Genomic DNA, 121896 nt, shown 5'->3' on the forward strand with positions numbered 1-121896 from the left:
CAGCTTCTTAATCACTGCATGAGCACAGTAGCCTGCAATGAAAGTTAAAGACGTTGCAATATCTTTCACTGAAAGAACATCGTCTTGAGTTACACTGACTTCTATATCTAATGTGTGTGTTTCTTCAACTTCAGAAAACATAAAATTTTTTATGGCCCCTACTGTGATATTGCCATAGGAAGGAGAACATAAAACTAAAGGCATTACACTTTGAATTCGAAGCTTCTTTTCTGCTTCATAGACTTGTGTCACTGAAACATTGTATTGGGAACCTGCAAGCTGTCTATACTTTCCAAAACGCCGCTCAAGCACATCTGTTTGTAGCTTGGCTGTCAGTAAATAGCTCATACCTAGCTCTTCAGTACAGTATCGAGCAATCTCTACAACGGCATATGTTGTATGCTGAATAGCAAAAAATGTTTCTTTTGTGAGAAACCCACTTGACAAACCTTTTGCTTTCCACACATCAAGCCAGTCTAGAAAATCTAGCAAAAATTGCATAGAAACGCTATCAGTTGTCAACGGATCCATATAAGGATTCTGTTTGTGTTTCCCTTTAAACACTGATTTCACATTCATGACATCAAACCATTTTGTTATTATTCGAATGTATTCTGCTGTTGATGGTGCATGTCTGAAATCAAATTTATCACTAGCTACCTCAAGGCCCTCTGACACATGTCGATTGAATATCTGCAGCACTAATTTCATGCTCTGTTTTTCTAATGATGTAGGGCAAAGTGATTTGAGAGACAATGTGTGACAATATTTTACTAAAGAACTGGAATCTATGTCATAAATCTGTTTCAGTGTTTTAAAAGAAGCTACAGAAAACTTATTTTCTTCCACTTCTTTTCTAACTGGAAACTGAGGATAAAACATATCTTTACCATCATTTTTTTGGTTCAGCCACACATTTCTTATGCATTTAACAATGTGTATGGCATCAATTAAAAAGAAAAGTGGGCGATTAGGATCAGATGGATGTTTAAAAACTATATTAACAGCTTTATCCAGAGAAAACATTGACATGGTTTTGCTATTGATTTTGTTGTTATCAGTTACCACACAAAAAACCCTATAGCCTATTAGTTCAAGGCCATTTATTATGGCCAGTAGCACATCGTATAATGCATTAGATGAAATGGTTTTCACCGGTAAAATGTGAACAACATCCCTGTACAAAGACTTGACACTCTGCAACATAAATACAAATGCTGAATTTGCAGCACATTCAGAGTTATATGACATGCCCAAAACACTACCTCCTTTATATTCCAAATAAGAATTTAGATGAATTTCATCTACACTCAAAACAACATTGACATCATCGCTGTTGAAGTATTGAAATTTCTGTTTTGCATAGGACAGGAAATTACTTCCCCCAAGCCTTTCGTGAGATGGATTCACATTAAATTTGCTGCAGATCCTACGCAGAGTGCTTGGATGTGGCATTTTCATTAATGAGCTGCTACGTAAAAAATTGTAAGCATGAGATGACATTGAAAATAGCAAACAACACAGTATCATAAATGTAGAACTAAACCTATGATTAAATTTCTTTACATTTATGAGACTAACTTGTTCATATATAAAGTCTACCATCTCCTTTTCACTCTCCTGAAAACTGTCTTTCAGCTCTCCTAGACTGTCTTTCACTATCTCTACAATACTATCTATAGAAGTTTCTGAGTGCCCACAATCTGTGTCTGAAAACTCCTGCAGTACACTGACAATTTCATGGATATTGGTTACAATTACAGGAAAAGATCTTTTTCCTAATGTCTTAATTTGTACATCTTTCTTAAACAATGAAACATTTAAATTACTATCTGTAACGACAGAATGTGTGATTAATGGGGCTGGATTTCTTATTATCTTTAAAAAACAAACAAAATCACTGTGTTTTTCGATCACACTCCACTCGTTGGGCAAATCCACTTCCTTCGTACGCAACATCAACTCTTCTAAAGAACTGAAGCTGAAAGTGTTTTCATAGTCCTTCTGTGATGCTAAACTATATTGTAACGCTGCAGCTAACTGCTCATTTTCAAGCCTTTGCTTTTTCTCCTCTGGCCCTTCACGTCTACTTTCTTCCTTTGAAAGGTAGGAAGGACAGTTTGGGAGTAGTGATGGAACTGCATCTGGTCTCAAACGTGGTTTGAGAAGGGGGGCTCTTAATAACTGACCAGTCCTTTCATCCACAATTTGTGTTTCCCAAATAACATCATCCTTGTGGAAGTGAACATGACATACCTGTAATTAAAAATGAATAAAAAATGAAAAAGGTGCTTACAACTGAATGTGATGACAATATTAATAGTGTGAAAACAATTTATGAATATAAAGTTAGTTTCTAGTTCTAAAATACAAATAGACTCCCAACTAAAATGCAGAAGAATACTCAAGTGATAAATGTGGCCATGGCATAGTAACTCTATAAAACAATAACACTACAATATCAAAACACATGCAGTTACATGTCATGGCGACAAGCTCTTAAAGAGATGGTGAAATGAAGAAAGTACTTTCCCCATCAAAAATTACAAACATTGACTAATGTTTGTAGCATAATTCAATAACAGTGACAATTTTTTTTATAAGTTAGCCTTGAAGCTCATATTTACAAGAGGGGTGGGATTTTTGCTTAATGTCTTGCTCTATTCCCCCCCATCCCCCACCCCCACCCCACACACACACCTCGGACACAAGAAAGCATGATGACACCAAACTCACACAGGTGTAATCCAAGAAGCAACTGTGACACAGTAACAGAATAATACAAAGTAATTGTCAACACTGTGTAACCTTTAGAACTATGAAATACTTAAAGGTAGTGCTTTTTATCAGATAGACACTGTTTTGCTTTTGATATCAGTTCATAACTTACATAAAAACTGACAGTATGATGAACTAATACATTGCCACTTATGTGCTACCTATTAGGCTAAACATGAGCACACAATTGCTTTCAAGTACTTTAGCTGTGTATCTATAAGACAGCTGTGTAGGCCACTGGCATGTATCTGAAATTCCAGACCCAGAAAGTAAGAATTTGTAAAATCCACAAGTATTTTTATATGTTTTCACAGTTTCTCCCTTTGCATTTTGTGATGGCCTGTTAATCCATTCATGTACTCATTCATTTTTCCTGTCTATGGTTCACTGTTAAGTCTAAAGCCTACTATATTCCCTAATAGTAACATTCCTTGCAATGACTTCAAATTCCCACCAATAATTTATTAAAAACAAGCGACTGAGACACTGTTTTTACTTCATTTTCAATTTCTGGGTACACCACATTACTTGTTTTTGAACAGGCAACTTCCTGAAGACTTTTACAGCAAAAAGAAACACTAAATACAGAAGCAGAATACATCGAAAATCGTCTGTATCTTAAGTGCACGTACTTAATTATAAACCGACTTTTATTCCTAACAACAGGCAGCATAAACAGTAAGTATAAAGATATACTGAGATATTTAACTACGTAAGTATGACTGTGCTTAGGCTATACTGGTTGAACTTTCAGAATACAGAATTCATATAACCTATACCAGCTAAACTGTAGAATTGCCAGGGCAAGAAAACGAAACGCTATTTTCTTCGGCACTTATTCAGTTAAGATCTGATATATTAGTCAAAATGTCGCTGACCTTCCTTACTGCATAAGTGCCTATTCTTTGTTAGCACACTTAACCTCTTTTAAGAAATAAACAAAACAAATACTTACTCTTGAACTTGAAGAAGGAGTGAAGTTATCTCTGCGAATACTTGACAACCATTTCTTTCTCATTGCTTCATCCTCCGGAAATTTAAACACGGTTACTTTTGGTCCACCGTCGTAATTTCCTCTACAATTCGGCACACAACAACGATACGGCATTTTGCAGGCAACGAAATTTTCACAGGCAAGAAAAACAGATCACCAGTTTAGTGCACAGAAACTAAACAACCAAATCACGTACACTAACGCAGGAACACCATTCACTATAATAGTAAACTGACGCGAAACTCGCCGAACGACTATTCACAAGCACTGTTCCGTGAAACTGTTGAAGAAAGGACTATGTGTGTAGCCATCTTGTGACATCACGCACTACGTTGACAGGCTTTCTTTTACAGGGGGTGCTGCTTGAACCATTTTGCAGCACTGCCCGTGACACTATAGAATGCTAATTTATTTAAAAGGATGTTCTGGTTTACACAATCGAATGCCTTTGACAAATCACAGAAAATACCTGCTGCTTGAAACTTGCTATTTAATGAATTAAATACATTTTCACTGTAGGTGTAAATAGCCTTTTCGATATCAGAACCCTTGAGAAATCCGAACTGTGTTCTTGATAATATGTTATTTGTGGTCAGATGGTTGAGAAGCTGCCTGTGCATTACTTTTTCTAAAATTTTTGAGAATGCTGGCAAAAGTGAAATCGGTCTGTAGTTTGATGGCATCTCTTTATCCCCTTTCTTGAATAGAGGCTTAACATCTGCATATTCAGCCAGTCAGGAAATGTCCCACTTATATTTGACTGGTTACACAAGTAACTTAGAATTGTACTAAACTCACAAGAACATGCCTTAATTAACTTTGTTGATATTTCATCGTAACCACTAGAATGCTTTGTTTTTAAAGATTTTATTATGGAAGTTATTTCTTTTGGTGACGTGAGTGATATATTCATGTACCTGAAGCTATTTGTAAAGGCTAGTTTCAGATATTCAAGGGCATTATTTACTGATCCTGACAATCCCATTCTATTAGTAACGGATATAAAGTACTTGTTAAATAGATTTACCACACTATGCCCATCGGTTACTAATGTGTCATCTACCCTTAGTGCTATTTGCTCCTGTTCCTTTCTGGTTCTACCAGTCTCCTCTTTCACTATATCCCATATTGTTTTTATTTTGTTCCCTGACATTGCTATCTTCTTCTCCTAGTGCATTTGTTTAGATGTCTGAATTACTTTTTTTAATATTTTACAGTATTCCTTGTATTTAGCTAAATCATCAGCATTGGAGCTATTCTTGGTCGACAGATACATTTTCCTTTTTGTCTCACAGGAAATCTTTATTCCTTGTGTGATCCATGGCTTTATTATAGACTTCTGTTTAATTTGAGTAACTTTTAGAGGAAAACAGTTTTCAAACATGGTACTGACATTGTTCATGAATGTGTTATATTTTTCATTCATGTCATGAGCACAATAAACATCTTTCCAGTTCATATCTTTGAGCAGTTTTCTAAAACACTCAATTTTTGGTTGATTGAATACTCTCCTGTATTCAGATTTAGCAGTCTTGATAATCTGCTTAGAATTTACATCTAAAACAAGGAGCTGCATGTCATGATCTGATAGTCCATTTATTACAGGTTTTATGATATGATTTTGTTCATTTGATTTGCCTATAAAAATGTTATCAATGGCTGTCCTTGAGGATTTAGTGATCCTAGTTGGAAACTTTACAGTGTGAGTTGGATTGAAAGACAACATTACTAACTGCAGTAAATGTTTGCTGGAAGATTGCATTAGAAAATCGGTATTAAAGTCACCAGCAATCAAAATTTCTTTGTTTCTTCCTGTTAAATAACCCAAAAGGGCTTCTAGATGATTTATGAACAGATTATAATTTCCTGCAGGTGCTCGGTAAGTAGTTAGTATTATATAGGATCTATTATGGAACTCTACTTCTGTTGCACATGCTTCTAGATGCTGCTCTAAACAGATTTTATTAATGTCAATGTTCTTGAATTTATGGCAGTTTTTAATAAATGTGGCAACTCCTCCTCCATCCATATGTACTCTGCAGAAGTGGGAAGCTAACTTAAGTACTGAAATGTCTAACATATTTATACCAGCGGTCACTTGATGTTCAGAGAGGCAGATTATGTCAATTTGGTTAGATGAATTCATTTCATCGATACAAATGAGTAGTTCATCAACTTTACTTCTGAGTCCCGGAATGTCCTGGTGTAACTTTACTTCTGAGTCCCGGAATGTTCTGGTGTAATAAGGATAACTGATACTGCATACTAATGGGATTATAACTGCTTTGGTGAAGATGAACTGGCAGTTTCTGATTACTTTCTGTTAAACATTGTTTAAATGGAGGCTGTATGCTAAAATCTGACACCTGTTCATCTGTTTTCTCAAACTGAGCGTGTCTGCCCATCTCTCTTAAAACTCGTTTTCTATCCCCCTTCCCTATCCTAAAAAAGGCATCCCTCTGACACCTGTGACCACTGGTATTTTACCACTTGTGACAGTTTCCCCCCTTAAGTTTTCTGCAATCAACCCAGACAGTTTTCCCTTCCCTTTCCTATTGAGGTGAAGGCCATGCCTAGTGTAGTCCCACCTATCGATAGCATCCGCAGGAATCAAACCAATATGGGACCCTACATCCGTCCTAAGCAGCCACCCTTCCTACAGAAGAGTTCAAAAGAGGTCGATCATGGCATCTCAACACAGACACAAATCCCACACTCGTATGCTTCGTTGCTGATGCTATCGTCACCAGGTCACTCTCTATGGAATATTCAGATTCTCTGTCAATGCTATTTCCTGGACCACCCACTATAACCACGGCATCCTCCTTCGTGAAATCCTTGCATAAAGAACCTATATCCTCTTTTACCTGACCCAGATCTGCACTAGGCTTGAGAAAGTTTGTGACCTGGTACTCTGGACCTAGATTTTCCTGCAGTAGTTGGCCAACACCTCTACCATGGGAAGTACCTAACAACAGAACTTTCTTTCTCTTTACAAATTTCCCTACCTTTTTCAAGTCCTTGAAAGCTTGTTGTGCCATTTCTACAGCTTCAGCTACATGAGGCTCATCCGATTCTGACTGAGGCAACAGGTCAAATCTATTTTCAAGATTTATCACAAAGCTGTCTGATGCTCTCCTTTACCTGTTCCCCCTATTGCCTGTTGCCACTTCCCACCTCTGTTCACCCTTCTCCCTCTTTAACCTGTCCAGATCCTCCCTTGCCTTGTCTAGGTCAGCTTGAAGAGCTGTCATTTTCCCTTCCTGTTCCAGTACTTTCCTATCTCTACAGCAGATCCCACAATACCACTGGTGAGCCTCATTTATGTCCCCATTTCCCACGCCACTACATTCGCCCCAATGAAAGAAACTACAACACCCATCACACCATACCCCGGAACTAACGATCCTGCGGCATGTCACACACTTCTCACTCATGGCAAAAACAGAAATCGTATAAACTGATTTAAGTACTGACTAATACGTAAACAAAGGACCCTAGAAACTATTCAGGCAGATATAAATAAATTGAAAGAGTAATGAATAAAAAAACTGGTGATTACATTTAAGTTTAATTCACTGCTTACTTACGAATCGCGCGCGTGAAATTAGGCCTAGGATTCGTGCTACAGGCACGAGAAGAAAAATACGCTTCTTACACCGTTTAATCTTGTTTTATACTTCACTAACACTTCCACTAATTTAACAACATATTTATAACACTTGTAGACGTTTAAAAATAGCTTAATAACAACGCTTTTTATAATTATTTAGTGCAGCAAATACTCGAAGAGTCCGCGTCGGCGCAGTGTTGCCAACCAGGAACGATAGAGGGCCTATAACACTTCCTTAGGGAACGCCAGATATTACTTCTGTTTTACTCGATGACTTTCCGTCTATTATTACGAACTGTGACCTTTCTGACAGGAAATCACGAATCCAGTCGCACAACTGAGGCGATACTCCGTAGGCACGCTGTTTGATTGGAAGACGCTTGTGAGGAACGGTGTCGAAAGCCTTCTGGAAATCGAAAAGTATGGAATCAATTTGACATCCCCTGTCGATAGCACTTATTACTTCATTAGTATAAAGAGCTAGTTGTGTTTCACAAGAACGATATTTTCTGAATCCGTGTTGACCATATGTCAATAAATCGTTTTCTTCGAGGTACTTCATAATGTTCGAATACAGTATATGTTCTAAAACCCTACTGCAAATCGACGTTAATGATATAGGCCTATAATTCAGCGAATTACTCCTACTTCCGTTTTTGGGTATTGGTGTGTCTTGAGCAATTTTCCAGTCTTTAGGTAGTTATCCTTCTGTGAGCGAGTAGTTGTATATAATTGCTAAATATGGAGCTATTTTATCAGCAAACTCTGAGAGGAACCTGACTGTTATACAATCTGGACCGCAGGGCCTTTCCTTTATTAAGTGATTTAAGCTGCTTCTATGTTTCTCATCTTGGCAGTTGTTCTTCATTGGAATTCAGGAATATTTACTTTGGGAGCTCCAATGTTTGGCGCGTAATGGGGCCCCTTAGGGATATGGCGGCTAAGGAGGGGAAGAAATCCAGTGTGCACTCCTTGTGCATTCCGGGTGGAGTCATTCCTGATGTGGAAAGGGTCCTTCCGGATGCCATGAAGAGCACAGGGTGCAGCCAGCTGCAGGTGGTGGCACATGTCGGCACTAATGACGTGTGTCGCTTTGGATCTGAGGAAATTCTCTCTGGATTCCAGCGGCTATCTGATTTGGTGAAGGCTGCCGGTCTTGCTTACGAGATGAAGGCAGAGCTCACCATCTGCAGCATCGTTGACAGAACCGACTGCGGACCTTTGGTGCAGAGCCGGGTGGAGGGTCTGAATCAGAGGCTCAGACGGTTTTGCGACCGTGTTGGCTGCAGATTCCTTGACTTGCGCCATAGGGTGGTGGGGTTTCGGGTTCCGCTGAATAGATCAGGAATTCACTACACTCAGCTGGCAGCTACACGGGTAGCGGAGGCTGTGTGGCGTGGACTGGGCGGTTTTTTAGGTTAGAAGGCCTCGGGAAAGTACGGGGTGGGCTGCAATCTCAAAGGGTGCATGGCAAATACAGGACGTGCTTGGATCAACGAACATTCGGCATTGTAGTTGTAAATTGTTGTAGTTGTGCTGGGTAAGTCCCTGAGCTACAAGCGCTAATAGAAAGCACAGAAGCTGAAATCGTTATAGGTACAGAAAGCTGGCTAAAGCCTGAAATAAGTTCTGCAGAAATTTTTACGAAGTCTCAGACGGTGTTCAGGAAAGATAGATTAGGCAGAATTGGTGGTGGAGTGTTTGTGTCTGTCAGTTGTGGTTTATCATGTAGTGAAGTCAAAGTAGATACTCCGTGCGAATTGGTATGGGTGGAGGTTATACTTAACAGCCGAACTAAGTTAATAATTGGCTCCTTCTACCGACCCCCAGACTCTGATGATATAGTTGCTGAACAGTTCAGAGAAAATTTGAGTCTCGTAACAAATAAATACCCCACTCATACGGCTATAATTGGTGGGGACTTCAACCTTCCCTCGATATGTTGTCAAAAATACTTGTTCAAAACCAGTGGTAGGCAGAAAACGTCTTCAGAGATTGTCCTAAATGCTTTCTCCGAAAATTATTTCGAGCAATTAGTCCACGAACCCACGCGAATTGTAAATGGTTGCGAAAACACACTTGACCTCTTAGCCACAAACAATCCAGAGCTAATAGAGAGCATCATGACTGATACAGGGATTAGTGATCACAAGGTCGTTGTAGCTAGGCTCAATACCGTTTCGGAAATGCGGAAGCGTCCGATCCCACCCGTCAGCTTTGACCCATGACGTCACAAATATGGCGGAAACAAAAACACACACACACACTTTCCACAAGAAGCCTAATGACACTAACGGGACAAGCGCGGGAAATGGGGTGTTTTGGGTGGGGGGGCAAACTAAATATAAACAAATTTAGACGCCTTGCGTAGCTACAACGTGTAAGGGAAGACAGCCATGCATGAATACCCACCCACCTCCCCTGGGGTCGTAACCCCTGCAACCCATAGAAGATAAAGATGCCTCAGTAGCTGATTAGTGTTTTTTGTCTTTTTAAAAAAAAATCTCACGGGATAGAACGAACAGATCAGAAAGATAAATATAATAAACTAAAACAGAAATTCGAGGAAACAGATAATTAAAATAAGTAATAAGTGTTTTTAAATTTTAAAAAATCTCGCGAGATAGAACGAACAGATCAGAAAAGTAAATAAAATAAGATAAAACAGAACTGGAGACAGCCACACTCAAACCAAACTCCGCGCCGTCATGACGTCACACACGACAACACCCTTACGTCACGGGTCAAAGACGACGCATTGGATCGGACGCTTCTGTCGACCCACCGTTTCTTCCAAATCCACCAGAATCAGACACAAAACAATTTTATTTAAAAAAGCGGATAAAGTGTCACTAGAAGCCTTCCTAAGAGACAATCTCCATTCCTTCCGAACTGACTATGCAAATGTAGAGGAGATGTGGCTCAAATTCAAAGATATAGTAGCAACAGCAATTGAGAGATCCATACCTCATAAATTGGTAAGAGATGGAACTGATCCCCCATGGTACACAAAACAGGTCCGAACGCTGTTGCAGAGGCAACGGAAAAAGCATATGAAGTTCAGAAGAACGCGAAATCCCGAAGATTGGCTAAAATTTACAGACGCGAGAAATTTGGCGCGGACTTCAATGCGAGATGTCTTTAATAGGTTCCACAACGAAACATTGTCTCGAAATTTGGTAGAAAATCTGAAGAAATTCTGGTCGTATGTAAAGTACACAAGCGGCAAGACGCAGTAAATACCTTCGCTGCGCAGTGCCGATGGTACTGTTACCGACGACTGTGCCGCTAAAGCGGAGATATTGAACGCTGTTTTCCGAAATTCCTTCACCAGGGAAGACGAGTGGAATATTCCAGAATTTGAAACACGAACAGCTGCTATCATGAGTTTCTTAGAAGTAGATACCTTAGGGGTTGCGAAGCAACTCAAATCGCTTGATACGGGCAAGTCTTCAGGTCCAGACTGTATACCGATCAGGTTCGTTTCATATTACGCTGATACAATAGCTCCCTACTTAGCAATCATATACAACCGCTCGCTCACCGATAGATCTGTACCTACAGATTGGAAAATTGCACAGGTCGCACCAGTGTTTAAGAAGGGTAGTAGGAGTAATCCATCGAACTACAGACCTATATCATTGACGTCGGTTTGCAGTAGGGTTTTGGAGCATATACTGTATTCAAACATTATGAATCACCTCGAAGGGAACGATCTATTGGTACGTAATCAGTATGGTTTCAGAAAACATCGTTCTTGTGCAACGCAGCTAGCTCTTAATTCGCACGAATTAATGGCCGCTATCGACAAGGGATCTAAGGTTGATCCCGTATTTCTGGATTTCCGGAAAGCTTTTGACGCCGTTCCTCACAAGCGACTTCTAATCAAGCTGCGGGCCTATGGGGTATGGTCTCAGTTGTGCGACTGGATTCGTGATTTCCTGTCAGGAAGGTCGCAGTACGCAGTAATAGAAGGCAAATCATCGTGTAAAACTGAAGTGATATCAGGTGTTCCCCAGGGAAGCGTCCTGGGACCTCTGCTGTTCGTGATCTATATAAATGACCTGGGTGACAATCTGAGCAGTTCTCTTAGGTTGTTCGCAGATGATGCTGTAATTTACCGTCTAGTAAGATCATCTGAAGACCAGTATCAGCTGCAACGCGATTTAGAAAAGATTGCTGTATGGTGTGGCAGGTGGCAGTTGACGCTAAATAACGAAAAGTGTGAGGTGATCCACATGAGTTCCAAAAGAAATCCGTTGGAATTTGATTACTCGATAAATAGTACAATTCTCAAGGCTGTCAATTCAACTAAGTACCTGGGTGTTAAAATCACGAACAACTTCAGTTGGAAAGACCACACAGATAATATTGTGGGGAAGGCGAGCCAAAGGTTGCGTTTCATTGGCAGGACACTTAGAAGATGCAACAAGTCCACTAAAGAGACAGCTTACACTACACTCGTTCGTCCCCTGTTAGAATATTGCTGCACGCTGTGGGATCCTTACCAGGTGGGATTGACGGTGGACATCGAAAGGGTGCGAAACAGGGCAGCTCGTTTTGTATTATCACGTAATAGGGGAGAGAGTGTGGCAGAAATGATACGCGAGTTGGGATGGAAGTCATTAAAGCAAAGAAATTTTTCGTCGCGGCGAGATATATTTACGAAATTTCAGTCAACAACTTTCTCTTCCGAATACGAAAATATTTTGTTGAGCCCAACCTACATAGGTAGGAATGATTATCAAAATAAAATAAGAGAAATCAGTGCTCGAACAGAAAGGTTTAGGTGTTCGTTTTTCCCGCGCGCTGTTCGGGAGTGGAATGGTAGAGAGATAGTTTGATTGTGGTTCGATGAATCCTCTGCCAAGCACTTAAATGTGAATTGCAGAGTAGTCATGTAGATGTAAATGTCTTCTTTGGTGAAAGAGTTTCGGAAAACCGTGTTTAATAACTCTGCTTTAGTGGCACTGTCATCAGTGACTTCGCCGTTGTTATCGCGCAGTGAAGGTATTGATTGTGTCTTGCCACTGGTGTGCTTTATGTATGACCAGAATCTCTTGTGTCTGATATGGACACATTACGGACAAAGAAGATACAGAATGGATACCCGCTTGCCAGTGTAGGCAAGCGTGCGTTCGTTCTGTGTGTTCATTCTCTTTTGGAATTGTCTACAACACAACATTACTGGATCCCAGAAATAAAAATTACTTTCTAATACAAAATTAAACATTGCACTGTGGAGTCTGAGAAGTCACTGGTTGATGTGTAACATTTTTCTATGATTTGTTGATCACTTCTGCGCTCTTAGGTCCATATCATTCAAGTCTGGAGAAATTTCAGCGTACGTGACAAACCGATGATGTACGAGGGGGGAGTTGGAAAATAAGTTCCCCCTGTGGACTGTCGGCAGAGTTGTGTGATATGGGCGAAAGACGACACGGCAGGTGAACGCGCACGTGCAGGACACCGATACCGATAATACCGCCATCAAGCAGATGGTGCTGTCGCGGTGCCTGCGCAAAGCGGAGACCAGCCGCTCAGTCTTTTCCCTGAGCTATGGAGAGAAGTTGCGTTTTGGTGTCGTGGTCAAAGGCGGAAGTAAGAGCTGTTATCCGCTATGAATGGGCACGTGGAGTATCAGGCACAGAACATCATAACCGCCTTGTTGAGGTGTATGGGTCAGGAGTGATGTCGAGGCAAATGGCGCGGAGATGGTGCCAGCAATTCAGTGATGGAGGTCAGCAGGTGCAGGACATACCGAGACCTGGACAGACGCGCACGACCGCTACAGATACAAATGTCAGGAAGGTGGATGACATGATTAAAGCGAACCGGCGTATCACCATCGATGGGGTAGCGGCAGAACTTGGAATCGGACATGAGCGAGCTCACAAGATCATCCACGACATTCTTCGATACAGGAAGGTGTCAGCACGATTGGTACCCCGCCAATTGACCCCGACACACATGGAACAACGCATGGTGTTCAGCCTGGAACAGCTCGTGCATTACCATGAATCTGGCAATGACCTTCTGTTTCGGATTGTGACGGGGGATGAAACGTGGGTTCATCATTACATACCCGAATCGAAGGCCGCATCCATGGAGTGGAAACATCCGTCATCACCTGTCCGAAAGAAGTTCAAAAGCACTCCGTCTGTAGATAAAGTGCTACTCACCGTTTTCTGCGATGCCTAAGGAGTTTTGCTGCTGGACTTTCTGGAGGATGCAACCATCAGTGCTGCGTGGTGCTGTGCCACTCTGTCGAAATTGAAAGAGGCGATTCGGAATATGCAACTCTTGGCTGGGAGCGCCTACACCATCCGCCTTACAGTCCGGATCTCACATCAAGTGATTTCCATCTGTTTCCAGCTTTGAAGACGACTCTTGGCGGAAGGCACTTAGGCACCAATGCTGATGCCAAGCAAGCCGTTCAACGCTTCTTCCGTACGCAACGCCCTGATTTTTTCCTGCAAGGCTTATAAAGCGGTATGACAAATGTCTCAACGTACTTGAAAATTATGTATAAAAATAAAGATATGTCTTATCTTTAATGTCTCATTCTCTTTTTTTTCCTTTCACACACAACTCTGACCACTGTCGACAGGGGAAACTTATTTTCCAACTCCCCCACGTAGTAAGTACGTGGCAATAGATGTACTGGTGCTTGGCTATGATGAGCAGGACGTAACAATGAGTCTGTTGATCATCGCTATAACGTCCTTCGGATCTTCGGTCTTGGCTAACACTCAGCCGTAGAGCAATGAGATTGTTATTTCTTATGTATTGGTATCGACGTTACAAAAAGAACATTGATGAACTGAACTCGCGACTTGTGCGAGTTATTTACTTCACCAAATTCGTAATTAAATCGTTTATAATCGATGGTTTATCAGTTGCTATTTAAATATTAATGATAAGTTCAAATTAGTTCCAGCGACACCAAATTCCCTATAGACTGGTTGTAATCTCAAATCTATAATCAGCCGTAATAGTGTTATTAATGCCTAACGTCAAGGAGTTTCTATATAAGCGCCGAGCGCTTCAGTAAAATAATATCGCAGTACGTTATCTCTATAAATAACATTGTAAAACTTGAATGATAATTGAGTGAATTGACACGATATGCTGGTTTATTACACAATATTAGCCACTTCCTAACAGAGCCGTGAGGAAGATGATTTCCCAGGTGTTGAGGGGAATTATAAATTATATGCTTCGTAACTACCGCCAAGTTCCATAGTCCATTAGTTATTACGAATGAAATTATCTATCTGTGTTCATTTCCTAAATAGTGTTAACTTCAGGTTATCTAATTAAAAGTCACTTCTGTCTAATATATGCAAGTCCTCTATCTGAATTCTAAATAACGTAATATTTGAAGTCGAAGTATCGTTTCACTGCGTCATAGTAGATCGCAATGATCAATTCTGAAGAAACAATCTAATTGCGCCTACATATACGAGCATTCAAAAGTATGACCGGCTTCGGCTAACTCTCGTAACGTAGTGACAATGGATTGAATTATCCTTAGCCATTACTCACGAATCTCAAAGGGTACTCACACGGAGTGTTATTTGGGAACGTTGGTTCTACTTAGCGAATTTTAATTATAATGATTTTGGGATTTACTATGATTTTGAATTTTGAGTTTGATTTTACTGCAATCCTATCTTTCTTTCGTATGTTAATAAGTTATTAAGTATTAGATTCCTAATTTAATTACTGGTTAATATCCAAATAATAGTGTTAACTAGAAATTTGTTTGCTTGTTCATTTTTCATGGAATTTGGAACTTGTTTTTGGGAAATATTTGGGAATTTCGGAGCTAATTTTTTGATTTTCATTTCGTTCCGAGGAAGTGGCATTACAACGCTCATCGGTGTGCTCTTTTCAAAACAGCCAATGATAACCCCTACGGTCTTAGGATTTTTTCAAGTGTTTCAAGTGGATCCAGTGCACCGCTATAGAAATCGCTATGATCGCTGTTCCAGGAGATAATTGCTGGATGGCCTCAATTTCTTCTGAAATGAGTAGTTTTTATGAAAAGATTTCAAAAAATAGGTTGCATGTTATTTACGACAGGCCATGTAACTTTTTGTTGAATGCTGCACTACACTTCAAAGTCACACTGATATTTTTCAGCATACTCACCAAGTCACTGTGGAAAGCGGCAGCTCAGTTCCTCGACGTTAGAAATCCACTTCTCGGTCACGGAATCATTCGAGAACCGCTGTTTGTGAACGTCCTCGTCGTCGGGAAAGCTCTTTCCCTCCAGATATTCTTCAGCTTGCCGACAAGATGGAAATTGTATGTTGCAAGATCTGGACATCCCGGTCAGCATAACCCACTCCCTGCGCGACCTTGGTCAAATTGCTGCTGACGTCAGTTCATTACGGCTGGACGCGACACTGAATTTGATTAATGTGCTGCCAGAATTTCACGGTATCTGTATGCAATTTGGACGTTTTGCCCCCAAGAATCGTACTGCCCCTCGCACTTCAGCTGCGGAATACGTTTCAGTAGCCGCACCATTTCAATCGTCCAATTGCGATGCACCCTCTTCCGACACTCCACCATTCTCGTTGCGCAATGATCTTAACGTGGGCCTACATGTGTAACTTCTTTTCTGAACTTTTTTTGTTTTTTTTTGTTTTGGTCATCAGTCTACTGACTGGTTTGATGCAGCCCGCCACGAATTCCTTTCCTGTGCTAACCTCTTCATCTCAGAGTAGCACTTGCAACCTACGTCCTCAATTATTTGCTTGACGTATTCCAATCTCTGTCTTCCTCTACAGTTTTTTCCCTCTACAGCTCCCTCTAGTACCATGGAAGTCATTCCCTCATGTCTTAGCAGATGTCCTATCATCCTGTCCCTTCTCCTTATCAGTGTTTTCCACATATTCCTGTCCTCTCCGATTCTGCACAGAACCTCCTCATTCCTTATCTTATCAGTCCACCTAATTTTCAACATTCGTCTATGACACCACATCTCAAATGTTTCGATTCTCTTTTGTTCCAGTTTTCCCACAGTCCATGTTTCATTACCATACAATGCTGTACTCCAGACGTACATTCTCAGAAATTTCTTCCTCAAATTAAGGCCGGTATTTGATATTAGAAGACTTCTCTTGGCCAGAAATGCCTTTTTTGCCATAGCGAGTCTGCTTTTGATGTCCTCCTTGCTCCGTCCGTCATTGTTTATTTTACTGCCTAGGTAGCAGAATTCCTTAACTTCATTGATTTCGTGACCATCAACCCTGATGTTAATTTTCTCGCTGTTCTCATTTCTACTACTTCTCATTACCTTCGTCTTTCTCCGATTTACTCTCAAACCATACTGTGTACTCATTAGACTGTTCATTCCGTTCAGCAGATCATTTAATTCTTCTTCACTTTCACTCAGGATAGCAATGTCATCAGCGAATCGTATCATTGATATCCTTTCACCTTGTATTTTAATTCCACTCCTGAACCTTTCTTTTATTTCCATCATTGTCCTCGATGTACAGATTGAAGAGTAGGGGCGAAAGGCTACAGCCTTGTCTTACACCCTTCTTAATACGAGCACTTCGTTCTTGATCGTCCACTCTTATTATTCCCTCTTGGTTGTTGTACATATTGTATATGACCCGTCTCTCCCTATAGCTTACCCCTATTTTTCTCAGAATCTCGAACAGCTTGCACCATTTTATATTGTCGAACGCTTTTTCCAGGTCGACAAATCCTATGAAAGTGTCTTGATTTTTCTTTAGCCTTGCTTCCATTATTAGCCGTAACGTCTGAATTGCCTCTCTCGTCCCTTTACTTTTCCTACAGCCAAACTGATCGTCACCTAGCGTATTCTCAATTTTCTTTTCCATTCTTCTGTATACTACTCTTGTAAGCAGCTTCGATGCATGAGCTGTTAAGCTGATTGTGCGATAATTCTCGCACTTGTCAGATCTTGCCGTCTTCGGAATTGTGTGGATGATGCTTTTCCGAAAGTCAGATGGTATGTCGCCAGACTCGTATATTCTACACACCAACGTCAATAGTCGTTTTGTTGCCACTTCCCCCAATGATTTTAGAAATTCTGATGGAATGTTATCTATCCCTTCTGCCTTATTTGACCGTAAGTCCTCCAAAGCTCTTTTAAATTCCGATTCTAATACTGGATCCCCTATCTCTTCTAAATAGACTCCTGTTTCTTCTTCTATCACATCAGACAAATCTTCACCCTCATAGAGGCTTTCAATGTATTCTTTCCACCTATCTGCTCTCTCCTCTGCATTTAACAGTAGAATTCCCGTTGCACTCTTAATGTTACCACCGTTGCTTTTAATGTCACCAAAGGTTGTTTTGACTTTCCTGTACGCTGAGTCTGTCCTTCCGACAACCATATCTTTTTCGATGTCTTCACATTTTTCCTGCAGCTATTTCGTCTTAGCTTCCCCGCACTTCCTATTTATTTCATTCCTCAACGACTTGTATTTCTGTATTCCTGATTTTCCCGGAACATGTTTGAACTTCCTCCTTTCATCAGTCAACTGAAGTATTTCTTCTGTTACCCATGGTTTCTTCGCAGCTACCTTCTTTGTACCTATGTTTTCCTTCCCAACTTCTGTGATGGCCCTTTTTAGAGATGTCCATTCCTCTTCAACTGTGCTGCCTGCTGCGCTATTCCTTATTGCTGTATCTATAGCGTTAGAGAACTTCAAACGTATCTCGTCATTCCTTAGTACTTCCGTATCCCACTTCTTTGCGTATTGATTCTTCCTGACTAATGTCTTGAACTTCAGCCTACTCTTCATCACTACTATATTGTGATATGAGTCTATATCTGCTCCTGGGTACGCCTTACAATCCAGTATCTGATTTCGGAATCTCTGTCTGACCATGATGTAATCTACACTCCTGGAAATTGAAATAAGAACACCGTGAATTCATTGTCCCAGGAAGGGGAAACTTTATTGACACATTCCTGGGGTCAGATACATCACATGATCACACTGACAGAACCACAGGCACATAGACACAGGCAACAGAGCATGCACAATGTCGGCACTAGTACAGTGTATATCCACCTTTCGCAGCAATGCAGGCTGCTATTCTCCCATGGAGACGATCGTAGAGATGCTGGATGTAGTCCTGTGGAACGGGTTGCCATGCCATTTCCACCTGGCGCCTCAGTTGGACCAGCGTTCGTGCTGGACGTGCAGACCGCGTGAGACGACGCTTCATCCAGTCCCAAACATGCTCAATGGGTGACAGATCCGGAGATCTTGCTGGCCAGGGTAGTTGACTTACACCTTCTAGAGCACGTTGGGTGGCACGGGATACATGCGGACGTGCATTGTCCTGTTGGAACAGCAAGTTCCCTTGCCGGTCTAGGAATGGTAGAACGATGGATTCGATGACGGTTTGGATGTACCGTGCGCTATTCAGTGTCCCCTCGACGATCACCAGTGGTGTACGGCCAGTGTAGGAGATCGCTCCCCACACCATGATGCCGGGTGTTGGCCCTGTGTGCCTCGGTCGTATGCAGTCCTGATTGTGGCGCTCACCTGCACGGCGCCAAACACGCATACGACCATCATTGGCACCAAGGCAGAAGCGACTCTCATCGCTGAAGACGACACGTCTCCATTCGTCCCTCCATTCACGCCTGTCGTGACACCACTGGAGGCGGGCTGCACGATGTTGGGGCGTGAGCGGAAGACGGCCTAACGGTGTGCGGGACCGTAGCCCAGCTTCATGGAGACGGTTGCGAATGGTCCTCGCCGATACCCCAGGAGCAACAGTGTCCCTAATTTGCTGGGAAGTGGCGGTGCGGTCCCCTACGGCACTGCGTAGGATCCTACGGTCTTGGCGTGCATCCGTGCGTCGCTGCGGTCCGGTCCCAGGTCGACGGGCACGTGCACCTTCCGCCGACCACTGGCGACAACATCGATGTACTGTGGAGACCTCACGCCCCACGTGTTGAGCAATTCGGCGGTACGTCCACCCGGCCTCCCGCATGTCCACTATACGCCCTCGCTCAAAGTCCGTCAACTGCACATACGGTTCACGTCCACGCTGTCGCGGCATGCTACCAGTGTTAAAGACTGCGATGGAGCTCCGTATGCCACGGCAAACTGGCTGACACTGACGGCGGCGGTGCACAAATGCTGCGCAGCTAGCGCCATTCGACGGCCAACACCGCGGTTCCTGGTGTGTCCGCTGTGCCGTGCGTGTGATCATTGCTTGTACAGCCCTCTCGCAGTGTCCGGAGCAAGTATGGTGGGTCTGACACACCGGTGTCAATGTGTTCTTTTTTCCATTTCCAGGAGTGTAATTGAAATCTTCCCGTATCTCCCGGCCTTTTCCAAGTATACCTCCTCCTCTTGTGATTCTTGAACAGGGTATTCGCTATTACTAGCTGAAACTTGTTACAGAACTCAATTAGTCTTTCTCCTCTTTCATTCCTCGTCCCAGGCCCATATTCTCCTGTAACCTTTTCTTCTACTCCTTCCCCTACAACTGCATTCCAGTCGCCCATGACTATTAGATTTTCGTCCCCCTTTACATATTGCATTACCCTTTCAATATCCTCATACACTTTCTCTATCTGTTCATCTTCAGCTTGTGACGTCGGCATGTATACCTGAACTATCGTTGTCGGTGTTGGTACGCTGAACTGTTCACAGTAACACACCCTCTGCCCTACCTTCCTATTCATAACGAATCCTACACCTGTTATGCCATTTTCTGCTGCTGTTGATATTACCCGATACTCATCTGACCAGAAATCCTTGTCTTCCTTCCACTTCACTTCACTGACCCCTACTATATCTAGATTGAGCCTTTGCACTTCCCTTTTCAGATTTTCTAGTTTCCCTACCACGTCAAGCTTCCGACATTCCACGCCCCGACTCGTAGAACGTTATCCTTTCGTTGATTACTCAATCTTTTTCTCATGGTAACCTCCCCCTTGGCAGTCCCCTCCCGGAGATCCGAATGGGGGACTATTCCGGAATCTTTTGCCAATGGACAGATCATCATGACACTTCTTCAATTACAGACCACATGTCCTGTGGATACACGTTACGTGTTTTTAATGCAGTGGTTTCCATTGCCTTCTGCATCCTCATGTCGTTGATCATTGGTGATTCTTCCGCCTTTAGGGGCAATTTCCCACCCCTAGGACAAGAGAGTGCCCTGAACCTATATCCGCTCCTCCGCCCTCTTTGACAGGGCCGTTGGCAGAATGAGGCTGACTTCTTATGCCGGAAGTCTTCGGCCGCCAATGCTGATTATTTATCAAAATTTAGGCAGTGGCGGGGATCGAACCCGGGACCGAAGACGTATTGATTATGAATCAAAGACGCTACCCCTAGACCACGGGCCCCTCCTTACTGACATGCAAAGCATGTTATATAGGGTGTTGAATGTGGATAGATAAAGAGAGACAACATAAAAGCTGTGGAAAGATTGGTGACCTCAAAACAATTAACTTCGTGTGAACACAATAACAATCCTTTTAACAGCCAGGCAAGACTTACGAGACCTGCTCTTTTCTTTCGCTGAAAGACTTCGACGAAATGTCATTGATTCTAGTTAATAACATATCATTGTGTTCAATGCGTGTGTTGTGGGAAGGCCTGCAACAAATTTTCACACCGCTATCAGGGAACTCGTAACTTTGTGCCCCCGCGACAATTAGCTCAGCGTGAGGCGCCGCGAACAACATGCTGCAGTTTACCGCTGACGCGGAGCGAGCTTGCCTAGCAACGCGAAAGTTGGCAACGATCCAGATTGTTAATATGTTTCTGATGTTGACCCATTATCATAAAATTAACACTTTATCAACGAAACTTACGTTAACTCACAAGTAAGTGGCAATGAGATTAACACTGCAGTTCAAATTGTGAATGGTATGTAACCCACGTGACGTAAGAGGTTTCAGTTTATTGTACAACATTGTGCAACAGATAAAATAACCATCTTATAATGACACAGCGTACCAATCATGACGATTGTTAAGTGTTTAAAGAAAAAATATCCGGTAAGTCTAAGAAACTGTGCTTAAAGATTTGTTTATTTACAAATTATAAGCTGTCAACTAGATTTCTTCAATAGGCTGTATTTTCCGTCTACAATTATATTTCTAACTGTACTTCACGTTATATGTATAATAAAGACTCCACGGTTAAAAACTCAGCGAAGTATTACAGTTACTACTGCTACCAGTATTGCTGGGTTCAAAAAAATCCCGTTTACTTATCATTCTTGCAAAAATTAGGTCTCTAGCTGGAGAATATTGTTGTTTTTTCTGTCTTGTAATTTCATTGCCTGGGCGCCCACTGAAGGCGGGACCTGCTGTGCCGTTTAACGCGCAGCTCGCTGTGGTTCGAGACAGGGAGATGGGCTAGGCGTTTATTTTATTTTTTACAAAAATATTTAGGGTGTGAATAAATGATTGATACATGCCACCACTATAAACTACTCATAATGTGATTATGCCACAATAGTAAAAAAAACGAAATATAGCATACAAAAATCCACACATGATGTACACGCTGTGTCTAGCTCTATACTGTACAGGGCGATTCACGAAGCTATGCAAATATTTTAATATGTTATTCTACAAATAAAACTAAAGAAAAAAAGCTCAAGTAAACATAGGACTGCAAATGCTTAGTTACGGAATTACGGCTAATAAAAGATATTGCCTGAAATTTAGCAACTTCGCTAATATGAAGATATCGCAAAACTGTACGTGTTCAAAGTAAAGCACGATTTCCATTTTTTTTTTTTTTGTTATTGAACTGGTGAATCTAGTAAAACATGTCCCGGACGTGTATCTGCAGTAGTTTTTCCAGAACATCCAGAGAAGCAAAGACGTAATTTCGTAAAATTTTTAATTTATTAACTACTTGGCCCAATTTGTTTTTTAAATTCCAGATAATTGCACAAAGTTTTCAACAGAAGTTGTAGAGAATTGAATTTTGGAAAAATGATAATATTAACGTTTAATGAAACTGTACGAGTGTGTCAGATAATCTGCTGTTATTAATACCATAGCACACGTGAATTCATGTTTAACCGAAAAAAACAAAGCTCATTGTTAAGGAAGTTGTATAGTGTACACAATAATTGTCCAAAAATGTCTCCACCGAGTTCAATGCATTTAGCTGCACGTGTATGAATATATTTTGTTGCTCGTTTCAGTTTCACAGGATTGTTCTTAATTTCGTCTATTGCAGTCATAATGCGAGCAAGTAATGCCTCGCGTGTATTGACTTTGTCCTCATAAAATATACACTATATCGGCGTATTCCTCTTTCGTAAATTTGAAAGGCATCCCTATTTCATAAATAATCTACAAACTACAACAGTTACTATGTGGTTTCACTTAAATACACTGTAGTTATTATGTTCTTTCACTGAACAATACAGAAAACTAACTCAATTCAAGGTTAGGAAACGACTGAAACAATTCACTAACGGTTGCCAACAATGACATAAACGTTTCTACATTCTTAATGGAAAGTAAACAAATTTACTTGTATAATAATCTTTGCTCCTTTAAAATATTTGCATATCTTCGAGAACAACCTCTGTAGTCACGTCACATATATTTACGAGGTTGACATCACATTTAAAAACAGTGCCCTCTTTTGGGTCGATAGCAACGCAGCAGCCTACGTTGGAAGAGGAACCTTTGCACCAACCGACACTCTGATAAAGGGTTTTTGTTGTCTCCTGTATCTGGTACACGAGAACAGTAGATGATTCACATCTCCTTCATCACTGCATAAATCACATAATGGAGATTCCTTCAATCCTATTCGGAACAAGTGGTTTGGGAATTTGCCATTATTTAAGCGCGTGCGCGTCATCGTTATTATGAATCGTCTGCTCCTATTTCAATCAGTAAACCAAGGGGGGCTAACACCATTTTAGGGTACAGCTAGCCGTATTTACTCCTTTTGACATCAGGAACGAATCCCATTTCGTCTGCCAGTCGTTCCTCGCTTTTTCATTAATTAATCTCAGCATTTCTTGATAAGGAAATGTGTTATTTAGCATGCTCGCTTCGCTAAGCTGTCTGCTATTTCATTATGAAAGGTAGCACTGTGCCCTGGAATCCACAAGAAATTGTTACTGTTCCTCTCGCTCATTTGTAACGACTTCTTTCATAATAATTATAATTTTAGACGACATACTTTTGATCCATTTTAGTTTTTTAAGGCTGTTTAGTACACTTAGGGAATCTGTTAACATCACAGCACTGCCTCGTCTGCAAGATCTACTGTGTTTTACTGTTTCTCAACTGCAATGGCTCCCACGTAATATATTGTTGTCTCCTTAGGTAGAGAAATAGGAAATGATAATTTTCTGCAGGGTTGTATATTGCACATCCCACTTAATCGCTGTCGATGGTCTTGGAGCCATCCGCACAAATCTTCGTCGGATTCAGGAAGATAATACTGAGCGAAACGTTTGTTTCAGTCTTCAGATCTGGAGAATCTGGGCTAGGCGTTTGTCGACGCCCCCTGTCGGATTAACGACCTTCGTTGTGGTAGACTGACGAACCAGAATGTGCTTCTTAGGCTCTTTCACACTCTCGTTTACACTAATGCCGCGCGGGGCCGGCCGGAGTGGCCGTGCGGTTCTAGGCGCTACAGTCTGGAAACGAGAGACGGCTACGGTAGCAGGTTCGAATCCTGCCTCGGGCATGGATGTGTGTGATGTCCTTAGGTTAGTTAGGTTTAATTAGTTCTAAGTTCTAGGCGACTGATGACATCAGAGGTTAAGTCGCATAGTGCTCAGAGCCAATGCCGCGCGGGTCTGTGACATACGGCTCAGAAAACATGATAGAAAAACAGTTAAAATATGATAACAAGCAGATCGAAGTTCTTCGATTCACAGACTCATGACGCATAAGACTTTCGTCTTCTATGTCAGCTGTCTATAGTTTTAAAAATCAATAAATAAATGCTGCCCAATAATGAAACAGAGAGGCGAATCCCATAACTACAGGAGAGAAGAAATACAAAAATAAATTTGAAATATTTCGCAAAATTTATTATGTGTTTACATGTTTAAAACCAGTAACCTAGAAATGTCAATGTGGCGTGAAGGACGTAAGAGATGATCGGCTGGAGAAGGATGATACAGCAAATCGGAAATCGGTCGTAGTACACCCCCCCCCCCCCTTTACTCAAGCGTCTTCCCGCCATTTGCCTAATCTGCAAGAAACCACATAAAGTAGCTGTATGTATATGGATGGCTGGATGAGGATTTGAACTTTGTTTCTCCACCGCATAGTTGCCTTCAAGACTGCGCGGCTTAGCTTGATTTTGAACGTGCTGGAAAGATGGTAATCTTAAACGCCACTAAAAACTGCTTTGAACCGCTGGTATTTTATAAGAAAACCGGAATTCAATAAATGAGGAACATGAATATGACGACTGCAGCACTGAAGGATGATTTGATAGAGAAGAGGTTGATTGCTTGTATGGAGCTGTAGAATGTGAGACAGGAATGGACCAAGCAGGTTAGGTTATGAAGTTGGCTTTAATGCGAACAGTTGATGGTCAGGGAAAGATGGGTTCCGCAGCAGGCAAATGCCTAATGCTCGAAGTGCAGACGAAATAATACTCTCAGATGGGTCGTTGCCTAGTTCGGTCTTTAGTGTTGTCGTTGAGTGTGTTGACTGCTTGTGGAGTGCAGTCTCGTATGTGTGCTGTTAATGATGAAGATGAGAGGGAGCGGAGGGTGTGTACCAGCACTCTTCTGAAGCAGCACCGTCAGGCCTAAAGATCTCATTCGACATTCGTCTTATCATCATCTTTCTCACATGCTTTCACTCCCTGAGACACTACAGAGAGATCTGGAAGGTAGTTCAGCACATATACATAGTATGAAAAATTTTTCTACCAGTGGGATTCGAACTATCTGCTACCGAGTGTATCATCACCGCGTACTTTGTCAACGTAACATAGTTACCCTCTTATGAGAAATGGTGGTAATTACATCTTTAACGGGCATGTGGAGAAAATATTTGATCACCGCTTTAAGACAACACGAAGAGGAATGGGGGAAGTGCAAATGATTTAAAATTGCGTGCGTGATGATTTGCAAGATGTTTTCGGGCAAGGTAGAGGGAATGTATTGATGCTGGCTCGGCATCGTACAAATGTTTGAAATTTCGAGGGTAATAACGTCTTGCTACATCTGCATCTGTACTCGTCAAGCCAATTTGTGTTGTGTGGTGGTGGGTATTTCTGATACTAATATCATTTCGCCCTTTCCTGGGACTGTGCGGCTGGTCCCGGTGGAGGTTCGAGTCCTCCCTCGGGCATGGGTGTGTGTGTTTGTCCGTAGGATAATTTAGGTTAAGTAGTGTGTAAGCGTAGGGACTGATGACATTAGCAGTTAAGTCCCATAAGATTTCACACACATTTGAACATTTTTTTCTTCCTTTCCTGTCCGTTTCAAGATAGCACACGGAAAGAAGGACTGTCCTTCAGCATCAGTAATAATTGCTCCTATTTCCCAGTCATGATCATTTAGCGACATATAGGTGGGAGGAGCCCTGCTTCAGTCGCCAAAACACGCCTGTGTGGAGGAAACGTGGTGGAGCAAAGTTCCTGACCAACAGTTCGAGAAAAGAAGGCCATGTACTGACACCAGATTCCCCTATCCCTCCCCTTTATCCACAGAAATACGAACACTACAGTGTACAACCACTCACCATTGTCATCCACACGACACAGACACACACTTGAAACTGCAACAACACAACAGAGGAAGGCAATGGCAAACCACATCCACAAGGACCTTGCCTAGTACGCGATACAGATCCCTGGATCTGCTCCCCTACGCTCATTCCCCGACTGCTTTGACTTTTTTGAGATAGAAAAAGGAAAACATTAAAAATGCAAATTGGTCACAATGTCATATTCATAAAGGTATCGTCGGAAAATACGAAACTGTAAACTTTGGCGGCCGTTGGATGAATTTGTGGCAGTGCAGTGCAGTTTCACCGCGTAGCTGGGAAGCGCATGGCGTCTTCGCGAATTACTTACTTACTTACTTACTCGTTCGGCATCACAGAGGCATAATTTACAATATTCTTATCACTATATACTAAAAAAGAAAACAATATAATTCTACACTATATTAGATATGTTTTTGAGCCACTCTATGGCTGAGTCTATGTATGTCCATGAGTTCACCACCATAGCCATACACTTTGCACACCAGTAGATGGTCCATTGTCTGTATTTCACTGCACTCACATACAGCGCTGTCTGCCAGGCCCCACTTGTTCATCAGGTGTTTACATCTCCCAACACTCGTTCTGACCCGGTTTGGAGCTGTCCACACTCTTCTTGGTAGGTTGAAGCCATCAATCTTCTTTTTCGGATCGTGTACTAAATTTTTGTTCTTAAATTCACTTGCCGACCACACTTCGTTCCAGGCCGTTCTCGGCTCAAAGGCTTGTAGTTCTTCTGGATTTAAGCCTGTTTGTCGGTGTCAGATCTTGGTGGATAGGGAGGTCCGGGTTGTCTATAATTTTCCTGTAGGTTTTTAGGGCTAGCTGTGATCGCCTGATTTCTGGAGGCTCTATGTTCGCTAGTACAGGAAGCCATGCACAGGGGGTGGCCCTGAGTGTTACCGAGATTATTCACATTGTCTTCCTCAGCTGGACATCCACTTTAGATACGTGTGCACTTCTCCTCCAGACTGGTGAACAGTATTCAGCTACACTGTAGACAAGGGCTAGTGCTGAAGTTCTCAAAGTGCTCGCTCCACATCCCCATGTTGTTCCAGCCAGTTTCGAAAGGATAGCATTGCGGGATTTTAGTTTTTGCTTTGTGTCTTCGAGTCGTGAGCTGTACGTTAGGGTCCGGTCTAGTTTCACTCCCAAATATTTAGGCTTATCCTCATGTCTTATGCTTTGGCCATTCGAAGAGATCTGTAATTTTCTGTGTGTCTCTCTGTTGTTGAGGTGCATTATGGTGCTGGTTGTTTTGGTGGGGTTGGGAAGTAGGTGCCACTTGGAGTAATAGGTGTTCAAGACTTCAAGATCTGCATTCAGTGTTTCGTCGAGATCGTTGTAGTTTTTACTCTGATATGCGATGGCCAGGTCATCTGCATATGCAAATTTGCGTGATTTAGTTTCTGGCAAGTGCCGAATTGCATTCCATGAACTCAATTATGCAATAACAATGCCTCGCAGACAGGCGCATGAACAATGCACACAGATGTCATCATTTCAGAGACGATGTGTAGCTGGGCCCAAAGAAGCCGGTTGGAGTAATCGGTGAATAGCTCGACATTTGAATAGGAGCAATGCCATTATTCGACGATGTTGACCGGAATGGGCGAACCATGGCAAACACAGCGTCAAGAAGGAAGCAGTCGACCTAGAAAGACGACAGAAGTCCGGATTCTGCATTATCACCGATACGAAATGCAACGGGAGCTTCAGTGACCACAAGTCATAGGCGGTGCACAGAGAGGGAGCTGAGCTGACCCCGTACACCAATGAGCCGGTTTAAATTGGTGTCGGGCACATTCGGCCTGGAATCCCTTTGACTGAAATAGAAGTGTCTTCAGTGCCTTTGAACAGATATTCGATTATCAGCGAAGACGCGCCTGGAGACGCCCTGGGCAGTGGTGGGATACCAACCTGACACTCATCCACCACCCGGCCCAACAACAAGGTGAGATGACCTGGAGTTCCTTTTTTAAATTTTTTTTTAATAGCAGGATCCCTTTGGTTGTCATCCGTTTCACCCTTACAGCACAGCGGTACGGAGATGATATTCTACGCTCAGTTTTGTGGCCCTTCATGGCAATCCATCCTGGGCTTAAACTTCAGCAAAATAACGCCCGTTCGAACACGGCGAGAGTGTCTACTTCATGTCTTCGTGCTTGCCCAACCCTACATTGGCCCTCAGGGTCACCGGATCTCTCACCAATTGGGAACGTTTGAGCATTATGGGCAGGTCTGTCCAACCGGCTCGGGATTTTGTCGACCTATCGCGCCAATTGGACAGAATTTGGTACTATATCCTTCGGTAGCAAATGCAACAACTATCAATCAGTGCCAAACCGAATAACTGCTTATATAAGGGCCAGAAGTGGACGAACGCGTCATTGCCTTCCTCATCTTGTGAAGTTCTTTCTCTTGAATAAATCATCCAGTTTCTTTCTGAAATTGCAATCATTTGTTTGTTTGTACATGTAGATCACATCTACCGATTTACAACACATTCGGATAATTCCTTCGTGATGTGTCTTTTTTCCCTCTCTCTTAGAAAAGCCGACTCTTGATTGAAAATTAACTCTCGGAATTTCAACAGCAAATCTCTCCGTTATGCCAACTCTTCTGTTGAGCGTTTCTGTATCGCTATCGTGCTTACTAAAGAAACGTGTGATAACCTCGTCGCTCCTCTTTGGATCTAATCTATTAACCCTGCGAGATAAGCTTCCAAAATTGACGAATAGTACTCAAGAATAGGTCGAAAGAGTGTTTCATAAGCCACCGCATTCTTGCACGAGTTTCTTCAGGACTCTTCCAATCAATCTGCCATTTGCTTTTCCTACGACTAAATCTGAGTGGGCTTTCCATTTTTGGTCGCTCTGGACGGTTGCTCCCTGTTATTTTACATTTAGGACTCTTTTTCATGATTTACTGTCAATAGTGTATTTGCACACTATTGGGGCTTTCCTCGTGTTTCTACTCAGTACGTTACTTTCATTTACTCCAAGAGTTAACTGCATTCCCTGCACCAAGAGTCGATCCTTTGCAAATCATATTTTTTATAGACGGTAGTACCATCTGCCAACATCCTCAGGGAGCTTGCAACGTTATTCAACAGATCGTTTTTATATATTGTAGTTCATTAACAGTCAGGGCCCTGTCTCCATAGCGAAGCTTATGCTGTTATTTTTAGATCTGACGCTGTTGCCTGGTCAAGCACGACTACATATGGTCCTATACTCTGAAGTTCATTAAGCGAACAGTATCCATTGTATTCCGAAGTCAAGGAAAAAGCATCAACTTGCGTGCCTGTATCTACGGCCCTCTGTATCTCATGGACGAACGGAGCAACTTGAGTTTCTAAGATCTCTGTTGCGGCATCCATATGATTTCGGTGGAAGAGATCTTCGTTGTCCATAAAGGACAAAACACGAGAGAGTAAAACTTTCAATGCAATGAATAATATACATTGTCTGACAAAAAATGTGAAGCGCTCAGAAGTCATGGCCGGGTGTCAATGTAACTTCTTACACATATACGTACAGAAGCTATTCTCTGTGACAGGTAGAATAATCACCAGAGTGCTTTAGTGTTTTCGTGTTCAGTGTTGTTACTAGGTGTTTATAAGGGACGTGAACAGCGTCATATGAAGGGTGATCACTTTGAAGGACACGAAGGTGTCGCGTAACCGTGTGGGATAGCGTTATCAGCACTTGACAGAGTTTGAAAGGAACCTCAGTGTTGGTCTCCATTTCGAATGTGACAGTTGCCCATTGTTGTACTGCTCGGGAACGTGAGGGTAGACATAGTCGTCGTCAAGTTACTGGTCGATAAAGTCCAAGGAATAATCACTGTTCTGTGCACAAAGGACATTGAAACCCGTTCACATCAGCTCCTGTCACCCTGGAACATTGTTCAGAGACTAATAATAGTCGGGCTGGGGGATAACAGTCCCATGTGTAGGCTGCCGTTAACAGCACAACCCAAACAGGCTGCATTGGGAATGGTGTCATGACTGGGTAGCATTGACTTTTAATGAATGACAACGATTTGTGTTCACTGATGAATAGTGCTTCCGTACCACCCCGAATGACCATCATTGCCGAATATAATGGTGGCGGGAGAGGTCGCATTCTTCCAATGTTTTGACTACTCCTGCCGTCATGGCGTGGAGAGGTATCAGGTACGACTTCAAGTCGCGACTGGTAGTGACCGAGGGGCCGGCCGTTGTGGCCGAGCGGTTCTAGACACTTCAGTCCGGAATCGCGCTGCTGCTACGGTCGCTGGTTCGAATCCTGCCTCGGGCATGGATGTGTGTGATGTCCTTAGGTTAGTTAGGTTTAAGTAGTTCTAAGTCTAGGGGACTGATGACCTCAGATGTTAAGTCCCATAGTGCTCAGAGCCATTTGAATCATTTAAGTGACTGAGGGAACTCTGACGGCGTGACAGTACCGTGGTGTCACTTTTCAACAGGACAATGTCTACAACATGGCGTGTGTCTCTGAACTGTTTGCGCGCCCATTCCCATGGCCAGCGAGATTCGCACATCTGTGGGGCCACCTAGGACGTCAACTCCCCCCTTGCGCCAATATCCAGGATACCGAGGGAGAGTTACAATAGTTGTGGGCCAGCTTGCTCAGGAGAGGATGCAACGGCTTTATGATAAGCTTCCCATGCGAATCGTGTGTGTATCCAGGCCACAGGGTAGTGGAATTCAAACTGATAACTTGACTCGTACTATCAAGTTCTTTGTAAATGTGACTCGATTTTGTAATCTACATCTACATCTACATCCATACTCCGCAAGCCACCTGACGGTGTGTGGCGGAGGGTACCTTGAGTACCTCTATCGGTTCTCGCTTCTATTCCAGTCTCGTATTGTTCGTGGAAAGAAGGATTGTCGGTATGCTTCTGTGTGGGATCTAATCTCTCTGATTTTATCCTCATGGTCTCTTCGCGAGATATACGTAGGAGGGAACAATATACTGCTTGACTCCTCGGTGAAGGTATGTTCTCGAAACTTCAAGAAAAGCCCGTACCGAGCTACTGAGCGTCTCTCCTGCAGAGTCTTCCACTGGAGTTTATCTATCATCTCCGTAACGCTTTCGCGATTACTAAATGATCCTGTAACGAAGCGCGCTGCTCTCCGTTGGATCTTCTCTATCTCTTCTATCTATCTGGTACGGATCGCACACTGGTGAGCAATATTCAAGCAGTGGGCGAACATGCGTACTGTAACCTACTTCCTTTGTTTTCGGATTACGTTGCCTTAGGATTCTTCCAATGAATCTCAGTCTGGTATCTGCTTTACCAACAATCAACTTTATATGATCATTCCATTTTAAATCACTCCTAATGCGTACTCCCAGATAATTTATGGAATTAACTGCTTCCAGTTGCTGACCTGCTATTTTGTAGCTAAATGATAAGGGATGTATCTTTCTATGTATTCGCAGCACATTACACTTGTCTACATTGAGATTCAATTGCCATTCCCTGCACCATGCGTCAATTCGCTGCAGATCCTCCTGCATTTCAGTACAATTTTCCATTGTTACAACCTCTCGATATACCACAGCATCACCCGCAAAAAGCCTCAGTGAACTTCCGATGTCATCCACAAGGTCATTTATGTATATTGTGAATAGCAACGGTCCTATGGCACTCCCCTGCGGCACATCTGCAATCACTCTTACTTCGGAAGACTTCTCTCCATTGAGAATGACATGCTGCGTTCTGTTATCTAGGAACTCCTCAATCCAATCACACAATTGGTCTGATAGTCCATATGCTCTTATTTTGTTCATTAAATGACTTGGCGAACTGTATCGAACGCCTTGCGGAAGCCAAGAAACACGGCATCTACCTGTGAACCCGTGCCTATGGCCCTCTGAGTCTCGTGGACGAATAGCGCGAGCTGGGTTTCACACGACCGTCTTTTTCGAAACCCATTCTGATTCCTACAGAGTAGATTTCTAGTCTCCAGAAAAGTCATTATACTCGAACATAATACGCGTTCCAAAATTCTACAACTGATCGACGTTAGAGATATAGGTCTTTAGTTCTGCAAATCTGTTCGACGTCCCTTCTTGAAAACGGGGATGACCTGTGCCCTTTTCCAATCCTTTGGAACGCTACGCTCTTCTAGAGACCTACGGTACACCGCTGCAAGAAGGGGAGCAAGTTCCTTCGCGTACTCTGTGTAAAATCGAACTGGTATCCCATCAGGTCCTGCGGCCTTTCCTCTTCACTAAAGGAATCTTTGAACCTGTAAAGTTTCACTTCGTTTCCTCCTCCACATTTGGGTGCTTCACCTTTTTTGTCACGCAGTGTAATAAGACGGCGGTGTTTTCCCAAAGAGTACTTGAGTGGAACCTCCGGAGGCCTAAAGCATAGCCGAATTTTTTATCGGCTCTTTTAAGTCAGCAATCGTAGTGGAGGTGGTGGCCTCATCTTCCCTGTTATGGGACTGTACTTAAGTCTTGGGCCGGGTTCCGAATGTTTCAGCAGTGTTTCGTGGAGTGACAGAACGTTGTTTTAACGCTTATGTCGGTTAAAGTAGTGAGGCTCAGAGGGCCCTCGGTGCTATTTCAGAGGAGATTCTGCACCTGCTGCGTCACCGCAGCCGCACGAGGTGCACTCACTCGGCCGAGCGGATAAATGCAGGCGGCAGCGAAGCCACGTGGGGCAGGCGCGTCAGGACGCTGGCAACGCAGGAGGCAGTTAGCGCGCGCGAACGCAGCATGTCGGCGACCGCACCGCCAGCCAAGCCGCAGGACTGCGACGGTAAGCGTTAGCGGCGCCTACACACTGCACGGTGACCACACGCACTGTGCGTAGCCGCGCCCGGTGTGCAGGAGCGAGGTGTCGAGATACGTCGCTCTCAGGTGCAGCTTTGTCTTGGCCCTTCTAAAACGTTGCAGATATTATTTGTAACTGAAAATATGCCTAGGGAAAGTGAGCGAATGAGCTACGAATGTACGTTTCCCGACGTAGACGTTGCTCTCGTATTAGGTTGGTAGAAAATCCGAAGAAATTCTGGTCGTATGTAAAGTACACAAGCGGCAAGACGCAGTCAATAGCTTCGCTGCGCAGTGCCGATGGTACAGTTACCGACGACTGTGCCGCTAAAGCGGAGTTATTGAACGCTGTCTTCCGAAATTCCTTCACCAGGGAAGACGAATGGAATATTCCAGAATTTGAAACACGAACAGCTGCTAGCATGAGTTTCTTTGAAGTAGATACCTTAGGGGTTGCGAAGCAACTCAAATCGCTTGATATGGGCAAGTCTTCAGGTCCAGACTGTATACCGATTAGGTTCCTTACAGATTACGCTGATACAATAGCTCCCTACTTAGCAATCATATACAACCGCTCGCTCACAGATAGATCTGTACCTACAGATTGGAAAATTGCGCAGGTCGCACCAGTGTTTAAGAAGGGTAGTAGGAGTAATCCATCGAACTACAGACCTATATCATTGACATCGGTTTGCAGTAGGGTTTTAAAGCATATACTGTATTCAAACATTATGAATCACCTCGAAGGGAACGATCAACTGCCGGCCGCGATGGCCGAACGGTTCTAGGCGCTCACTCCGGAACCGCGAGACTGCTACGGTCGCAGGTTCGAATCCTGCCTCGGGCATGGATGTGTGTGATGTCCTTAGGTTAGTTAGGTTTAAGTAGTTCTAAGTTCTAGGGGACTCATGACCTCAGATGCTAAGTCCCATAGTGCTCAGAGTCATTTGAACCATTTGAACGATCTATTGATACGTAATCAGCATGGTTTCAGAAAACATCGTTCTTGTGCAACGCAGCTAGCTCTTAATTCGCACGAAGTAATGGCCGCTATCGACAGGGGATCTCAAGTTTATTCCGTATTTCTAGATTTCCGGAAAGCTTTTGACACCGTTCCTCACAAGCGACTTCTAATCATGCTGCGGGCCTATGGGCTATCGTCTCAGTTGTGCGACTGGATTTGTGATTTCCTGTCAGGAAGGTCGCAGTTCGTAGTAATAGACGGCCAATCATCGAGTAAAACTGAAGTGATATCAGGTGTTCCCCAGGGAAGCGTCCTGGGACCTCTGCTGTTCCTGATCTATATAAATGACCTGGGTGACAATCCGAGCAGTTCTCTTAGGTTGTTCGCACATGATGCTGTAATTTACCGTCTAGTAAGGCCATCCGAAGACCAGTATCAGTTGCAAAGCGATTCAGAAAAGATTGCTGTATGGTGTGGCAGGTGGCAGTTGACGCAAAATAACGAAAAGTGTGAGGTGATCCACATGAGTTCCAAAAGAAATCCGTTGGAATTCGATTACTCGATAAATAGTACAATTCTCAAGGCTGTCAATCAACTAAGTACCTGGGTGTTAAAATTACGAACAACTTCAGTTGGAAAGACCACATAGATAATATTGTGGGGAAGGCGAGCCAAGGGCTGCGTTTCATTGGCAGGACACTTAGAAGATGCAACAAGTCCACTAAAGAGACAGCTTACACTACACTCTTTCATCCTCTGTTAGAATATTGCTGCGCGGTGTGGGATCCTTACCAGGTGGTATTGACGGAGGACATCGAAAGGGTGCAAAAAAGGGCAACTCGTTTTGTATTATCACGTAATAGGGGAGAGAGTGTGGCAGACATGATACGCGAGTTGGGATGGAAGTCATTAAAGCAAAGACGTTTTTCGTCGCGGCGAGATCTATTTACGAAATTTCAGTCACCAACTTTCTCTTCCGAATGCGAAAATATTTTGTTGAGCCCAACCTGCATAGGTAGGAATGATCATCAAAATAAAATAAGAGAAATCAGAGCTCGAACAGAAAGGTTTAGATGTTCGTTTTTCAGCGCTCTATTCGGGAGTGGAATGGTAGAGAGATAGTATGATTGTGGTTCGGTGAACCCTCTGCCAAGCACTTAAATGTGAATTACAGAGTAGTCATGTCGATGTAGATGTAGAAGGACACGTTAAGCACTGTGTGCTTCTGGTCTACCTCTACTACATGTACATATTAACTCAGCATGCAACTTTACTGCGTATGTCAGAGAGTAAGCACCTTTCCAGTTCCGTTCTCGAATGATGCGTGATCCATATAATTTCTTTGATTTTTCCTGCCATGTTTATATCGCGAGATGTACGATGGAGGAAGGAACATGTTCGCTGACTCAGAATGTTATCAGTAAATCTCTCCGTGACGTACAACGCCTCTCTTGCAGCGGCTACCGTTTGAGCTCTTTGACTATCTCCGTAACACTCTCTCGCGTACTAAATGAACCCACCTATTAACTTTACATGCTACGGGTCCTAGACTCACGAGTAACACTCAAGGGTCTACCGAATGAGTGATTCATAAGCTGTTCTTCCGAAGGAGAATGCATTTCCTTGTGATCCTTCCAATAAATTCCAAATTGGCGTCTAATTTTCTGGACCTAGGTTTATATGGTCGTCCACTTTAGGTTTCTCTGGAGGAGTGTTTTTGATTGTTTTACTGTTGTCACTGTTTCTGTCCACGGCATAACATAAGGAATGGACAACTCTCAGAGAGTTGGAGCCGGATGGGAGTAGGAAATTGGCAGTGACCTTATCAAAAGCATTGTCCCAACATTTGCCTTGGCGTTTTAGTAAAATCACTGATAACCTAAGTATGGGCCACCAAACGATAATTCTAACTACTGCCCTCCAGAATTCATTGATCTTCTGCCGACTAACGTGAACGGAAGAGTCAATGTTTATGGTTGAAGTATGTAATTACTTCATTCCACTGATTTATACATAATTTTGATAAATCGATATTGGTGTTTTCTGCATTGTATTGAAGTGTGAGAAGGTAACTGAATTGACTGACTACCCTCTAGACATTAGTGCAAGGTTTGAGCGACCTCTTAATTATCTGTAAAAAGTTGCCAATTATTTACTGATACTGCAGAAATACTTACGAGCTTAAGCCTTTAAGTGAACGCCAGATCACAGCGTAGAATGCCGAAGGTGTATCAATAAGAGTTGAAAGTATTGGTAATGAGAATAGATCAACAGTTGGGATCGGCAGCTTTATTTCCTGAATTAAACTAACGCAACGCATGCCTTGTAGATTAAGGATAAAAGTAAAGCTCGAATATTGGTTTGAACGCCATAGAGCATTCCTAGGTATCCTCCAGTGGGAGGCGGTATGTCCTTCCCGTCCCATGACTGAACTGACATACCCAGTTATTTGAGGTCCCACGGTTTTACGTGAACCGTAACCACATTCGTAATTAAGCATTTTTGATGTTAAGAAATCATTTGATACAGCTGAAAGAAGTTGTACTTGAGAGAAAAAAACTCTCGGGACAGACTGTGGAGTGAATACCAGACATTTTAATCTTTAGTCTGATATTTACTTCCGATCCCCAAACTCTAAAACAACTTTGGTGGAACAGTTAGTGTACTCCCAGCAAAAACGTGTCCTTAGATATTTGCTTTTAAAGTGTTACTCTTGGCATGGATGCAGAATTGAAATTAGCGACAATAGGTCAACCGTAATTTCACAAAATAGCCGAGGGGCAGTCGGTATTATTATTATTGATGATGTTATTGTGGTTTTCAGTCCGAACACTGGTTTCATGCAGCTCTTTACCATAATATGTTCTCTGCAAACCACTTCATCTCTGCATAACTACTACAACCTACATTCTTCTGAATCTTCTTAATAAGTGGAGTCTTGCTCTCCTTCTACTATTGTTACCCGCCATCCCCCCCCACCACCATCACCCCCACGCCAAATTTCCAAATTTCCCTCAGTTACTAAACTGACGATTCGTTCAACACCCAACCTTGATCTATCCAAAAATCGATCGCTTCTTATAGTCAAGATGTGCCATAAATTCCTTTTTTCCCCGTTAGGCTCAATGCCAAATGGTTCAAATGGCTCTGAGCACTATGGGACTTAACATCTTAGGTCATCAGTCCCCTAGAACTTAGAACTACTTAAACCTAACCAACCTAAGGACATCACACACATCCATGCCCGAGGCAGGATTCGAACCTGCGACCGTAGCAGTCCCGCGGTTCTGGACTGCAGCGCCTAGAGCCGCACGGCCACCGCAGCCGGCGGCTCAATGCCTCTTGATTATTTATCTCACGTACTCACCTAATCTTCAGTATTCCTCGGTAGCACCAAATTTCAAAAGACTCCATCCTCTTCTTGTCTGCACTGTTTACCGACCACTTTTTACTTCTGTACAAGATCATACTCCAGACAAATAACTTCATAAAAGACTTTGTAACCCTTAAATCTATATTCGGTTTTTTTCAGAAGTGTTGTTCTAGCTACTGCCAGTCTGCATTTACATTTTGTATACCCCCGGCAAAATTTAATTGGCGGATTCCGCGTCAAATTTGTTATCCGTGCAGCAGACGCAGAAAAAAAATAGTCTGCTATGAGGCAACTGTATTTTCACAAAGTAATTAAGGCGTAGTCAATGTTTTATTATTATTATATTATAATTATTGTTATTGTCGTCATCGTTTCATGTCTTTCCATAATTCTGACAGTCTGTTAATTTGTTATTGCTCTGCTGTTTCTCCTGTTTGCAATTAAACCCCGCTTATTGTTACTAAATGAACTTCTGATGTCTTATGATCCTTGTGTAATCCATTATAACAACTTAATACACACACATAAAAAAAAGTTTTGATCACCCCGGTTCCCATGACTCCTGAAGGCAGACGTTGACTATGGATATTGCATCACATACAAAGTCCCTTTGACTGTTTAGAGATGTCACTAAACCCGCCCAAAGATGTAAACAACCATGCTTGAGCAGCGCCTATTAAAGGAGGGGGTCCGACAGCCCATCAGTTCCAGTCATTCCACCGGGAAGAAAGTATACAGCTCCTTTTGTCTATAGTTCAACCATGCCTAGACGGTCAATACCGCGGTTCGATCGCGTTGTTACTTAGGGCCAGGAAGGGCTCTCAACAAGGGAAGTGTCCAGGCGTCTTGGAGTGAACCAAAGCGATATTTTTTGGACATGGAGGAGATACAGAGAGACAGGAACTGTCGATGACATGCCTCGCTCAGGCCGCCCAAGGACTACTACTGCAGTGAATGATCGCTACCTACGGATTATGGCTCAGAGGAATCGTCACAGCAACGCCACCATGCTGAATAATGCTTTTCGTGCAGCCACAGCACGTCGTGTTAGGACTCAAACTGTGCATAATAAGCTGCTTGATGAGCCACTTTACTCCTGATGTCCATGCCAATGTCCATCTTTGCAGCCACGACACCAGGCTGCGCGGTACAGATGGGCCCAACAACATGCCGAATGGACCGCTCAGGATTGGCATCACGTTCTCTTCACCGATAAGTGCCGCATACGCCTTCAACCACACAATCGTTCTAGACGTATTTGGAGGCAACACGGTCCGGCTGAACGCCTTAGACACACTTTCCAGCGAGTGCATCAAGGTGGAGTTTCCTTGCTGTTCTGGGGTGGCATTATATGAGGCTGACGTACGCCGCTGGTGGTCATGGAAGGCGCCGTAACTGCTGTACGATACGTGAATGCCATCCTCCAACCGATAGTGCAACCATATCGGCAGCATATTGACGAGGCATTCGTCCTCATGGACGACAATTTGCGCCCCCATCGTGCACATCTTGTGAATGTCTCCCTTGAGGAAAATATCGCTCGACTAGTGTGGCCAGCATGTTCTCCAGACATGAACCCTATCGAACATGCCTGGGATAGGTTGAAAAGGACTGTTTATGGACAACGTGACATACCAACCACTCTGAGGGATCTACGCCGAATCGCCGTTGAGGAGTGGGACAATTTGGACTAACAGTGCCTTGATGAATTTGTGGACGAATACGGGTATGCATCAGTGCAAGAGGACGTGCTACTGGCTATTAGAGGTACCGCTGTGTACAGCAATCTGGAGCACCTCTGAAGGTGTCACTGTGTGGTGGTACAACATGCAATGTGTAGTTTTCATGAGCAAGAAAAAGGACGGAACTGATGTTTATATTGATCTCTATTCCAATTTTCTGCACAAGTTCCGGAACTCTCGGAACTGAGGTGATGCAAAACTTTTTTTGATGTGTGTATATAACCATTTACAGTTGTTGCTCTGGGGAGACGGGGTTAGACCGAACGACAAAGTGGATATGACTGCGAATTGAGCAGACACCTAACAAATTTAGAGTTTAAGGCATCAAAATACTTAGCTCCCGCCTTGCAAAGTTGTGGTCTCGGGCGTCACTGCATGATGTTCACAGGGTGCTGGAAGACGCGCTACACTGTGCTGCTGTTAAATCTTCTGGGGCTGGCCGTCAGCTACGCGACTCGCGTCAACTTGTCAATGGCCATTGTGGACATGGTCAACAACACAGCGCTGCTCGAGCACTACACCGCCACCGGCGTCGATGTCGCCGCTGTCGACGACTCCTGTCCGAGAGAGGTGGTCCCTGCGGCCTCAGCCGCTAGAAAGGTACGATGCTGCCTGCAAGACAGTGGGGTAATTCTCCTCTCCACTCTGCATGGTTTTAGGAATGCAGTACGACGTCGAACATACTCTATCACATCTTTCTTTACATTTCTTGCTTTATTTTCTCACGGTACTGTAATAATAAAGTTATTTCCAGTTGCTTCTTGCAAAATTGCGTCCAGAATTATTTTGTTTTATTTTCTAATGGAAATATGACAGATATTCCCAGTTGCAACTCGCAATGATCTTGTCCGTGATTAAATCTTTGTATTACAAAAATTTGTTTGTCAACATACATTACTTACCTATTTTAAGTCATCGACGATTTGTTACAATTTTTTTCTTTTATTAAAAGAAAGAATTTTTCAGAATTATATAATCAGACGATTTGAGAGCATATTGTATGTGGTGGAGCACGTCATTTTATTAAATGGTTCAGATGGCTCTGAGCACTATGGGACTTAACATCTGAGGTCATCAGTCTCCTAGAACTTAGAACTACTTAAACCTAACTAACCTGAGGACATCACATACATCCATGCCCGAGGCAGAATTCGAACCTGCGACTGTAGCGGTCGCGCGGTTCCACATTGAAGCGCCTAGAACCGCTCGGACACAGCGGCCGGATTTAATTAAATGAGCCGATGTTTGCGAACCTCTGAAAGGTATGATATCAGTCACAATATCATTAACAGTGTTAACAATAACTTCATAGCTGAGTGTTCTCCATAATTAATGGCTTCAAAGTTTAGTTAAATCCTCATCTTCTCCCAGTCGCAGTGAAAAGAGTCATATTGCATTTAAAAGTGAGACACAGAACAGACGTTTGTCACTTAACTCAGCACATTCGTCCCGTTTACATGAGGCACCCAAAACTGGATTTCGTAAACCGATTTTCCAAAACCGCTTCTGAGTGTTCATGTAAACACTTCAAAATCGATTCTGGAAATCCACTCCTAGTAACGGGTTTTCCAATTCCGTAATCGATTTTCACTTCCATGTAAACACAAGCGGTACTGAAATGTGCTTGGGTTGTCAAATTAAGTTCAAATGGTTCAAAGGGCTCTGAGCACTATGGGACTTAACTTCTGAGGTCAACAGTCCCATAGAACTTAGAACTACTTAAACCTATCTAACCTAAGGACATCACACACATCCATGCCCGAGGCAGGTTTCGAACCTGCAACCGTAGTGGTCGCGCGGTTCCAAACTGTAGCGCGTAGAACCGCTCGGCCACCCCAGCCGCTCAATATAAGTCTTGTTTTTAGCATATTCTGTTAATATGGACTTGTTGTGCAACTAAGGAGAAGTAGAAATATTAGAATGAGCATAGAGCTGCCTACCTGTAATGATTAAGTGAAGAGAAATAACGATTGTGTTGACTGTGTCTGAAACTGGATCAGCTGTTTTCCAGGCTCATATTTAACCGGGGTAGCGAATCCGCTTCAGACCTTAACGTGTAAAAGCGACAGCGAAAAACTGTTTCCCAAATTCGGTTTTCGTCTTCCGGAAGATGTGTGAATGTAAACATAGTGATTGTCTTCCAGTTCGGTGATATGCAACTTTAAGCGGCAACCCTTGATTGCCAAATGCTACTGATGATATTTTATTGCAGTGACAGGATTCAAACGGGATGCGTCCGGCACGCACGACACGCGCTGACGTGCCTCGCCACTTCGGCTGTTGTACTACTTAGTGTTAGTAATATTAATACGTTTGATGAAGCAAGGTAAAGCATCGAATATCCGCTTTTGTTCTGATGACACGCGGTGTTATGGTCATCATGACACGACAAATGGTTCGAAAATCCATGCTGGTTGATGACGATTCGTCGGATCCTCATGTGTCATGGAAATTGACCAAACTGAGCACGTACCTAACAGCAGCATGCAATAATGATTAATATATTAGGGCAATAGTTTGGATGCACAGTAAGAACTTCTTTTCACTGCACTGTAATCGAACTAATATAATTCTAGACTGATGTAAGGGTAAATTTTCTTGCTGCACTTTCTGGGCTCCAACAGGGTCCGCTTGATGAGCAACGCAGAGGTTGAGACACAATCGGGAGATGTACGGATTAGACCCTGTTCCAGACATCTAGTTTCTTTGGCGTCGCTAAATCTTATTGGTGTGCAAAACTTAAGGACGAAAGTGATTTTCGCATGAAGTGTGACTGCCAAGTAACATAGCTCGTTACATAGAAAGCACTGCTACAGTACACTATTGTACAGAATGTAACCGAAAGAAATTCGCAATAAAAGGACAGAAATAACACTTTTATTCAAAGTCAGTAATTAAACTGAAGTAATCGCAATCCATGATGGTCCCCTGGACATTACAAAAGGTGGGACACGGTTCTTGACAGGGTGTGTGATCACCATAGAGAACAGTGCATTCTCTGCAGCGTTTTCCCACACTGACCACGAGGCTGGTAATGAGTTCTCTTGTTAGGGTGTTCCATTCCTTCACCAGCTCGGCTGACACCTGGTGGAAGGTCTTTGGTGCAAGTGGACGCTTTGCAGTACGTCTCCCCAAAGCAACCCACACGTGTTCGATGGGATTTAGGTCGGGGGAACGGGCAGAGCAGTCCATTCCCCGAATATCCTCTCGTTCCAGGAGCTCCTCCACCTGCGCTGGCAGATGCGGTCGGAGGTTGTCATCCGTAAAAATGAAGTCAGGGACGAGAGCACCCCAGAAAAGACGTGCATGGTGAAGGAGTACAGTGTCACAATAACACTGACCGATGCATATATCGTGTTCAAAGATGTAGAGGTCAGTACGCCCATACAACAGTATGCCTCCCAACACCACATCACCTGGACCACCAAAACGATCGTGTTCGACAGTGCTGGACGTACCCTGTGATAGCGAAAGGTGGGAACAAATAATGCACCCAGGAAGATTATCGAACATTCAGCTTTAGTGGTCCAGATGTTACGGTGCGGAGAGCAATTCTCAACCGCACTGTTGTATGAATGGAACGCCTTAACACGAGAACCCACAACCAACCTCGTGATCAGTGTGGGAACACGCTTCTGAGCATGTACTACTGTCTGTGATGACCACACACCTTATTAAGAACCATGTTCCACCTTTTTTAATTTCCAGGGAACCATAATGAATTGCGGTGAATTCAGTACAACTATTGTTTCTGGATAAAACTGTCATTTCCGTTCGTCTTACTGTCTATTTCTTTCAGTTATCTTCTGTACCATACTGTAGCAGTTCTTTCTACGTATGGCCCAAGTTTCAACGAGCTATGTTACTTGGCAGCAGTCCGCGCCGGATAGCTGGGTGGTATGCCGGCACGGTAACTCAGCGTGTTCGGTCAGAGAGTTAACTGCCCTCTGTAATAATAATAAAAAAAACTGAGTTAATGGATCAACCACGAACTGAAACGGATGTCTTGCGACGTCCGCACCGAACGGATAGAACGAACGAAAACGAAGAAAATGAGGTTAGGAAAAAAAAGTGGTCAGCGCGACATGCTGTCAATCCCAAGGGCCCGGGTTCGATTCCCGGCTGGGTCGGAGATTTTCTCCCCTCAGGGACTGGGTGTTGTGTTGTAATAATCATCATCATTTCATCCCCGAAGTGACGTCAAATCGAAAGACTTGCACCCGGCGAACGGTCTACCCGACGGGAGGCCCTAGTCACACGACATTTTTTATTTGGCAGCAACACATCATGTGAAAGTTATTTCGTCCTTAAGTTTTGCATACCGTGTTTTTTTAAACATACGCCTCCAAATCTACCGCATGTCTCCCTACGGTGTGTGGTGGACTGTCTATTTCTTCCCTCTCTCTCGTCCAGTTAAGTGTAAACGCTCCAGTGTTAATGATATCTGTGTATATTTGCATTTTAATTGTGTGTTGCGTTTCAGAATCTAAATGGAGTGTTGCTTACTTTTTAAAAATGATACTCATGCATGCCACCATCCAAATATTTTGTCGATAATTCGTTGGTCGAATTCGATGAGGAACTGACTCCACCGCAGGTGTATCGAGCTAACATCAAGGGTCTTGCTTGGTCGGCAGCAATAAAGAACATAATATGCTCTGAACAGAGTACTATGCCAATAAAACACATACAGTTGTCTCTCATGGCGAGAACTACAGATCTACCGAAGAGGAAACACAGCGTTTACTATAAATTAATTGAAAAGTCCTAGCTCTCAGAGAATATCTGCAAATTGTCCTGATTTGTCCAACTTCTCCATTTTTGAAAACATGGTAAATGATACTGGAACTTCTTCAATTTCCTTCCGTTGTTTGTTTATATTTATTACCTGTATGGTTCTTTAAAAATTTTATTAATTGATCAATTAGAATTCGATTAGTTGTATTAGTGGCAGGAAAATCAACAATCTACACTTTGCTAAGGATACTACCTTCATAGCAGAAAGGGAGGAAGAACTTAGTGATGGAAATGCCTTGTGGCTAGGGCCTCCCGTCGGGTAGACCGTTCGCCTGGTGCAAGTCTTTCGAGTTGACGCCACTTCGGCGACTTGTGTGTCGATTGGGATGAAATGATGATGATAAGGACAACACACCACCCAGTCCCTGAGCGGGGAAAATCTCCGACTCAGTCGGGAATAGAACCTGGGCCGTTAGGTATGACATTCCGTCGCGCTGACCGCTCAGCCACGAGTGACGGACAACTTAATGATTTGTTCCCCAGAGTGAAGAGTACTAGTTACAGTTTGGATCTAGAGATCAACATGAAAAGACCCAAACTGATGGTTACTGATCGACAAGGATTCTTAAAGGATCAGGAGGTAGTGAATGCTTGTGTGTATCTGGTATCTCTGCTCAATGACGCAGAAAAGTGTGAAAAAGAAATACGAGGGGCGTCCCGTAGTAATGCAATACATTCTTTTTCTGAAAGCAGGTGGCTTTATTTACGATTCTAGTACACCATATTATCCCCTAATCTTTTGGGTACAAAACCCTCTTTTTCAACATAATCTCCGCTTAATGTGACGGCCTTACTCTACCTTCTGCGAGGGCCTGTATGCCCTCTTGGTATTACTCTAGTGGTAGACGTCGGACCGAACGTCTTGCTGCATGAATAACCTCCCCATCATTCATTCACGTACTGCTTCGTACGGAATGTATCCTTCACTGGAGCAAACTGATGGAAGATGCGAGATCCGGGCTGTGCAAAGTGGATGAGGGAGAACAGTTCAATGAAGATTTGTGTGCTCCTCTCTGGTGTGCAGACTTGTGTGAGGCTCTGCGCTGTCATCGAGAAGAAGTTCGTTTGCAGTTTTGTGGAGATGAACACACTGCAGGATTCACAACCGTGTGCGACCGGCCAGCACGCGGGAGATCGGACAGCTTTGCGTGACCGTGTTGCGATGCTGGCAGACGCCTCGTCCAACGACTCATTGCACTTTTATTCACTGTCAGGTCTCCGTAGATATTCTGCAAGCACCTATGACTATCTGCCTTGCTCTGGTTTTCCGCCAAGATAAACACAATGACAGATCTCTGCTTGGAACGCACCTCCGTTACGGACGCCATTTTAAAGGCTACGTATAGCACCACCACCTATCGGAACTTCATGAAACTATAGGGACTGAAGCGGGAATATTCCACGATGTCCCACAACAAATTCTGCATTTTCTTCAACAGATATTGGCCGAGGAAAAAATGTGTTGCAATAGGTACTGAATGCCCCCCGTAAAACAACGAATCATCGTTGTTCGAACAGCAGCGGTTAAACTCACTAAGATATGGCAGAGCCAGCTAATATTCAAAACAACGGGAATGTTCTTGTTGGAATCATTGGTTTTCCCAGCGTTCCTGTATGGCTGCGAGACTGTGATCCTTGAGCATCATGCACTCCGGCTCTCATTCCGTGTACGCCTCCCGTCCCCCATGCGGATCCTCTATGACCTCATTCCTTTCCCCCATCTTCTCCTGTTCCTTGAACATATCTACATACTATACACCTCCCGCCGCCTTGAACCCCCTCACCCCCTGGTTGCTCCTCTCCTCTCCCGTCCCCGCCCCCTGCCACGTCTTCACTGTTGTGTCCCCCCTACCCTCCATCTCTACACCCTTCATCTCCTTTCCCAAGGAGGCTTCCATCAACTCCCCCTCCCAGATGATGCCCTCTCTCCCCCCATCTATCCCTCCTATCAACTGTGATCCTCACCCCCCCTCCTTTCCTCTGTCCTTTCCCTGGGCTCCCTCTTCCCCCCCTTCCATCCTGTTTTCTCCCCACCAAACCTCTCCCTACCTCCCTTCTCCCCCCCTCGAGTTCTTTTGTATTCCCCTCCTCTGCCTTCCCCACTCCCTGTCGCGTCTGCCCAGCACCCCCCCCCCCCTTCTGGGTCCTCATCCTCCATCGGCTCCTTTCCCGCCTCGCCCCTTCGCTTTTCCTCTCCTTCCCCACCTTTTTATTTTCCCATCATCTGTCCAGTTTCCCCCCACCTGCTCTCGGCTGTGGTGTGTCACATTTGCTACCTTTTTAGTGCAGTGTCCCATTGATTGTTCAGTGTTGATCGTCTTTCTCGTGTTGCAAACAGAAACCATGCTGTCGCTGGGTGTGAATTTTATGTCTTTTGCAAACAGAAACCAGACCGTCGCCGTGTTTTTTAATTGTCTGTCTATTGTGTTACCTGTCTGCTTCGTATGTATTTTATTAGCATCATCATCCCTTTGTTCTATGTTTTAAGTTCCACGACTTTTTTTCGCCGTGTTACTATTTAATTCTCCGATTATATTGCCTGTTTTTATTATTTATTCTCTTCATCTTTTTAACAAAGTCTGTAGGCTGAAGAGCAGCATACTACGCTGCTGCCAGCCCGCCCTCTTCGGAGGGGGGGGGGGGGAGGGGGGGGGGGAATCGAAATTCAATAAAGAAAAAATAAACCTGGACTGTGAAAGCTATTGACATGCTGAACTGATGCCTTCGAGATTTGGTATTGGCGGAAGATGTTACAGGTGCCATGAGCAGAAAGAAGAATCAATGCTTCCATTACAGAAAAACTTTACAACACGAGAACTTTACTTCTCGTGACAATCAAAGATACTTCCAGTTCACTGAGCAAATTTTGAGAAGAGACGAGGATAATTTAGAAAAGACCATCTTGCAAGGCAAAATCGAAGGCAGAATATCACAAGGAAGAGGAACTTGTATATCAGGCATAGGCAGACACTGCTGACGCAATGGCCAGTTTACGTACTTAACGCAAGCTCGCGGGCCACCTCGTCACGTGACACGACAGCAGCGCTGCTAGCGTATGAAGTCAAAGCTATAGCGTCCGTGACGTTGTTGTTTATGGGATAACTCACCCATATGAATGGCACCCCTTTCCCGACACGCCGCGCTAACGAATTATGCCTCAAAACACGCGTTTTTGACGGTATATTTGTTTTACTTTCACTCCGTCTTCAGAAGTTTCATTAATTTACGCGTCGTTCACATTGTTTCTTTCAATTTTAAACATTTTTTTGGCTGTGAGCTAGCAACCGTGGATGTATATACAAGACGTATATACAGCCACTTCGGTTGCACAAAATTATGTCAATTCATCACGGTTTCGATTGCACTAGGGCAATCTTCATCACAATAAAAAGTTGCCTGGAATTCATGTAATCGCACCATGGTTTTGCTCAGACGTTTAAAACGTGGCGTGATTACATGTATTCCACGTAACTTTTTATGCTGATGGAGATGACACTAGAGCAATCTTCATCAGAACAGTCCGCCTGCTTAGGTGAGTAGCGTGTTCGGTCAGATGGTTAGCTGCCCTCTGTAATGAAAAAACTGAGCTCATAGATCAACGATGAACTTGAACAAGAGTCATTGGACGCCCGCCCCGAACAAATGTGACGAAAAATAACGAACGAAACGAGATAAAAAAAAAAAGAAAAGCTGAGTGGTTACGTGCTTGCCTCCCATGCAGGAGGCCGGGGTTCGATTCCCGGCCGGGTTGGAGATTTTCTCTGCTCGTGGACTCTCTGTTGTGTTGTCCTCATCATCATTCCATTCTCATCACCGGAACGCGAGGCGCAATGTCGCATCGACTCTAAGACTCGCACTCGGCGGCCGAACTTCACCGGATGGGGCCTCCCGGCCGGCAATGCGGTACCATCATTTCACTTTTTTCATCAGAATAAAAAGTTACATGAAATACATATAATTTTGCTCAGACGTTTTAAAACACGGTGTGATTACATGTATTCCATGTAACTTTTTATTCTGATGATTTCACTTGTATAGTCGAAATCGTGGTCAATTGACAGAATTTTGTGCAACCGAAGTGGCTGTATATACGTCTTGTAATTGTTTCTTTACTTACGACGTTTTGCAGCAGTACCTTAAATGCTTCCGTTGCAAAATTCTGCAACGCCGTTAGTTAAGAAACAGTCTCCATTTCAGATGGTTATGATGCTAAAAATTCATCGATAAACTTACTTGTGAGAGCTCGGTTTTTTGTCAGTCGTAGCACACCTTCAGCAAAAGACTTTATCGATTTGGCAATTTTTCTATTCACTATAAAACTAACTTTAATTGAACTGTCACACTGTGTCCCCGGTTGTGGAAACATATGCTACTGCTTGTCCAAATGGGAAATTAATACTTTAATTTTGTCTTCCCGCAATTGTCCTCTAAGCTGTTGCTGAGCAATGTGTTTCATAGAAAAGTGCCTTTTCACGTTATATTTTTTCACAGTAGATAGTGATTCAGTACACAACAGTCAAAGAAGTTTATCTTTCTAGACGGTAAAGAAGTAATCCACCGTCCGTTTCTCCTCGAACTGGCGACATACAGCAGCTACTTTTCTCTTCTTATTGCCAGACTTCTTGCGAATAAAGTCAGCAAAGATAAACGGAAACACAAGAAATTAACAACCAACTAGCACAGAACTTTACACGAGAACCAACCGATAACCAGTTTGTTCACCAAGTTATTGTCCATGCTGCCGCTGTTCAAATCGGCACAATTGCGAATAGTCGATAATTTTCGTGGCACTGTCGCCTACTACCAACGTCTGAAATCCATCAGTGTGTAGCTGAGACGTAGGCAGTAGGCAGTAAATAAGGTTTGTGTGTGTGTATGTGTTGTTAGCACTGACCTAAGAGGCGAAAATACTTCCCGTACCCTTCAAAGTAGTGTGCTTTTTCCATCATTCTCCGCATGCACATATAAACATGGTCTGTAATTTCGCGCTCAGACTGGAACGTGTTTCTCTTTGTTGTTCAGATCCCATGGCGGCGAAATAGCACTGCGCATGCGCAAATTAATAAAAACCTTCAATTCTCTGTGTCATGAGCTGCAAACCCGAGGCGAGCCGAGCGTCGGCGGAAATATGGAAAACGTGTCCCGGGCGAAGTTCAATGCGAACGCCACGCTTTCTCTCCCACGAATTTCTTCAGCACGCCGCACTGAAACCAGTCGTGAGCCGGATGCGGTCTGCAGCCCGCCAGTTGCACACCCGTGATGTAGATGGAGGATTGGATCGAGTGAAGTAGATGGCCGGTCTTCCTCTTCACATTATATCACGCAAGAAGAGCTGAAGATCGCTGTGGATGATGTCTAGTCCAGGATTCAGTTGCTTAAGAAATGAATGAAGAAATGAGATAACGACACTAACCAAAGAGCAAACCAACTAATAATGATGATGATGATACCTTTTTTACAATACTTGTTATAGTATCTCTTTCTTTATTGCTTTTGGATGAACATCATACTAAAATTTATGCTAGCGGTCATGACTCGATATCATGAACTGATTTCAGTTGCCACTACTCACATAAAGGACGTTCCAAACTTTTAAGGTAAACGATATACAGATGGCAGAAGATCCTTGACGTAATTAACTAAAGGTTGAAAAGGAATATCGTTTTTAAATGACAAATTATTTATTGTAGTAACATCTTAGGTTCATACCACAGTTCAAAGTGACTACCGCCAGTAATGGTTTGCATTACATTTCACCAAACTCTCTCACTATCACGAGACTGGCAGCTAAGATTCTAACAACGAATTATTCATGTTTATACTGGTGTTTCATATACCAACGTCTTCACATACTCCAAATGTAGAAATCTGCAGGAGTGAAATGTGACGATCACGTTGACTAAAGGAGAGTGCACCCTCCCACCCTTCCAATCCAAATATGGAAGCTTCTCTTCTTCGGATGCGAACCGTCATCTGTTCCTTTGTATGTCACTGATACCTTTGATTAATGATAGTTGTTGGTTTTGAAGGACATTTGTTTTACTCTCTGACAAGTGTAGTGTACTTCACTATCGTAGGAGATACGATATGGCTTAGAACTGGTAATCAGTGGCTCAGTGTTGAACTAATTGTGCACGAAAGGAAACTATCAGATGTTTCAATTAGACGACCTTTTTTGTACGTGATCTAATCAGCCACTCAGAAGCACAATTTTCTACCACAGAATAAACCAGTCCCAAGGCAGAATAGCGAAGCGTCGCAGTGAAGTCACCATACGAAACATCTCCTACTTTTTGCGTAATGTTTATTTATCGTCTGAAGATGTGAGGCAATGTTAGTTAGGTGTCGTTTAAAATACAGAGTTCTATCAAACGCGACTTTACATAATCTGGTATCGATTGTGGTGCAGGAGCCTGTTGCTGTAGTTCACACAGAGTCTCTATGAGTCATGAGGTTGTTTAAATGAAGCATGCCACCTGCATGTTACTCTCACTGGGTTAGGGGCTCCTATTGCGGAGGAACTGTATTTCTATAGGACGTTCAAGGCATCAGCATTTCCTTGTTTCTTCCACTAATCTGGTAGCGGTTGCTCTTGAAAAATCATCAGTATAGCCAAATTTTGTGGATCTGGTTGTGGGATTACCAGCAACGTATTAACGTAGCAGAAGAGCTGCTCAAATTGAACCTTGAAGAAGGCTGTTGTTGTGGTTTTTTTCGAGGCGCTCCATGAATTACCTATAAAACACAAAAAGATATTACTCAAAATACTATCTATTTACCTGAGAGTTATTTTACAGGGTATTTGACGAAGGAGTTCGTAGAGCAGTTGTTTTTCCCAGAAAGTGTCGTATGTTGCAATTTGTTCGATGAACGCAACGCAGGTATTTAGCTGCTTCTTATATCCAGCCTCAATATACTCGTAGATTGTTGGTGCCAGGAACTGACCGACGTAGCTACACTTTAACCTGAAACCAGCATGCTCCAGTGGTATACTTTCATGGATCCTTTGTCATATTTTGTTGCATAAGAACTCGAATCAAAGTAAAACCACCTGATGTTTAATGTTAGCGACGTTATCGCAATACTATACGTTGCAAGGCGTCACAGCGCTCTGCTCAACAAGGTGATAGATCGCTTTTCAGTTTGTATCCTTCAAAAGTCACAAAAATCTGAAATACACGTACGGCATAACTCGACAGAGTCTTTAAATACGCCAAAAATTATTAATTTTATGACCAGACCTGTGGCAGTTTTTGTGAAATCTTCCTGTTCAGAAGAGAGATCCAAACTTATCTCGCCACGTCTCGAAAACAACTCAACGTACCGAAATCCTTTCCTTCCATTGGTTACAAAAGTACCTCGCTCGACAACGAATATTTCCAACGTCGCGTATCACATTGCGTTTGCTATGATAAGCTACGGAAATCAGCCTTTTGTGCATTTTTCCAATATTTAAATCAGAATAAGTGTGAAACCGACAGTTTCTATCACGTACAAAAACTGCACAAAAACTATGAAACGAAGGGTGTAGATCTCTATAGCGCCTGCAAGTACGTTAGAGCTACGTTTGTTCATCAGATAGGAGCAGTTTTGGCAAGAGGGAAAGGTCCTACCTACTTTCGGAGTCAGGGTCGGTAACATACGCTTGTGCAGTGGCTTTCGACTCTGAGGCACGCTGGTTCCAATCCTGCTGGTGAAAAATTTTCACAGCCAGTGTTTGGCGGATATTGGGAGGAGTGGTGGTGGTGCAAAGTTCCTGAAAATGTTCAAATGTGTATGAATACCTAAGGGACCAAACTGCTGATGTCATCGGTCCCTAGACTTACACACTGCTTAAACTAACTTATGTTAAGAGCAACACACACACACACCCATGCCCGAGGGAGGATTCGAACCTCCGGTGGGAGGGGCCACGCAATCCGTGACAGGGCGCCTCAAACCGCACGGCCACTCTGCGCGGCAAAGTTCCTGATCACCAGTCATTGCACTAATGTCCTGGATTAAATTCCAAACCTTTCAGTAGTGTCTCATGAAGAGAGGGCGTGTAATGCTGTTAATGACGATCCGTTCATCGGACGCGGACGTTCAGCTCGATGGCTCGATAGCTTGCCTAGAACACCGATGCAGGAGTTCTGCATGTCTGCGTCTGCTCTGTTATTCTCTGAGTATGGGACGACTTAGACTTGACATGACTTGAGAAGTTCCTACGTGAGAGTTGGATGCACTACGCGTTGCGCAGTGGAAGAGCCAACACAGAGCGAGTCGACAACGCCAGCATTACACTCATTGGTGTATTACCGGCGGGAACCTGTCTTGCGCTCTCGCTCTCAGATGCTGACTACTTTGAATCAGGTTATAGAAGTGCAAAGGGATGATAAGCCTCTAACCTGTCAGTTAGCTTTCCTGGTTTTAGGACCGACTTTAGATTTATTAGTGAGGGACTTAGTCAGTTACGGCCATAATATAACAGATTTATGAGAAACTCTGGTTGAATACCGTGAAATCACAGAGCTTTGCCTGATTTGACAGCCTATAGTGGCTTCGTATTACCTTCAGGGATGAAGGGTTGAGAGTACTTCAACTGTGAATTGGTAGCGGATTTTAGGTTATTAAGCTGCAGCTCTGATAGTAAGCTCTCGGTCTTTTGGTTCCCTAAAACTAGACAATATGGCTAACGGCAGAGTTGTAATGGATTGGCGCGTTTGCACTTCCTAACTTTCGTTACTTTCCTGCTATACTGCTTGGAGTCCACAACCTTAACAGTTTCATTTCACTTTTATCTGTATGTGCCATATAGGATGAGTAAAAGCTCATCCGCTATTTCCTGTTCATCACACTGGAGAAGTTCTTGTTATAGTTTTTCACATGTGTTACTCCAGCCGAGAATATACTCTTTTTCGTAACCTTTGTGTATCACAATGGGTGACTGCACAGGAAGCCGTGGATATTCCCAGAGCCATAAAAAAAAACCTGGAGAAGTGTTGAAGTGTGAGTAGGACATGCGCTCTGAGGGTTCGTACAAACTTACATATGTATACAAATAGTTCATCTATAGGTTTTGATGAGTGAATTTGAAGTATCAAAATATATGGCATGAATGGCCGTGTCTTTTGACTGCGTTGACTTAGAAGCTTAAATTTTTAACACCGTCAAAGGTCCATAGACCTTGGTATTTGACATAAATTTAAATTTTATACCTCTACCTGTTCCTGATGCCGTGTGGCTAGGGCCTCCCGGCGGGCAGACCGCTCGCCTGGTGCAAGTCTTTCGAGTTGACGCCACGTCGGCTACTTGTGTGTCGATGGGGATGAAATGATGATGATAAGCCCAACACAATACCCAGTCCCTGAGCGGAGAAAATCTCCGACCCAGCTGGGCATCGAACCCGGGCCGTTAGGTATGACATTCCGCCGCGCTGACCACTCAGCTACGAGGGGCGGACACCCGTTTCTGATAAAAAGGCTCTTAAGAGAAGGACAAACAACAAAGTTATACTATAAGCATTCAGTTTTTACCGATTGAGGTATGGACATTAATATCGAAGTAAGATGGAGGACCGTCGCATTGAAACCACATCTTCTCACGGGCAAGAGGACGCACAAACTCCAGAAACTGTGACAGCACACCCCCAACGAACACCAGGTAATCTGGACCGTTCAAAATGCACCAATTCTAAGTTCGGTTTGTTGATCTCGTACATTAAAAGCCCAACTCTACGATGATCAAAGATGTAATTGTACTGTTTTTCAAGATAGCTCCACCAACTTCGATTCGGCCGGCAGCGGCTTGTTACGAAACATGATCAGTTTACAAATACAAGCCTAAATTGCATTGCACACTCAAGATCTCGTATCGTCGGAATTCTTCATTTTCTACAAGGACTTTCTTATCGAAAACTACTCATTTTGGAATCCTCTACTGCCCCTAATACACTGCTGGCCATTAAAATTGCTACACCACGAAGATGACGTCCTACAGACGCGAAATTTAACCGTCAGGAAGAAGATGGTGTGATATGCAAAGGATTAGCTTTTCAGAGCATTCACACAAGGTTGGCGCCGGTGGCGACACATACAACGTGCTGACATGAGGAAAGTTTCCAACCGATTTCTCATACACAAACAGCAGTTGACCGGCGTTGCCTGGTGAAACGTTGTTGTGATGCCTCGTGTAAGGAGGAGAAATGCGTACCATCACGTTTCCGACTTTGATAAAGGTAGGATTGTAACCTAACGCGATTGAGGTTTATTGTATCGCGTCATTGCTGCTCGCGTTGGTCGAGATCCAATGACTGTTAGCAGAATATGGAATCGGTGGGTTCAGGAGGTTAATACGGAACGCCGTGCTGGATCGCAACGGCCTCGTATCACTAGCAGTCGAGATGTCAGGCATCCGCATGGCTGTAGCGGATCGTGCAGCCACGTCTCGATCCCTGAGTCAACAGATGGGGACGTTTGCAAGACAACAACCATCTGCACGAATAGTTCGACGACGTTTGTATCAGTATGGACTATCAGCTCGGAGACCATGGCTGCGGTTACCCTTGACGGTGCATCACAGGCAGGAGCGCCTGCTATGGTGTTCAAATGGCTCTGAGCACTATGCGACTTAACTTCTGAGGTCATCAGCCACCTAGAACTTAGAACTAATTAAACCTAACTAACCTAAGGACATCATACACATCCACGCCCGAGGCAGGATTCGAACCTGCGACCGTAGCGGTCGCTCGGCTCCAGACTGTAGCGCCTAGAACCGCACGGCCACTCCGGCCGGCTGCGATGGTGTACTCAACGACGAACCTGGGTGCACGAATGGCAAAACGTCATTTTTTTTCGGATGAATCCAAGTTCTGTTTACAGCATCATGATGGTCGCATCCGTGTTTGGCGACATCGCGGTGAACGCACTTTGGAAGCGTGTATTCGTCATCGCCGTACTGGCATATCACCCGGCGTGATGGTATGGGGTGCCATTGGTTACACGTCTCGGTCACTTCTTGTTCGCATTGACGGCACTTTGAACAGTAGATGTTACATTTCAGATATGTTACGACCCGTGGCTCTACCCTTCATTGGATCCCTGCGAAACCCTACATTTCAGCAGGATAATGCACGACCGCATGTTGCAGATCCTGTACGGGCCTTTCTGGATACAGAAAATGTTCGACTGCTGCCCTGGCCAGCACATTCTCCAGATCTCTCACCAACTGAAAACGTCTGGTCAATGGTGGCCGTGCAACTGGCTCGTCACAATACGCCAGTCACTACTCTTGATGAACTGTAGTATCTTGTTGAAGCTGCATGGGCAGCTGTACCTGTACACGCGATCCAAGCTCTGTTTGACTCAATGCCCAGGCGTATCAAGGCCGTTATTACGGCCAGAGGTGGTTGTTCTGGGTACCGATTTCTCAGGATCTATGCACCCAAATTACGTGAAAATGTAATCACATGTCAGTTGCAGTATAATATGTTTGTCCAATGAATACCCGTTTATCATCTGCATTTCTTCTTGGTGTAGCAATTTTAATGGCCAGTAGTGTTTTTTGACCCTAAAACTGAACTACGATAGTCTCTCCCAGTGGTATTGATTGTTTGCTCTCGTGTTTTAGGACGGGGAGTTCGTGTGGGACAAGCAGAAGCAGGGCGAGATCCTGGCGGCCTACTACTACGGCTACACTGTCGGACACGTGCCTGGAGGCGTGCTGGCCGATCGTTTCGGCGGCAAGCTCGTCTTCGGGTGCGGCATCTTCCTCTCGTCTGTCCTCACTATCCTGACTCCGCTGTCAGCCTGGGCTGGCGACTATGTGCTGTTCGCCAACAGGGTCGGCCAAGGACTAGTACAGGTATGTATATCGTCCTCTCGTTTATTTTCTTCCTTTTCTGTAGCTAAGCGTAGACTAGACGATAATGTGAGGGCAGCAAGATTTGAGATGACCAAGTTAACACTGAGTTCTCGCTGAGCATCTGTGAGTACTACCTTTGACAGTTTACAAAAGCTAACAAATACCATCTGGATTCTTTACCAACGACGTTGTAGGAAAAGATTGTGGCAGACCACAATCAACACCAGTTTTTTTACATTAGGTCAAAATCTTCTGTTGTTTGCACAGGGTCTATATCCTCTTATTTTCATTTTCTGACTGTTTTTATCGATATTATAAAGTGGTTAAAAACTTCAATTGCAGGATGTCTATCTAATGACTTGCACGGAAAACAAAAATTTGATTTTCTATACTTTGCACAATCAGTGACCAAATTTAAAAATTTAAAATACTGCATAATCTACTCATGAAGAAATATAGTCTTACGTTAAAAGTTTAATACGATGTGTCAAGTATGGGATGTTTCAAAAAGAATGACCTGATTTCAGAACTCCATAGAAAAAATCACACGGGATCATGTCTGGCGATCTTGGAGGTCAACAACGCAGGTCAGTGTCTCGAGGTCCCATGTGCCCCATCCAGCGTTGAGGCAGAGTGCCATTGAGAAACTGACGTACTTTGTTGGTCACTGTGGTAGAGTTCCATCCTGTTGGAAAATGAAGTCATCAGAGTCCTCCCGAAGGATGTGGAGTCCCCATATGCGCACGTTTGGACGGTTTACTTTACGTTAACATAAAAGGTTGCTTCATCGCTGAAACTGAACCGTGGTAAAAATGTATCGCGTTCCATGTCCTGTATCAGAGCGTTGCTGAAGTCGACCCGTTTCCTCTTACCACCAACTCGAAGACCTTGCACTAATTGTTGTTTCTATTGTTTATAGACCAAACGAAGCCTTAACACTCACCACTTTATCGTTTGAGACATTGACAGTTCTCTGCTTATGCGGCGAGTAGACCCCGCTCAGATGTTTACCGAATTCTTTTCACCATGTCATCAGCAGTTCGAGGTCGAATTGGAGACCTTTACACAACCATCCTGTCTCTTCTAACTGGCGATGCCAGCGACGAATGTGCTTGGCTGCAGGCAGATCAATGCCAAAAGGCCGACAAAAAGCACGCTGGACCGATATCACTAACTCACACTTTGCAAACAGCAGCACACAAAACGCCATCGGTTGAGCAGACGCCGTCTTTGCTTCTGACTGACTGCAAACTGAGAAGACGCACTGACTGGTATCTTACGACGATTTTCTGAATCTTAGGCAACACCCATTCGAATAATACACATTTGGTTGCCGCCACATCCAATGTTTAGTAATTATTACGTCCAAAATCAGGTCGTTCTTTTTGAAACACGCATATTAAAGTTAAGATCTGTGTATGTCTTGAGGCAGCTTACTCACGGCGCGCAAATTACCCAGGTTATAGTCGTCCAGTATTTGAGAATGAGAGCATTTAGCAATTTCCCACAAACTTTGCATATAATTTCAAATCTTTTCGAAACTTTTTGTCCCTAACGCCAGTGTAAAGTACTTACAGGAAAAATTTATATTGCTTACTACATTTTCGCTGTTCATGATTTAATTTATTACTTCATTACTACTAAATCTATTCACAACACATTTTGCGGACACTATTCACACACACTACTCGATGTGCCAGCGAAATTATATTACTTTACGACAGATAATTCAGGAGATGTGGTATCACAAACTACGAGATGCGTGTGAAACTGTTCTTAAGAAGGAGTGCAAGTCTGCAGAGTGTACTCATCCAGTGAAGAAAATGGTTCAAATGGCTGGCTTAACATCTGAGGTCATCAGTCCCCTAGAACCTAAGGACATCACTCACATCCATGCCCGAGGCAGAATTCGAACCTGCGACCGTAGCGGTCGCGTGTTTCCAGACTGAAGCGCCTAGAACCGCTCGGCCACACCGGCCAGCTCCAGTGAATAATCCGAAACTTATAAAATCGATATAATTAGGGTTTTTCGTGTTTAACATTGAAGTTTTACATGTTTAACTCCGACATTTAAAACATTAACTCATTGGTAAAGTAATTAGACGTATGCAGCTGTTTTATAAATGGGAGTTCGAGTCTCTGAAGAATCGGGAGATAGAGAGAGAGAGAGAAAGAGAGAGAGAGAGAGAGAGAGAGAGAGCGGGGGGTATTTAGTGTAATCTAATAAGGGAGCCATGTATGGAAGTGAAACATGGACGATAAATAGTTTGGACAAGAAGAGAATAGAAGCTTTCGAAATGTGGTGCTACAGAAGAATGCTGAAGATTAGATGGGTAGATCACATAACTAATGAGGAAGTATTGAATAGGATTGGGGAGAAGAGAAGTTGTGGCACAACTTGACCAGAAGAAGGGATCGGTTGGTAGGACATGTTCTGAGGCATCAAGGGATCACCAATTTAGTATTAGAGGGCAGCGTGGAGGGTAAAAATCGTAGAGGGAGACCAAGAGATGAATACACTAAGCAGATTCAGAAGGATGTAGGTTGCAGTAGGTACTGGGAGATGAAAAAGCTTGCACAGGATAGAGTAGCATGGAGAGCTGCATCAAACCAGTCTCAGGACTGAAGACCACAACAACAACAACAATAAGGGAGACAGATCAGCTGGAACAGCTGAACCAGAGAAAAATTATTTTAAAATACGGAGGTGTGCCTTTCTTCGACCTATCTGCTCTTTTTTCTTTTTTTTTCTTTTTTTTTTTGAGTCATAATTATTCTGACTGGTTTGATGCTGCTCGCCATGAATTCCTTGTTTTCTCTCCACTTCACTTCATTAACCCCGTATTAAATCTAGATTGTGCCTTTCTATTTCCCTTTTCATATTTTATAAGTTCGCTAACATGTTCAGACTTCTGACATTCCACGCCTTCACTCGTAGAATGTTATCCTTTCGTTGGTTATTCGATTTTTTTTTCTCATGGTCACCTACCCCTTGTCTTTTTCACATGGTCACCTACCCCTTGGCAGTCCCCTTCCGGAGATTTGAATGCGGGACTATTTCGGAATCTTTTGCCAATTGAGAGACCATCACGACACCTTTTCAATTACAGATCCCGTGTCTACATCTACATCCATACTCCGCAAGCCACCTGACGGTGTGTGGCGGAGGGTACCCTGAGTACTTCTATCGGTTCTCCCTTCTATTCCAGTCTCGTATTGTTCGTGGAAAGAAGGATTGTCGGTATGCTTCTGTGTGGGCTCTAATCTCTCTGATTTTATCCTCATGGTCTCTTCGCGAGATATACGTAGGAGGGAGCAATAGACTGCTTGACTCTTCGGTGAAGGTATGTTCTCGAAACTTTAACAAAAGCCCGTACCGAGCTACTGAGCGTACTTTCAGTACAATTTTCCATTGTTACAACCTCTCGATACACCACAGCATCATCTGCAAAAGCCTCAGTGAACTTCCGATGTCATCCACAAGGTCATTTATGTATATTGTGAATAGCAACGGTCCTATGACACTCCCCTGCGGCACACCTGAAATCACTCTTACTTCGGATGACTTCTCTCCATTGAGAATGACATGCTACGTTCTGTTATCTAGGAACTCTTCAATCCAATCATACAATTGGTCTGATAGTCCATATGCTCTTACTTTGTTCATTAAACGACTGTGGGGAACTGTATCGAAAGCCTTGCGGAAGTCAAGAAACACGGCCTCTACCTGTGAACCCTTGTCTATGGCCCTCTGAGTCTCGTGGACGAATAGCGCGAGCTGGGTTTCACACGGCCGTCTTTTTCGAAACCCATGTTGATTCCTACAGAGTAGATTTCTAGTCTCCAGAAAAGTCATTATATTCGAACATAACACGTGTTCCAAATTCTACAACTGATCGAAGTTGAAGATATAGGTCTTTAGTTCTGCACATCTGTTCGACGTCCCTTCTTGAAAACGAGGATGACCTGTGCCCTTTTCCAATCCTTTGGAACGCTACGCTCTTCTAGAGACCTACGGTACACCGCTGCAAGAAGGGGGGCAAGTTCCTTCGCGTACTCTGTGTAAAATCGAACTGGTATCTCATTAGGTCCAGCGGCCTTTCCTCTTTTGAGCGATTTTAATTGTATCTCTATCCCTCTGTCGTCTATTTCGATATCTACCATTTTGTCATCTGTACGGAACTGCGGGACTGCTACGGTCGCAGGTTCGAATCCTGCCTCGGGCATGGGTGTGTGTGATGTCCTTAGGTTAGTTAGGTTTAAGTAGTTCTAAGTTCTAGGGGACTTATGACCTAAGATGTTGGTTGAGTCCCATAGTGCTCAGAGCCATTTGAACCATTTTTTTGTCATCTGTACGACAATCTAGAGAAGGAACTACAGTGCAGTCTTCCTCTGTGGAACAGCTTTGGAAAAAGACATTTAGTATTTCGGCCTTTAGTCTGTCATCCTCTGTTTCAGTACCATTTTGGTCACAGAGTGTCTGGACATTTTGTTTTGTTCCATCTACCGCTTTGACATAAGACCAAAATTTCTTAGGATTTTCTGCCAAGTCAGTACATACAACTTTACTATCGAATTCATTGAACGCCTCTCGCATAGCCCTCCTCACACTACATTTCGCTTCGCGTAGTTTTTGTTTGTCTGCAAGGCTTTGGCTATGTTTATATTTTCTGTGAAGTTCCCTTTGCTTCCGCAGCAGTTTTCTAACTCGGTTGTTGTACCACGGTGGCTCTTTTCCATCTCTTACGATCTTGCTTGGCACATACTCATCTAACGCATATTGTACGATGGTTTTGAACTTTGTCCACTGATCCTCAACACTATCTGTACTTGAGACAAAAGTTTTGTGTTGAACCGTCAGGTACTCTGTAATCTGCTTTTTGTCACTTTTGCTAAACAGAAAAATCTTCCTACCTTTATTAATATTTCTATTTACGCTGAAATCATCGATACCGTAACCGCTTTATGATCGCTGATTCCCTGTTCTGCGTTAACTGTTTCAAATAGTTCGGGTCTGTTTGTCACCAGAAGGTCTAATATGTTATCGCCAAGATACACGTCGTGTGTCTTTAATGCAGTGGTTTCCATTGTCTTCTGCATCCTCACGTCGTTGATCATTGCTGATTCTTCCGCCTTTAGGGGCAGTTTCCCATCCCGAGGGCAAGGGAGTACCCCGAACCTCTGTCCGCTTCTCCTCCGCCTTTTTGACAAGGTCGTTGGCAGAATGAGAGTGACTTCTTACGCAGGAAATTTTTATTCAAAATGTAAGCGCGACCGAGGACGTTTAGATTACTAATCCGTGACGCTACTCCTGGACCAGTGGTGTGATCCTTCTCTACAACTCTCATTCTGGTGAACTGTCGATGTGTGAAAGTTAATGTGGGATCCTGCCCACTCGTGTAATATAGGGTGCCTAGGATGCTGCTTTCTTGGATAGTTAAACAAAAGCGATTGGAGTTTATTACGATAAGTCAAATGACAATACTTAGCTTGCGTTTCTACAAAGATGGGTCGCAAGCAAATACCGACGTGGAAATAATCATCGCAACCAAATGGCTGCAAACAATCAATGTCCTTCGAGATATACAGTTTCTACGCAAGCAAATCACACAAGTTCATGTCGCTGCTCTATGTACTTTTACATTTTTATACAGCCGGCCGGTGTGGCCGAGCGGTTCTAGGCGCTTCAGTCTGGAACCGCGCGACCGCTACGGTCGCAGGTTCGAATCCTGCCTCGGGCATGGATATGTGTGATGTCCTTAGGTCCTGATAGTCTGAGCAATACTTGACCTGCCACAACTGCAAGGAGTACGGTAGACACCCGCCTTACGCAAACCAAGATCATCCTTTACGGAACCTAAAAGGACCTGATGTTAGATAATGGCCGAAAAACACTTCACACCATATTTCTGCAAAATACGGCCAACCTTGTTCTAAAAGCTCCCTGCATAAGGCGAGAAGACCTAGACTTTTGTGCAGACTTGGTATTATCATCACTCATTTGGTGCATAGTTGGTCGGTGGTGCAACGCAGGTCTGATCTGTCTTTCACTATAACCATTCCGACGAAAGGTAACTTCGAGATCGGCTAGCTCAGCTGACAAATGCTCAGGGTCCGACATCACATGAGACCTATGAACCAAGGTACGAAGTACGCCTTCACTGTCTGCCTGCAAATACAAGTCACTGTGAATGGGCTTCCTATAAGCGGCATGTCCCAACGTACCAGCCACCTCCCTCCTGATTTCGTGATCAACACATCAAGGGAGGGAAGATAGCCTTCCTTATCCACCTCTATTGTCAAACAAATATTCAGGTGTTCTAAAAACCGCTCAGATTCTTACTGTCATGAAATCAAACAACAAAAATATCGTCCACATACCTGAAAAAAAAAAAAAAATGCGCAGGTTTCAAAGCCGCCGACTCCAAGGCACGTTTCTCGAAATTTTCTGTAAACAAATCGGTAATAATAGGTGACAATGGACTTCCCATTGTAACTCCATTTGTCTGCTCGTAGTACTACTCATTGAATAAAAAGTAAGTGGGAGTTTGTTAATTCCTCACCAAACCTAATCTCAGTCTGCCGTAACAGATCAGAGGATCACGAGCAAAGAGACAGACCACATCAAAACTTACTAGAGTATCAGAGTCATTCAAACGCATTCCCCTAACAGATTTAAGAAATCCGCCGAAATCTTGATGTGGTGCTCGCGCCGACCTACGAGTACTACAGGGCTCAACAGAGAGGCAAGGTGTTATGCTACACGATATGTCGGAGCGCCAACGTTATTCGCTATCTGACGAAGAGGAACCCCTTCGTTGCGGACTTTAGGGAAGCCATATAACCTAGGGGGAACAGCACAATAAGAATTAAGACCCTTGGTAGTCTCTTGTGATAAGAAACTTTTGTTCAGGAGGCTGTTGGCCTTTCAACACTTTTTGTGGGCTCAGCACCGATCCCGTGATACGCTGAATCAGACAGTAAACACTGCGTCTTCCGAAATCAATCCTGCTCGACCAAAACAAACGGTAAAATTGCCCTTGTCCGCAGGTAAAATAACAATGTCCGGATCAACTCTAAGTAAATGTAATCCAGCCCTCGCATCTACTGTGACCCAGGACTCATATTATTTGTAACGTTAAGGACGATCTAGCTCTCCGAAAGTCGGGTGGATATCGCTGTCCATGCATGCGGCAGACCGTCAGATCAGTCAAGGAGAGATGCAAGGAACAACAGTGACACACCCGACTGAAACAACCGACCAAATCAGCTGTCACCCAACATTGCTTCGAATATAACCACGAACATTTCACGATTCATTTAATGCGATGAGACTAGTATCGTGGTGCAAACAACATGTTCTTGACACAGCGTAATTAAGGAGTCTATCGAAATAAAGATGTCAGAAAGCTTAATAAACAGAGATCGCACTTTCAATTTAAATAACGCTTGGGGTCCGTCACTCAGTTTATTAAAATCTCGCCGGCCATCACATCCATCGGAGAGAATTTGGAGTCCGGGCAGCGAGTGCACATAACAGCAAAACTCACACCTGAAGCAGACGTCTGTGTCGGTCGCCGAAATATTGTAAATAAAAGGGAAACAACTGGACAGAACGCCCGGACGCTCAGCTTTAATCAATCTCACCGAGAAAACCTTAGAGATCACATGTAACAGTACAGTTGTTTTGCACATGTACTGAGGTGACAGAAGTCAAGAGATACACTATGTGATCAAAAGTATCCGGACACCCCCAAAAATATACGTTTTTCGTATTAGATGCATTGTGCTGACACCTACTGCCACATACTCCGTATCAGCGACCTCAGTAGTCATTAGACATCGTGAGAGGGCAGAATGGAGCGCTCCGCGGAATTCACGGACTTCGAACGTGGTCAGGTAATTGGGTGTCACTTGCGTCATACGTCTGTATACGAGATTTCCACACTCCTAAACATCCCTAGGTCCACTGTATCCGATGTGATCGTGAAGTGGAAAGTGAAGGGACACGTACAGCACAAAAGCGTACAGGCCGACCTCGTCTGTTGACTGACAGAGACCGCCTAAAGTTGACGAGGTTCGAAATGTGTAATAGGCATACATCTACCCAGACCATCACGCAGGAATTCCAGACTGCATCAGGATCCACTGCAAGTACTATGACAGTTAGGCGGGAGGTGAGAAAACTTGGATTTCATGGTCGAGTGGCTGCTCATAAGCCGCACATCACGCCGGTAAATGCCAAACGACGCTTCGCTTGGTGTAAGGAGCGTAAACCCATTGAACGATTGAACAGTGGAAAAACGTTATGTGGCGTGACGAATCACGGTACACAATGTGGCGATCCGATGGCAGAGTGTGGGTATGGCGAATGCCTGGTGAACGTCATCAGCCAGCGTGTGTAGTGGCAACAGTAAAATTCGGAGGTTGTGATGTTATGGTGTGGTCGTGTTTTTCATGGATGGGGCTTGCACCCCTTGCTGTTTTGCGTGGCACTATCGCGGGACGTGCCTACATTGATGTTTTAAGCACCTTTGCTTCCCACTGTTGAAGAGCAATTCGGGGAAGGCGATTGCATCTTTCAGCACGATCGAGCAGCTGTTCATAATGCAAGGCCTGTGGCGGAGTGCTTACACGACAATCACATCCCTGTAATGGACTGGCCTTCACAGAGTCCTGACGTGAAACCTATAGAACACCTTTGGAATGTTTTGCAACGCCGACTTCTTGCCAGACCTCAAGACCGACATCGATACCTCTCCTTACTGCAGCACTCCATGAAGAATGGGGTGCTATTCCCCAAGAAACTTTCCAGCACCTGATTGAACGTATGCCTGCGAGAGTGGAAGCTGCTATCAAGGCTAAGGGTGGGTCAACACCATATCGAATTCCAGCATTACTGATGGAGGGTGCCACGAACCTGTAAGTCATTTTCAGCCAGGTCTCCGGATACTTTTGATCACATAGTGTACCTCCCACTATCACGTCGGATATTTTTTCCGGTGTAGAGCAGCAACTCGAAGTCGGATGGACTCGACTGGTGGTTGGAAGTCCCGTGCAGAAATAATGGCTCAGACCGCTCCTATAGCCTTCCATATTTGCGGAAGTGTTGCCGGTGCAGGATTCTGTGCATGAACTGACCTCTAGATCATGTTCTATAAATATTCGATGGGATTCATGCCGGGCTGACTGGGTGGTCAAATCATTCGCTCGAATTGTCCAGAATATTCTTCAAACCAATCGCGAACGGTTGTGGTTCGGTGACGTGGTGATCGTTTTATTGTTACATGAAGTCCATGAATGACTGAAAATAGTCTCCAAGTAACCGAAATAACCATTTCTAGTCAACAATCAATGTAAACACAGTCTACACCATTATGGAGCCACCACCGGCGTGCACAGTACCTTATTGACAACTTGGACCCATGGCTTCGTGAGGTCTGCGCCGCGGCCGAACCCCACCATCAGCTTTTAGCAACAGAAATAGGGACTCAGCTCACCAAGCCACGGTTTTTCAGTCGTCTAGGGTCCAGCTAATAAGGTCATGAGCCCATGAGACGCGCTGCGGGTTAGCAAGGCACTCGCGTCAGTCGTCTGTTGCCATAGTCCATTAACGGCAAATTTCGACGCTCTGTCATAAAGGATACGTTCGTCGTACGTCCCACATTGATTTCTGCTGTTATTTCATTCGGCACACTCTTGATACTGTGGCTCTCGGAATGATGAATTCCCTCATCCGAAATAGAATGCCCCATGCGTCTAGCTCCAGCTGCCATTCCGTGTTCAGAGTTTGTTAATTTTCGTCGTGCGGCCATAAATGTCGGAAACATTTTCACATGAATCACCTGAGTACGAAAAACAGTTGCACCAGTGCACTGTCCTCTTATACGTTGCGTACGCGATACTACCGCCATCTGTATATGTACATACCGCTATCCCATGATTCTTTCAAATGCATAAACTGGGACGCCACGCTGTTGTAAAATTCTTTGGCTTGGACAGCTGATTGCCAAAGAAATCTATTTCTTTATTTTATGCAATTAGGAAATGAGATGCTAAATTCAAATCTACAGTACTTATGCACACGAAGGGCGTCTCAATATGTAACCACACGTGGAAAGACCGAGCAAGTGCAAAACATGATTTTGAACGATCATCAGTTGCCTAAACGTTAAGTAGCTGACCCTGTAGGCTTAAAAACAAATGTTGCATTTAACTTGGCGAACTATCAGAAATTGTTTGTATACTGCAGTTTTTCAATACTCGCAAGAAAAAAAATTTAAAAAAACCATTTTTCAGCAATGTTTGGACCATTTTAAAAGGAATCAGTCTTATTCTGTTAATCGACACGTTATTGGTAAAAAAGGGAAAGATTTTTAAAAATTAAAAAAAAACAGTATTTTATCACTAGGATACACCTGTCTACACAGGAGATATCACAATGGGAGAACGGCTATTTGGGGCGCTAATTGCTGGAATAACCATTTCATTTAGTAGATTTAGCGCTCTCAGACTCCTGTCAACTATCACATCTAAAAATATTGTTGACCAGAATGTTTTGGCTCTATTGAAGAAATCACAGTGGACCTACTGAAAGCACACTTAAAAAGATCAATACATATTTGTTTTAATAACACTGGTAAAATTGCAGGATCTTGTAAGGAGACCATAACAAACGTATTGTTAAATCTATATTTCTTCAGACAAGATCAGAATGTTTCACTTTGTAATAACAGTTAAGCACCTCTGTGTAGGTCTGTTACGGCAAGAACACCGTGCTGAGCCTGGGTGTGTACAGCAGCATTAGGATAAGGAATTAATGTCCCTCACTGCTTCCAAAGCAGCGAAGCCTGCAGATAAAACGTCCGCAAGCTCCACATTAAAGATATGAAATTCGTCGATAGTAGTATGCCAAGCGGCTAAATGTCTGAAGTCAACAGGCTGTTTACGGATCTGATGCTCTGTGCCTATTCTTAACGGCCTGGCAATGAAGAGCATCATCACTATCCCCGATACGGATAGCTACAAGACTTAGTTTAGTGCACCCCGGATAACTGACGAGATGATTAACCGACACTCACACACACGACACACATATGCACACACAAATTAACAGCTACGAGTTCCTAACTAGTCGGCTGCACACTGCTAATTGAGCAGCGCCGGCCTGCTGTGTCTGGCGAGTCTACATGCTAGTCTGTCGCACACGGAGCCTCATGTTGATTATGACACAGTGGAACCAACTGCATACTTTCACCAAGATAATATTAAAAGGATATTAAACTGAAATAAACCTTTTGAACGGAAGTAAAACGATGACAAGAGAAGAATGGTTCAAATGGCTCTGAGCACTATGGGACTCAACTTCTGAGGTCATTAGTCCCATAGAGCTTAGAACTAGTTAAACCTAACTAACCTAAGGACATCACACACATCCATGCCCGAGGCAGGATTCGAACTCGCGACCGTAGCGGTCTCGTGGTTCCAGACTGCAGCGCCTAGAACCGCACGGCCACTTCGGCCGGCTGACAAGAGACGACAGAGGCATTATGGACATAAGAAAGATAGAATATAAAAACTGATGCTGGACAGTCTAACAGGCATAAAATTTTCCACAAGACGCAAACGAAGAAAATTATATTAAAAAAATAAGTGAGGTAGTCCTAAGGTAGACATGGCAGAAGTTTGTGTTACTGTACTCCGGGAACACAGCGTTTTATGAAGGCTGTTGAAGAAACGGAATATTTGATAGTTTGTCCCACATTAGAAGATATTCAATATTAAGCAGAAAGATAAAGTGCAATACAAAGACATATGAAAAAGAATAGGCGAAATGGCAAGTAGGCAAATATAGAGCGTTGTTAACGGAACAGGAAACAGGGTAACAGGGCTGGAAGGAGCAATAGAAGGGGAGAGATAAGTAGAACAAAATTTAGAATATGTGATTTATTTTTTGACATTGTAGACTGTAATATTCTCACTGAAATTCTGAAGGTAGTCGGTATAGTGAACGAACGGTATCTGCAACTTGGACAGAAACCAGAAAGCAAGTGAAATAGTCGGAGGACATGAAAAGGGACGCAGTGGTCGAGAAGGGAGTGAGACAGGATTATAACCTTTCTCCGATGTTATTCAATCTCTACACTGAGGAAGCAGTTAAGGAACTCAAAGATATATTCGGAAAGTGAATTAGCGTTCATGGAGAAGAAATAAGAATATTGAGGTTAGTCGATGGCACTGTAATTCTATCAGAGACAGCAAAGACCTTAGAAGACTAGTTGTTCGGAATGGGTTTTCTAAAAAGAGGAAGAAGAGATTCTTTAACATGTAACATAAATTTAAATGATAGGAAGTATTTTCTGAAAGTATTTCTCTGAAGTATAGCCTTGTATAGAAGTGAAAGGTGGGCGATAAGCAGTACAGGCAATAAGAGAATAAAAACTTTTGAGATGTGGTGCTGTAAAAAATGCCGAAAATAAGAGGGAAAATCGAATAACTAGCGAAGAGGTACCGAATCGAATCATGAAGAAAAAAGAGCTTGATTGGTTGGTAGGACACATTCTGAAGCTTCAATATATTAACTGAGCAATGGAGGGAACTGTAGTTATAAAAATTATTGAGGGGGCCAAGGCTTGGTTACAGTAAAACAATTCAAGTGGATGTAGGGTGCAGAGCTAAATAGGCTTGCGCAACTTACGAGGGACGTGTTTTTTAAGTAAGTACCGTTTTGAAATAAAAATAAAACAAGTAGACTGTCCTTAGCAATTTTATTTTTACATGAAAGCCTGTACTTGAATCTACTTTTCTCCGTAATTCCTGCCAATATTAAGGCTCTTACCGTACCGTACAATCACGTCTGAATACCATCCTCGCAGAAATCTGCCGCCTGAGCATAACTTTCGATAATTTGAACGTTGTGCAGCAACTGCATAAAGTACACATCTTGATACTTTAAGAGCCATGGGATGGTACTGAATAGGTGAGAGCTTTTAAAGGTGTTCGTACGAACGTGCATAATGAGGAACGAAGAGGGCGACCTTCAGTCATTACTGACGATTTGGAACAGAAAGTTGATTAAAACTGACACAGAACAGACGCTTTGCGATTACGACGTTGTGTGATGAGTTTCCTCAAGTGTCAAGACGTGTGATTAATGCAACTGGTACAGAACGTTTGAATTATCGAAAGCTACCTTCAGGTGGGAGATATCTACAAGAATGGTATTGAAAGCTGGTTGTACGATACGATAAGTGCCTTACTGTTGGTGTCAGTTATGTAGAAAAGTATATTAAAGCACAGGCTTTCATGTAAAAATAAAATTGGTAAGAAAGGTCTACATGTTTTATTTTTATTTCAAAACAGTACTTACTAAAAGAAAGTACGACTCGTAGACTGGAGTGGAGAGCTGCCTCAAATCAGTTTTCTGACTAAAGACCTCAAAACAGGACAGCATAGCTTTCAGAGGACATTACGTATAGTGTGTGTGAAAAGACGACGAGATAAGAACAGACGCCGTCAAATCTAGTGAAACACTGATGACTTTTACAGAGCGAACCACATTTATTTATTTATCTTATTATAACACATATATAAAGGTAACAAAATTATTACACGTCAACATGTAAGCACAGCTCTCCGGCATAAAATAACAGAAATGACAACAGATATATACGGATATTGAGGTCTTTTATGTATTTTATAACACCATTCGTCGCTGTCAAGAAATATTCGAAAGGACCCTTGTAGGCACGTTTGGGACATATCGATATAACACGAGCAACTGTTTGTCGTTCCGCACCACAGTCACACGACGGTGGTGAAGATTTGCCCAACTTGTAAAGAGCATCTGTTTGCGTCCGTGACATACCATACGTCACGCGTGCACTCTGGGTGGTGCTAACGAACAGTCACTTCAAAGCAAATATCTAAAGCCGAGAAGCAGAGACAGCCAGATAATCTCAAAGATCTCGTGGCTAAAGTGAATTTGTCACAAGGCATGGAGTGAACCGACAATTTTACACTGAGCAGGTTTCTGGCGGAAAGAGGCGCCGCGCATTTGCCTGCAGTGATGTCAGGAAACTGCAAGTAGATTACAGTTTCCGCACACAAGAGAAATGGGAACTAATGTCTTCGTCAGCTTCGTCTGTAAATATGCTCGTATAAATAAAATAAACAAGAGTGAGCTTCACATTTACGTTTACTAAGGTCGCTAAAAGGGAGCTTATTAATAAACTACTGAAGATACATTTCAATAATGTAACAACAGCATCACCACACAAAAGCTCACATTTCGGCGTGAACAACAGCGCGAAGAAATGTGAATAGCAAACGGTACGGTTATTGAAAGAATGCCGATAGGTGAAGGCAGATATGCTCAAATATGCTGCAAAAGGACTTAGATAAACGGGCAAGGGATTAAAGTGAAGCTTCTATGAGGTATAGCTTCCCTAACATAGTAATCAGAATAACGGTACAGTAAGGTTGTTTACACTCATCACAAAGGAGTTGGCAGTTGAGTTACGGAATGTTCTGATGTGTTTTCTTCTTCTTCTTTTTTTAATTTTTTTAGAGTAGTCTCGACAGATGCACGAAGGAGGGCAATGGACTCTAGAGGATGCCAGTTTTGCAAGACACTTTGCAATAAAGAACAGTAGCCCATCGCATTTGATGATCAGGCACTTTAATGCTTTTGTGGATCGCCGTAAGAATAAAACTAACTCCTTTTCCAAATTTTACCTTTGGATCATCAACGTTACTTGGTACCTTTTAAACACTTCAGTTAGAATAGAAACTGGCGAAAGGAACAGTGAGACAAAATGTTTTCTGTAAGCTTAATGATTTTATTTTTGTGTACTAGATATTTCCCTTGGGGTTTTTGGCCACAAATGATGGTGTAACAATTCTTCATTGCGCCTAACACTAGGCACCTGTAACATTGTATGTAGCAGAACTATCCCTAACGCGCAAGAAGAATATTTCTTATGTCCATACTGTTGGTGCACAACCAAGAAATCCTATGAAGTGTTATTCCAGTAGCTCGGTCGTTTGTTCACCTTGGCGTGTGAGCCAACTGCTTCAACATGCTTTTACATGACGTATAACAATAATTAAAGGCCTTATACGTTGAAAGGCAATGATTCCGTTTTTCTAGCAATGACACAGGTTGCCGCAATTCTCAAGTCCGACAGTTTACGGTTGCTGGAAGTACCTCTTTTATATATTGCTGTTTGTGACTAAACCACAGTCTGAACACTTGCAACACACTGAGAACGTCTTACATCTCGAGAACACAAAAGGGTCGGAAAGTTAGCTATATCCTTTACTATTATCCTTGATGCACCTCGACGATCTGTAGAGTTCTGCCTTCAAAATTCAGTTCCGGTAAAAAATGTTTTACCAGGAACACTAATACCTATTACTCTGTTAACTACAATGTAATTCCTTACAATGCCTAAAGTTCACTTATTCTTATATTACCGAGAACATCACAAAAACTTTCATCGGCTCACTTAGCATTCCCACGACAGTGAATTAAGTGGAGGTTAGAATATTGACTGTCCGGTCTCTGAGATATCGAAAACATTAAGAGTATCACAGTGTTCTTGAGCGCTCTATCAATGACAGCCATTTTGTGTACTCGTATAAACCAGGTGGTTATAATTAAACTGACGGTGTTTCGAATTCTGCAATGTGAGCTGTATGCATCGCAGGACGCTGAAACATCGCAGGTATGTTCATCGGTCGGTGCGCTCGTCGAGTACGCTGAAAAAATAATACTTCAACTTTCCGCCACCAGGTGAAAATAGGTCGCTGTAAGTAATCAGCACATGAAATATTTTCTGTTTTTCCATCAGTATGCTGTCTGTCGGTTGGCAACGCGTATTGATTTCTTTCGTGAAGTGACTATTGCTGCAACGAGTTAAGAAGGTTGAAGTTTTCCGTACGAAGCGCAGTGCCTGCAGAGAAGAGAGACAGTGCACTGTTGATGAAGGTTTTTTTTTATCAGAACAACAGCAATAGCAGCGCTGCAGTACTGAATCTCGTTGTCAGAAACAGCTGCAAATGTCAATAACGGGTTAAAGAATATGATTAAATAATTTGGAGAAATAGGTGAATTAGGTGGTGCAGCAGGGAAAGGCGGTGGCCCATTCCCCCGACAGTTCTCGATGAAGCAGTTGTAGCTACAGTCGACTGTGCAGAACATGCCTCAAATTCTGCAACCAACGCACGAGATTTGTCCCAAGAATTGTTTCTCCTGTGGCTTATACTGGCATCCCTACAAGATTCAGAACGTGCGCAAAATGAAGCCCCAGGGCAGGCTACAACGCCATCACTCTTCCCTTCGTTTTGTAGCACGCATGGAAATGGATAACATGTGGCTGGGGAATATTCTTTGGATGAACGGGGCACATGTTACTCTGCGCGATGCCTTGAAGCACAGAACTGTCGCATGCGGGGTTCTACTCCGCCATATGGCATACAGGAACATCCACTGCCCTCAGCTTACGTGACTGTGAGATGTGGTCTCACAAGCTCCTTCATTCTCGGTTCATTTTTCTTCCAGGAGATGACACTTTGTGGACTAGTTAGATGTATAGTGAAATCTGCACGTTATAAGGACCTTCTTGTGCAACACCTGATTCCAGCGCTGCAAGAATGCAACCTTGTTCACATCACTGTTTTCATGCAAGATGGGGCGACACCACTTGTCGCTTGCCACATGAAAGATTTGCTTTGACAAAATCGTCGGTAATGACTGCATCATCTATAGGCAAATTTTGAGACGTGTGGCCTTCCAGATCTCCCTAAATCTATGTGGCTTCTGGTTGTGGGGATGTTAGAAAGATCGTGTCTATCAGGAATGTACCTGGACTATTCCTGATCTGAAGGCTGGCATACGGCGACATATCGCTCTGATTACACTGCATATACTGCAAGCAGCTGTCGACCGTGCCGTGTTACGGTGATGATGATGTTTGGTTTGTGGGGCGCCCAACTGCGCAGTTATCAGTGCCCATACAAATTCCCAACCTTTGCTCAGTCCAGTCTGGCCACTTTCTTGAATGATGATGAAATGATGAGGACAACACAAACACTCAGTCATCTCGAGGCAGATGAAAATCCCTGACCCCGTCGGGAATCGAACCCAGGACGCCGTGCTCAGGAAGCGAGAACGTGACCGCGAGACCACGCCTTGTTACGGATGCAGCAGGTTGCTGAGTCGGGAGACCATACTGAACACATGTTGTAGCTTGTGACCATATCCTAATAAACATTCTACAATCACGGTTATGATGTATTTGATCGTTCGTCCAATTTTCCTGCAACCACAACACATTCTGCCTGCTTACAGCGCCATATTGTCACTTTTGGCAGAGAGTGGAACTATTATTTTTTCAGTATACTCCGAGAGCGTACCGATTAATGAACATTTCTACAATATTTCAGCGTCCTTCGACGTACACCGCCCACACTGTAGCACTCGGAACACCGTCAGTTTAATCACAATCACCTAGCACTTCAAATTCCTCCTCTTCTATTAGCTGACCTTCGTTTAAGATGAAATTCTGTCACTAAACTTGTGTGACTTTGCTGTAACACGGAGATGTTTACCTAACATTTGCCAGAAATTATAACTTGCTAATTATCTGGTGATTAATTACTTGTATTTTCTTCATCTATACGCACAAATCACTAAACGCCGACGTACTATTGTCCATGAAACAAAAAATCACATTAAAAGTTTAAGCAAGTTGACGATGCTGAAATATATCAACAGCATGTGACACACCCGAGAAGCTACATTTTATCAAATTGTTCAAATGGCTCTGAGCACTATGGGACTCAACTGCTGAGGTCATTAGTCCCCTAGAACTTAGAACTAGTTAAACCTAACTAACCTAAGGACATCACAAACATCCATGCCCGAGGCAGGATTCGAACCTGCGACCGTAGTGGTCTTGCGGTTCCAGACTGCAGCGCCTTTAACCGCACGGCCACTTCGGCCGGCCTACATTTTATCAAAGATATGCAAGTATACCGTTTCGATCCATCAGGACCTCTGTCAATGACAATACCATTGCACTCTATTACCTTCTCTGTTGAGGTTGTCCGTAAACCCGTACTGTTTAATGCACTCCAGTTATCATAGAGCAGAAATGGCTGGAGAATGTTAATGAGGTGAATAAGTGCAGTCTATATTGTATAAACTCCGTCTAAGAGTTGAGGTGCATATCCTCTATTTAGCTCAAGTAATAGCTTCACATTTTTTTGCAGAGAAAATTCATAAAATACTTTCTTTTTATTTCCAGGGTGGTATTATACCGGCTATACAAACAATTATATGTAGATGGGCGCCTGATCACGAGAGAAGCAAGTTTTCTGTCATTTATCTTGGTAAGTTAAATGTTTTAAATATGACATAATAGTAATTGTGGGATTGTGCAGTCTAGAATACGTCGATCAGTGCTGAACTTTCAGCGAGGGTTTCATATCTACAGGTGGTTTGGCAATTTTTAAATTACTTCCCAAATATACTCTCAGTTTCTCTATCAGTTTTGCCATGAGTAGCTTCTGTTACTTTATTCACTGTTGTCTGATTTCCATGGACGCCTCTATACTCCAACTGACTTAACGAAACATTTTCACTGGTATTCTTCGCTAGTCTGTTTTGCTTTTACCGTCGGCACTTTCTCTCATTCTGAATAAGTGGGATTCAGATAACTGTTCGACTACCAGAGTTAAGTTTTTCGTGGTTTCTCTAAGGCGAATTCAGAGCCTGTTCTCATCAGAAGGGTAGGTACAGCAGACTTCTTTTCCCATCCTCGCCCTCTCTGAGGTCATGGTTGCTTCTAATGGCATCGCTATCGACGGGGTTTTAAACACTAATCTTCCTTTTTCTTCTTATAGTTTCTTCGTATCAATTTTCACTGTGCGTGCAAAGAGTCAACGGTCACATGAAATTCTAAAGAGGTTTATAACCATCAGATGTATTCATTGTTTCATAACACTCAACATAATTTTTAATTTAATTTCGTCCTGGTAAGACTTCTTTCGTTTTTATTTCGTTTGTAAGAATGTGTTAAGGTCAAACATGTTGCTATTCACAGAAAGTTCTACTACGTCTAATCTATGACGTTTCTCCTACCATACCTGAAATTTTCCTGTGATAACTCGCTCTTTAGATTCTCTCAAATTTTCGCTTTAAAATATCTAATTATCACGTGGGGGACAGATTTTATGTCTTCCATCAGTTTCTCTAACTCTCTGCATAGGTCATAGTATTGTTTATAATATTCTTATTTGTAGCAAAGTATAAACCAGAATTTCCTCCTCGCTCTGTCCCTCTCTTTTTCGCCGCACTTTTAATGATCCAATTACATCACACTGTATTTCCGACTTCACTATTTTTGGAGTTCGAAGTACTTCATATCAGACAAAACTGAAAAAAAAGCAATTGCATTTGGACGTCTAAGGTCCATGTTATTATCTGTTTAGCCAAACGTAATGTAGCCAGCTATCTGTGCGGAAGTAGTATTAAGTAGCCTGCATTCCCTCTTAACATCACTCGCAGTTTTCTTTCACATTCCCACGCGTCAGTAAGATCTCGGACGAGCCCATCCAAGGTGCAGTAGCCTTCCAGGGTCCGAAGAGAAGAGTTTGGCGAGACGCGACAACACTGCTAATTCTTGCAGCAGTTTCAACCCATACCAGAATTCTGAATCACCAACACGACAAAGTTGCATGTCGATCATGTACTCTAAAGTTTCCAACCAACATCGTGTGGCAGTCAGGAGTGCAGTTTGATGAGCAGCCCAACCTGTGTAGCGACCCGTTAAGTTTGCGTTCATGTGGATACTAACAGCTACAAGCTATGAGCGTCTGGATAGGACATTGGGGTCTTCTCTGATTGGTTCCATTAATTGACACTACGACGTAACTTAGCCTCTCCCTGCAGTTCCTAATAATTAACATTTTATTACTATTTACATATCTTGCAGACGTTTCTTAACGTTACCTGACTTTGTTAGACTTAACGTACTTTATCTGTTTTTTTTTAGTTTTTTTATTACTGAGAAAGACGATAGTATCGATAATGAAATGTTGGCACGGGCTCACATTTTATCTACATCTACGTGGTTACTGGAATTCACACTTAAGTGCCTGGCAGAGGGTTCATCGAACCACTTTCATACTACTTCTCTACCATTCCACTCTCGAATGGCGCGTGGGAAAAAGGAACACCTACATCTTTCCGTTCGAGCTCTGATTTCTCTTATTTTATTATAATGATCATTTCTCCCTACGTAGGTGGGTGTCAACAAAATATTTACGCATTCGGAAGAGAAAGTTGGTGATTGATTTTTCGTAAATAGATCTCGCCGCAAAGAAAACCGCCTTTGCTTCAGTGACTGCCACCCCAACTCGCGTATCATATTAGTGACACTCTCACCGCTATTGCGCGATAACACGAAACGAACTGCCCCTCTTTGCACTTTTTCGATGTCCTCCGTCAATACTACCTGGTAAGGATCCCATACCGCTCAGCAATATTCCAGCAGAGGACGGACAAGTGTAATGTAGGCTGTCTCTTTAGTGGGTTTGTCGCATCTTCCAAGTTTTCTGCCAACAAAGGACAGTCTTTGTTTCGCCTTCCTCACAATATTATCTGTGTGGTCCTTCCAGTTTGAGTTGCTCGTAATTGTAATTCCTAGGAATTTAGTCGAACTGACAGCCTTTAGATTTGTGCGATTTATCGTATACCCAAAATTTATCTACTTTCTTTTAGTACCCATGTGGATGACCTCGCACTTTTCTTTGTTTAGTGCTAATTGCCACTTTTCACACCATACAGAAATTCCCTCTAGATCATTTTGTAACGGGAATTGATCGTCTGATGATTTTACTAGACGGTAAATTACAGCGTCATCAGCAAACACTCTAAGGGGGCTGCTCAGATTATCACCTAGATCATTTATATAAATCAGGAGCAGCAGTGATAGCCTTACCGATGCCTCATCCAACGCTACACCTGCCTCTTACGTCCCTTACATGGTGGAGGAGGGCTGCAGCAACGTCACACAGACACACAAAATTAACGCATTTGAAATTAAATCTGACTGACTGGGCAATCTAGTGTTAACGTGGCATAGTGGTGGACCTTACACTGTGTGGAAGACGAGAACATTGTGTCATTACTCTCTGGACCAACTGGCTCCCATTCGGGGTCACATTTTAATACAGTGCCCAGTTGTATTAATTCGACCACCTCTCAAAAGCCCAAATAACCACGTTTTGCAGCACGGGCCGCTGCGAGACATGTACGAAGAGAGTCGTGAGGCTATGGAGGGTACCAACAGTTATGTGGAACCATGCTGACTCCAGTGCCATTTCCAGCGGCTTAAAGTTTCTCGATTGAGAAACCACGACGCGAACAGCCCGACTGAAGTTGTCCTACAGATTCTCGATTGGGGTTAAATACGGGGTGTTTGGTGGTCAGGGGATTACTCGTGGTCCACCACAGTTGCTGCGGCGCCGTTTTTTTGGCTGGGCCATTTTGCCGTACACGGAATACTTAAATCATGGCGGCACATGTACAGTTTACAAATTCAGCTGTTTCGGAAATGCTTCCATCGTCGGCTCGAAAGCCAATGATCATGCGCGTTTGGACGTCAGATAAATCGCATTGGGACAACGGCTGCACTGTTTACCACCACCCCCCGCCCCCGACAAGCTACCAACTGCCGTCTGTGAGTGGGTGAAGTACGTTGACGTCGGACATAGGCGGTGGTCACATTAAGGGGACGTTTACTATCTTTGGCCCGAAAAAAGCATGTTCTTTGAGAATTTTTTTCTTGAAATGTGTTATAGATATCAATGTCAAATTTTCTCAAAATATTTATTGATATTTCCTCTACAAACTGGAATTTTTTTCGACCGGAAATGTCGAAGAGCAAAGGCGGAAGTGCCGTCGGAACGAAACAAAATTTCGAAGTAGACCTCCACGCGCGGTATGTCACAGGTCAGCCTGCTCGTCTGAAATCAAAATGGAGTTGACGTTAGCGAAGTACATAAGATTCTTTAGGAGTTGTATCTCGCTTAAGTTATTTGGACCATAGGAAACGAAATGGCGGCCATTTGAAAAAAAATAGGGCTTTTTCATCGATTTTTCGACTTCGTCGGCCAAGTAAAAATATTTATAGTTGATGGGTCGGAATAAAAGTGGTACAACTCCTAGACAATTTAGTTAGCTTCGTCGGAAACAAAGAACCATGCCAATCGGTTCAGTAGATTTGAAGTTACCACATCGCGCAATTAAAAAACGTTATTTCGAGAAAAACGCGTTTGAAGTTTTGACTACATATAAATGCAATATTATGCAACGTACGTTCAATTTGCTATTCCGGCTCCATAAACTAGTCCTTCCTCTTCCTCATACAGGGCGTTCTGCTCGACCTGGGCCATCCTGCACTGCTCCAGAGCCGCTCGTACGGCGGCTTGAATCCGGTGGTCGTCCGAATGCTTGGCGAACTGCATCTAATAGAGTCCCAGAGTGACGACCATCGTTGTCATGGTCCTCAGAATTGGTGAATACCCTTCGCTGAAGCTGCTCACTGCCAGGAAAGTCGCAATCTCCGCAGTCTTCGCACCGGAATGCATATGCTTGGTGGCTAACTTCCAAACACACGCGTTCAAACTTTCATTTGAATTTTGTGTGTTTCCTCCCAAGCACCGGTACAATAACTTGTCCTCCGAAAGAAAAACACTGGTGCGTAAAAAAGGCCGATTTCAGGCAGGTGCATTTTTTTTCAACCGCGAATAACAAACTTTTCCGTTCTGTATTCGGAAAAACCGATTCAGGGGTGGATTCTAAACACTTTTATGTATCCAAAAATGCAATTTTAAAAAATCGATTTTTTAAACCAAAAGATAGTAAACCTCCCCTTAATGTGATTGGATAGAGGAAAAGTTGACACAGTGGCGCCTGCATCGGTTGTTAACCACTTTCCTTGGCCGTAATGTAATGTCTCATTAAGTAGTTTGAAAATGGCCATTAAAGTGTAACCCACAAAGGAGTACAGAACGTTATTTTCCACCACTGACGAAATGGCTCAGCAAGACCAGTCCGTACAGCATTATGCGCAGCGCGCTATCCTGCGGTTTAGAGAGGTGACCACTCCCGAATGGAATTCGCAGGTGTGTTAATGACCATGGGTTGCCACATCGACCAGCCTGAGTGTGACTTTTAGGCAGTTTCTCACTCTCGTTTACAAAAATACTGTGTTAATCCTAACTTTCAACTCACAGGATGCGATATGCGAACAGTTAAAATACGATAGCATACAGAACGAGGTTTATATATTCGAAGACAGACGGAGCACATAATTTTCCTTCCTTAGGTCGCCTTGACGACAGCAGCGTCAGGCAGAGCATCCGGCCACGAAGTTATCAAAAATAAAACTTGCCAAATCCTGAAAAAGCCGACCTCATGAGGGGATAAACTTTAGGGGAAACAAAAAGAAGACACAATGGATCTAAAAGTTCAGGTGATAGTATTGATGAGGTGGCCACTAACTGTCGATGGGGCAGCGGGAGTATACAGGGTGATCCATTGATAGTGACCGGAACAAATATCTCACGAAATAAGCATCAAACGAAAAAACTACACAGAACGAAACTCGTCTAGCTTGAAGGGGGAAACAAGATGGCGATATGGTTGGCCCGCTAGATGGCGCTGCCATAAGTCAAACAGATATCAACTGCGTTTTTAAAAATAGGAACCCCCATTTTTTATTACATATTCGTGTAGTACGTAAAGAAATATGGATGTTTTAGTTGGACCACTTTTTTCGCTTTGTGATAGATGGCACTGTAATAGTCACAAGCATATGGCTCACAATTTTAGACGAACAGTTGGTAACAGGTAGGTTTTTTAAATTAAAATACAGGACGTTGGTACGTTTGAACATTTAATTTCGGTTGTTCCAATGTGATACATGTACCTTTGTTAACTTATCATTTCTGAGAACGCATGCTGTAACTGCGTGATTAGCTGTAAATACCAGCGCCGGCCGCGGTGGTCTCGCGGTTAAGGCGCTCAGTCCGGAACCGCGCGACTGCTACGGTCGCAGGTTCGAATCCTGCCTCGGGCATGGATGTGTGTGATGTCCTTAGGTTAGTTAGGTTTAAGTAGTTCTAAGTTCTAGGGGACTGATGACCACAGATATATTTCATTCAGATCGTTTCTATTCATTTTATTTAGTGAGTTTAATGCTGTTGGTATATATTCCTGCAACAAGGTAAGCTGCAGCCTTCCAGTAAATCTGTTCACCCAGAGGTGCTGTTCTCACTACATGGGAGAGCCTGCGGTTTTAGTATTCAAAACCAATAAGTGGAAACGTCAGTGACAGCGAAAACTTGAATGAGCCTTGAAACAATACTCAGTAATTAAGGCCATTAGTCATGATAAGCAGGAAATTCGAGCTAGAATCCTAGCTGACACGAATTTTCTTTTGTAAGTATCATATCATCGCATTGCAGGTTCAGCATTTCTGGACGTATTCAGTGATATCATTTTATGTTATAGCGTCTTTATTGATTCTGGATTCTATTTCGTTTAACTGAATTTAATTCAATTACTGTATATCCAGGTAAATTGCCTTAGAAGCAGAGTACCATCAAAACTATAAATTTCAGTGCTATGCCAGCCAGTAACCCGAAACAAGAAATTCAAACACCAGATTTCGAGATCTGTTTTCGAGAAAGTCTGTTTTCTAGAAAAGAGTTGTTTCTGTTGTATACTGCTCCAGTCATTTTGCTGAATCCATTTGTTAGCTTTCTGGTGGTACTTTCGACGACCATAGCTTTGCACGAATCAGTGGCGTCGAGATAATAGATTCTCTACGGCCACTGAGAGATTAAAATAGTCATTTTCCCCACACAATCTTCGAGAGTGGAACGATAGAGCAATACTCTGTAAGTGCTTCTATGAAACCTCTTCCAACCTCTTAATTGTGAGCAATCATGCAGATGTAGTTGTAAATGAAGAACGAAAAGCAGTGCCTACATGGTTGTGTGACCACTGGGACGCCTTATTATGCGAAACAACACAAAAGATTGTCGGGAGCTGGAGTATGAGCATCGAATGAAGGCTACCAAACAGGCAAATGATGTGCTTACCAGATGGTTGCTTTAGTGTAAATATATGAAATAAAAATATAAGTATTTTTTTATTTGCCTCGTATGTTTCTACAGAGCATACAGGGTGTTACAAAAAGGTACGGCCAAACTTTCAGGAAATATTTCTCACACACAAATAAAGAAAAGATGTTATGTGGACATGTGTCCGGAAATGCTTAATTTCCATGTTAGAGCTCATTTTAGTTTCGTCATTCCAACGTGATCAAATTGTAAATTTTCACAATCAACATGTGTGGGCTGACGAGAATCCGCACGCAATTGTGCAACCACGTCATCAACACAGATTTTCTGTGAACGTTTGGGCAGGCATTGTTGGTGATGTCTTGATTGGGTCCCATGTTCTTCCACCTACGCTCAATGGAGCACGTTATCATGATTTCATAGGGAATACTCTACCTGTGCTGCTAGAACATGTGCCTTTACAAGTACGACACAACACGTGGTTCATGCACGATGGAGCTCCTGCACATTTCAGTCGAAGTGTTCGTACGCTTCTCAACAGCAGATTCGGTGACCGATGGATTGGTACCCCCCCATGAACCATGGACCTTGCCGTTGGTGGGGAGGCTTGCGTGCCTTAAGGATACAGATGCCCGTACCGTAGGTGCAACCACAACGGAGGGGTATCTGTTGAGAGGCCAGACAAACATGTGGTTCCTGAAGAGGGGCAGCAACCTTTTCAGTATTGCAGGGGCAACAGTCTGGATGATTGACTGATCTGGCTTTGTAACATTAACCAAAACGGCCTTGCTGTGCTGGTACTGCGAACGGCTGAAAGCAAGGGGAAACTACAGCCGTAATTTTTCCCGAGGACTTGCAGCTTTACTGTATGATTAAATGATGACGGTGTCCTCTTGGGTAAAACATTCCGGAGGTAAAATAGTCCCCCATTCGGATCTCCGGGCGGGAACTACTCAAGAGGACGTCGTTATCAGGAGAAAGAAAACTGGCGTTCTACGGATCGGAGCGTGGAATGTCAGATCCCTTAATCGGGCAGGTAGGTTAGAAAATTTAAAAAGGGAAATGGATAGGTTAAAGTTAGATATAGTGGGAATTAGTGAAGTTCGGTGGCAGGAGGAACAATACTTTTGGTCAGGTGATTACAGGGTTATAAATACAAAATCAAATAGGGGTAATGCAGGAGTAGGTTTAATAATGAATAAAAAAATAGGAGTGCGGGTTAGCTACTACAAACAGCATAATGAACGCATTATTGTGGCCAAAATAGACAGAAAGCCCATGCCTACTACAGTAGTACAAGGTTATATGCCAACTAGCTCTGCAGATGATGAAGAAATAGATGAAATGTATGACGAGATAAAAGAAATTATTCAGGTAGTGAAGGGAGACGAAAATTTAATAGTCATGGGTGACTGGAATTCGTCAGTAGGAAAAGGGAGAGAAGGAAACATAGTAGGTGAATATGGATTGGGGGGAAGAAATGAAAGAGGAAGCCGCCTTGTAGAATTTTGCACAGAGCATAACTTAATCATAGCTAACACTTGGTTCAAGAATCATAAAAGAAGGTTGTATACCTGGAAGAATCCTGGAGATACTAAAAGGTATCAGACAGATTATATAATGGTAAGACAGAGATTTAGGAACCAGGTTTTAAATTGTAAGAAATTTCCAGGGCCAGATGTGGATTCTGACCACAATCTATTGGTTATGAACTGCAGATTGAAACTGAAGAAACTGCAAAAAGGTGGGAATTTAAGGAGATGGGACCTGGATAAACTGAAAGAACCAGAGGTTGTACAGAGTTTCGGGGAGAGCATAAGGAAACAATTGACAGGAATGGGGGAAAGAAATACAGTAGAAGAAGAATGGGTAGCTCTGAGGGATGAAGTAGTGAAGGCAGCAGACGATCAAGTAGGTAAAAGGACGAGGGCTAATAGAAATCCTTGGGTAACAGAAGAAATATTGAATTTAATTGATGAAAGGAGAAAATATAAAAATGCAGTAAATGAAGCAGGCAAAAAGGAATACAAACGCCTCAAAAATGATATCGACAGGAAGTGCAAAATGGTTAAGCAGGGATGGCTAGAGGACAAATGTAAGGATGTAGAGGCTTGTCTCACTAGGGGTAAGATAGATACTGCCTACAGGAAAATTAAAGAGACCTTTGGAGAGAAGAGAACCACTTGTATGAATATCAAGAGCTCAGATGGCAACCCAGTTCTAAGCAAAGAAGGGAAGGCAGAAAGGTGGAAGGAGTATATAGAGGGTTTATACAAGGGCGATGTACTTGAGGACAATATTATGGAAATGGAAGAGGATGTAGAGGAAGACGAAATGGGAAATATTATACTGCGTGAAGAGTTTGACAGAGCACTGAAAGACCTGAGTCGAAACAAGGCCCCGGGAGTAGACAACATTCCATTAGAACTACTGATGGCCTTGGGAGAGCCAGTCATGACAAAACTCTACCATCTGGTGAGCAAGATGTATGAGACAGGCGAAATACCCTCAGACTTCAGGAAGAATATAATAATTCCAATCCCAAAGAAAGCAGGTGTTGACAGATGTGAAAATTACCGAACAATCAGTTTAATAAGTCACAGCTGCAAAATACTAACGCGTATTCTTTACAGACGAATGGAAAAACTGGTAGAAGCGGACCTCGGGGAAGATCAGTTTGGATTCCGTAGAAATGTTGGAACACATGAGGCAATACTAACCTTACGACTTATCTTAGAAGAAAGATTAAGAAAAGGCAAACCTACGTTTCTAGCATTTGTAGACTTAGAGAAAGCTTTTGACAATGTTGACTGGAATACTCTCTTTCAAATTCTGAAGGTGGCAGGGATAAAATACAGGGAGCGAAAGGCTATTTACAATTTGTACAGAAAGCAGATGGCAGTTATAAGAGTCGAGGGGCATGAAAGGGAACCAGTGGTTGGGAAAGGAGTGAGACAGGGTTGTAGCCTCTCCCCGATGTTATTCAATCTGTATATTGAGCAAGCAGTGAAGGAAACAAAAGAAAAATTCGGAGTAGGTATTAAAATTCATGGAGAAGAAGTAAAAACTTTCGCCGATGACATTGTAATTCTGTCAGAGACAGCGAAGGACTTGGAAGTGCAGTTGAACGGAATGGACAGTGTCTTGAAAGGAGGATAAAAGATGAACATCAACAAAAGCAAAACGAGGATAATGGAATGTAGTCAAATTAAGTCGGGTGATGCTGAGGGAATTAGATTAGGAAATGAGACACTTAAAGTAGTAAAGGAGTTTTGCTATTTAGGGAGTAAAATAACTGATGATGGTCGAAGTAGAGAGAATATAAAATGTAGACTGTTAGTGGCAAGGAAAGCGTTCTGAAGAAGAGAAATTTGTTAACATCGAGTATAGATTTAAATGTCAGGAAGTCGTTTCTGAAAGTATTTGTATGGAGTGTAGCCATGTATGGAAGTGAAACATGGACGATAACTAGTTTGGACAAGAAGAGAATAGAAGCTTTCGAAATGTGGTGCTACAGAAGAATGCTGAAGATAAAGTGGGTAGATCACGTAACTAATGAGGAGGTATTGAATAGGATTGGGGAGAAGAGAAGTTTGTGGCACAACTTGACTAGAAGAAGGGATCGGTTGGTAGGACATGTTTTGAGGCATCAAGGGATCACAAATTTAGCATTGGAGAGCAGCGTGGAGGGTAAAAATCGTAGAGGGAGACCAAGAGATGAATACACTAAGCAGATTCAGAAGGATGTAGGTTGCAGTAGGTACTGGGAGATGTAGAAGCTTGCACAGGATAGAGTAGCATAGAGAGCTGCATCAAACCAGTCTCAGGACTGAAGACCACAACAACAACATCATGGATTGGTAGAGGCGGACCAATTCCATGGCCTCCACGCTCTCCTGACCTCAACCCTCTAGACTTTCATTTATGGGGGCATTTGAAAGCTCTTGTCTACGCAACCCCGGTACCAAATGTAGAGACTCTTCGTGCTCGTATTGTGGACGGCTGTGATACAATACGCCATTCTCCAGGGCTGCATCAGCGCATCAGGGATTCCATGCGACGGAGGGTGGATGCATGTATCCTCGCTAACGGAGGACATTTTGAACATTTCCTGTAACAAACTGTTTGAAGTCACGCTGGTACGTTCTGTTGCTGTGTGTTTCCATTCCGCGATTAATGTGATTTGAAGAGAAGTAATAAAATGAGCTCTAACATGGAAAGTAAGCGTTTCCGGACACATGTCCACATAACATATGTTCTTTCTTTGTGTGTGAGGAATGTTTTCTGAAAGTTTGGCCCTACCTTTTTGTAACACCCTGTATAATCGAATTTGCAGTCGTGTAGTACAGTTTGTCATTGGTTTGCCGCAGGAGTGTTTGGAGGAACTCTGGTGTCGATGGCTGTGTCGGGCGCGCTGTGCGAGACGGCGGTCGGCTGGCCCCTGGCCTTCTACTTCTTCGGCGCCGTTGGGTTGCTGTGGTGCCTTCCGTGGTGTCTGCTCGCTCAGGACTCACCAGCGCAGCACCGGAGGATCGATCCAGCGGAGCGGAGCTACATTGAGGCTACAATCGTGTCTAGTGCCAAGGTTTCATTACCCTCCATATTATTTTTATGGTTCTTCTGTTACGACAGGATTGTTCTCTGAAGACTGAAAAGAAACTGACGGCACATTCCACGGTAAATGTAACAGTATGACGTTGAGCAAGGAAAGATAATACACTACTGGTCATTAAAATTGCTACACAACGAAGATGACATGCTACAGACACGAAATTTAACCGACTGGGAGAAGATGCTGTGATAGGCAAATGATTAGCTTTACAGAGCATTCACACAAGGTTGGCGCCGGTGGCGATACCTACAACGTGCTGACATGAGGAAAGTTTCCAACCGATTTCTCATACACAAACGGCAGTTGACCGGCGTTGCCTGGTGAAACGTTGTTGTGATGCCTCGTGTGAGGAGGAGGAATGCGCACCATCACGTTTCCGACTTTGATAAAGGTCGGATTGTAGCGTAACGCGATTGCGGTTTATTATATCGCGACATTGGTGCTCGCGTTGGTCGAGATCCAATGACTGTTAGCAGAACATGGAATCGGTGCGTTCAGGAGGGTAATACGTAACGCCGTGCTGTAACCCAACGACCTCGTATCACAAGCAGTCGAGATGAGAGGCATCTTATCCGCATGGCTGTAAAAGATCGTGCAGCCGCGTCTCGATCCCTGAGTCAACAGATGGGGACGGTTGCAAGACAACAAACATCTGCACGAACAGCTCGACGAAGTTTGCAGCAGCATGGACTATCAGCTCGGAGACAATTGCTGCGGTTACCCTTGACGCTGCATCACAGACAGGAGCGCCTGCGATGGTGTACCCAACGAAGAACCTGGGTGCACGAATGGCTAAAGGTCATTTTTTCGGATTAATCCAGGTTCTGTTTACAGTCTCATGATGGTCGCATCCGTGTTTGGCAACATCGCGGTGAACGCACATTGGAAGCGTGTATTTGTCATCCTGGCGTATCACTCGGCGCGATGGTATGGGGTGCCATTGGTTACACGTCTCGGTCACCTCTTGTTCGCATTGACGGCACGTTGAACAGTGGACGTTACATTTCATATGTGTTGCGACCCGTGGCTCTACCCCTCATTCGAACCCTGCGAAACCCTACATTTCAGCAGGATAATGCACGACCGCATGTTGCAACGTCCTGTACGGGCCTTTCTGGATACAGAAAATGTTCGACTGCTGCCCTGGCCAGCACATTATCCAGATCTCTCACCAATTGAAAACGTCTGTTCAATGGTGGCCGAGCAACTGGCTCGTCACAATACGCCAGTCACTACTCTTGATGAACTGTTGTATCGTGTTGAAGCTGCACGGGAAGCTGTACCTGTACACGCCATCCAAGCTCTGTTTGACTCAATGCCCAGACGCATCGAGGCCGTTATTACGGCCAGAGGTGGTTGTTCTGGGTACTGATTTCTCACGATCTATGCACCCAAATTACGTGAAAATGTAATCACATGTCAGTTCTAGTATAATATATTTGTCCAATGAATACCCGTTTATCATCTGCATTTCTTCTTGGTGTAGCAATTTAATGGCCAGTAGTGTATATGAAGACTGCTAAAAAGGGAGAAGAAAATTCAATGACTAGAAAACCATGATAGAATGAGACTATGGAAAATTCCCCTAGCCAATGATCAATAGCACAAGTAACTGTTGAGAGTAATATATTAGAAGAGTTGGAACATAAAACCAAACAGAGCAGACTAGTACCAAAGGTATAACGAAAACAGAGATGACGATGCTTTCAATAACAGGAAACTATCCTATCGATAAAAAAAAGAAAATAAAAGAAAATATAAAGGATGGACAACCGGACCAAATGAGGTTAACAGAAAGTGTTAAGCCTTAACTGATAAAGTACGAGACAGGTATGTAAAGAAATTGAGACGAATATGGCCATAACAAAATCAATTCCGCTTGGGTGAAGTTGAAATGTAATTCCGGGCAAGTAAAACGTAAAGCTTCAGAGGGGTAATCTATCTCAAGCGTAGAAAAAAGAGAAAATAAAAGAGAGCTGTACATTCAAAGCCTGCTCGGAGAAGGAAGGAAAGAATTTGTATGGCTGAACTTCCTTTGCAAATGAACCATTCCGGCAAGGGAAACCACGAAAAACCTAAATCGAGATCGCCGATTACGGAATTGAACTCTGCCCCTTTCGCATACAAGTACAGTGTCTTAGCTGGAGAATACTGCCGAAATGTAACAGAAGAGCGGAAGAAGGTTGAAAAGTAAGAAATCGTTATTAGTGTAATGTGTTACTTATTTCATACAGCATTGAATTATCAGAGCTCAAATAAATCAAAAGGTGCCTACGATACACATTCGGAATTGTGTTAATCAGAACCATAACGAGAGTAATGTAGAAAAGAAGGGAGTGAAAAGCTGAAGATACACTACACAAAAAGCAATAAGGTGTCAAAACAGGCGGAAAAACATACAGGAGAAGCAATTCTTTCTTTGCGTTTAGTAGTGGAAGTACAGTAAAAGCAAAGAGAAGTCACAATACGTTCCTATCCTTTGTGAAAAAGAGAAAGCCTTCGAAAATATAAGGTTGCGTCAAATGTTGGCAGTATCGAAACGAATGGAGATAAAGTGGTGAGACGAATACTTATAAAAAATGTTCGAAGGTGTGTGAATTCCTAAGGGACCAAACTGCTGAGGTCATCGGTCCCTAGACTTACACACTATTTAAACTAACTTATGCTAAGAATAACACACACATCCATGCCCGAGCCAGGACTCGAACGTCCTGTAGAAGGGACCGCGCAATTCGTGACAAGGCGCCTCAAACCGCGCTGCCATTCCGCGTGGCTGTATAGTTATAACATCTACAAAAAGCCAAGAGGGCATGGTATAAGGGTGTTTCACAATTCTTATCACAGGCTCCTAGGGGTTGTGCATATTGTGTATGGAACCAGGGACCTAGAAACGACGGAGAGGCTTCGTCCCGCCGTTGCCCACAGTGGTCCACAACCCTGCAACAGGTCACAGCAGTCCACCCACCCCGCCGCCTCCCCACTTTGAACCCCTGGTTATTGTGCGGTTCGGCCCCCAGTATGTTGAGTCCGTCCTTGCGGCAATGATTTCTTTTTAGATTTCTTAATATCTTTCAAGCAGCCATTTTGCCTTAGCTTACCTGCTATTCTTACTTATTTCAGTCCAAAGTGACTTCTATTCCTCTGTTCCTGAATTTCCCTGAATACTTTTGTAGTTTCTTCTTTCGTCGATCAACTAAAGTATTTATTTTGTTATCCATGGTTCCTTCGCAGTTACCTTCCTTGTACCTACAGTTTTATTTCCAACTTCTGTGACTGCCCTATTAAGGGATGCCTATTTCTCTTGAACTAAACTGCCTACTGACCTGTTCATTATCGCAGTATCTATAACCTTAGAGAACTTCATGTGAATCTCTTCATTCCTTGGAACTTCCGTATTCCACTTCCTTGTTCATTAATTGTTCCTGACTATTCTCTTAAACTTGATCGTAGTCTTCATTATTACTGAATTGTGATCTGAGTTTATATCTGTTCCTGATTAAGCCTTACAATCCAGTATCTGATTTCGGAATTTCTGTCGGACCATGATGTGATCTAACTGAAATCTTCACGTATCTCCTAAGTGTAAAGCTACTGAAATGTGGTTATGTGGCCATTTAGTATGGTGCAATATCGGGGACTATCACAGTGAGGTATCAGTTAGAGTACATAGGCTAATTAAAAATTTGCTGAAACTTCTGGGGTCTTAAAGGCGACAATCTTACACCTAGCTCAGAGTTGATGTAGATGAAAGTTCCCTCGGGATAAAAGTACAAAAAAAAAAAGAAAGAAAATCTTAGATTCGGCTAGAGTGCGCCCACTTACACACGTAAATCAAGGCCTTGTGTCTTTGTCACTTGGCTATCAAGCTACTATGAAAAACATGGTATGTAAGGAACATGGACGTAAAACCAGTCTATAACCAGTTAACAGTGAAGTCAGCAACTGCGATAGGTTCCAGCTGTGTCCAGCTCCTTTCCCGATCTGAAGATGGAGGCGTGGGATGATGCGACCAAAGCAGGCTGTGCTCACACGGGCGACTATCTCCGTCAATCACCAGCTCGATCCTCTTCGTCTGATCGAAGCTGGGCTTTTGTTGAGTTTATAATATTTCCTCCTCCTCACAACGTGTCTAAAATCTGCTCCTAGAGTGCACGATTTTATTGTCTGTACAATGCTCACAATACTCAGTTCTGCATGACGATAATACAGTAGCAAAGGGAAATAGGTGGCAAAATTTCTGGACACAGCGTGGCCTCGTGCGTCGTAGGTGTCCTAGCAGAAATACTAAGGAGTATTTTTCTCTTCAGCTTATATCCCTCGGCCTAAGACTCCAAAAGAGACGTCAGGGCTCTAAACTCACCTTCAGATTGTTATCTTGGCTCTTTGTTCACTAGACTTGTCCTGTAATTTTGCACAATGAAAGTTGGTCAGTGAATACGTTGACAGTCTCCGCTTGCCTTATTAACGTCGTTCCCTTCACGAGCATATTAATTAAAATTTACAGCAGCCCTCATATTTTAATAATATGTTTGCAAGGTTATGATTCAACAGTTTGAATAAAAACGGTTGTTGTTAGATTAGGAAGTAATGGGGGAAATACATGTATGTCTGGCTCAAGCGTTGAGTCAAATCAGGTGAGTGAAAGTGTTCCTCTGATGTTACAGAAGAAGCTGCCTGTGCCTTGGAAGAGAATCCTGCTGTCACCACCCCTGTGGGCTTTCGTCTCACTTATGATTACCTTAGACTGGACGTACTACCTGCTCATCACTTCGCTGCCGCTCTACATAGCCAACATTCTGCACTTCGACGTGCGAAGCGTGAGTTGTCTACCATAAAATCTGGCTAAAACATTCTCCAGACATGTCTGACAATATTGTTTTGTTTTTTAATTGTGTTGTCAGTCCATAATACCACAAATAATTATTCGGCAATAGTAGTTATCGTTTTTGTCGGTCTACTTGGCTTCCTTAACTAAGCGCTAAGCCAAGAGCCAGAGGATCGTTTGGAAAGTAGAAACTATTGTTTGTATGTAATTCAGTATGAAATCAGTTATCTATTTACTATGGAGTACAAACTGCTAAACGTTTTCTATCAACTGCAACTCTACGTTGCTTTATATTTCCACATTCTGACAATTTTTTCGAATAGTAGCTGTGTTGTATTATTGAGTACGTGGGCTGTAGATATCTGGCATTATATTACCCTAGTAAAGATACGTAATGTTCTAATGCAGAGTGTAGAGTGCCTCACGAGACCTGTCATTAATCATTCGCGGATACAGATTCAGAAAACCGCATAGCACACAGTTCGACTCTCTTTGGCGTAGCGCAAGTCACTGTTAATAGCAGAAACGTAGACCACAAATTCAGAAAGGAGACTGACCAGTCGTACCGCACATTTTTTTCGCTCGCAAACTACAAATTCCTTTTTAGCAGAATACGTAAATTTCCGTTCTTTTCACTCTGACAGTTACAATCACTAAGCAATTACAGGACGTCACAACTGCTTAAAATAAAAAATTGACGTTAATGAAGAAAACTTATTTCTCAGTGGACCAAACAACGCACTTCATCAGAGCTACATCGCCTTGAGAGAAATGTAGTTACAGCCCTTCTTCAAATAGGATTACCGCACTGATCGGAATACAATGAGATGATTACATATCAGCACAGTACCACGACCTTTCTCATTGAATTCCTTACATTCCTAGTTAAAAAAAAAAAAAAGTTCAAATGTGTGTGAAATCTTATGGGACTTAAGTGCTAAGGTCATCAGTCCCTGAGCTTACACACTACTTAACCTAAATTATCCTAAGTACAAACACACACACCCATGCCCGAGGGAGGACTCGAACCTCGGACCAGCAGCACAGTCCATGACTGCAGCGCCTTGACCGCTCGGCTAATCCCGCGCGGCTTACATTCCTGGTCCTCACAACCCATTCAGATTTCTCTTTTCTAGATAGTGGGAAGAAGGAAATTAAGAAGATTAGGGTTTAACGTCGGGTCAACGTCGAGGTCATTAGAGACGGAGCATAAACTCACACTGCTTCAATGGTGGGGAAGGAAGTCGGTCGCGCCCTTTCAAAGGAACCATCCCAGCCTTTGTCTGGAGAAATTTAGAGACATAACGGGAAACCTAAATCAGGATGGCCGGAGACGGGATTGAACCGTCGTCCTCCCGAATGCGAGTCCAGTGTGCTAACCACTGCGCCCTCTCGCTCGGTAGGTACTCGGAGTTTATCTTGAGGCATTAGTGAATTGTGTCTAGAAAGAATCTGTTAAATATGTCACAGGCCGTGTGATATGAGTGCTCTAACTAAACTAGAAAGTAATACATGATGCACAATATTAGTGATGTATGCGGGCACTGGAAACAAATCAGGGATTTAATTTTTATGCCTGGAATTGAAGGAAACATGTTGTAATGACTGCGGAAAATTGCTGCTTAATAAAACTGTTCTTCATAAAGTTCCTACACATTATTATAAGGAAACTGTTATTATAATGGACGATCAAAAAGTTTCTGCTCAAACGCCATGCAGACCAGGATCGGTATGCCAATCAGACAAAATCGCCGTAAATATTGAGGCAATCACGCCATCAACGCAACAGTTTGAAGATACCGATTGGCAAAACACCGTGTCCTGCTGCGTGAAGAAGTCCGTAATTGCCTGCTCTACATCCTCGCCCGACTGGAATCGTCGACCGTTCACAGCCTTTTTTAAGGGACCAGTTGCGTGATAATCGCACGGGGAGAGGCCAGGACTACAGGGCGCATGCTCCAGTGCCTCCCACTTAAGTTGTCATAACTTCTGCGTACGACATTTGAAATATGAAGACTTGTGTTATCATGAAGCAGCAGCATTCCGCAATGGTGCTTTTCAACGAAGATACTGCTCCATACACATTCTTCATTCTCCGATGTATGTCTACAGGTTGTTTGTTCTTCGACAACGAAGAAAAGAATAACAGCACGTTGGTTCTGTTAGGACACATTTGGTAATAGCGTCATCATAGTTTACGTTCCACCATTTACCACACTCACGTCGGAAAGTCACGAATGTCACCCTAATCCGTTGCCTATACGTCGGTGCTTATATACCCTCACCAGAATCACTCTACGTTACATATATACTGCAGCAACGCTCTTATAAGCAAACTGTTTGATCGCTTCTTACAGTATCTGTCACTTGCTGTAAATGTTATAAGCACTAATAAGTATTCTTGTCAGTTATATTCAAAATGGCTCTAAGCACTATGGGACTTAACATCTGGGGTCATCAGTCCCCTGGACGTAGAACTACTTAAACCTAACTAACCTAAGAACATCACACACATCCATGCCCGAGTTAGGAATCGAACCTGCGACCGTAGCAGCATCTCGGTTCCGGACTGAAGCGCTTAGAGCGGCTCGGCCACAGCGGACAGCCAGTTATATTCCCTTAGCATGTAGACCCTACTTCTTTATTCCTTCAATTTATTGTCTGATGCTTCTGACATGAATTTAAGGAATGAAAATATTTATCTATCAGTATCACTGGCTAGCCATAACCACCAACTTCCTTCCCTCTAATTTCAAATTATATACCTAGTCACATTTTATATCAGGTGGCTTGATTTTAATTAACAAATATTAAACGTAAGCCACTTGCTGTAAAATTGTAATTGAAATAATTTCGGATTATCTGCTCACCCACATTTAGTAACACGTTGCTTATTTCTAATCTTCGTCAATTAGAATCAAGTCACCTTATTTGGAATGCGACGAATTAGAAAATGTTAAATAAGAGAGAAGGAGACGGATGGCTTTTTTGTCTTTTGGAGGAAGCATTGAGAAAAAGGCAGACTGAATACAATTAATTACAGAACAGCATCACGAAAAGTACGTATTTTAAACATTTGTGTTATTAAAGTGTCGGTTAAAGCTATAAAAAGAAATCTAAAGCTTTAGAATTCGGTCCCCAGCCGGTTCAGTAATCATTCACCTCTCACAATGGTTTTTCTGTCAAAAAGCCGAGCTGTACCGTGGTCGGTATTCCACTTTAAACTGTAAATCCAAATGTAAGAGACTAAGTGCGTCGAAGGAAACAAGTGAATATCATCTCCAGAAGAATTCTGGCTAGAAAAACACTGCGATAAAACAGAACTTCAACTCTGAGTATTTAAGACGTTTTCGAAGTATCACTACAAATCAGTTTTCTTATATGTACACCCACCCCTTACTTTTAATTGAAATATGGGAAAAAATTGCGCAGGACGCTACGAGTAGTTTATAAGCGCAATTTTACAGTCGAATTTGCCAAGTACATTTCCGATATCTTCAAATGTCTGTTCTTTCCGCAGAACGGTTTCCTGTCCGCCATTCCGCAAATCACTGGTGTGATTGGAAGCCTGCTGTTTGGTTGGGCTGGCGACGTAGTGTTTCGCAAGGGCTACATCTCCAAAATAAACGGACTCCGCGTCGTCAATGGGCTCAGTAAGTTCTTGAAGGTGTTGCGTTTTTATGATGTTTGGTTGGAACTCTTTGATTTTTTTTCGTAATTTTCAAGTCCTGAAAATCTAGTACGATATATTCACAGATGTGTCACGTCATTTATGCACTCTGTAGTTCTCTGTATCGAAGAAAGAACATATCGTTAATGCAGACTGTGTGATTGACTAACTATATTCTTTCGTTCTTTCAACAGCAACCACCAAAATATTCCTCTTTTATTTTCTTACGAGAACAATCACAAAAGCGTTTTAAGTGCCATAACCAATTTGGACCAGCCCGTGCTCATCGTCAGACTGAAGTGCACCATACAGGTGGTGACGTCAAGTCATATTGCGTTGTAAACACAAGGAACCTTATGTCACCATTCGCAACATGCGCTATTAGTCTGACAATGAGTACTGGATGGTCACAATCGGTTACGATACTGTGATATGTTTTTTGTTAATGTTATCATAAGAAAACAAAATGAGTGATCAGCTTAGTACGTTACCCGTGCAGTAGAACACAGGTGTTTCACCCTATTGATAGTGTAACACAATCTCTTTTCTGCCTCCTCCAGCCCCCCCTCTCCCCCCACTCCTTTACATCATGTACACTTCTGACATTCCCAAGTTTCCACCCCCACAACCTCCTGAAGCTGATAACACTGCCTACATATCTACCCGCCCCAATCTCCACTTGATCTTTCTGACTGAGTGGTACAAAAAAAGGGAACTTTAAGTACTCGTAAATCCACAGAAAAGCCAAGCCGCTGTCTTTGGCCGCAACACACAGCGAGTCCATCGTCCTCGCTATCCACAACCAACACACTCCTCTCACTGACACAACAAAGCATTGAGGACTATCCCTTGACAGAAAACTATCATGGAATGCACACCTCCTTACAGTCCAAAAACAACTACAACTACTCACAGGCCGCACTCGTGCTCTACACGCTTCTACTATTATCATCACCCATAAATATCTAATCCGCCTCTCTTAAATCACACAAAGCCCTTGAAACCCTAGAAATACATGCACTCCACCTCCACTTCCGCATACGCCTTCGTCCCTCCTCTCGCATCCTATACCAACTCATCCGTTTACCACACATTCTTCTCTTTTTGGAGCTCCGTCCCAAGCAATAAACTAACTGGAAAACTCATTCCCAGCAGCCAATGTCATCGAAAATCATATCCAGTAATCATCAATTCAGGTACGTCGCTACACCACTACTCCCCTATCAAACTTTCCATACTCTTACGTGTCTATCCTCTCGCGCCGAAATTCCAGAAAACTTGCACTGCCAAACGGTGAAATTCGCTCTGAGATAAACCATTCCTTCTGGCCCTGCACAACACACCCCATCTCACTTCGTCTGTCGTTTTCTCATTTTTCCTCCTCCTCCATCAATAACATACCGTGGTTCCACAGGATCCCATTGTAGTACTCATTTCTATATCTGCATCTGCTCTTCGCAAACCACTGCGAAGTGTATAGCAGAGGTTATATCCCAATGTACCAGTTATTAGGGTGCCCCCTCCATTCACGTGTGTAGCGCGGGGAGGCTGAATGTTTAAACGCCTCTGAGTGAGCTGTTATTGATCTTATCTTGTCCTCGCGGTCTTTACGGGAGCGATACGATCTTGAGGTACCTTTGATATCTCTGGTACGCGACTCTCGGGATCCCTCCCAGCACCGCCACCCGCAGTAGCTTCCAATCTCTTGACAGAAGTCAGGGTGAATTCCAGCTGCTTACGAACAGGCACTAACTTATCCCGTGTTCTGGAACAGCAGCTATAGTGCAGCCAAATCGTGGCTGGTGCAATGTTTTACAGGGCGGTGAACAAATAACTCTAATATAAACTTATTGATTCCATTTTAATGAATGAATCTGATACGCTACAAGTGTTACCAGTTGCCTTTAACAGCCAAAACCAGATACCTATTATGACAATTGGAAAACATGGTGTAAAATTTATTGCCTGTGACGCGATATGATAGTTACAATAACTGCAAAACACAAACGCATATTTTTTACGAAATCAATTATGCACAACACCCTTAACTTAAGAAAATTCTCAAAATATAAGTTTAGCCACGTGGATGTGCACTGAAATACACCAGACAGTTAAGAAACGATTGTTTTTGAACGGGGTCTTGTTACTAAAAGTTTCTAAAAGGAAGAAATTAAGTTTACAATCGACGATATAGTAAAATTCTTTCGAAAATACACGATATATTCTGATGTACATGAGTATTGACATAATCAGTCAAAGATTACGCGAAAACGACATGAACAAAAAAATATTAGAATCTAGTATTTTGAATCGGACCTATTTGGCAAACGCACGCTCACACACAGGAAAATTCGGAAGTCGGTTTGTATATGTAAATAAACGCGTAAATTGCCAGCATCAGTTTATTACGGTCAAACTTACTAAAATTGTGGAGCACAAACAAAGCACATGTTTTGCTTGGAATAGCTAACAAACATAAGTATGATCAGTTTTATGCACCACCAACATTACCATTATATCAATATAAATGAAATAGTTTTAACCACAGTGTTAAATCATCTCAAAGTTCTTTAAAAATCGTGTAATTCAGCATAAGGTATATTTTTAAAGCACTAGTGTTTTAAATACTTAAAACTTTTGTTACACATTGAGGTGTTTTTCTTGTTGTGGTTTGATTTTAAGTGATCGATATATTTCGACAAGCCAAGTCTTTACTCGTTCCCTGTAATAACAGTTACCTTCTTTTCCGAATTTCCCGGTCGCCGTCTTGTTTTCTCTTGATGTTGCGGTCCTGCTATGCATTGCCACATATTTGAACGATGACTTCCTTTCCGATTGTAGAGGGTCGAGGGTTATAAGAGAACTTTTACATTTAAACAAATCATTACGAAATCACAAAACACGGTTTGCGTAATTCTTCTACATTCGAATAAGTTCTTAATTCACAACAATTGATAATTATGAAGCTTTTCAGACAAGACGTTCATACATGATGCTTCAGTGATTGACCAAAACCATAAGTTCGTACGTAACTTGAGACAGCATAGCCTAGAATCTATATAACAACATCCAATTTTCTTTAGTTCTCGACCATTGTCGTCAGGCCTCTTTCTTCTTCGGAGTCCACAGAGTCCTCAAAGCACGACTGCAAAGTGCAAGCGACCCATCTCTGTCCAGTCCAAATTATACATCCGTCGCCGCATTCAGCGCTGTGACAGCGTTTTTCTTTCTCATTTCTGCACATAAATTCAAAGTAGCCCGGGCACTGAACATGCTTTATTCGCTACTACTAATTAAAGTCACGTTTTTACGGGCACATCTTCATCAGTCTAGTAAAAGGAAAGTGAGACGTGTTTTATGCTTTATAGTAACATGTACCACTTCAACATGTTAAACGTCCCAACCCCTCCCCCCCCCCCCCTCTCCTGCCCCCATCGTCGGAAACTGGAGTAAAAATCATAAGTTTGTTGCTGTAGCAATCCTTTTGTCTCTCGCAGTTTTACCATTTGGTTGGGATTGATGCATTTCGTTCCACTAATAACATGTAATAGAGATTTTATGGGCTTGCCTCCTGATTTTATTCCCAGGATTTTACCTTCTAAGATTTTTTATGAAGTTGTTATGTCGAATTTGGTGTTCAGTTAATTTTGCTATTCGTCTCTGTACCATGTTAATTAATTTATTTTAGTATTTATTCATTAGATTTTCTTTCATTTTAGTATGTTTTTATTGCTCTTTTCCACAATCAAATTTCTGCTACTTCTACTATGTTCTTTACCTCTGTACCCAGAACCCACCCTTCACAACCAGAGCTTAAAAAGCTCCAGGTCAATGTATTGACGAATTTCTTTCTTGTTTCTATATTATTTAGTTGTTTGTTAATAAATTACTCTTCTTTCTAAATTCTTGTTTGGTCTTCCAATTCTTCTTTTAATATCCATTATACGAGGGACTTTCAATAAGTAATGCAACAAATTTTTTTATTCGTAGATTTCGGTTCAAAAAAATCCGAAATTTTTTGTGGGACATCGTGCAAGATTCTCTGTTAAGCCCCGATAGATAGCGGCGCTATACGTAGTCTTCAAAATGGTGTCTGTAAAGACGGTGCGTTCCAAGCAGAGAGCTGTCATTGAGTTCCTTTTGGCGGAAAACCAGAGCACCGCGGATATTCCAAGGCGCTCGCAGAATATCCACTATCTGGCAGTGAACAAAATCACGGTGAGTTGCTGGGCGAGGTTCAAAATGGCTCTGAGCACTATGGGACTTAACAGCTGTGGTCATCAGTCCCCCAGAACTTAGAACTACTCAAACCTAACTAACCTAAGGACACCACACACATCCATGCCCAAGACAGGATTCGAACCTGCGACCGTAGCAGTCGCGCGGTTCCGGACTGCGCGCCTAGAACCACGAGACCACCGCGGCCGGCTGCTGGGCGAGGGTTCAGTCATCATTTCAGTAAGGCGTGTAAGTCTGTCCGGCATCCCGCGTGCTGGCTGACCACACACAGCTGTGACTCCTTCAATATTGGAAAGTGCGGACACTCTCGTTCGAGGTGATAATGGATCACACTCAAATACCTCACAGTACAACTGTCCTCACACAAGTCTGCGCACCTGAGAGGAGCTCACGAAACTTCATTGAACTGTTCTTCCTCATTCACCTTACAGCCCGGATCTCACACCTTCCGGCTTCCAACTTTTTGGCCCAATGAAGGATGCACTCCGCGGGGAGCAGATAGTGTGTGATGGGGAGGTTGCTGATGCAGTAAGACGTTGGCTCCGACGTCGACCACTAGAGTGATACCATGCGGGCATACAGGCCCTCTCAGTAAGGTGGCTTGAGGCCGTCGTCTTGAAGGGAGATTATAAGATTCCTTTAATTTACTTCTATGGTCATAAACTTTTTGGTAACAGATTACCGGTATTGGTTTATAATGACCATCACCAGATCTGTTTTATAAAAACAAAGTCCTGTAAACATATCTGATGATGGTCATTATAGACGGAAGCGGTAACCTGTTAACAAAAAGTTTGTGACCATAGATGTAAATTAAAGGAAACTTATTGTATATACGGGTCACTGTTTTATTCGCGACCATGTCGCAACTTGGGAAGGGAGATTATGTTAGAAGATAGGGTTTTGTAGCCAAAAGAGTGGGGAATAATATGATGCATAGGAATCCTCAATAAAACCAACCTGCCTTCAGAAAAAAAGTGTTCCATTACTTATTGAACGCCCCTCGCACTTCTGTTGTAATCTGTTGTTGTACTTCAGAAGCAGCAAAATTCATTTATTTGCATTGTACTGTATTGAACCGGGGACCTAGAAACGACAGAGAGGCTTCGTCTCGGCGTAGCTCTCAGTGGTTCACAACCCCACAACAGGCCACAGCAGTCCACCCACCCACACCGAACCCAGTGTTATCGTGCGGTTCTGCCCCAAGTGGACCCTCATGGGTATGTCTCATATCAGACGAGTGTAACCCCAAATTATGGTGTACGCGTACGTGGAAACGGTGTTTGCAGAGCAGTCGCCGGCGCAGTATAACAGAAGCGGAATAAGGGGATTTGCCGAAACAGATGGAAAACCGCCTTAAAACCATCCGCAGGCTGGCCGGCACACCGGACCTCGACACTAATGCGCCGGGTGGATTCGTGCCAGGGACCGGCACGCCTTCCCGCTCAGGAAGCAGCGCGTTAGACCCCGCGCTTAGTCGGGCGGGGCTATTTGCATTAGCATTGTATTTCCTATCTTAATGTTTGCCATTATTACAAAGAGAAAAAAGTAGTTACAAGAATCAGTTGCTCCCGATGAAAACTTGAGGAGACTTAGGGCAGTGTTGAATAGGGTGCTACAATGAACTGGTCACTTCTTGAAAATTTATTTACATTACGGACGCTTTTTGGACGCAGGCCATCGTCATAAAATCAAAAAGGAAAGTCTTCATATAAGGTATGTAGTCACATGTGTCAGTCCTCAACATCAGTACTAAAATGTGGACTGACGCACGTGACTCCATACTTGATATGAAGATTTTTGTTTTTGACGTTCTGATGATGGACTGCGCCCGGAGCGCGTCAATGTAACAAATAAATTTTGAACAGCAAGAGACCAGTTCATTCTAGCCACATACTCAGCAGGTCCGATGCCTCTTGCGCGACGTTATGTCGCAGCTTAAGCTCCTGGTGGAGACGACAGAGATTATCATCGAAAGCTTGATTCTTTGCTCCCGGTTGACGCGTCAAGAACATCAGAAGATTTTATGCAAAAGGTACACTACTGGCCATTAAAATTGCTACACCACGAAGATGACGAGCCACAGACGCGAAATTTAACCCGACAGGAAGAAGATGTGTGATATGCAAATGATTAGTTTTACAGAGCAGTTACACAAGGTTGGCGCCGGTGGCGATACCTACAACGTGCTGACATGAGGAAAGTTTCCAACCGATTTCTCATACACAAAACAGCAGTTGACCGGCGTTGTCTGGTGAAACGTTGTTGTGATGCCTCGTGTAAGGAGGAGAAATGAGTACCATCACGTTTCCAACTTTGATAAAGGTCGGATTGTAGCCTATCGCGATTGTGGTTTATCGTATCGCGACATTGGTGCTCGAGTTGGTCGAGATCCAACGACTGTTAGCAGAATAGGGAATCAGTGGGTTCAGGAGGGTAATACGGAACGCCGTGCTGGATCCCAAAGGCCTCGTATCACTAGCAGTCGAGATGACAGGCATCTTATCCGCATGGCTCTAACGGATTGTGCAGCCACGTCTCGATCCCTGAGTCAACAGATGCGGACGTTTGCAAGACAACAACCATCTGCACGAACAGTTCGATGACGTTTGCAGCAGCATGGACTATCAGCTCGGAGACCATGGCTGCGGTTTTACCCTTGACGCTGCATCACAGACAGGAGCGCCTGCGATGGTGTACTCAACGACGAAGCTGGGTGCACGAATGGCAAAACGTCATTATTTCGGATGAATCCAGGTTCTGTTTACAGCATCATGATGGTCGCATCCGTGTTTGGCGACATCGCAGAGAACGTACATTGGAAGCGTGTATTCGTACTGGCGTATCACCCGGCGTGATGGTATGGGGTGCCATTGGTTACACGTCTGGGTCACCTCTTGTTCGGATTGACGGCACTTTGAACAGTGGACGTTACATTTCAGATGTGTTACGACCCGTGGCTCTACCCTTCGTTCGATCCCTGCGACACCCTGCATTTCAGCAGGATAATGCACGACCGCATGTTGCAGGTCCTGTACGGGCCTTTCTGGATACAGAAAATGTTCGACTGCTGCCCTGGCCTGCACATTCTCCAGATCTCTCACCAATTGAGAACGTCTGGTCAGTGGTGGTCTGGTGGTCGGGCAACTGGCTCGTCACAATACTCGTCACTACTCTTGATGAACTGTGGTATCGTGTTGAAGCTGCATGGGAAGCTGTACCTGTACACGCCATCCAAGCTAGCCATCCAAGCTCTGTTTGACTCAATGCCTAGGCGTATCAAGGCTGTTATTACGGCCAGAGGTGGTTGTTCTGGGTACTGATTTCTCAGGATCTATGCACCCAAACTGCGTGAAAATGTAATCACATGTCAGTTCTAGTATAATATATTTGTCCAATGAATACCCGTTTATCATCTGCATTTCTTCTTGGTGTAGCAGTTTTAATGGCCAGTAGTGTATAATCTGACTGTCCGTGCTAGTGTTAGACATTTATATTGTGGCAACCCTGGCCCCACTTGCAGGTACCCTGGTGCCCGCCGCGACGCTGCTGGTGGTGACTTTGGTGGGCTGCAACACCAGTGTGCTGGTGGCCATGCTGGCCATCAGCGGCTTCTGCATCTCCACGTACTGTGCAGCGCCCTACATGAACATGCAGGCCATCGCGCCCAACTACTCGGGCACCATCGCCGGCATCGTCAACAGCATCGCCAACCTGACGGGCATCGCCGTCCCTTACGTAGTCGGCGCCTTCACCAACGCCAATGTACTTAGTTGCGCTCTGCTGTCAGTTAGTGACCTCAGCCACAACAGTACATCCTTGTTATTTGGTTTACACATTCGCCTTAATTTAACACCAGCCGCGAGACACCTAATCAAATACTTTACAGGGAATCAAACTATGCTTGTGGACGTCAAGGCTTTCACTTTTTCTATTGCAGTTTCTGCGTTTACATGATTATTAAACAGAAACAAGTGTGTTGTCCACGAATTAAAAATCGCCTGTCATTTGCGGTGGAATGCACCAATTTTTCATTAGTTGGCAACACTAGCTTGAAGTATGGGCATCCCCCACCATAACGGGCTGTCTCGCGGCTCGGTGCTTTGTTGTCTGACTGTGATTGCTGCTAGAGGTGGACACTGTGCCACCGTTTCCCGCCAAATGTGAGGTGTGCGCGGTTGTTCGCTTTCTTAAGGCGAGGACCCAAAACATGGTAATTTTTTTTCAATAAAATTCTGTGTTTCTTCCTGATTCTAAAAAAATAAACATTATGTGTAGTACCTCATCATTTTCGTGTTAAACGCCTTTCTAAAGCAGTTACGGCGTATGAATGCCTAAATGTCACAATAGTGTCAAAGGCAAAAACCTTGCCTACGGTGTCTCATTACTTATTGTCCCGTCGACAATGAGGTCATTAGAGACGGAGCACAAGCTCGGATTTGGGAAGGATGGAGAAGGAAAGTGGCGGCGCCCTTTCGAAGGAACCATCCCGGCGTATACCTTAAAAAATCTAGGAAAAACACGGAAAAACTAAATCAGGATAGCTGGACACGGGTTTGAACAGTCGTCCTCCCGAATGCGAGTCCATTGTGCTAACCACTCAGCTACACCGCTCCGTCCTTGCAGAACATATCGACAGTACTACTAGCAGGGATTTATTGCAATACATCTTTCTGTCGATACAAGAGATTACTTGAGTTTACTTACGTTTTTTGCATGCGCTCTTGTTGTAAACTTGTTGTTGTGACTGCATATTTCAACCATTTTTCTTCGTAAAATGTCAAAAACGAGGAAGTTTCATTACAGTCGTAAATTTTACGATGATCAATTGAAGAGTGTTGTTAGAAACCGTGAAAATAAAGAAACTGTTACGCCACAGCGAAATAATGTTAGGCCTGAAAGTTCGCCAGGCAGTGCTTCAAAACAAAAGATGAAATACCTTATCGAAAATGAACAATATGTTGGTATTGTAAAACGTGAAAATAACGGTTACCTTTTAATTAGTAAGAACAACTTTTCAAAATTACTTCTGCCTGTTGCTAAACGCAAATACTGTAATAATCAAGAATCCCTTACGTTTCGTGATGAGATAAGTATGGTAAAAGGCCTATCCAGCAATATCGTATTGGAATGTCAAGTGGGTACAGTACCGAAATGTATAACGATATATTCTGTAAAATGCAAAAAATATAGTGAAGTGAATATTCGCCTTGTTTATGTCATGAGGTGTACTGGTGAGGGAAGAAAAGCAACCCAGATATTTTGAGCTATGCTGGATCTGAAATGGAGTGTGGAGTGTGCTCAGAAAGTTTTGGGCCGTTTATAAAGGGAAAGAGACGAGTTTTTCGACTCGGTCATTACAGGTGACGATGACGAAAAAGGAGCGCTCCATCATACGCCTGAGTCCAAAAGGCAATCAATACATGGCGACACACCAGTTCACCTCCCGTTTGAAAATTTCTTGAGGTTATCTCCGCCAAAAAAGTTATATTCAGCGTCTTTTGGATCGAAAAGGAGTTGTTCTCCCGTTGATGTGAATTGGTAAAAAAACTTCGATGAGTGATACAAAACAAGCTAAGTCTTTGGAGCAGTGTCAAGTTGGTTGCGGACAGGAGCGGGAGATGTTTTTGACAAAGGGATCGAGGACCTCGTTCCTCGATTCAAGAAGTGCATCGAACTTGCCGGGATTATGTAGAAAAATAGCGTAGCCATGTACGAGCAATGCCACGTACAAATTTTGTACGAATAAAATGCTCCTGATTTTTAAATAAAGAATGGTATTTAATTTGTGGACAACCATTGTAATTGAAGCCATGTCAACCTTTTGAGATAAACACGAATGAAGTAATTATGACAGCCAACGACCTTGCCGCGGTGGATACACGGGATCGCGTCAGATTAACGAAGTCAGGCACTTGGATGGGAGACCGTCCCGTTTGTGCCGAGCTGTGTTGGTAAGCGGGGATGCGCCCAGCCCTGGTGAGGTCTGCTGAGGAGCTATCTGAGCGAGTAGTAGCGGCTTCAGGTGACAGACACTTCAACGGCTGGGATATACGTGGGTCACTCCAAAAGAAATGCACACTATTTTTTTTTTAAATCCATCTTTTATTCTACATGTTTGAATGTTTTACAGTGTGTAGATACATCCGTTAGGAACAATATTTTCATTTCTCCACATAATTTCCATCACTCTAAACTGCCTTACGCCATCTTGGAACCAGCACCTGTATACCTGCACGGTAAAATTCTGGAACAACCTGTTGGAGCAACTGTTTGGCAGCGTGCACAAGGGAGTCATCATCTTCAAACCTTGTTCCACGAAGAGTGTCTTTCAGTTTCCCAAAGAGATGATAGTCACATGGAGCCAGGTCAGGACTGTAAGGTGGGTGGTTCAGTGTTGTCCATCCGAGTTTTGTGATCGCTTCCATGGTTTTTTGACTGACATGTGGCCGTGCATTGTCGTGCAACAGCAAAACATCCTGCTTTTGCCGATGTGGTCGAACACGACTCAGTCGAGCTTGAAGTTTCTTGAGTGTCGTCACATATGCATCAGAATTTATGGTGGTTCCACTTGGAATGATGTCCACAAGCAAGAGCCCTTCGGAATCGAAAAACACCATAGGCATAACTATTCCAGCAGAAGGTGTGGTTTTGAATTTTTTTTTTCTTGGGTGAATTTGCATCATGCCACTCCATTGATTGCCTCTTCGTCTCTGGTGAAAAATGATGGAGCCATGTTTCATCACCTGTCACAATTCTTGCAAGAAATTCATCTCCACCATTCCCGTACTGTTCCAAAAGTTCGCTGCATACCGTTTTTCTTGTTTCTTTGTGAGCCACTGTCAACATCCTGGGAAACCACCTGGCACAAACATTTTTAACGCCAACACTTTCAGTATTCAACAAACACTTCCTTCCCCTATCCCAACGTAGAGTACAATTCGTTCACTTTGATGCATCTGTCAGCAGTCACCAATTCGTTAACTCTCTGCACATTGTCTGGAGTGTGTGCAGTGCGAGGCCTGCCGCTGGGAGGACAATCCTCAATATTGCCGTGCCCGCTTTCATCCGTAACCTGCATCCCAACGACTAACTGTACTGCGATCGACAGCAGCATCTCCATACACCTTTTTCAACCTGTTGTGGATGTTTCCCACTGTCTCGTTTCACATCGCAGGAATTCTATGGCAGCACGTTGCTTCTGACGAACGTCAAGTGTAGGAGCCATCTTGAAGACATGCTGTGACGGCGCCACTCACGGGAACATGTTGAACTAAGTATGAAAACAAGCGGGAAGGATGTATCTACACACTGTAAAACTTTCACAGATGCAGAATGAAAACTGTATTTTTACAAAAAAAGTGTGCATTTCTTTCGGAGTGGCCCTCGTATATCAGCAAGTCGTCTCACTTTCGGAGTTGATGAAGGCGTATTACGAAAAATGGAAAAATAGTTAGTACGACTATTTCAGCAAGTTTCTGAGACAAATCTTGCCAACACTTCAATCTCCTTTTTATCCACACCCCAGCCCAATTTAAAGCACACCTTTATACATTTACAAAGGATGCAATTTTGGGGTTAACGCACTCTGAAGTCAAGAAAAAGCGTAACTTTCAGTTCTCTCTAATGGAGGTCAATGTTATCGTTTCCAACCTGGCGTTTACCTCGCGTGCTGTGAACAAACGATCGCGACTGCTCTTTTCGTCTTCCATACAGTGTGTGGCGTCAAACTGACGTCACGTTTGCGGGAAGTCTCGTGTACTGTATAGGTTACCCCGACCGCTGCGTCACGAAACGAGACGCCACCAGGGACTGGCAGCATTCGCAGGCGAAGCTGGCCGACCACTGTCGCTAACCAGACCCTGTGGCAGGAGCGCCACAGTTCTCCCTCACCAGGGGGCGTTGGTACCCACTCGCGGTGTGGAATGCCTTCGTAGACACGCACTTGTCAGTACCACGTTGTGGGAACAAGTGCTAGAAGAAATGACCGTAATGGCTGTCAGGTATTATGTTAGCGCTATCTAATAGACGACCAGTATATATCACAGGTGTTCAGTTGTTTTCACTTCCTCTGTTTATCAATTATCTACATCTACATATGTACTCCGCTAACCACCAAGCGGTGTGTGGCGGAGGGTACAATTCGCGCCAAAGTCATAAAAGTCATATCCCCCCACCCCTCTGTTCCACTCGCGAATCGCGCGTAGGAAAAACGACTGTCTGAACGCCTCAGTACGAGATCTAATTTCCATTATCTTTGAATGGTGATCATTGCGCGATTTGAAAGTTGGTGGTAATAATATATGCTCTACATCCTCGGTGAAGATCGGATTTCGGAATTTAGTGAGCAGCCCCTTCTGCTTAGCGCACTGTCTATCTGCAAGTGTGTCCCACTTAAACTTTCTATGAGATTTGTAACGCTCTCGCAATGGCTAAATGTACCAGTCACGAATGTTGCAGCTCTTCTTCGGACCTTCTCAATCTCTTGAATCAGACCCAACTGACGAACAATACAGACGAACAATACTCCAAGACTGGACGAACTAACATATTGTAAGCTATTTCCTTTGTTGAAGAACTGCATCGCTTCAGGATTCTACAAATAAACCGCAATCCAGAGTTCGCCTTACCCGTTACTTGTGTAATCTGATCATTCCATTTGAGATAATTTCTAATAGTCACACCCAGGTACTTGACGGACATTACCGCTTCCAAAGACTGGGCATTTATTTATTTTGTACTCGTACATTAATGGGGATTTTCGCCTTGTTATACGCAGTAGGTTAAACTTACAAATATTGAGAGATAACTGCCAGTCATTACACCACGTATTTATTTTCTGCAAATCTTCATTGATTTGTTCACAACTGTTGTGTGATACTACTTTCCTGTAGACTACAGCATCATCGGCAAACAGTCTAAGGCCGCTGTCAATACCATCAACCAGATCGTTTATATAAATCGTAAAGACCAGAGGACCTATTACGCTGCCCTGGGGCACACCTCAAGTTACGCTTGTTTTATAACGTAATAGCTTTGCCGGAACATAGTCGCATAGCTCGTACATTACCGATACTTGTGTTATGAAACTCTGGTCTGTGTGCACGCCTCCACTAAGATTTTTAAAACATATTCTACATCACAGAAGACACGAAGCCACTCAGACATTGATCGCTACAGATGCTGGCACATAAATATGTATGGCCCAAATTTCGAATATGAGTGTTCGCATGGTTCACGCAGTCGCGTACTTCACACGCTGATTTTTAAGAAAGATGAACACGATGCAGTTGATACTGTAACGATATAGCGAGCGGCATTTTTGAAACCGATTTATAGTCTTTAAAGAGTAAACGCGATCGATTATAACACGGAACTACTCGAACAGTGGAAGAGTCGAACTCGGATATTCAGTGCGTCCTTCATTACACGGTCCACACGGACAATGCGGCGGCGTCTGGAGCTACCGCTGTCGCAGCTTCCCTCGATGCGGCTGCGGAAAGTGGTGCGCCGGTATCCGTGTTTAGAGGCTCCGAGGGGAATAAACGTTGCCAGACTGCTTTCGTCATCGTCACATGGGCCCAGCACCTGGCATGATGGTATTGTGAGCTATAGGAAACACAACACGGTCACTTCTGGCTGACTTAGCCATTAATCTGGACAGCCCAGCTGTTATACTTCTAACGTGTAAGGCCGTTGGGGGAGGGGGGGGGGAGGTTCTGGTTGTTTGGGGGTGGAGACCAAACAGCGAGGTCATCGGTTTCATCATCGGATTAGGAAAGGTCGGGGAAGGAAGTCAGCCGTGCCCTTTCAAAGGAACCATCCCGGCATTTGCCTGGAGCGATTTAGGGAAATCACGGAAAACCTAAATCAGAATGGCCGGACGCGGGAGCCGTTGGCTGCGCCCTATCATCTAGGTCTTTCAACAAGATAACGCAGTGCTGCTTGTTGCCCGTGCTGTACCGAACTACCTATACCTCTACATCTACAGACATACTCCGCAAGCCATCGTATGGTGGTTAGCGGAGGGTAACCTGTACCACTACTAGTCATTTCCTTTCCTGTTACACTCGCCGATAGGGTGAGGGAAAAACGACTATCTAGATGCCTTCGTATGACCCGTGATTTCTCGTATCTTTTTTGAGCAGTTCTCGCGCATCCGACAGGGTAGCGTCGTAATTTCTCCACAATATTTCGGCAGACGTACACGCTGCCATCTCCAGGTGGTTCCTGACGAATGCTGTGCTGTTCCTCTCGGCGCCCCATATATACTAGCCGTTACCCCATCCACCGTTCCTCTCCTGATGTCTTCGGTGCGGCCGGCGCGGCGGCTACTGGAGGTGGTGGGGGAAGCGGCGCCTGGGTCTGAACTGTGGTCTGCAGTCTCCCGGCTGCCGCCGTCGAGGGCGGTCCTCGATCTCTGGGACCGCATCTTTCTCTCCAAGCTGAGACAGGCTTCCAAGCCTGACTAAGTTGAAGGCCGCTATCTTTATTAATTAGATCGTCCTGTAGTCGGATTTCGATGGCCTCTTTAGCAACGCAGTCCGAGAAGTAGGAGGATTGACAGAGTATTTTTGTTTTCTCATAGTCCAGTGTTTATACAATGGTCAGCCGCGGCTGATTTAGTGGCCCGGCGTAATTCGGTACGACGTTTGTGTTCGCGGCACCTCTCTTCTACAGTGCGGACTGTCTTCTCAGTGTATGATTTTCCGCACTGACAGGGAATTTGATAAACGCCTGGTTTTCGAAGGCCTAGGTCATCTTTCACTGAACCCAGTAGAGTGAAGGTTTTTGGAGGGGGGGTCGGAATACACATTTGACATTGTGTTTCCCCAGGATTCTACCGATTTTTTTTTTTTTAGGTGTTTCCGACAAACGGAATGCACGGCAATGACTTGTGTTCTTCTGTTTCTTTTTCTTGTTCTCTTGGCGCAGTCTGTCTGAGTCCGTGTCTTATTTGCTTCTGGTTGTACCCATTTTTCCGAAATGTTGTCTCAAGGTGCTGAAGCTCTGCTGGAAGGCTCTCCCGATCGCAGATCGATCGTGCCCTGTGAACAAGTGTGCGCAAAACACCTTCACGCTGGGAGCTGTGGAGGCAACTGAAGGCATTTAGGTACAAATCGGTGTGTGTAGGTTTTCTGTATCCACTGTGTCCCAGCTTGCTGTCAGGTTTCCGTTTCACCAGGTCGTCAAGAAACGGTAGGGCACCATCCTGCTCCACCTCCATAGTGAACTATATGTTGGGGTGCAGCGAGTTGAGGTGTTCGAGAAATTCATTTAAGCTGTCCCGTCCATGTGGCCAAACAACGAACGTATCATCCACGTAGCGGAAGAAACAAGTTGGTTTTTGTTTGGCTTGTCCTAGTGCCTTCTCCTCGAAATTCTCCATAAAAAAGTTGGCTACAACTGATGAAAGCGGGCACCCCATGACGACGCCATCTGTCTGTTCATAATAATTTCCGTCGAACAAGAAGTTTGTTGAGGCGAGCACGAACTCGAAGAGCCTTGTTGGGTTGTTGTCGAATTTCTTGTTTATCAGATCGATGGAGTCTTTCAGTGGTATCCTAGTGAAGAGGGACACTACGTCGAAGCTCACTAACAAGTCGCTATCCTGGAGCCGAAGTTCTTGCATACGTTGCACAAAGTGGATGGAATTGCATTATGTAGAAGAGAGGTGCCGCGAACACAAGCGCCATACCGGATTACGCCAGGCCACTAAACCAGCCGTGGCTGACCATTGTATAAACACTGGCCATACTATGGACTATGAGAAAACAAAAATACTCTGTCAATCCTCCTACTTCTGGGACTGCCTTACTAAAGAGGCCATCGAAATCCGATTACAGGACGATCTAATTAGTAAAGATAGCGGTCTTCAACTTAGTCAGGCTTGGAAGCCTGTACTCAGCCTGGAGAGAAAGATGCGGTCCCAGAGATCGAGGACCGCCCCGACGGCGGCAGCAGGGAGACTGCAGACCCCAGTTCAGACCCAGGCGCCGCTTCCCCCGCCACCTCCAGTTGCCGCCACGCCGGCCGCACCGAAGACGTAACGGCTAGTATATATGGGGCGCCGAGAGGAACAGCACAGCATTCGTCAGGAACCACCTGAAGATGGTAGCGTGTACGTCTGCCGAAATATTGTGGAGAAATTACGACGCTACCCGGTCGGATACTCGAGAACTGTTCAGATTGCAAATACGCCGGGAAAACTTCAGATCGCTTTTCTCGTATCTCATCTTCCTGGTGGTTATGCGAAATGTATGTTGGCGGCACTAGAATCATTCTGCAGTCACCTGTCAATGCCGGTTTTATAAATTTTCTCAATAGTGCACCTCGGAAATAACTTCGCACCAGGAATTCCCATTTGAGTTCCTTAAGCATCGCCACAATACTTGCATGTTGTTCGAACATACCGGTGAAGAATCTAGCAGCCCGCCTCTGAATTGCTTCGAAGTCTTCCTTTAATCCGACCTGATGCAGATACCAGACACTCGAACAGTACCCAACAACAGGTCGCACTAGTGTCCCATATGCCCTCTCATTTACAGATGAACCATACTTTCCTAAAATTCTCCTAATAAACCGAAGTCGACCATTCGCCTTCCCTACTAAAATCCTTACAAGCTCATTTCATTCCATATCGACTTTTTACGCCTAGCTATCTAATCGACGTGTCTGTGTCAGTCAGCACAGTACTAATGCCCAAACATTATGAGTTCGTTTTTCCATCTCATCTGCATCAACTTACACTCATCTACATTTAGAGCTAACGGCCATTCATCATACCAACTAGAAATTTCTTGAATGAGATTTTCACTCTGCAGCGGAGTGTGCGCTGATAAACTTCCTGGCAGATTAAAACTTTGTGCCGTACCGAGACTCGAACTCGGGACCTTAGTCTTTCGCGGGCAAGTGCTCTACCATCTGAGCTACCCAAGCACGACTCACGCCACGTCCTCACAGCTTTACTTCTGCCAGTACCTCGTGTCATACCTTCCAAACTTTACAGAAGCTCTCCTGCGAACCTGTAAAGTTTCTGTAAAGTTTGGAAGGTAGGAGACGAGGTACTGGCAGAAGTCAAGCTGTGAGAACGGGGTGTGAGTCGTGCTTGGGTAGCTCAGATGGTAGAGCACTTGTTCGCGAAAGGCAAAGGTCCCGAGTCTCGGTCAGGCACACAGTTGTAATCTGCCAGGAAGTTAGAAATTTCCTCTAAGTCATCTTGTATCCTCCTAGAGTCACTCAATGCCGATACCTTGCCATACACCACAGCATCATGAGCAAACAGCCACAGACTGCTGTTTACCCTGTGTGCCAGATCGTTTATGTATATACAGAACAACAGAGGTCCTAGCATACTTCCCTGGGGGGCGCTCCTGACGATATCCTTGTCTCTGATGAACACTCACTGTCGAGGAAAAGATACTGAGTTCTGTTACTTAAGAAGTCTTCGGGCCACTCACCTGTCTGGGAACTTATTCTGTATGCTTGTACCTTCGTTAACAGTCGGCAGGGTGGCAGCGTGTCAAACGCTTTACGGAAATCTAGCAGTATGGAATTCGCCTGTTGCTCTTTGTCCATAGTCCACAGGATAAGTTACAGAAGGTATTCGTCTGTTGTCCTGGTCAGCAAGTTCTCCAGATTCCTCAACCACTGAAAGCACCTAGAATAAGTTACCATCCAGCAGCGGAGTGTGCGCTGATCTGAAACTTCCAGGCAGATTGAAACTGTGTGACTCGAACCTGGGACCTTTGCCTTTGCCGCACACTTTGCTGCAGAGTGAAAATTCATCCTGGAAGCAGTCCCTCAGGCCTTCCACGAATACTAGTCCAGCGAGACATAGAGCTTCTGTGAAGTTTGGAACGTGGGAGTTGAGGTCCTGCAGGAAGTAAAGCTTTGGGTACGGGGGACGGGGGTTTGGAAGTCGTGCCTGAACAGCTCAGTCGGAAGAGCACTTGCTCGCGAAAGGCGAAGGTTCCAGGTTCGAGTGCCGGTCCGGCATATTGTTTTAAGCTGCCAGAAAGTATCTGGTCATCTACAACCGCGGTATTGATACGTCACAACTCTGCTCTCAGAAATGCTGACGTGCTGTCCAAGATGGATGGAGGGAAGTAGGAGTTCCATAGTGAAAAACATAGAAACTGGTGCTCATGTGTTGAGAATAAGTACAAAAATGCGAGTGAAGCGCGATATGTGAATATTTATGGATCTCATTGGGGATACACACTTCTGTATGTATCAGATGCGTCGTGTGTTACAAATCCCTGCAAAAACATTTCTTCAGTATTTCTCACGACATAGAACATTTGATAAAGTACAAATGTGAAAGTCTGAGCAAGCTAACTAGAAGCAATGTTACAAGGCAAGGTACTTAATGGTGCCTTCACGTCATGTATCTGTCTATAACGGTAAATAGTCGCAATTTGTACAGTAACTCGGTTTTATCTGAACACTGCAATAAGCCCCATGCACACTGAATGGGCCTCAATTGAGGACCGTATCCATAAAACTTAACAACTTCAAAACTTGCAATAATGAGTTATCGATGTATTTGTGTACTTCTAAATGAGACGAATTCATTCTAGTATATAGGTTTTATGAAAACTTACTATTTGCCTGTTTAATCTTGTATACAAACCGTGAAGTGTTTCAAGTGTTTCTAAACTCAACATCTACAAAAACAAGTTTACCAAACGTGAACATCTACTGCGTGTGGTTGACATAAGTTTTCGACAAAGTAGATCACTACTTCCCAATCACAGTTACGTGCCCGCTGCTAGGATATTTTACACCAGTAAAAATTAACTGAGACAATTTGAAACCACAGCCTTAACATCACTCTATCATGAGGTTTTGAGCAACCATGGTATCTGTATGGTTGTAGGCGGTGACTGCCGTACTGTCTGTACGATTTCTAGACCACTGCGAACGGATTAACAAAAGATAAGCTACCATTCTAAATGTCTGATGCAAGAGTTGTTATTCATAAAAAAAAACCAAGAGAGTGCCACCTGCAAAGCCGAAACAACACATTGCTCCTCTCCGATCACTGTTGAAGTGAAGATGGTTTCGAGGACATTGATCAATAACCTAGAAATTCATCAAAACCTAGAAATTATGTCGATGTCAAAAGAGCTGACGATGTGAAGAAACTAAAGAGATTTTTTTCATACAAGAAGAAGCCAGAGAGGTCTGTGGGAAGACCCTAGTGTGTTGCCGTGAACATGAAAATGAAAGTAATTAAGTACAGTACTGTAATGAACCAGTTTATTAAATTATTATTTGTTTAATAGGTTAAAACAAACTGGAACATTACTGCTATAAAATAATTCATCTGTAGATGTTCTGGTTTTGGGAAAAATTCATGATTTTTACAATTTTTTATTTACGACTGAAAGCTCATAGAAATATACTTCCATCGTTGTATTATGTATCTAGAGTTTATTTGTGAAATATCATTGTGTAAGACATCAGCAGCGTATACTGTTCAAGTAATTTAATAACACGTGTTTCCTGAAAATTTTGTTTCTTGTAAATGTTGACTTTTGTGAAATGGTCGTCAGTTATGGAGAGCCTTGTCGTGAGCCTTGTACATGGAAACCTTCGGCTCCTTCGACTAAACCACCCTGGCTCTAAATGTTGTCACCAAAATATGCCATCTGACAATGCATTTGGACACAGTATGCACTTCAAAAGGAATGACAAATCATAACTTACATGTCTAATGCTCGACCCTGGCTATGAGCAAGAAGTTTCATTTCGCCTTTGTATATGATAATACTCTTTTAGAGACGTGCAGTTTTATCCAGGTTACTGTCTGACATTTTTGTCGTGTTCACAGCAATCACGCTCAGCCTGGAACTCCGTCTTCTACCTGTCAGCGGGGCTGGCTGTCGTCGGATACCTCATCTACGCCGTCTTCACGACTGACGAGGTGCAGCCTTGGAACGAGCCTGCCTCAGGTTGGTCTACTGTCCAACGTAACTTGTGAAAAGCCAAAGATTGTAGACAAACCGTTACTTTTGCACCACTCATCACAAAAATCTTACCACTGACATCACTCTGACACGTCTCAGAATAAAGTTCACTTTAATCGATAGGCCACATCCCCAACAACCAAAAAGATTTCTCTGCAACTATATCTAAACATTTGACAGTCTCTCAGCAACTATATCTATACATCTGACAGTCTCTCAACAAATACAAGTAATTAATATACATGTGTCTATTGTTACTTTCAATTATTTATATGAATCTGAAATGAACAGAAGAGGAGAAAAATAGTAGGGCCAGAGACCAAAATATGCAAAACATTATAGAGAATGTCACATGGTGGGGAAAAGATTTGCACAACGTAACAAACGATGGAGGACAACATTCGACCAGCCGAAAGACTGATTACCTAACAACAGAAAAAAAGTTTCGAAAAACCAATGAAATACTTCCTGCATGATGTCAACATAGGCGTGACACAACAAAATGTATAAAAACGTGTTCGAAATTAAAGTATTCATATTGTGTTATTTTGTGGGCACGATCAGCTATCATATGAGATTGATAAGCATTCTGTTTAATGGTTTATCTTGCTAGTTCCATGAAAGAACAGCATTTGATCACAGTTCATTGAGCATTATATATAATATACAGGGTGAGCCACTAACCATTACCACCTAGAATAACTCCGGAACTGTGATGGTACCTGAAAAGTTTGTGGGACAATTGTGGCATGGAACAACGGGGTCCATAATATGTAGTTGGCTTTTTGTTACTAGATGAGCTCGCGGCAGAGATATGAAGGTCAACTTTTTTTTTTTTAAATGGGATGCTATAGTTTGGTACTGCTTTCTGACAGCAGCTATCGAGACGAATCCAATGATGTGTAACAGTAAGGTCTTTGAAGGTCGACGAAGGTCAAAAAGCTGGCATGTACGTCCATTTACTGAAGGCGTTCGAAGTGATGACCATTGATATTAGTGGGGTGCTGCAATCTTCTCATCATGGATTGAGTGGTATTCCTTATCACTTCTGCACTTATCGAAGCACATGCACTGACACTTCTCTCTCGTATATCGTGCAAATAGTAAATATGCGCCAAATACAGCGTATCCATCTAACGTGCCATTGACATGTAAACACCATTCGACGGTTTCGCAGTACAATACTAATAGGAACGGTAAGACTAGTATCGTTGAATCAAGTGAATGTGAATGACATATTCCTTCGAAGAACGAGGCGATATGCTTCTCATTTACGGAGAATGCCAACGAAATTCAGTGAGAGCTAGAGACTTATACCCTGAAAGATATCCTCAACGTACTCACCCTACACCTTTTACATTTAAATATGTGTATGATAAACTGAGAACAATTGGACCTTTAACGCATCGGAAACATATCCGGCAAAGGAAAGTTACTAACGAGGAAACGGAAACCAGTACTCTTGCCACTGTGGTTCGAGATCCTTGTGTTAGTTCGCGTCAAATCGTAAGGGAATCTGGCATGAGCCAGAGCAGTGTTGTTCGTGTTCTGCATTACCATAAATATCATCCTTACCATGTCAGTCTCCACCAAGAATTAACTGGTACGGATTGTATGCTTCTTATTGAATTCTGCCGATGGGATCAACTTCAGATTCAGAGGAATGACACACTTATTAATTTGATTTTGTTTACTGACGAGGCTACATTCACGAACCATGGAAAAGTTAATTTGCATAACATGCATTATTGGGCAACTGAAAATTCATGTTTTCTGCGGCAAGTTGCACATCAATAACCGCGGTCGGTGAAAGTATGGCGTGGGATTCTGGAGGACAGAATTATAGGCTCTATCTCATCGAAGGAAATCTTAATGACAGGAAGTACACCACATTCCTGCAAGAAACATTAGGCCTGTTATTGGAAGAAATACCTTTAGGAACAAGGAACAGAATGTGGTATCAACAAGATTGATGTCAGGCACATTTTTCGCTGATGACTAGAAATGAGTTGCACAGACAATTCGAAAATCGTTGGATTGGACGCGGAGGAGATTTGTCGTGGCCGGCTCGTTTGCCAGACTTGACGCCTCTGGATTTTTTTCTTGTGGAGATTCGTAAAAGACATTGTTTTTAAAGACGTTCCAACTACACCTGAAGACATGCGAGAGATAAATGTCAGAGCATGTTTTCCAATAAGTGCCGATGTGATAAACAATACCACTCAATCCATGATAGGAAGATTGCAGCACTGCATTGATACCAATGGTCATCACTTCGAACACCTTCTGTAAATGAAAGTGAATGCTACCTTTGTGACCTTCGTGACCTTCAAAGACCTTACTGTTACACATCATTGGATTTGTCTCGATAGCCGCTAGCAGAGAATAGGTACCAAACTATAGCACCCCGTCTTTTTTTTTTTTTTTAAAAAAAAAGTTGACCTTCATATCTCTGAAGCGATCCCACCTAGCAAAAAAAAAAAAAAAAAAAAAACCCAACGTCATATTAAGGCCCCCCTTGTCCCATGCAACTTCAGTTCCACAAGCTTTTCAGCTCCTATTATGCTTTCGGAGTTATTCTTGCTGGCAATAGTTAGTGATTCACCTAGAGGAAATGTCAGCAACTGACGTTCTTTCTTTTTCTGTTTCAGATATTGAAACCAAAGTACATCATGAGAGAGGTGTCGACAACGTCGCTTTTGACAACGACAACGACGGCATTCAGCCTGGTGGGCAGAGGTCTCTAGATCCGTAGCACGTGGTCTTTATAGCTAGCGTCTGCTCAGTTTGTTACTTAGACGCTTTTGTATGACATACAGAATGGTGTATATGGTCACGACCAATACACAGATTTGCAAGTCTTGCACACACTAAGATTAGACGATAACATATTTCCTGGTCAATCAATCGTCTGAAACGCTTGGTAAATTGTGTTGTCTGTTGTGAAACAAAGGCCTTCTGCACATCCATGAACTACACCGAAAGAACCCATTAATTTGCACACTATACTTTATTAACTATCTTCTGACCGTATTTCATTAGTCACACCCAGCCCAAAAAGTGTGTATCATCACAGTCCTTCAACGTCACATCCAGTATTTCCATTAACAACCACACGTAAATAAAATTTTATAATAGACGTGATTCTTTCTTATTTAGAACGAATGCCTTCAGTACTGGCGTGACTCAGACAACAATATTAACGATTTGGGAGCTCTGCGCTCAGTATGATTACCACAATTCTAAGGACCATTATCGATAGACATTTCATTACAAATATTGCAAGTGTTTTTGTCACCATCATTTCATGAACACAGTTATCATGCACCGTCACACTAGTGTCATCGGTGTCGTCAGTTGATATACTGACATTCAAAATAACTCAGATTACACCCTCGACGTTCCAGTCATCGCTTTTCCAAGGCTAGCGGAACTTGAATCAATGGCACAACTGCTATCGTCAGTTAGTCAGAACAACCGGCTTTGAAAGAGGTGATTTCGAGAAACGCAGTTACGGCTGTCGGATGAAGCTGTTTACCATCAGTTACAGTGGCATCAGCTGCGACCACCTTTGAAACTATCTACCACTAACATACCGACTTTATCGTAGCTGAAGAGCAAGAGTTGTCACCTGCAATACAACTGTGTACATAGTTTCCATTGACTTTATCATGAGCGATATGGTCACTTCGTGGAACACTGCACTTTCTGTCCTCTGTAAATAAAATGCATACCGTACATATTTGTGCTGATGTGTCCCACTGTCGAAAAACGAAAAGATCTTTTTGAAAAGCATAAACCTGAGCATAGTCGCTCACTCCCACATAAATCTCTATCTTCGCTTGTACAAGCAGTGTCTTCCGAAAATGTTAATGTGAATGCAGTTAGATGCTCATAAGACTGTAACGATATTATCTAATACTTAATGTAATTGTGAAAAAAATGCGCGAATTTCACTACGGTTATGGGATACAAGCAATCGACGATGAATAGAACTTTCTTAATCAATATAGTCTCTTCCACAAAGCAATGAAAAAGGAAATACTGACGCTCTATTTCCCTTTCTTTACCTATTCGTATTCTTGTACGAAATTTGGATTGACATTCTTATCGTTCTTTGCAAAACAAGAAGTTTTCGATTGAGTCATCCCTACCAACTCAATAAAGCTCCACACTTTCAAAAATGTTTATGCAGACTATCATCTATTGGTGGTTTTCTATTTGAATTCAAAATTGTTAACTTGTATCTTTCGATTTCACTGTGAATTCAGTAATAATATCAAAATGTGTTTTAATGTTGTAACAATGGTAACAATATGACGAAATATTTAATTTCAGAAACACTGTTATTTAAATAATATTTCCCGATATTGTCTTGGATTTCACGAAATTTGTGAAAATATAGTCCATTCTCTAAAATGAATAAAATTTTTTATCACTGTTTAGAGTTAGAAGGCTATAAACGTGCTGATATATATTTTATAAACGAAATTCTTGTGAAAATCTTGTATTATTTCACTGTTATTTTGTAACTATTCGTATGGATAATATGTCAGAAACTTATAACTTTAAAATAAAAGAATTCCAAACACAGTTGACAGAATCCTCTATCTTTGTACCAGTCTATGTGAGCTCATAGCGTATACATGCAATAATGATACCCAAATGGGCTGTCATAGTGGGATGGATTTGCAAACAATAAACTCACATTTATTTACTTTTTCATTCTTTTAACCATAATTTTAATTACTGTATTGAATCGAAACGTAATAAACGTCTAAAGATTTCCATATGAAAAGCTTATCTGGCCTTGATATTCTCTCGCATGTCCCTTGCGAATGTAACGTACCATAATTTGTGTAAAGTGAATATCACCAACATAATTTATTGCACCACACGATAAAATTCACTATTTTTCTTAGAGACACGTTTATCTTTCTTCCAAGAAGGTGATTATTGCCTTTGTCATTCCTATTCATTAAGGTAAAAAGAACACAGTATGCTGCTGTTTTTCGTAGGTGAAAACAGAAACTCACCTTAACATCTGACGATCTGAGTGATTAAACAATGCAAAGGATAAATGAGAAATTTTAGTCTTAGGTAAAAATATGCAGATTTACATGCTGACCAGATACAAAAAGTTATGTTTAAGAACGAAATTGGATTTGTAATGGAGCTCCACTCATTGCTACCATTTCTTTCTAAAATGGGCACCTTATCGCTTCCTGTCCTGTTCCAGCTATCAGCTATCTATCATACCTGCAGGCGTTGCTAATCTTTGTCTCTCGCTTAGTCACCACAATTTTAATGAAATTATTAACAGAAATTAGCCACAATTGAGAAGACTACAAAGCTACGTAAATAAAGTCATTCATGGATTCAGATAATCAGATTATTGAATAAACTCCTCAATTACAGATATAAGGAACTTGCTACTCAGGTAATGCGACAGCACTGAAATGAGTGGCAAATCGTGCTAAAACTGTTCTATCTTGGTTGTTATATGAGGATATTGGATCTGCAGTCACTTCCAGAAGAAAGAGAAACTCACACACAATAATAAATAAAGATTTTCTATCAAATGATGATACGACATTAGAACATTTAGCGTTACCTCAACGGCAGCTGGATGACTTGGTCGTCAGGTTACGGTCGTACTGCTGTGTTACGGCTCCGTTTCTCAAAAATTAATAGCTGAATCCCAGGCGCTGTAGTTCAGATAAATTACATTATTCCAGTATGTCTCGGGTGAAACAGCTCTATAAGATCCTCAAAATAAAAATCACATGGAAAAGTTAATTTACCAATATAAAAGTCATAACTGGGGCGCAAGAATTCACATTTGACTGCTTTCTACACGCCGTTCCGGGCGCCGACAACTACCAAGGACTACTAAATGACAAAACAAAGAATAAATAAAGACCCCAGCTTCACTCAGCAATTATAAAAAACTGTATACTCTGCAACTGACTGAAAATAAGTAACTGCTCTGTCAGATATATTCGCTCAGTAAAGCAAACTATCATCACTGAACTGAAGATCTCCATATGCGGGTACAGTTATAAAATTTCCTTCTTTCTTTGTGACAACAGTGGGTGGTGGATTCCGTGCCTTTTGGTGTATTGTTCTGCGCCTCCACCGCATAAACATCAGTTTTCCGGATACTGTATCCACAGAACACAAAGAAGGAAGCCGGACCGTGTTACTGTATACGAAAACAGAGAACGACAGTAGCGCTCCGAGTGGCTTTGCAGTTAACTTTGAGCACGAGAAAATCCGGCATATGTGATTTGGATGATAATGTTTTTCAGTTATCCTTTATGGTTGGCTCTCGTTGTCTGTCGGTAATGTGTGTGCGTGAAACCGTTTTTCTCACTTTACAAAGTAATATTTTCAAGAAATATCAATCAAGAACTAAGATTAAGTTCTTGTAGCCCACACTCATGTAAAATTTTGTAAATGACGTAGTGGCCGCCTTCTGAATATAATATTATTTATTTGTGGAACCCAGTATTGCAGTTTCTCTCGTGTGGCCACTATCGAATGGAACGCACAGTTATCTCCACTTGGTAACGAACAAAATTGGAAAGACGGTTGCACAAATAAATAATTTTACAGTCAACACTCGACTATGTTGTCATTTAGAAGACCGAAAGTAACAGTCTATAGTGCAAAAGAAGGATGTTTTCTGATGTCTACTATAACTGATTTATTTTAATTTCTATTGATTAATATTTACGTATAATCAATCACCTGAAATCATCCTACTGTACAGTCACTTTCAACGAATTAAATTTACGAAACTCAAAAAATACTTATCCACATCAACTGAAAAGCAAGTTGGGGATAGAGGAAGTACACATTGCGTGAATGCAGTAAAAATTTTTTGTTGGTGACAAATACAAAGAAAACGTACAACATAACAAATTTTTATCGATTATTTATCATTTTACCTCAACTGGTCAGCTTTTATTCCTAAAAAATATTTATTTCTTCCTTTTTTAAACTTTGTTCAGTACACTACTGAAAATGAACACACGAATACCTGTCACCATTGCCCTTCACAACTCTACCAGGTTTTCATCCGTAGGTTCATGTATTGACAGCTACACCTGGAACTGAGAAAAAGTAAAGACAACAGCAGAAACATTCTTTTACGTAGAGCTACACTTATTATAAAATTAAAAATACACTAACCAATACCATGAGTACTTCGCGTTTTTTATGGTAGAAACAGTACTAAAGAAGAATTTTTTTAATGTGCTCTGAAATCCCTTTCCTCCTCCAACTTCTTGTTGCATACTGCCAGTGTATTATGAAATATGACACAAATGTGACAGTCAATTGCAGAGTATGCAGTTTTTCTAATTGCTGAGTGAAGCTGGAGCCGTTATTTATTCTTTGTTTTGTCATTTGGTAGTCCATGGTAGTTCTCGGCGCCCGGAACGGCGTTTAACTACAATCAACACAACACATTTATATATATTTGTAGGGAGGTTACTGTAATTTTTCATATGATGAATAGTGAAATGCAAAGTTTATGTAAGTGATTTTAATTTATTTCTCTTTTGAAGATGTTTCACACAAAACTTTCGTTTGTTCAAATTTTTCCGGTTTTTCATGACAATTGGCATGCATATCTTTAGAAGTGCCTCTTCTGTTGGATGTTTATTACAAAATATTATATGCAGAAGAGAGAATATTTTTTTAAAACTCATAGTGCATTGTGAATATAGCTATTTAGATAGTCACACAGCAGATCATG

General features: G+C 43.0%; 1 protein-coding gene across 1 annotated transcript; it reads left to right on the top strand.

The window, feature by feature from the left end:
- Positions 1 to 24899: 24899 nt before the first annotated feature.
- On the top strand, positions 24900 to 118283 carry LOC124789053 (sialin-like). Its single transcript, XM_047256344.1, has 11 exons — positions 24900 to 24912; positions 32728 to 32919; positions 39401 to 39612; positions 55417 to 55650; positions 73962 to 74046; positions 85182 to 85396; positions 90088 to 90240; positions 93769 to 93901; positions 101681 to 101922; positions 113996 to 114116; positions 116783 to 118283. The coding sequence occupies exons 1-11, from the start codon at positions 24900 to 24902 to the stop codon at positions 116884 to 116886; spliced, it is 1704 nt and encodes a 567-aa protein (XP_047112300.1). The 3' UTR covers positions 116887 to 118283.
- The last annotated feature ends 3613 nt before the right edge of the window (positions 118284 to 121896 follow it).

Source organism: Schistocerca piceifrons, chromosome 3, assembly GCF_021461385.2.
Source record: "Schistocerca piceifrons isolate TAMUIC-IGC-003096 chromosome 3, iqSchPice1.1, whole genome shotgun sequence".
In the NCBI taxonomy this organism is placed as follows: domain Eukaryota; kingdom Metazoa; phylum Arthropoda; class Insecta; order Orthoptera; family Acrididae; genus Schistocerca; species Schistocerca piceifrons.

Bases quoted from the DNA above. Each gene is read 5' to 3' on its own strand.
- LOC124789053 (XM_047256344.1), top strand. The intron at 32,920-39,400 runs GTAAGCGTTAGC...TGATGTTCACAG, and splicing joins CAAGCCGCAGGACTGCGACG to GGTGCTGGAAGACGCGCTAC. The intron at 55,651-73,961 runs GTATGTATATCG...TTTTATTTCCAG, and splicing joins TCGGCCAAGGACTAGTACAG to GGTGGTATTATACCGGCTAT.